Source organism: Clinocottus analis, unplaced genomic scaffold (assembly GCF_023055335.1).
Source record: "Clinocottus analis isolate CAN_PGR_092001 unplaced genomic scaffold, fCliAna1.0.p SCAF_19, whole genome shotgun sequence".
NCBI classification, from domain to species: domain Eukaryota; kingdom Metazoa; phylum Chordata; class Actinopteri; order Perciformes; family Cottidae; genus Clinocottus; species Clinocottus analis.
Genome location: NW_027175920.1, coordinates 4,370,128 through 4,477,325, shown reverse-complemented (window position 1 = coordinate 4,477,325; position 107,198 = coordinate 4,370,128). Strand labels below are relative to the sequence as shown.

Genomic DNA, 107,198 nt, shown 5'->3' with positions numbered 1-107,198 from the left:
AAGATTTTACTTTTCTTAGCATATGGGAGAAACAATGAAATGTACTGCATATTGTGATGTGTTTTACCCTATGAGCTTGTAGATGCTGTACGTATTTGCTTTAACATCCAGCAGAATCCTCTCATCATGCATGAGCCTACTGAAAGGATATTACAAAAGTGATGAAGAATATTTAATGCAGAAGCAAATACACACAAAAAATCTCAATGTGGTGATAAACAATATCCGGATAGCAGAAAATACCATGAAAGAGCTTAATATCAAGAGCAGATAGCCAAATCAGCTCATATGGGCTCAATGGAAGCCAATAAACCGAGGCACTCTGCCTCCTCTGACCTTCACTTCTGGTTGAGATCAGGCCGATAAAAGCAGGCGCAACCTCAATAAAACCAATACAATGGAGTAAAATAAATAGATATTAAATTAAAGCAGAGGCAATACTGGCTGAACTGCTGCAGGAATTTGAGAACAAAAGCTTCCTTGTGCAGTTTAATATTGTCTACAATCACCGCCTCCCGATACGTTTCCAATCATTTTCATCTCTTGCCTTCACATATCAACACATATAATCAGTTTGTATTGGAACTTGCAAATGACTTGTGTGCGTTTAGATATTAAATGTGCCTCATGCTCCCAGTTTGGCCTTTTCAGTTGGAGTTAATATCAAATTCATAATCTGTCTCATCTCTGACTGTCTCCCGACGAGGAGTTTATGGTGTCAAACATGCTCCTGAGGGCATGTTTGCCTGCTACAAACTTTACACAGGCTGCCTGTTTTGTTCTTCTAGGCATTAGGCTCACCGAATAATGACATGAAAGTATTTCACATGATGAATTAGCAGCAGCTTATTATTTTGGTGTCATTATACTGCTGCTGCAAGAGCCATATTGTCCTTAGCCTTTTGTCATGGGCTGAAATTCAGGTATACTTCAGGTTCACCGCATGCTTCAAGTGGTTCCCGAAGCCTTGCATCTACCATCCGTTAATGTTGTTTTCACCTAATGCACCTGAAGAGCGCCACTGTGTGTTTGATGAGTTGCTGAGAGTTTTCAGGTCTCCTCTAATGAGTAAATAGGCATCAGAGTTCATACTTTGTGAGGAGGCTCAGCTACTGGAGACTGTATAGAGGGTTTCATAACTTTAGTACAAAGTAACGAGCATAATCTGGAGAATGATAGCGGTAGGAATTTCATGTATTTTTCAGAATCACACTGCTAGTACAAGCAGATGATATTCAGTTTCTAGTACAGTTTTTTTTTTTTCTTTTTTAAAAAGATAATTTTTCACGCTGGTGATATTTCCATTTTCAATCCTTCAAATAAAATATCTCATTTGCAGAAGTAATGGCTACATGACATGGCTGATGCTCATGCTCACTAATTTTTGCTCATTTCCTTTGAATTATTAATATGAGAGATTCTCCATATGCTTTCAGAGGATTCTTGTCTATTCCTTTTGGAGAGAATTAGCATTTTACAGTGAAGAGTATAAAGAGCTTAACTGCCCCAATCTAACCGAGTGATTTAAATCCTGTCTAATCGAGATGTGTAATAGGGGTTACAGCTGCAGATGACCTGAAGTAAATGGTTTGAAAATGTTCCTGGGTCTCAATCACCTGTATAATTATAACCATTTCACCTGAAAATGCATGGGTGCTGAAGAGCTATTCAGAATCATACTCTGAGATAACCCATTAGTGCAGTTTTTTTTTAATGAATATTAAATAACTAACACAACTGAATAACTAATGATTCTACCGATGTGGTAAAAAACAGTTAAACTTGGGCTCAAAAATAAGCGTGGAAACCAGTTTTGGTATTGACCCCGGAGAGCCTTCATTGTGACTGGCCGGCCTCAGTAATTAGCTGTGCCGTATGAAGAGGTAATTTTTATACTAAAGTTTAATTGTTCAATTATCACTGGATGCGAGAGGAGGCCTTGATGCCATTTCATCATGTTTCAAAATAATGTTGAACCCCTCGTACTCCATATTGTAATAGTTGGCAATTACAGGAAGAGCCCTCTCACTAAGTTGATTGATGCAGGCCGGCCCTGCCGAGAGGCCTTTGTTACCTGCCGCCTGCAGTCGTTGGCAGTGAAGAGGTAGAGGATCAATCAACCTGCAAAGCTAAACCAGCCGGACGCTCGCTGTGGAAGAGCACCTCCATTCCTGCTGATGGACGGCATAAACACCAACTGTATAAGTACTGAGGAGGACAACATGTTAAAACAACATTATTGCCAAAGAAACTAGAGATTGGTTGAGCATTTATTGGAGGAAAATAACCTACCTTTTCGGTCTTGAGGCTATAAACAGATCGAGGAACTAGTTAACATAAATGATGAGCATTTCTCATGAGGTGGATTGGGTTTTGGTTCAGTTACTGCATTTATTACCATACTGACATCTAAAGGGAAGCTAACAAAAGATAAACATTGTTTGTATTGCTAGTCAGAAGAAAAAAAAAAACATTCCTTTACTCCTGTATATTTTTTTTATGTGTGTCTATACGTGCATGCATACATACATACATACATACATACATACATACATACATACATACATACATACATACATGTATGGTATGCTCTTTTACAATTACTATGAAGAAGCCTAGTGTTGCCATCTACAGGCTGCAATAAAATGCACCACTGAGTCCACCACAAAGACTCGGAGCATAAGAGGTGTGGGTAAAGCAGCATTACATATTAATACCCTTATTGACTGTACAGGAGACATGTAACAAAGCAACTGAAATGATAAAGCAATAATATCAAAGATGTTGGACACTGAATTGCATTTGATAAGATACATGTAATATGGAGTTGACAGGAGGTATGGAAAAGGAAATACAATGGTGTCTCTCTTTAAGATACATGTCATAAATGTAATACATTTATCATGTAGTTACAGCTCCACAATCAGTAACTGACGACCAATGATTATGGTCCATTTCATGCTTTTCAAGGGCCCAGATGGGAATCCCGGAGACAAAAGGGGCCCCTTCACTCTCACCCAGCAGCTTTTCAAGATTCTCATTAGTGTTCTAAATTGAACCATGTGTGTCCAATTTGTAATTACTGCCTCCTACACAACGGGTGGTGACGCAATGTATTTGATAGAGAAAATGTCTACTCTATTAAAGACCACTCAGTTCTCAACAACAACAACACAAAGTGAAATCATGTGGGCTTGCTCATGCACAATTGTAGTTCTTTCTTTCATGTGAACTTAGAGATGATAAAACACGGTCTTTGTGAAGTTAAGCAACAATACAAAGTTACAGTAAGGCCAAGCCACTTTACAGAAATATAGTGCTTCAAGACACTGTTAAAAAATCCAACACTCTTACACATCAGCAATTTAAATAAATGCAATGAGCAACATTTGCATAGGACCAAGTGAATGGACTGAACCCTGCTTTGGTTTACACACATCTTCCTGGCTCCAGCTCCAGTGTTTGTGTCAGTATGTGGTTACGCCAGACCCTCGTGGAGCTAATGCTAATGTGGTCGTGTGACTCAGGGGACATGTTGCACAATCTTTGAGGTCAATGCGTCTCCTTTATTTTAGCAGCTCGGGTGAGGAGCATTTAGAAGATGTACGAGTAGCTCACAGTGTAATTCAAAGTGCTTTACATAAGGTTAATAAATACATCAGAATATCATTTAAAAGCACAATTGAAAAGAATACATATTTAAGTTTTAAAAAAATGGCTGATTCCTTTCTTTATGTTTTCATTGGAAAAAGAGACTTTGGTACTAAAGTATTTTACTTTGAAACATACTTGATTCGTCTAACTCCGACTGTTGGGTATTTGTATTTTAGCATTTGGCTAAACTCAGGAATGCTTTTCAACACTGAACAGATGCTGGGAATTACGTCCCTGATCATCTACATTGGAGGCACAAGATATTTCTTTCTAGCTGGCATATGAATAACAACGGTATGAATAAGTCGTTCTGTTCCATACATCAACTGACGATCAGAGAGATGACTATTAATACATTCATTGCTCAAGGTACAGAGGAGGACTTCTCTGTGAAGGGCACTTTTGAAATGTATCACCATATTTTCATGAACTACTGCACTTGTGCAAATGAAATAGCATGTGAATGTGAATCTCAGATAATTATTATCAAAAATTAAATTGACGATTTTGCGGGGTTAGTTGAGTCCTACGCGTTTTCTGGTTATATCAGCGGTTAGCGCTTAGGGTTATATAATCTTTCATTTTCATTTCGGTGATGAAACACTAAAAACATTCTTCTTCGCATGGCAGGGACAGACCCTTTGATGAGTGATTTGTAAAACCAGAGGTATAACAACAGATATTTTCAGCTCTCCCCAAACAGAAAATGTCCCTTTCATGTTCATCCAACTTGCTACTCACAATCTGAAACAAGGGTGCAATTGTGGTTGTCACCAAACAATGGCATTTTTCTTTCTTTCACTCTCTAAATTCCCCATATCATCCCTACACAGATGAGCAATTTGTCTGTCATGAGGTCTTGGGCATTGACCCACTCTGGACCTATTTCCCTGACAACACTGTTATTAGCGGTAAGCCGAGCCAGTGGCAAATGAATCTGCCCACTGTTCAGGAGGCCAGGGCTCTTTTCAGCGATTAATTTGATAAATATATTAATTATGAATCTGGATGACAGTACAATCAGATCGTCAGGCTTCCAGACTTGGCCTTTGTGATAAGTCTGCTTTGAGATTGGGTCTCCTCGGGTTTCAGGAGCTGTCATCCCCGGGGCTCAGCCTCTTATCAGCGCCTGACCCATTCACTGGGTAATTTCCTGTGTGTTGTAATTAAATGGAGGCTTTCTGATTGCAAGTGACTCTCTTTAAGAGGTGCTTCTTGGGTTTCAGGTGAAAGGGATATTCAATGGACAGGCTGTCTCGCCTGCTCTCTGCAGCTTTAAAGTCTCTGCAGCTTTAAAGTCGAAATGTTGTTGTTTCATGCGCAAGAAAAGCCTCCTCAAATCCTGTTTGTCTATCTGGGTTTCATCCAACGCACAAATGAGTGAAACTAGTTTGTTTCATCAACATTGATAACTCGGGACATGTTACACTTCTAAAAACGTTATCTTAACACTGAATGTCTGAGTCCTGGTCTGCTGGGATTTTTTTTTTTACCTCTGTTGAGAAGCTGCTGACAATGGATTATGAACATTTATTGTAGGTGCTGACTCTGCCCGTCCATCTCTGTTCGTATACTGTTACATAACTGGCAGATGCACATCCTGAGTCTGCCATGCAGCACCAAAGACAGAACTGTCTGGATTGTTTTTTCAATGGTTAACCAATGTAGATGACAACTTTATTATTATATAGTTTTAAAGTGTCTATTAAAGCTTCTCTGTAAAGTCTGTCTTTTTCACTTTACTGTGAGAAAGCAGGAGTTAACATACATTTACATTTGCTTTCACAGGATGTTGTTCATACTTATCGCATTTCTACAATGTTTATTTATTTTGTAGTGAACGGTTTTGGAGAACCTGATGACAATCTGCATTTTATCTCTGCTAAACAAGAAAAAATGAAGGCCATAGAAGGGAAACTCAAATGTACGCACGTTCACTGATATTGTTCTATTTTAATCCCCTAGTAGAAAAGCCCGTATCCTCAAGAGTGGGATCCACTGAAAGCTTGAATTAGCTCGGCTGCGCTGCCTCTGGAGGCACAAAAGGTTCCCCTGCCGCCCTCTTGCACTTCGAGGCCTATAATTAAAATCAAGTTTTTTCATATGCCCGCTGAGCGCCATTAATTCAGAGAGTGGGAGCTATAATGGAGCTTGTGGCTCCCGGGGTAGCACTGGGGAAGAGGTGGGGCGGTGGCTTTTCAACATTAATGGCCGACGTGTGTGCCTGTCGGTAATTTCAACAAGGAGTGAAGTGGCTTCATCCCAGCTGCAGAAGCAGGACAATGGCTCCCAAAACACTAAAGAGATGAAATGGAGTTTTGTCTTGGGCCCTTTACTCTGACCTGTGACATTTTAAAAGTGGGCTCACCTTTACTTGCCATTACTTTGTCCATTAAATCAGGAATATTTGTCTTTGAAATCACTTTTCAGAAGCAGAAGCATATTATTTCATGAAGGATCCAATGTCTTTGTGCAAATAAGACAAATATTTGGACAGAAACTGAGACGGCACCTCGTTATTTCTTGGAGAATAATAATAAATTATGGTAATAATCTTTCCAGCTTGTTAGACAGCATTTTGGCTGAAACTCTGCTCACCTTTTCTCACCAATATATCACAATAATTCTGATATCCAGGACAAGCAGGCATGCAATTTACAAATGCCACCCATGAGGCATGGACTATCAATGGCAGGAATTTGATAAAGTACATAAAAGCCGCACTGACCTCGCTTTGCCACAAGGAGGAACCACTGTTATAATTTTGCTTCAGTTGTAGTTCATTGCTGGTTCATGCAATATCACACCAACAGAGGCGTTGCTTCTGATTGTAATACTGCTGTGTTTCAGTAGATGGCAACAGTGCATGGTTTAATGATGACTGGGCAACACTGAGTTCTAAGATGTTGAGCAGGATTTAACATACATAAGACTTGTAAACAATGCAATAATGAGTCATAATAACTGAGTCTCAATTCAAGGAATTGCTGCCTGTTTAGGTAGTGAATTTCAAATACATGTGCATTCATAGCTCCATCACATTCCTTCAGAAACTTAATATGGTTTGTCTTTGAGGAATCCCAGAGCCCAGTATGGTTCACCATTAGAAACCTTAATGATGGCTACATCACTGCAGGATGCTGGATTGGGGACATCAGAGGTTAATTGTAGTTTCCTGCAAGCTACTGTAGACGAAGCAGCTTCATGCAAACAGGGAGAAAAAAAAGCAAATTACACTCTATTCATGTAATCATGCTGATATGAAATTAATTTTCTGAAACCAAAATCTGCTGTCATCTCCTTGTTGCATTGTGTTCATGCTGGCTATGATAAGCCGGAAATAAAAGAATAATTGCGCATTAGCGTTTGTAATTAAGGTTTCTCTCAAAGGTGAATAGAACACTAATGGAAATTTTCTGGGATTCATTAAATTACTGTGAAATCAAATTAGAGGAGTAAATTAATCCTTGCAGTGAATTAGATCAGTGAATGAGAAAATTGACTTTTCAACACAAAGCAAGGGATAAGTAGGCCGGATCGCTTTAACACAGACACACAGCAGGTTGTTGAGCTCATACGATTATCAAGGATGAATGGAAACGGCTTGTGTTTAACCAAAGATGTCGACATGTCTACATTTACATGTAGGTGGTGGTGGTGGTGGTGAGGGGGGGGGGGGGCATCCAGAGGAGCAAATTATTATCATATTTCATATCTCAGAGAGAGAAGAGAAGTACCCTTAGCTCAGTGCACATGGCTTTATGTTCCTGTACATTGATTTATCCTCTCAGGGATGAACTGTGCCACAATGCGGTTGCCTCCTGTGACTGTGTTTTCCCCACAATACATCGAGAAAATCTGTCTAGGTTTTGCAGTGAAGCTCAAAGTAATGCATCAAAGTGCACCAAATCGTGGCAGCATACTGTTTAACACACTGCTTAAGATTGATGATGATAAATATACACCTAAAAAAAGAAGAAAAAAAAAGATCAATATCAGTTTAAGTGTATGAGTATTTTAATTGCTTTAATTAGCGTTGTTAGTTTTTAAGTTGAAGAAGCTAGTGGAGCAGAAGCCAGCAGAGACTTCATGTCTGGAAAATATTAAACACGTCCTTAAGTCTGCATCAATAAACAGTCACAATCGTCTCAAGTAGTGACAGAAACCCCATTTGACAGTTGGCAGGGTTCAGATGATGTTTAGTAGAACAATGTCAGGGGTTTTATGTCTAACTACACAATTCACATGGTTTAAAAATGTTTTATTTAAATGATATTTTAAGGGAAAATCTTAGTAGTTACACTACTGGTGTGAACACTATCGGGGCTGTGTTTCAGTTCATGCAACATGTTTTCACCTCACTAGCGGCAGTCTTGGACGTGTCAGGGATGGCTTTCCACTCGTCACATGCAGTGTCTTTTCAAAATAAACTTCTGTCTTCATGGGCAGAAAAAACACTTATCAGGTTGAGGAAAATATCAACGCTTCATTTAATATTGTTTGGGACATTAACAGGGGTTTCCCCAGAAAAAGTCTTGTGTTTGTTTGACTCATCCAGCCCTGCCACATATGGACTTTGTTGCTCTTTATACTTTTGTTCGGAGTTTTATAATGCAGATGTGTTTCCGTAGAGCCAGCTTGTAGTTTGATGGCGTTGCATACGGAGATGCCTCTGTGCGTCTGGGCACTGACCAAGCGTTTGTATTTGACAAGTTGGGAGTGAGACCAGGTTGCTTAATTGCATTTAGTTTTTTTTCAGGGTTTTTTTGTATTTTAAATGTGTTTACGTATTGTGTGTCTATTCTCACTGAGGCGCTCCACCCAATGGAGCAATATCTGTATTCCTGTGCAATACTAAACTTTATGGATTCTTTGGAGGTCTCCTTTACGGTCTATGAAACAGGTTTGACAGTTCATTGCTTGCTGACTAACCTAAATCACTCAATCTCAGACATTAGATACAACTGGTCTCTTAGAAAACAACACTTCTCCTTTTAAATTACTGTTTTTAAATCACAAAATTATCTAACGGGTGTCGGGAAGAACGATTTAGATTTTCCATTTCAGTGTAAAGGAGGAATGTAATCCAGTAAACTGCATTAGAAAAAAATGCAGGAAAAGTATGTACATTGGAAAGAAATGTAATCCTTTGCTGTATGTTCATCTGAACGTCATTACATCCAAACACTGTGATGTCTGTGTCAAGTCTGACAGGTGATACTTTGAGAATTGCTAATAAGAAGATCAATACTTTGCAGATTGTGTTTGCTTTCAGCTGTTTGGTGCATCACAGGAATCAAAGAACATCTGATAATGATACTGTGAACCCATCTGTGAAATAAACAGATGGAACACAGAGCGCCTCACATTTGAAATGCTATGACCTGGATTGATGCCTTCAAGAGTGAATGTGCAAAAACATTTTATATTGTAATGTGGTGCAAATCCCTCCATTTTCAAACTCGGTGGCCCTTTTTTTCTTCTGCCAACATCGACCAGAAATACAGCTCTTTCCTTTAAGGTTCAACAGTTGCACATAATAACATGTACATCTGACTCCATTCTATCGAAGCTGAACAGATACATTTGCAGAACACTGTCCAGCTACAGAACAGCCACATGACAATAGCCGAAGAGCAAAACCTCCTTTCTGAAAAATTCTCTTTTTTTGAGAATACTTAAGAAACCTGTTTTCTTGCAGATTGCATATTGTTAATGATAACCAATACAAGAGAAAGACAAATACACAAAGTGCAGGAGGTTTCCCCGAATTTTTCAGATTGAAGGTTTTGCACTTTAGCCACCGATAATTGTTTGGCGTTATGATCCAAAAATTAACACAGAGGCTAAAAGCAAATCATCAGTGCTATAAAACGCTAACATCCTGTTATACTAAAGTCCTTTGGTTTTGCACTTAAGACAGTTGCCTATTTGCAGCCTTGAGCATGTTGTCACATTGCCTTACATTAGTTCCTTAATGAAAATAAGCTTGCACTCCAACGCCTAGTGCCTAACAGTTTTCGAATTTATTAATTGCTGATGGCGAGCTCCGGCCTCAGTGCTGGGATTCCTCGACATCACCACCGCTAATGTGAAATGACGGGAGCTTCAGATTGTTCAGGCGAGCTTTGGTAAAAAGGACATTTACATCAGCCCCATCAGGGAGGTGTTTCTAACAGTACTCAGTGTGACATTGTTTCATGTTTGGATTATTGTTCCTGCAGTATATTGATGTAGCTGGTCCAGGTGGAGCTGATTTGAAGTCATACTTGATCGTGCGTTGTAATAAACAAGATGATGTGGCTTGAAAGCAAAGTATGTCTGTATTGTCACTTTGGTTGGAATACCATTTTTATTTAAAGTGACATCATATTGAAATACTCCCAACAAAGGAATAGAGAAGTAGTGCAGTTACATTTACAAAGCACTTTTGGAAAAAAATGCCACACACTCAAACAAAGACATGATATAAATTAAAATGAGACAATAAACAGACAGTAAATGGTAAAATACCACAAACTGAAATTAAAAACAAACCATTTAGAATAATACAAAATCAGAGAAATGGTCCAAATAACTAATAATAATTATAATAATGTCAATTATGTGAAAAAGACAAATGAAATAAATAGATTCTTAAAATGTTTGTGTGTTCTATTCCATATGTTTGGCGCATGAATAAATAAATAAATAAACTTAATCAGAAATGTATAATTAATACTTTTGTGCTAAGCTAAGTTAGCTCGTGGTAGATTGATACCAGATACTCCGTTCCGCATCAAACGGGTTGCAGTGGTGGTGGCTGAGCCATCAGGAAGCTGGCATCTCAGCAGTATGTTAGCAGTGTCAACGCCTTCCCTTCACTTGCAGGTTGGCACTTCACTGTTTAAATATAAAGTGAGTGAGTCTTCCTCCTGTCTTCACCTCTGTGGCCTTTATGAGCCATAAGACCGCTGGGCTTCCAGTCAGCTCATACAGTATGCAGTCTTCTGAGTTACATAACATGCATTCTCAAGTTACCAATTGATTTTTACTAAGTTCTAAATTAAGTTCCTCTCAGCTCGACATACACGTCTTGCGCCAAAACGTGAGCTGAAGCACACGTCTAGGTTTAAAATGTACGTCAGAATGCCCATCCGGGGGAAGTCAAGTGTGCAATCGGAACTGGCAGAGAATTCAAATCCACTCTGTCACAGCAAAAAGGGGGATTGCTTCAGGCTTTCTCTCATCCTGCTGTCTCTCACAGTCGCGTCCTGCACTTGTTAAATCTTCTGACAAGACGTATTATCTTCAAAGTGCAGACCTGCAGATTTGAGATGTCTCGAACACAAAGCATTCCCGCAGAAAAGTCAAGTTTTAGGTGATACAGACATTCGTATTTACACACTCAGGACGACAATCAATGGTAAGAGTCTTTCACCATGGATTCAAATGTTATTCGGAGGTGAGCTGTGATGACCCCTCCCTTCCACTAGGGGCCTGGGTCCCGTTTGCTTTATGTTTTGTCTTTCAGGCTGATGAGCCACGCCTGCGCCCCGTGGCTGCTTTAAAGATGCAACACCGGAAGATGGAAGGATCGCTCCCTTGACTGGCTGGCTGCTCTCCTGTGGCCGACAACTTCTCCTGTGTGTCCAGCGTGTAGGAGAACTACAATGACTGACGTGTAAACATGAAGAGATTGTTGGTTGCAGCCCTAAAGTCAACTTGTAAATAAACAAACTGAAACCTACCACACCCACATTCACGATGTCACCTCATTTGAACGACCGAGTCTCATCGCCTAAACATTTTGTGATGTCCCTGGCTTTTTACCTGGATTGACTTTATTCATATTTTCCTCTTAAAAATAAGCAATTGGATACGCTCGACCAACATCAGACAAAGGCGCTGCTGCATTCATTCAAGGTGATCTCACCTGAGGCCAGGAGGCGTCAAAGCCCATGCGTCCACCTCCAGGCAGGCCTCATTTACATGGATCCGCTGAAACACAATGCGCTCCTCAAATCAAAACTCTTTCAGGTGGAATAACGGAGGACAATGTGTATCTTTGAAAAACAACAGCCATATTTATCAAAAGCTATTTTCATACACGTCTGTCTAACGTGGCATGGTGCTTAATGGGGATGTTTGCTTTGTTCTGACTGATGCATCTCGAACAAAACGCTCAACACTTTTTGTCAGGAAAACTTGGCAGCAAGAGCAACAAAACCCATCGCGTACAATACCCTCACCCAAACGCCTCCATATCACTCAAAGATATATAACACACACATTATAGTCTGTGCAGCTGGCATTTGATTATGAAAAGAATAAAAGCTGCTGTTGTGTATGAGATCAACTGTTGGCCGTGCTGATAAGGCCTCTGAACTGACAGGAGAGAGCTGCTCAGTGTGCCTTTCTCTAAGGGCTCTAATACTGGTAGACATCCATCATATAGCCAAAGCCTCACTCTGGGCAAAGATGGTGCTGCATTTCAGCTTAATAACACCCAGCAGCTGGCAGGGTTGTCAGTCCTCTCCCTGCAGCCGCCTTCTCTTTGCATCAGGAGCAAACATAAGCCTATCTACTCCACAGACGCCATTACAGGATGCATTTTAATGAGCCACCTTTTTTTTTTCTTTCTTTTTTAAAAAAAATGAGAATCTCCCTGGTTTTCTCTCCTGTTCACCTTTTGCCACCTCGGGTAGAATGAGGAGAAGACGATGGCCTGCACGGTGTCACATCTCCACAGTCAAAATGCAATGTGCATGTGTGTTGCAGCAACAATAACTCTTCACGCCCACACACACTCACTGTGACACCCACCCCTCCATCCCCCCCACCCTTCCCGCTTATCGCAGCCACATCCTCCACCTCACCCTGCTCCAGTGCTTTCAGTGCGGCTCACGTGCCGCAGCACACTCCGATGGGTACCACGCTTCACAGGAAAGATTCCCCCCACTCAAGTCCAGAGGGGCACCAGAGTGTGGGGGCGTCTTCCGGCTTCCAGAGGAACGAAAGATGTTGCTCCCTATCAATCTGATGAAGCAGACTACGTCAGGAGAGATATTTGAGCATCCATGAGGTTTGATCATCAGTTTGATTTTAAAATGAACGTCTGATTAAATTCCCTTTTTTTATTTTTGACTCAAGTATTTGCTTCTCAACATATTATGTGACAGTTTTCCATGTTGCCTGTCATTTGTCAGCTGCCATCACAGCCTCCAGGTCTCCCTTAAAAACAAATGAACATGAAATAAGCAAAGTAAAACAACAAAAACTTTAAACATACCAAACAATGGTGGCATAATTGAATGTCCTCCAATGCAATATTAAAATAAAAATGACAAATTGTCTTCCAAGTAAAAAATAAAAAGTAATTTCCTCTTAAATCTGTTAGATATTTTTTAAGTTTGGTTTGTGTGAAAGGAAAGAAACTATCACTGCAATTTCCCTTTTCTAGTAGAAACCCCCACTTAACTCGCGTGCACGTTCTTTGTGCTTCACTGTTTCTCAGAGGAGACGGGGGAGAGCTCAAGTAGCCCACACACTGTGCGCTGTGTGCGGAGGGGTGATGCCTCGGGAGCGCATCACAGGACGACAAAACCCCACTGCAAGACGCAGTGCCAGAATAGAGCCGCTTTGGCACGAGAGCTGCCTTGTCTTGTAAGGAAAACGGGAGGGGAGATCCTCTCAACGAAGCCCCACAAACACACTTCTTATCATGCCGGAATCCTGCTGATCATCTTTCCTGGCTCGCGTACAGAGACATGTAGTGGAGAGGGGGAAGAAGAAGAAGAAGAAGAAGAAGAAGAAGAAGGAGAAGAAGAAGAAGAAGAAGAAGAAGAAGAAGAAGAAAGTGGAACTCCACCAGATCTGGGGATGCATGGACACGGTTATGGGTGATTAACGCCGTTCCTACAGCCACAAAACAAGACTGGATATGCGCACAAAAAGTGGAGATAAGTGAGTTTCGGGGCCCACAGGATGGACACTGCGGAGGTGATCCTCTCTGTGTTGGTGGTTGTGATTATCATCGTGTCGCTGCTGTCCAACGTCCTGGTGCTGATCTGCTTTCTGTACAACCCGGAGATCCGCAAGCAGGTCCCCGGTCTGTTCAACCTCAACCTCACCTTCTGCAACTTGTTGCTGACCGTGTCCAACATGCCGCTCACTTTGGTGGGACTCGTCAGTGAGGCTCAGCCGGGCGGAGACGGCTTCTGCCAGATCGTGGGCTTCCTGGAGACCTTCCTGTCCACCAACTCGATGCTGAGCATGGCCGCGCTGAGCATCGACAGGTGGATCGCCGTGGTGTTCCCCCTGAGGTACCACTCCAAAATGCGCCACAGAGACGCGGCGTTTGTGCTCGGGTACACGTGGGCGCACTCCATGTCCTTCTCCACGGTGGCCACCTGCTTCTCTTGGGTGGGATACCACCGGCTTTACGCGTCCTGCACCCTGGCCAACCCGAGGGCGAGCAGCCGGACCCAGTTTGTTATCTTCACCGTCTTTTTCCACTCCTTCACATTTTTCCTGTCTTTTATAGTGCTGTGTGTCACATACCTCAAAGTGCTTAAAGTGGCGAGGTTTCACTGCAAGCGGATCGACGTGATTACGATGCAAACTTTGGTGTTGCTGGTGGATATACACCCCAGGTGAGCTCTTTTAAGTTATGATGTATATTTGTATCGCTCTGGCATACTCAATATCAATCTGTACTGTAGATTTGAATTGGGGTGGCAGATAAGGGGATGTCCAGAGTGTTCAGTTGAAAGAGAGCATTTAGAAAAAAAGAACAAAGTGTACAAATTAACCCTTAACCCCTCCTCCCCCCTCCCTCTCCAGAGTAGAGTATATGAAGCCATAATTCCTTTTCATATTGATTTTAAAGACTGAAATGTTGCAGTTGAATAATGATGGTTTGCCATTTTTGATGCATGTCCTCAGTATTCAGATCTGATTTATATTGAAATGCTCTAAAAGGCTATATATGTATATATATATATATGTGTATATACATATATATGTATATATGTATATATATGAATGTATTTGTATATATATATATATATATATATATATATGTGTGTGTGTGTGTGTGTGTGTGTGTGTGTGTGTGTGTGTTTTGTATGTGTGTCTCTCTCTCCACCCCTCCTCTTTGTGTGATTACACAATTGCTGTGTATAATGTGCATGCTGGAGTTCTAACTCCTGCTTGTCTCAACTCGCACTCATGACCTCCATTTCATTAAATATTCCTCCAAGCAGTGTGTCATCATGACATCACAGCCTCACACATAAACTGTCGAAATTGTAAATCGTAAAGTGGGGATCCACACTCTGGGTTGCATCAATGCATCCCAGCACGTAAGCCCTGCGCGACATAAAAACCGGAATGCACCCACTAACTGTGGCTGTCGTTTATAATATTTCTAGAGACACTGTGTGGCCTTTCCTCAATGTGTCACTTGTGTTTCCAGCGTTCGCCAGCGTTGCCTGGAGGAGCAGAAGAGGAGACGACAGAGAGCGTCAAGAAAGATCAGCACCTTCATCGGCACCTTCATGCTGTGCTTCGCTCCCTACGTGATCACAAGGTGAGAGAGACCCTTGCAGGCGGGAGAGGGAAACCACGCTGGCACACTGCGGCGTACGCAGCCCTTTTGTTCTGCTGGTATCCCCCAAACCTCCCTCCTCTGCTGCCACCCCTACCCCACCACTTCCTCCTCCTCCTCCTCCTCCTCCTCCTCCTCCTCCTCCTCCCTCTCTGCTTACTCTCCACACTGGCCAGAGTTGGAAGATGAGATTGGCTGACCTTGTGATAAGTAATATGCCTCTGCTCTGCTGTTGCTGCTGCATTAGCACTTTTCTCCTCAAGCTCGTCGGGTGCATCAGTTAGTCAGGTGCAATCCGCAAGCATCGATACCTGGAAAAGAGAAGATGCGACGTGAGGCCAATAGGGTGTGAGACACACAAGTTGATGTGAGAAACTGTATGTAGTATCATGCAAAGGATGTGAGAATAGGAAAACAGCATATATATAATATGAAGAAACTGAAGAGAAACCATCCAAGATACAGGAAGATTATATACGTCTGTAAGACTCCCCAACTACACACACAATTTGCATTTTAATGGCTAACTTCTCTTCTCACTTCTTTCACCTCGCTTCAAAGAGTTTTATAAAGAACAAATAGTCCCCGATTGTTCCAGGGATTATCCACAGTTAGGGACACAATTTTCTGAAGATGTTTCCGGCACCTAAAAAGAAATTGCATTCTCCTCCATTGTGTTTGGGTGGAGGCAGAGATCTTAGAGAAAGGAAGGCACCAAAGCCTGGACACATCAAACCAGATTAGTCTGCATGTCTGGGTTCCAATAAGTCAGCAAGGTATTGATTACATCAAATATATCCATGCCTCAAACAGTGGACAAACAGAAGACAGTGTAATTTCCTGTTACTAATACGATTAATATGTTGATATCTTGCAACACTAACTGTGAAAAAACAAGATCTGTGGAGGACCCGATGAAGACAGAAAGTGAAAATGCAACTTTGACCTCTACACTAACTCTAGTCTAGAATGATGCCAAATACACAAAGTATAAGATATTAACATATTTAACTGCTTTGTATTACCAGGAAATGGACCAATATGTGCAACTTCAGATGTCCATCAAACTACAACTTTAGAAGTTCACTCCAAGTTAAACATATGGTTTCAGGATACTTTATTTTTCTCTTTTCCGGTGGGGACATGCTATTTACTAAGTCTTTACCGGGCTTAAAATTTGTTCTAATATGGAATATTTGTTTTGTAATTTAGGTTAAATCTTTCTGTAATCATTTTCACCAAATGAGAAAAAGATGAAGATGACTGTCAAGTAAGATCTTAATTAATCCAGAGGAATAATCGTGAGTTTTATCTTGCAAAAAGCTTTCATTGAAAATGGAAGAAGCTGGAGTAAATAAAGTTAAGTATTGGGTTTTTGATTTACTTGGACAATGAGCCGTAACAATCTGTTGCGTTGTGAGTAAACTGTCAGTAATAAATGGCTAAAACAGCACTGTACAAGCTTTCATTCTCCAAATTACAATCTGCATTATAACGCCACAAGCTCCTGCACAGCCTCTCCGATGCCCATTTGTTGTCAGGGTCATCATGTGAATAGTAAAAGCCCCGCCGTGCGCCGTGGCAGCTGACTTAACCTGCTGTTTGCTCTGGTGCTGTGGAGTATTTTGGCAAATGCCGAAGATGGCTGCTGGCCCATATACGGCTAGTGCTAATGTGCTGACAGAGCTTGATTGTGGGCAGAGTAATCATACAGAGTGCAAGAGAAGAGGATCAGCCTTTCTTTTTTTTTTCTTCTTTTTTTTTTCTTTTTTTTTTTTTACAATTTATGACACTGTGTGTGGTGAAATGGTTTTATACTTGACAAAAGAAATTTGTGAAGGCACCAATTTGACGTCTTTATGAGTCACTTTGTGATGCAGGCGAAAAGCAAAGCTCCTTATGTAAGCTTTTAAATAAAATATACAGTATTTCAAGCACTTCCACTGCTGGAAGAACTCCCTGTGCTCTCTCCTATATGGGTTTCTGCTTAGCCCTACATAATACTGAATTAAATAACAATCAGAGTTAATTGGCTGGTTTCCAGACACTCGTTACTGCAACGACAGGTCTGTTGTATTCTTCCGGTGGCTCTGCCCTTTCTCTTTTGATCACATTCATGCTGCGGCCTGCAAATGAGAATAGTAAAGCATCACGCTGTAAATCCATACGCATGAGAGAAGGACTTTTACACAGAGAACTTTAACAATAACTTAGAGTCTTTACATAACTGCAGCAGGAAGAAAAAAAAAATTGCTCCCAATAATAGAACAAAAAAAAAAAAGGTTTTGTGCACCAATGTCTTCCAAATATATTTCTATTTCAGCATAACAAGCTCAGGGCATGCACGCCTTTTCAAGCTTGTTGACTTGCCTCCCTCCCCTCCTGCCCTCCCTCTCTCACCACCCTCTCCGTTTGCTTGCCTGCAGGATTGTGGAGTTATTTCCAGCGGTGCCTATCAACCCCCACTGGGGGATTGTCTCCAAGTGCTTGACTTACAGCAAAGCAGCCTGCGACCCCTTCGTGTACTCCCTGCTCCGGCACCAGTACAAGAAGACGTGCACCGACATCATCAACAGGCTGCTGAAGCGTAGCTCCTTGAACGCGTCCGGGCGTGGGCACGAGACCCAAGTACGCAGCATCCCCGCTGCAGAGTGACAGCGGGGCCGAGTGTCGACCCGGCAACTGTCGGGGAAATACGAAAGCTGATTTATCTTCAATGAAGAGGAGAACTAATATTGGTTGTTCCTGTCCACGTCTGCTTGAATTTGGTCCGAGGAGCCGGAAAAATAAATAAAAAAACTATAAAAAAAAAGAAAAGTGACTACAGACAAGGGCAAATCCTTGCGCGGGAATACCACTGTGCTTGCATACTGAGTTCCCAGAACAGCAGATCAGTGCAGTGAGCTTGAGAGGACAATAAGCAACGGCAGATTTCACATCCACCTGGAGAGACAGATGTGCTCACCCAGGAAGAACGACCAGTTCCTATCCTCATTATGGAATCTGTCAGTCTGCTGTAAGATATACTGGTCTCACTTTTACATTACTATAGTCATATTATCTTTAAAAAAAAAAAAGAAAAAAGAAAAGGATAGGAAATGGCTGTGTCTGTTTTTAGTCTGCTCAAAGTGTTTGCAAGTGGCAAATGGTATGTTCATGTGTGTAGCATTGAAAAATAACCAAAAGGTGTCAGTCCCCAAATTGTATAACAGATGAAAACATTTAGCAGACGGTGCTGCTGCACATTTAGGCTCAGGTTCTAATCAGACCTGATGGAGGTGACACACACGCCCCAATTTTAACACACTTAAAGTCCTTTTATTTTTGTAGTTGAATTGCCGTCGTGGTGTGAGGGACAATGCGTCCGTGTCGTTCACGTTCGTCAAAACACTGTCATCATTTTGAAGAAAGAAATAGGCCTTCAAGCCGGCTGCCTTTGCCGTCACGATGACTGACGTGTGGCCCTCAGGTTGTTTGGTCAAGTGGAGCGTGATCGACTGTACTTGGCCGGGTTTGTGCTCACAGAGAGGATTAATCCGTAGAGACCGCGTCATGCTTTCTCACACATTTGGGCAAAATGCTACGGAAGATAAGACGTTTCATTTCCTCGACTTTGCAGAGTGATCACATGGAAACTAACGGCATCATGTGATATATGACAGAAATATAGACTCTGGCTTCTGTTATATTTACAATGTTTTTAGGAAATATGTATGTTTTTTTTAATTAGATGGAAATATATATATATATATATATATATATATATATATATATATATATATATATATATATATATATATATATATATATATATATATATATAAAAGAGGATGGTAATACTCTCCCTCTGAATAGGTAGATATTATCTATATTTATTTAGTGCCAATGCTTGTACAGTGAACTGTTTCCAGGTCTTTTTAAAGCCCAAGAGCCCTCTTGACTGACATCGTGTGATCTGTTGTACCTATTATATTATTTTTGTGTTCTGTATCAGAAGACAGGCAGCTCTGTATCAGAGGGCTTTTGACTGGGCTTCACTTGTTATAGAGGTGATTTGCTGTAGAAGCCGTAGTTTGTCGTTATGTCACGGTGGATACACAATGTGTTTAGATGGATCATTAACAGGGCCAACGGTGAGATACTGTACGTATCACACAGTGCCAATCTGATCAATGATGCCCAGTGAGCCAAGTATTAGTAGCTGCAGTACACTTTTCTGAAAACATAATGGACGATAGATACAAATATTTATGTATTGATGAATTTTTTGCTTTTATTTTGTGTTTACAGATTTAAGGATACGACAATACAGAGAAGAAATGGTTGTCTTGGATATATGATGCATTGCGAAATACTGTATGACAATCCAAGACAGCCGATGCCTTAAATTCTGTAATATATGATGGTTTAGCGTGTTGTCATTCACACTGGAATATGAACATTTTGAACAATATAGATGTATACATAGGGTTAATTATTGCCTTATACACGTCTGTTCATTACCACATAACCATCTAGAATCTGTATTTCTATACCCTGAAATCTGCTTTCCATCGTACTTTTTCGCTGATGTTTTCCACTGATGTAGAAGTTTTTCCTCACATGATGATTATTTGATGAAAAACTAAACATGAAACAATATAGTATGTGGAGAGATTTAGATAAATGACAACGTGAAAAGTATTTTTGTGACTCTTTGATATACGTACACGTAGTTTATGACGACACTGTATTCGTTTGAGTGTTACAGAATGTGCTGCTTCACATGGAAATTAAGCTTGAACTGTTGTTGATGGTCTCAGTGAATTGAGTGTAATATACCTCATTTTGTTTTGGTAACTGAGTTGACTGCCTGAAGTGTTTTGTTATGTATTTCCTAATGTATTAAGCCACTCGAGGCTCGATGCTGCGGCTGCTGCTGCAGATGACAAACAGTTTATGGTGGTGGTGATGATGAGGAAGACTGCTGTGTCCGTCTATACGATGGGAATATTGGGTTTTGATGGTGTGATGGATTTAAAATCTTAAATTGAGATCATTTAGCGTGGTTTCAGTTATGCACCCTGGGTTCTGGTCGAGCTTCAAAATGGATCACTTAAAACAAACTTAAAATAAAAGTAATTCTCTGAGCAACTCAAATGATGCTTTGACAGCACCAATACATTTTTTTACTTGAGTAAAAATAATGAATTACCTGAACTTTACAAAGAAATCTTACAATAAAGGCGAGACTTTTCTCTCTCTCTCTCTCCGTTTCTCAAACTGGCAAATCAGTGTTTTGCCTCAAAATTAATTGCACTGGTTATTTTCACTGTATTGAAGTAATGTGTCACTCAAATACAACCTTGTTTTTTTTCTTCCTTTCTCTTATGTCTTTTTAATAGTTTGAAAAGCAGTGGAGCTATGACACTTTAATAAATAAATAAAATTAAAAAAAAACAGCTTAACCAGAAAACCAGAAAAAGGTTGGTGGAGAGTAGAAGCTGCGATGAATCCGTGCTGCAATCACGTCTTTAAGAAGCAACGGGAAGGGTTTGCCAAGAGTGTGTCAGCTTCTGTGTCCGCAGCAATTCTGACTGTTTCCACCTGCAATCAGACTGAGCCAGAGGGAAGCGTTTTCCTGTTCACACCGCAGCGCAGGTGGTAATGAAACAACATCAGTCGCTGGCTGAGTTGGCCACGTCTGAGATTCTGTGCGCCGCTTCACACCCTAGGAGCTCGTGATTATCTTCAGGTGGGTGGCACGGGCCGCAACGCACGGCTTAATCACGGTCGGCCTCAACCCACTCTGTCAATTGACCCCCCTCTGAGTGAGAAATAAACCACAACTCAAAGTGAAAAGTGGACACCTCGCTCTTTAAAACACAATGTGTTCTCTTCATAGCCCTTTGACGTTGTACCAGGAAATCAAAGGAGGTTCAAAGCTGTGAAAGTCGGAATCTCCAGCACAAGATGCTTTTTCATCTGGAGTCTAAAGTTATACTCCTGCTGATTTTTTAGTACAGTGATGCATTGAAGATGAATGTTCCTCCCAGGTGTGTGAACGTAAAATGACACATTTATCCAGTCATTGGTGAAATAGCGTAGAACAACATCTATTTTGACAGGTACAGAGAAAATGACAAAAACAGGGGATGAAAAGGCCAAAGAATGCATGTTGTGTTTGTTGGATTCCTTTCTGCTGCTAAAATATTAAAAATAAAAGACTTGATTGAAGACTATGAATGCTGATTTGTGTCGTTCAAACTCCAAAAAAAACCCCAACAGACGGCTTTTCCCTCCACACATGAATGACATGTTGGTGAATTGTGATGGAGGATCCAGCCTGACTCTGTGCTTTAATGATCAGTAAACAAAAAGCATGTGGTGCTCATTATCCCACATGTACTCTTGTTTCTCTCCCATATGTCACCAAATGCTTTCTGTGCACGCTCAGATATGACATATGGGGGGGGGGGGGGGATGCTGCGCCACAATGTCACCAAGTAGATTTATTTGTTTGGTTTTGCTTTAGTTTCACAATCTAAATGATGTTTTTGCAGAATGTGGCAGCGTACCACAATCCTCTGTGCAGCAGATGTAAGAGAAAGAGAAGCTTCTCGCTGGTTCTTCTGCTGTGTCTGTGCTTTCTTTCTCCAGACCCGATTGGGGATTCATCAGTGATATTGGATACACCAGGGCCCGGTGTGCCCCCACGCATAAACGCTTAAACAGCAGAAGTCATTTGTGAATAGATCTCCTCTCACCACATATTAGTGTTCTGTCTTATGGTGCATGTTATGTGTTTCTGCAGCACTACCTCCACTCTCTACATGACTGGATCTACAGAGTCCTCCTCGCCATTCATTTGACATGTATTCATTTACTTTTCGGTTAATAAAGCCCTTCATTTGTTAGGTACACCATTGTGTCTCCCCATTTTCGTAACAGTTTTAGAGCGCGGCTGTGATAAGGCAGTGCAGTTAGTACTTAGTGAGGCGGGATGCAGTAGATACTGAAAGTAAAAACAAAAGGGATGCGATTTAGAAAAAGGGAATCAATTCAAATTTGCCGTGAAAAAAAAAGGGTTTATGGGTGTTTCTCAACATCAGAAAAATTGCACCTGTGAGCAGGCAGAGAGCTAATCAGTACAGAGTCCAAACAGCTGCGTGAGTGTGCGGCCAAGGCTTTTAATACATCTGGATAAATATCAGGATTATGGTTTTCTATATTCAGTTGCCATGTGTCATGCACCTGTCAGGTGTATTCATCAGCTGTGAAGGGAGCCTTCTAATTTGATGGTATTTCACCAAGACATTTCCATGTGTAATACGTGATTATGCTATGAAGACAGCGATATTTCGTTTTCCAACTCAATATTACCAAGATGACCTCTCATGCTGCTGCACTAAATCCGGCGCGTCCAGCTGTGCGTGGTGACATCGGGTGGAGTCGGTTTGCTCGTTACCGAAAGCGTTTAACAGTGAAGTCTCTCGTGTTAGTCACTCAGGCTGTGCACACACTGCTGATGTGTCTGCGTGACACCAGCAGTAACAGAGAGACGCACGCTTTTTGTCTCCATTAATGAGGATTTGTTGAGGAGTTTCATCCACCATTTGACAGGTGACGGAGTAAGCAAATATTTTAAACAAAACAAGTGTCTCGTTAACTATTTGCATGGACCTCTTCTCAACCTTGTGCACACATATTAAAGGATAATTCTGTTTATTACTCCATGGGTCTCATCATGATTCTCGTGATATCACACGAGCATTACAGGGTCACATTTCCCACGCACAAAAAAATGAATTTGTTTTTGACTTTGTCTTGACTGGTTTTGGCCAGAGTTTGATTGACAGATGGTTTATCCAATCACCTGCAGAGTATTTATTGAAATCGCTAGCCCTTTTCCAAAAAGTCCCTAATGATGGCTTCATGTAAACAAACCATCGATCTGGTGAGTCAAATTGCTTATTTTTAGCACGTCCCTGGATATCTTAGCAACAATTGGGTGGATTGCGATGCAATTTTCTCCTTTTGACATCCATGGTCCCGGTTAATGGTCTTTCAACGTTGCATCTAGCGCCACCATAAAGTCAACATCAGTGATGTTGAGGGAAATGAATATTAGATGGACTGCTGTGAAACGATTTTTGCTCCATTGGTCAATGCTGGGGAGAAAAATCTAACATACTATTACTCGCACGTGTGTAAACCTCGATAACTTTTCAACTGTAATCCTTCCCTCGCTGATCTGGTTGTCGTCTTTGATGTCCATCGAGCCAGCAGAGGCTCTAATCTGTCTCTGAGGCTTCAGAGCCGAGCGGAGGGGCGAGAGATTAAGAGCTGGTTTACCAACGCTGCATGGCGACTCGCTGTGATGTCCAGGCCGGCACTCTCGACACTTCAAAGGCTGGACCAACTTCTGAAGAAGCGTTGGCCTTTCAACCGCTGGCAAGGTCGGCTGGTGCCTGTGTCTTCCCACACATCTGCACAGTATCACAGCTGCAGGCCACAGCGGCTACACTGCACACTGTACACCCTCCACCTCAACCATCCCACCACAAGCCACACCCATCCTAACTCACTGGGCTGCCTGTTGACCATATAGCAGAAGTTTGAACCTGAATTTGTCTTACACGTTCTTACTATTATTGAATGTCACCTCTGGTGGATGCAACTTGTTTCACCCCAAAACTGTAAAGTATTAAGATTAAGTCTTGAGTATTTACCCTAGTTTACTATGTCAGACACTTTTTGAACCGTCTAAACTCCAACTATCTGTTCTGCATTGCAGGGAAAAGTATAGTTGGTCACTCGGTGGATTAAAATGGTTAAAAAGTGTCGGAGGTCACAGGTGTGAATGCCAGTTTCTCATCTTTCAGCTCTGCAGCTTTCTAAACAGGGCGGACTGGGCTATATGTTTGGAATGCTCAGTTCCCACAGCACCCCGTGGAAGTCAAGTCAACATTGGTGCGGCATTTGAAAGTTAGAGACTTGAACCTCTGCAGCGGCCACACGGAGACACCGAACTGCATTGTTTTTCCTCTCCTGTATCTTTGTTTTAACCACTTTACATCTAAGCCATTGAGATTGTATTTTCTTTCTGAAAACACAGTGTCTGGATCCTCTGTATTCATGACGCTTCTGTTCTACTACAGACAATACAACACATACATTTCGAGTCCCTGGTTATAAGCTGCGAAAAGCATGAGAATATTAACAAGCTCTGACATGTCACACTCCCCACTGCTCTGGGGTGATGACAGGTGTGTGATCCTCTGATCAATATGCTTTGGAGGAGGAGATGTGAGGTTGAGGTCCTCCTATAATTGCATACTGGCCAGAGAGAAGGAAGGCTGCATGGTGTTGTTGTCAGAATAAGCCAGTGATCCAGGAAAGCCCCAGCAGAGCTCAGATAATTAGAGCCTTTCCACCTCGAAACTCCCAAGATACAATTTCACCGCAGACATCAAATGAGAGGATGCTTAAAATTAGCCACAGTGATTATGAAATGGAATGAAGTTTGCAGGATCGGATGTAAAATCTGAGTTCATTTCTAAATATTAATCATATATATATATATATATATATATATATATATATATATATATATATATATATATATAATTTTAACAAATTTCCCCTTTGTGGTTACTAGAATATCTATTTATCTATCTAATTCATGAACAAATGTGTGTATTATATTTTCCATTCTCGACCTACAGTAAATCTTCCTGTATGTGTCAGTTGATTCATTGTATTGGACTTTTAGCATATTCTATTTACTCTATTTTTAAACCCCATTTAATATTTTTGTGCATTCGTTCGCCATGATTTTTACTTTTCATATAATGTTTGAGTAAATAAAATATAGCTAAACCAACCCTTTGGATCTGCTAAACTCCAAAAAGGTGCAACAGGCTTTATGAGCTCAAATTAACACACAATCCCATAAGAAATTAACCAATGAAAATTTGTGCAAACATAGTCTTTATTTAATAAATTGCCAAAAGCAAAGTGTATAAAAAACAAAATGACACACAAATGGTCACTGAGTCCACAAGTTCTTTGAAAGAAAAGGTTGTACAAGTGCAAAGCAATAAAGCTTTTGTAATGGTTTACATAACTGTGTTACATAAGTTAATACGTATGTACATAATGAAAGTCATAGCCATTCCTTACAGTGGTTAAAAAGAGATGCTAAAACAGATTCATCATCCGTAACTTGTATTCAGTTGTCTTATGTGATTAGATTCTGTTAGTATTTATAGTTGATGTCACAAGGAATGGTGGTAGATATCCTAATAATAATATAATATATAATATAATCATATAAATTGAAAAATGGGGCTGTGAACATAAACCTTTACAGAATACAGTGGATATGAAGACAAGTTGAGATGAGAGCAGTCAAAACAGAGAGAGCTTATGCCTTGGAGGGGGGGGGGGGGGGGGGGGACAACAAACTAAAACAAAACAGTAAGACAAATAAAGCGTCCCGTTTAAATTAATCCACATTTTCAATCACACTGACGGCACTCCGTAGGAATCTGACGGACATCCAAACCCAGGCTTAGAGTTGACCTCAGTTGGATCAGGGCAGATGTTTGTTTTCAATTCTTCCTCATGCAGTCATCATGTTCCCAGGCGCCTCTCTCTGGACCCGCGAACCTGGAGCGGCCTGACCGGCAATCTGATTGGCTGCTTGTTGAATTTTGCCATTATTTCTTTGATTCGCGACAGGTTGGTGCGTCCGATGACGAAGTCGCACCTGGTGGCGCCCATCTCGTAGCCCACCTCGCACTTCTTGCTACTGAGGCTGTAGCCTTCGGCCTTCGCTGATACTCTGTACTCTCCCGGGTTCAGCAAGCGCCAATAGTCACCGTCAGAAGCTTAAAAAAACACACAGAAAACGATTATATTTGCACTTACTGTATGTCAGTAGTGTAGAGAGGTGCACTCAGTAGAGTGCATATCCAGGTGTGCCTGCAACAAACACTGATGCACTGAGTGATTGAATGAACACATCCAACAATTTACCCCCCGTCTACACGCTAATAGGCTGTAAGATGTCTTGAAACACACAAAAAATGTGCGCGCGATCACACGATTCACACGGTATCTCATCGGGAAGCAGATGTAAACCAATGCTTTGCAGGGAGGAAAAAATGAAATGATGCTAAATGTTTCTAGATGAGAAATGTTGCGATGGGTGTATATTCTAATAAGTCTGCATTAGACACAGGATGTTAAGACCAATCTGTGTTTTCTGAGCTATACCAGCCACATACTGGGTCGTCTTATGTCACACTTTGTGGTTAGGGAGGAAGTACAGACACCCAGATGTGTGGACACAAGCACTGAAAGAGGGAGTTCTTCATGATGTCCCAGTAAAAATTTACACATTATTAGGAGAGCAGCAGCAGCAATATGCAAATATTGTCCTAGAAAGCTGAATTTAAGAAGCCTGTTAAGCAGTGGCAAAAAGCAAGGCTTTATCTAAAGCCTAAAAAAAAAGTTGGAGAGTGTCTTTGTGTTCTACTTTCGTGAAGGGAGGAGCTCTACATTCCTGCCTGAATATTTAAAAATAGCTCTGCTTTGTCATGTTGGATTTCCTTGGTCTCTCTCTCTCTTTCTCTCTCTCTCTCTCTCTCTGCTTGATGCCGGCTTTATGTAACCTGGGTGTGCTGGTGGTGTATTTTCAGCCTTTGACAAACTCCAAAAAATGACACTGTTGCTTTTTTTCCGTTCATCCAAGTACCCACCTGACACATCTGATCTACCGGAGACAAATTAAATAGGATGGCATGTGTGTCTCTGTTCTCGATCCAAACAGTTACACGTGGACATCTGCGCTCACATTGCTCACATTCGGATGGCAGACGGGAATCTAATTGTTTCCTGGAATGCGTCAATATAAAATGGTAATGAGCTCATTAATTCTCAGTCTGTTAAAACATATTTCAGACATGAATGTGTGCAGCGTCCAGGCTTTCTCAGTGAATACCGTTGATCCATCCAGATGGGACAACAACTGCTGTGTATTGTGAAGGTGCGTACGGTTCCAAAGCAGCTGAAAAGGTAACATTTTCAAAATAAATAGCCCAATATCTCACCTGACTGCAACTAAGAGGTTTCCAAAAGGAAACGGTGGCTTCTACTTCCAGGAATATTAATGGCTAATGTCCTTTTGAACATTCGATTTCACGCTCTAAGTACAAAACTCCCTGGCTTTGAATGCTGCACTTTTAGGCGTCAGCAGAGATTGCCTGTAGGCGCCACAATCAATAGTCAAAGTCCAGAGCAGGAGGCTTCGACGACACTGGCTATGACTATGAATTGAGTCAGACTCCAACCGGCTCCAGCTGCTTTTGCTTTTGCTTAAGCGGTTCGTTCCATGTTACACTGGAATACTAACTTACTGTATCAGAGTGACTCATTCCTGAGGAATAATGGGAAGAGACAGTTGAGTCAGTGTGCCCGGCGGTAGCTTCTGTTCGCCGACTTTGATTACAATTTCTAAGCTCACTCACAAGCAATTTCAACAATGAAGAGAAAAAATATTCACACAACATTTCTTTTGCGTTGGTTGCTCACTCAAATGATCCATAACTATCTTAAATCCCACATGAGAAATCAGTTGAAATGTGATGTCGTACCTGTGCGAATATCATGACTGATGCCCTCCACAGAGATGATGGCGTTAGCTATGGCGCGACCTTGCAGGTCCCTCACCACACCTTTGATCCCACGATGCACCTGCACATGAAAAATGCAGACATATGCAAATCCCGTTCCAAGTTTACAGCATCAAAATCACCCTTATAATTTAATACAATCTATATTACATGGCGCGATGGCATGATGTATAATGGATGATCTTCAGTTCAACAGAACTGTTAACCATTCAATATTTAAATAAAAGCAAGTGTCCAATCATGGGGCGCGATCTTCTGGAGTTCACATCCCGAGAGAGAATATAATAGAACAAGTCGGATCAGAGGACGGCTGAGAATTCAGCCATATTTTGTCTGAATTTTTGAAGGACACGACTTTTGCAACCCACAGTATGCTTGGCTTTTACTGCACATTTCAGAGAGGGTTTAAATAGTACAATAACAGTTCAGATTCTCTTCAGCCTGTGGACCGTAAATACTTTTGTGAGAATAATAACGGGAACAGATTCCTAAAATAACCCCCAAAAATATCTTTAAAAGCGTGCGTTTACGTGCGTTGACGTGCGTGCGGCTTGAGTTGCGCGCAAACAGGTTTTCCCGTGTGACTTTGTGATTTGCCTGTTCGCCTCTGTACCTGCTCCATGAAGACAAGAAGAGACTCGCGATTGTTCTCCCACTCCTCGGGCAGTTCGCTCTCATGAGGGAATTTGTCACAACCCACAAACATCGACAACTCAAAGCAGTTGGTGTGCAGAAAGCTGAAATCGTTCATACCTGCCAAGAGAGAGAGAGAGAGAGAAACACATGTGTAGGCCAGCGACGACTACGGTCAGCATTTTTCCCCCCGGTTATTGGTACGAAGTTGTGGCGTTAATTAAGCCTTCGTTTGTTCCTCTGCCTTTGAATTCTTACATGATGCTTCAAACTAAAACCTGCAAGCTTTGAAACAGCCAAGAGGAGGGAGGGGGGGGGGGTCAGTGCTGAATATGCAGTTGTGCTAAACAAAGCTCAAAGGATCAGAGCTGAGCAGAGAAATCCTGCTTAACCCAGTGTCGGGATCAGTGAGGAAAAACACCCGGGCAGCCACGAGCACTCACTGCCAGCCGCAGTGTGCCAGGACGCTCCGTTGATGGTGCCGTCCTCCTTGGCAAAATCCTCGGTGTGGCAGACCCTTTGGTTGGCGGTGGTCATCAGGCGGTGGGTGGACGCGTAGGAGAAGGCCAGCCAGCGGAAGACGTGGTCGTCCGGGGTCGGGGTCTGCTCCCTGGCCACACCTTGGGAGCGCGTTTTGTCGTACGGGAAGGTCACCACCAGCTCCCCTCCCTGGATGTTCCCGCCCAGCACAAAGGGCATCTTCTCCATCCATGCGATCAGAGCCCGTGTCTCCACGGCAACCTACACAGCCAAAGGGGAGGAGGGGGCGGGGGGGGACACACAGGAGAGGCGAGGATAATGTAATTCATGCAATCATCTCAGCGCTGTGATTGCTAAATTAACTCCCTCACTGAAAACAATTTAATTTCAGAGGGCTCTCGAGAGGCAGTGATAACGCTGTTCACACACTCCCATGACATACACTCTGAAAAGTGGACACTTTTTTTTTTAAATCGCTGCTGTTTGGACTTAAACCAGCCTCCCTATCGCTACGCGCTGCCGGTCAGTGAGGCGAGCGGGGTTGGGGTTTTCACGGCTTCCTGAGCACGGACGGGGATCCCGGGCTCGGCAGCGGCAGCAGCTACTCTGCAGGTTTTGGTGTGACTCACCAGCGGCTCTCGGTAACGTCAGAACTCCAGCGAGGATGAGCTTTTAATAGACGGCCGGGTCTATTTTAGCTCGCCGCTTCTTCGTCACAAATAGCTGATGCGTCGGCGTCTCCCGAAATAGATACAGCGCTCGCAATGCCCACAAGGCTGTTTTAACCTTTTCAAGATGCAGATGGTCTTTACAGTGATATTTGTGTGTTAGAGGGAGCGTAGGACACGGACATCGAGTCATCATTTGTCACCTTTTTTGAAGGAGTGAAGTCACTGGAAATTGGAGGGACAAGTAGGATATTTCTGTTTGCAATCTGAAAATTGCATTCCTTCCCTTGTAGAGATGCTGAAATATACACATTAAATAAGTTCAAAATATCATACAACAGTCAATCGCACTCACTGAGGCGTTTTTGGACAAGTACCACTCTGGGATGGGCACATGGTGGTTGAACATTTTGCGAGGGATCCACTTCTTGGCCTCGCCCTCCCACAGTATGGAGTTGAGATCGGGGAAGTTGTGGTGGATGTCTATTCCGTCGCTGCTCCATCGACCCAGAGACCAGCCACTGAGCTCGGAGCCCTGGGGGGAAAAGAAGACACACGAAAAACGACCAAATGTGAGGGAAAGTCAGAGAAAATTATAGCTATTTCTGGTAACAACTGTTCTCTCATCGGGTCCTGTAACACGGTTCAGAAGGCTTCCTGGGAAGTGCAGCGTTAGGTTAGCATCACACCTTGGCTCCCTGCTATCACAGCTCATCCAAAAAAAAGCTCCTAAAGTGTGTAGATATGCAAAGTGGGGTTTATTCTGAGTGGGTGCAGCAGGACCTTATATTAGAGAGTATGAATGTACATTTAGAAATAGTTTAATAAAGATATATTGATAGAATTACCCATAATAAATTTGATTATGTGCTTATTATATATTTTATTTGATTATCATTATTTGTTTTTGATTTCTTCTTTTGTGGTTTTCCTTATGTCTTGTCTTAATTGTATGTCGCTGAATTGTAAAATGTTACTACTGTTAAACATTTTAAATAAAACTGGATTATTTGAACTGAAATCAAAGGACTGGCCTTTTATATGCCACACCAAGACTAGTCTCATCATTTTTATACATAACAAGCTAACAAGGCACTGTAGAGCTTTTGTAAAACAAAGTGTTAATAGTGTGCATTCGCACATCAGGTCACCGAATGACATGATGCCATTCACAATAAAGATACCAAGCTCTGTCCCATGTTTTAAAATCACATTTGGGTTCATACGTATATTGCCCTTCATCAAGCAGTCACCACGTGTGCTGGAACCAGGTGAAGACCAGGTAAGATGCTGGTTTCACCAGAGCCCGGCGCGTGATATGAGGTCACTAACAGCCGCCTTGCAGACCTACCATTTCAAAGGCTTTCTCGTACCCATCGGGGTTGATGGATGGCAACAGATGGATTCTGGTCTCTTCCACCAGGCGACGGATCCGCTGGTTGCCGGACAGATACTCCAGACACATGAACTGCATCAGCAGGAGGAGCAGCTCTCGTCCCAGCACCTCATTACCATGCGAACCCGCTGTGTAGCGAAACTCTGGTTCACCTGGTCAACAGGTTCAAAGAAATAATTAACTCCCATTACATGAGAAAGAGGAAAACACTCTGATCTCTCTGATGTTGTCATTATTATCACCGTCGGGAGAATCATGTGATTGTGCACGTGAGTGAGTGAGTGCGCACCGCTGTGTCTGTCCACACAGCTGTGGGGAAACACACACAGATGACTGCACGGCGTTCTGCGACCCAGCGACGCGGTTATTCGCTGCCTTTCTATTGGGCATCGACCTCGCGTTGACGCGCATACTGTCGAAACATAGACTCGAAGACCCAAAACTGCAAGTGACGTATGAAACGGAGCTGAGACGCACGCATGCACGAAACCTCTGCCGTTATCTGCGTGGATTAAAATCAGACCGTATCTGTTGTGTGCTGACTTTAGCCGGTTGTGCTCGTTCAATCACACAACACAGCAGTGGTTGTTACAGACACTCCTGGCGGAGATCTGCACTCCCGAGTACATCTTTCTAGATCAAATCCTGTTGCATTAAAACTTCTGTTCAGATATACTCACCGACTTCATGTTCTCCTGGGTTGTCAGAAATCTCGATGGCATACAGCTTGAGGCCACTGTGGCTCTTTCCTATGTTATAGATCCGGGTGATGTTGGGACACATTTCATTGACCACCTTCATAAGCTGTGGAAGGTAAATAATTAAACATCAGCTCTTGATAAATAATACAATTCAAGTTTAGGGATTCAACTGTTGGACACTTAGGAAGGATAATGTAATGGTAAAGCTACCTTTCAGGCGCAATGGGAACATTTTACTACGAATATCGTCCCTTTCTTTCTGTAAAACGATGGATACAATCATTTGTAGCTCTGAAAAACGTATATTTTTTAATGAGCCCATTACTATGACCAGTAGAGTCTTTAATGGACAAACAATATGACAAAGTTTGAGGAGTTTGGGGATTTTAAAAAAAAAGTTGATGTCACATACTTCCATTCACCCATCAAGATATCAAGTATTTCAAGTGTTTTTACTTGGTTGTAGTGCTATTTTAAATGACGGGAACCTGTCATTGGAAATCTCAAAAACTAATATCGCCAGTGCAGTGTAACCGACCTTAATGAATAAAACTGGAGAAGGAAGGAAAAGCAGTCAAGGTAATTAAGACGACAGGCTTGTGGAAGAGCTGATTAAAATGGCAACAAATACTCATTTACCCGTGTGGGCATGAGTGGAGACACAAGGAGGAAGTGCAGCAGGAAAAAAAACAACTAACAAGCTGTTAGGAAATGTGCATATACTTGCTCTTCCAGCTGCTGCAGAAGTCATTAACCAGAAAGGACTGATGGGGTTTTAATTAAGCGGTTGAATTTGGACTTCTCCAACCAAGCTAATCATTAAACAAACATCTGGTTGTGTTCGTAAAACAAAGCATTACCGGTCAGCCGTGACATCCTTGCTTCCGCTTTAATGTAGCATTCTCTTGATGAATATACCTGGATTGTATTTACCGGGATTAATGTAGTGCATACTGTCTCGGGGTGTTTTTTTTTTTTACATACACCATCTTCGCTTCATCACCGCTAAGTGGTTTGTGATTTTTTTTAGGCTTCATACAGCGCATGGATTTATTATAAGATAATAAAAGTGATGGATTACAGCCAATATATCCACCATTGCAGCCACATAGAGCAAGCAGAAAGGTGACTTTTTTTTTGGTCCGATGCACGTCCATTAGTGTTATGCCAAGGAATCTTATTTGCGTCTTAGTGACGTCTTTTTATACATTAATGGCCACTGAGTCTTCGGCGTTTTTTTGCTGGGTTAAGCACTCTGCACCCGAAGTTCAAAAGCAATGGCGCCGCTCAGGCCATTGGAAATGATGGCTTTAAGAGCGCAGATGCTCTGTTGTCTTGTTCTGTGGGAAAGACTCTTTAGCTGTGAGCCACTACTGGCTGTGTTGTCTTTGGAAATATGTTTATGTGTTTCCTGACTGCGATGTAACAGGGTATTGGCAAGGTAATGCACCATCTTTATCTTTTATTTGATAAAGTCTTAAACTATAGCCACACTCTGAATACCAGTATACCCAAGACTACATTCAATCGTGATCTAAGAAAAGGACAGTTCTTAAGCAATATGAGAGATATCGTTTTGCTTCTCTAGTGGGACATGTACTTTATTTGACAAGCCACAATGGGCTGTTTCCACTTTGAGGTTCTGGCACAAAACCTGAAAAGAAATGTCAAGAATGAAAAGGCTTTAGGAATTTTATAAATAGTCCTTTTCTTTGTCAGGGTCTACCGTGGCTGGAAACGCTGTGTGACATTAGCCTCAAAGAAAGAAAGTAAAAATAAATAAAACGGTCATTTAATTTCACTTTATTCCTGGCATTTCAGGCTGTCACACCAGAACAAAGAAGCTTTACAGTGAGCCATAAGTTCAGAGCATTAATTGGAGTATTTGTCATTGTGGGTCAGCAGTTTAGGACACCTGGAGTCAACTCTTTAGCACAGGGGGGGCCGCTACATTACAGACGATTGCGATTCACAGCACTTGTACCTTCGCAACCACTCAGTCATAGTGTAAGCTGTGACAGATACAGCTGTCCTCCTTCTCACTACAACTGTTCATGACAACGATATGCATAAGTAATGACACAAGCCAGGCGATGCTTAATGCATTTTTTAATGTAGCTGGCAGCAATCACTTCATTTGTTACTGTGGCACACTTTGTTCTTGAAAAGGACACCAGTTGTCTGGTGTCCACTCGCAGTCACACAAGACGTTTTATTGCTCCACGCTCCGGTGTCTTTGAATAAGCAGGCGGCTTATATCTGTTGTTTTCTGTTCACTGTGACTCACCTGCCTCATTTCTTTGTAGCTGTGGTGTCTGAAGTCCAAGTCGTCTGTTGTGATGACCTCGTTGCGTCTGTGGTAATAATTATTGGGATCTGTGGGGAGGCGGAGAACACAAAAAGGAGATGGATGAGTTATTTTTTATTTGAAAAGAAAAGGAATGATCACGGGTGTATTGCAACTAAAAACACCTGCTGTCGTTCCTTTAGTTTAGCTTCAGTCCAGCCACATTACAAATCTCTCTAACCTCCATTGGTATACAGCCATGCAGAAAGATTTGGTGTATTGTGCATCGGTTTTAAGATTACCCGCCGCCACATCAACACAAAGGAGATTAACTTCTTTTAGTTTGTAATGCTCCTGGCACTCAACAGTTGCACATTAATATCTCAACAGCAACCTGTCTCTGCAGAAACAATGTCCCAGATCTCAGTAGAACTAGCTGTTTGGGGACAATTATTTCAGTAGAAAATGTTCCTGTCAATATTTTCCCAAAATCTCAGCACATAAAAAACACAATTATTTTATTTGCAAGACATCAGAGGAAAGTGGGGCAGGTTTGTGATTTAGGAGAACTGGTCTTTTAACCCGAATAAAGTCAATAAGTCAATTAAAATATCTGCTTTTTATAACAAAACATTGGATTTTAACACAGTTGGTTTGCTTCCCATTTTCTACTGGCAGTCAACACCATTATGTCAGTCTTTCCCAAACCATAACCAAATGTTCATTATACCTGTTTTCCAACAAAATGAGCGCCCATATGCAGGTTTTTAAACACGGGGAAACACACAGAAAATAGTCGATAGATTCCATCTCCCAATGCCAACAGATGAGTCTGCCTTTCAGTTATTTTCTGGTGGTTCACACTCAATTTCACGAACGAGCTGGAAAACATTAGTGAACGCCTCTTTTTTTTAAACTCTCAAACCAGAGTTGGTGATTGTTGGAACAGATAACCTTTTTCTCTGTCAAGTTTGAATGAACAATTGAACAATGATTTGCGAGACGGACTGGAATCTGGTAGCTTTGATGAGATTTTGTACGTTAATAAATTACATAATCGTCCAAAACCCCTGTTGATTATTTACAGTATATTAACTTTAAAGCCTGTGAATGCGGAACATAATCTCTTTTCCAACTGAAAACAAAAGCCAGATGTAACTTGGTGTTAGCGCGATTGGGAAATATCGAGAAAGGAGCTTTTTTGTAAACATGTTGACAAAGATCTCTTCCCCTTAAACAAGTAGTAATTTAAACCCAAGCCATGATCTTTCTCAACTCTAACTAATTGGTGTTCGTGCCGAGACCTAAACAATCCATAATCATTGCAGTGGTGGATCAGTCTCTCTGACTTTTTCACCCTTTCATGGCAGGAATTATTCATGTGTCTGCTTTGTCCATACAAACCCGTCACCTGGCATAGGACAGCCAAGGATCTCCACTCGCATACAGATGTTTCCGTTGTGAAACCAAGATTGAGGGTTGACTCGGATGTATCGGCCGACCACCGACGCTGGGAAGATGTTCCGCACCGGGATCTCCTTTTCCCTGTTGCCAGCGAAGATCTACTGAGGCAAGCACAAGTCTCCAGTCGGTGAATAAAGAACAGGATTTTTTATTTAGTTTGCACCGTGAAGCTTAGTTGAATTTGCTTCAATGACTTTGTTTGTTTTCATGAACAATGCCTTTTAATCAACAGCTGGAAATGAGACAAATGAAACCTACACTGTCTTTTATTGTACCTGACTCAATGTTAAAAGACAACCTAAAGTCACCATTTATAAAGGACATGACACGCAGTAGTTTGTATTTGCTATGCTTTCGTAAACATAACTCGAAAGCAAACACATGATCAAACTTTGGTATTTTTTTGTAAATTTCATCACCCTCTGTTTTATTTCTTCTCCGCACCTTTTGACATTTTGCAAGACAAACAATACAGTTGGCATTTGACATAAAAGGTGTGCGAGTGGGTGAGTGGGGAGCTCGAAGACTGAATTACTTGCAGGGGCATTATCTCCCACATCTATGACGTCACCAGCCAAGGGAGTGTACAGTTACACCAAAGTTTCATTAACTGGGACTTCAAGCACAGTAGGGAGCAGCGAGGACATGATTTTCCTTAAAAAATATAATCTGACATGCATGTCTATTGATAATAGGGATTATTAATACTGTTATTATTTCACTGGCTGAATTGCTGCTTTCGTTTTTTGTTTGTTTTTTCACAATAAATGCCTGAATTTGGTTTCTATCTATTCAATTACATGAAGTGCCGAGACGTAACTCTGACGATGAGCCAGGATGAGGTTCCCATCGGCTCGAGGATCATCAGTATTTACGACTGCCTCCAAGCTCATTAAGCTCGGAAATAAGCAGGGATCTACATCTTCCTCTGTAATTGCTCTCAGGCTACAATCATTTTTCTATCATGTTCCAGTCGACGAGGGACACACAAAACAAGGCACATCGTGAAGCTACCACGCGGAGAAAGAGTAATAATGCTTTCAGATGTTATGACTGTGACTCACCAAGTCCTCCGAGCCGTTCTTCAGCGTGATCCATGTGTGACTGTCGTTGCTCACCATGACCTTGTACGAGGTAACCCAATCGCTCCTGTTAGCGTGTAGGAAGAGCAGAAATATGCCATCAGGATAAATCCAATGCAAATGAGGCGACTGTGAGGAAGTCACTCAGCACACGTCCAGACGCGCTTAATTCTCACAGGGTGGGAAGTCTGTTCAAAAATAGCACAATTGGAAAGGAGGTCACATCATTTTTATTAGAATTGTCACTTGAGCCTGTCATCACTTAAAGTGTTGAAGTAAGAGCAAAAGGGAAGTTTGTCTAGCAGATGATTTTCATTTTAACTGGGTCGAGATTTGGTTCTGAATTCCAGAAATATTTGGGCCGCTGATCTGACTGAATCTCCATTTTGCTTCATTAAAGTCGTTGATTTAAATGACTGAACGAATCAGAAATGCTGGCCGTTAATCAGGAGTCCGGAACCAGTCCAATAATGCACTTTATTATTGATGTGACTGATGCTATTGAGAATTCGTTCTACATTAACATCAGTTAATGTTAAAGGAATGACTTGACATTTTGTGTAATGCACTACTTGCTCTGTTGCCAAGAGTTTGATGAGAAGATTGATACCACTCTCAAGTCTTTACGATAAAAATTAAACTACACAGGTGTCCTTTTGCTGAGATTAACAAAAACACTGTACACAGCTAGTCTGGCTTTGTCCAAAAAATAATAATACAATACCTACCACCACATCTACAGATCTTCTTTTTTGTATCTGTACACAAGCTGAATTGTAAAAAAAAAAAAGGACAAGCTGAAGTTGCAGCATGTAGTATATTTTGGCTAAAAGTTAAATTCAGTGATCAAATTTGATGATGAGGCTAAAATGCATCACAAAATCCAGATAGATTTACTAAGCCACTAAAGAGACCATCCATTGCTATGAGTGTTTTAGCCCATCACAGCTGCCCATTAGTGTCTTTTAGCCATTTTAAACAATGTCCCCTACCTTTCCAGGCATCCATTGGCTTCCATCAGTTTCCGTACAGTAACAAGAATCTATTGGTCCACCCTTAAAACTTGTTTGAGACTGAGCTCTGCCCGTGTGAGCAGTATGTAGGTTGACAGTGACTCCCGTGCTTCTGGATGAAGACATCAGTGCTGAGCTGGTCCAGCTCGGTAAGAATTCCCAGTTCTGCTAATTAAAGCACTGTTAGAGACAGAAGCCCCTGAGCTGGCACCGCAGACAGCTACATGCCCTCCAGAGCTAATTGCGGGGGAAATTCTGTCTGAAGCTCGGCGTGCTAGGCCTTGAAGTAAAATTACAAACACGGCCTGATAAAGAATCTCCCCATGCTCTCTAACTACGCAGCAGTTTCCAGAAGGCTGTGCTCACCCTTTCCAATTAAAAAGCACAAAGGCCAAAAGTTGTCAAATAATATTACAGAGCAAAGTCGAGTACAGTAGGTAGGTGGTAGGGGAAAATAATTCCTTACCATCTACTTACTGTTTTCTTGGTGAATATCGGACCCTGGTTAAATGCAATACTTTAGTTTATCACTTTATTGTTGCCAATTCCTTTTATTAAAAGGTATTACCAAAACGGGTGCTTATTTTTTTATAAGGCATACTTATTTGAAAATGCTACCCCAAAGTCATGAATAAAATACAATTTAGGCCACAAGCCTTTACGGTAAGGTCTAATAGTAAGGTTTCTTTATAATTGACCACACAATATGCACAATATGAGCTTAAAGTCAGCGTAATGGAGAATCCAGTCTTGTTAGAAAGTGTAGCCTGAATAATTTGAGGTGAATTACTATGACTACAGGTATCTCTCTCTGTAACGAAAACACACAAACACACATAATCCTCAATAATATCAGAGGAGCTTCCTCAAGAGCTCATGGAATCAAGTCATTTGTTTAAGGGTCAAAAAGTCAAAAGTTGCATCTGTTTTTGTAACTATTGACTGTTGGGCTTGTTGTGTCTAAACACTGGGTCAAAAATAACCATGTTTTAGTTTGGGGAAACAACACAGCTGGAATATGGCAAAATGTAATTAACACTGGATCCAAACAACCTATTGTCTTGGGTACATGGGTAAAATGTGATTTTTAGCGTGTCATAAAAGGTGACACTGACTAAACAATTAAACATGATGATCCATATTTTAACTTTGCCTTAAAAACAACACTAAAATAACACACACTCTGGAACAGCAATGAAAGCCATGCATAGTCGGGTTGTAAATATATTTGTTTTTTATTGTATACTCAAAATGAGTCCCGGCAGATTATTGTACTGATGAGCAGGCATGTGGGAGGTGAGACTATACCCATTGCTTTGTATAAATTGCCATGGAGACTGGATGGTACTATAACTCATATCTTAATGAGCTTCACGGACACCGTGGGCAGCGCACAGCCGACTCACCACATGTCTGTAAACACTTACTGTAAATATAATTAAACTGTATAGTTTCAAAATATAATCACTACTTGTTACATCGTTTTGTTTTTTCAGGCCATCGGAGTGTGATGAACAAGCTCACAGTGCAGTAAAATCTTTTTTCTTCAGTGTTATTTTTATAATGTAGTGACCTTTTAGCAGAGATGAAAGATGGAGGCTGTACTCAAATCAATCAAACTCATAAATCCTTAATCCCACAGTGAAGGGATCAGAAAAGACTGGTGAAAAGGGCAAACACCACTGAAGGTTCAGCGCCATGTGGACACAATTTAATTTTCTGTTTATTTATGTAAAGTCAAATTTTCCAGTTAGGTTGACAAGAAAAGTCATTTAGAGTTCTGGAACAGTTATATCTGTCTGTCTACTTCCAGTTTTCATTTACCATGGTTACTTTTCGGCCCTTTACTGTTCAGAGCTTTATATTAGCCATGCTAACCATATGGCTCTATGGGTCCAACACTTTGGTCTAGTTATCAACATTATCTCCACACAATTAGATGGATTGGCATGACATTTTGTACAAACATTATTGGACAACAGAGGAAGAACCTTATTGGTGATCCCCTGATGTTTCCTCCAATGCGACCCTCCAGAGTGATTTGCGGTTTTGAGTGAAATGTCTATTGGATGGTTTGCCATAAAAATCTAGTAAGGCCGGATCATGACCCATTGGTCTCAGCCGTACTTTGTGTTTGGTACTAACGACCAACTGTTAGCATGCTAACATGCCACAGTGAGATGATGGACATGGTGAACAGCACGCTTGTTAAACGTTGGCAGGTTAGCATCGTCATTGTGATCATTTTAGCATGCTGACGTTAGCATTTATCTCAAGGGACAGCCTCGCACAGCTTTGTATAAACTTCAAGCTGCCAACTTGTGATTGGAATGGACTGCTGATCTAAGATCAGAGATGTGGCAGGTTAGAAACATGTTTTTCAAGCATAAAATATACATCTTTCTTCTAATCTTTCTTTTCAGTGATACTTCTCATGTCCAGGATTAATAAGGTATCATGTGAGAGGTCTTCTTTCTATGTCTACAAAAATGAATGTCCTCTAAGGGGTTTAAACAACCTTTAAACAGACATCACCAGATATCACCAGGATTTAAGGCAAGAGAACTGGCATCACATCCGTCCCCCACGATTAGCGTTAGCTTGGACGAGAAAATCCTCGTCCTCGACCATCTGCAACTCTCCATGCACGTCTGCTTGGTTCCTACTCACGACCAGAGGGAGCTTCTGCCTTGTGTGATGACCCCTGTGAACTTCGTCAGCCTCCTGGCGTCCACCTCGAACCACTGCAGCGGGTCATCTCTCCCAGCGCACCAGGCCCCGTCGTAGAGGTCATCTTCATAAAGGCCAGCCTGCAGGCCAGAAACAGCCGTGTGGGGCAGAATTTTATTCCAGATGTCCATGTGGAAACACAAACACACAGTCCATGGTGGGTGCAACACACCAGCTGGTGGTGCTGGTCGACTCCGCTTTGCTTGTTTTGGTTGCATATTGAGCTGAGCAATGCTGAGATGTTTGGATTTGATCCTCTGAATCTGAAATATGCGGTCCAGGTAAGAATCAGTAGATAAATGTGACTTTTAACATAATAAAGACAACATATTGTGTGTACATTTATACAAAAGAGTTCCAGGCTCCAGGCGGGCTCATACCTAATTGGAGTGAACAAAGCCAGTGTGGTTTTTTTCATGAGAATGAACACGGGACATGTCCGTGTCTGAGTGTGGAAGGATGGAACGTGATGACACATTTTCTTGACACCTGCTCGGTTCAACAGCTGAAAAAGTTTTCGCTAATAATGAAGAAAATACTGCTCGCTCCGTGAAGCCTGTAATGCACCGGTTGACAGTGTCGGCACAGAGGGAGATGTGTGAACAGTCACTCACTGGCTGTGTGTGTGCTGACAGGTCACATTGATTTTTTTTTTCCATCCAAAAGTTAACACTGTGGCACACTGCACTGTACAGGCACTACCACTGCGTCTGTATCGTGACTAGAGTCTCTTGGAAGTACGCCGCTCTTATTTTACAAGGAGCTGCTGTCTGAACACAGATGTGACTTAAGAAATGACATATTATCACCGCAAAGAGGAGTTAAAGCTATATTGTGTGTAAGTTAAAGTTAACCTTTAAAATTGTACATCCATAACAAACAAAAAAGTGTTAAGCTAACGATTTTTTAGGTTTTGTAAACTATCCTTACGTACAAATTATTGTATTAAATATACATTGTTTACGTTACATTAAAAGTTTTTATCAGTAGTAGTAGTAGTAGTAGTAGTAGTAGTAGTAGTAGTAGTATTTAGCATGAAGAATTAGTCCTGCATGGGACGTTTCCTCAAAGATTAAACTAGAAGAAGAAAATATCTATGTTGAAATTAAATTTATGCGATCTTACACGTGTACATATCTCACATCATAAGTAGCGTAGCTCTGTGCTTCAAACAAACTAATTAGATGAAACTAAAATAAACAATACCCATGGTTTCATTTAATAGCAGTTATGAAAAGCACGTTCAAGCCTTCAGAAGTAAGTGTTCAGCTGCTTCCAACCAAATTCCTAAAGCAAAAATGCACGTCCAGATTTATTGCTCAATGATTTGTGAGATTTGCACATAAAAGTGTCTGCCAAAGAGAATCGTTTATGTCCTGTTAGTCTGTCAGATGGCAGAATACCTAATATATATATATATATATATATATATATATATATATATATATATATATATATATGATATATATGTTAACGGATTTAAAGTAAATATGGAGAATGTCTGACCATGGAACAAGTATTTACTTCTGCTGCCAATCCAGGTGCAGACTAAGAGCCATTACTCGTCACAAATATCCTATAACTCTGTCACACTATGTTTTTTTGCTGCTGGATAAGGATGCTTTCTTAAAACTTTCGAAATATTTCTATTACAATTATACACTTTTTAGAGGGCATTGAGTCTAACGGTCTAAAACTTTAAATTCGTCACAGAACTCTTGGTGTCTCTAATCTCACTGGCCTCAGGCCCGATTCAACAGGCAACATCTGCTTTCTATGTTGTTTCTCGTGATTTGCAGATAATTGTTCTGGACTCTATCTTTTCCCTTCACCTCACAGGCCCTACATAGATGTAGGTGCACACACACACATACACACACACACACACACACACACACACACACACACACACACACACACACTCCAAACAACAAATCCTTTGTTTTGTGGATTTCCTGGAGCATAATGTCTTGTCTTGTGTTGTGTGGATTAAGAGCATGTGTGTGTGTGTGCTTCATTAATTGTTTGCAGTGCCGCTTGCAGAAGATGAGGCACGCTGCACACATGCTAATACCCTCAAAGCAGCTTTACAGCTCACACTAACAGGAAATACCTCTTCTCTGCATGCCAATCCGTTTTGTGAGGTTTGGAAATGTGCCCCTGGTTTGATGGCATATTAATTTCTCTGTTCATTAGCGTTTGGAGTATTAAACATTCATAGTTTACCGAGCGAAAGCCAATTAGCAGCCACCATTGTTTCCATGGAGCTTGAGTGTGAACCTGAACTGATCCTGAAATTAAAAGATGCTATCTCTGGATCATATTTCCTTTGTGTTGCTGCTCAGTTGGGGGGAAAAAAATTACACTTCCATGTTGGCTTCCAAGGAATTGGGATTGCTCAGGATACAATGCAAGCCCCTTCTGCTCGGCTTTCGCCAAATACCAACACTTTACATTCCTGTCTTACCTGAATGTTAAGACGACCTCTGTGCGCTCCAAGGCCGTAGCGTTTTGTAGTTGAAGCATGCAGCTGGAAGTCATCAATCTTCACTGTCTCCAGTCCCATTGGAGGGCATTCTGGGTAACGAGAATGACAAATTGGCTTGTGACGGTAATGTTATGTATGACGTGTTGCATTGCTCCAGGATCATTGCTTTCTGCACAGTATAGCTCCTCTCTCCTTGACTCAGCAGTAAGGAGCAATTTAGACTTTTGAACTCAAATGTGTGAAGCAAACAAGACAGCAGCCGAACTCCGTGGTGCACACTTTGTAGTCAACGCAATGTAGTCAACACAACAGTCATTGGGAGCAATTAACAGTTTCGTTTAGATAATGTGAATGTGCCCAAATTAGAGCAGAGCGTGATTGTTATAATAGCGTTTCTTTATTTCGCCACCGAACCAAAGACAACACATACTCACGAGGCAATCTTTCACACCTGGAGTTATGTTAAGGTCTATTTTGATCACATGTAGGAGAGAAATAAAGACTAAAGAATTAAGAGATCCTCAAGTGCATGAAACATTTCACACATTCGTCTATAAACAATTCATTTCTGCACACGTGAAGGAAATGGAGGTGAGACGTGTCAATTCTCATGGATGATGAATGACTGTATACTAAGCACATTTTCTTTTTGTAATTTTGCAATGAGAACCTTTCACAGGCATCTAACAGCACCGCGGATACATGATTAAAATGTCAAAATGACTCAAGGAGTATCAAGAACGGGGGGAAAATGGGAAAATGGGAAATTGCTGCAGCCACAGACGCAAACCTGTCGAGCATGTTCAAAGGCGTTGGTAAAGAGAGATATAATTAGATCAAAGGAATATATTTCAATGTCAGAAAGGTTTTGGATAACTAAAAGGTATATTATCATATTACCTGCCATGCTGCATGGGTTTTTTGGTGCCAGTCCTATTAGCAGAAATTGGATAAACTGACAGACAGGTCAAAATCATAAGAAATGGTGATCCTTCAAGACCTTTTGCGCAACGTAGTTCCACTCCAGCTAAAAGAAACTGCTCTTTCGACAGATACATACAAAAACAAGGAAATTTAAGAAGCGGAGGAGGATGTATCCGGACATTAAATCCGGTGTGTGGGTCGAGATAAAACAAAAAACTGGATCCTACATTTCCCATAAAGCAACCTAATAACGCCTTTTTCACCCTTCGTGCAGAGGCTTTCTATTCTTTGATGTCTCCAATCGCGAAAACAGAAATAGCCCGAATAACATCACTATGACCTCATCAGGATTATTTGGGTTATTTTCCCAGTCTTAAGATTTGTTTCCACTTCACGATCACTGTCGATGGTGATGCTAGACTTTACTGTGCAGGTTTCCTCACAGTCAAACAGGCAAATGACGCGAGTAATTCAAGATGCATTGACTCCCACAGTTCGTATCTTTACTGGCAGTGCAAACGACGGCAATTAGCAGTAAAATATATGACTAATCATCTCGCAATCAATTCCTCGAGTATGGCAATTATCCAGTAACACCCACTGATGCCACAGTAACGGGTTGGCAGGCACGCAGCCACCTTCAAGACCTTTATCTTCGAAAAATACGGTCTTTAAAAGCTGCACATCATTTAAGAATGCTTTCAATTGTTGCTGGAAGGCGTTTGCAGTTCATTTGAACAAACTCTGTCTTTCAAGTGATTGCAGGAACTGAGTCAGTGTTCACAAGGACACTGACTCAAGGTTCTATAGTGTGTATCCTGCACACTCCAATAAATATCAAACAGTGAGTGTCAAATGAGCAGATAAAGGTTGATTTGTCAAATCCCCAATGCCCAACAGCTTTTTGGGTCAGACCATGTGTTTCTGTTTGCAGACATCAACCCGGGATCACAGAGCTAGAATTTCAGAGCAAGAATTTCCGATTGGGCGCCGGTCTGTTTTTACATGCAGCATATGCTGCACATGTTGCTGTCAAACAGCCAGGACTGCCTTCATAAATGCTCTCCCAGAAGTTTAGCAGGCACAAAGAAGACAAAAAGTTGTTTTTTTCATTATTATTCCGTGGAGTTGGCCTCTTACAAGATGTATGCATGTGATTTTGGAAATATGCTGAAGTTGAGAATATACAGGCTTTGATCCGGAAAGGAAGCTGGCTTTGCACCGTGTAGCTGTTTCAGCAGCCTGGTATGTCTGAGACACTAAAGACCGGCTAACACATGAATAAGGATTTAAAGACGCCACAAAGAGGAGCCGCGTCCAAAATCCACACATGAGATAATTTATGTATGGTGCTTAAAGCAAACACAGCTAGAGAGCAAATTGATTTCTGCTGTAAAACTGAAGCATAAAAGTTTTTTTTAACAAGCCAGTGGTTAGAACAGTTAGCGTATATTAACAGTAACTTAATATAGCAATAAAACACACACACACACACACACATACATATATATATAATCCTCCTGGAATTAAGCACACTCTAACATTGCAGGTTTTCTGAAAGGAGCCAACATATTAGGGACATCCTGGACTTCGAAGCAGCCCAGAAGATGAAGGTTAAAGTGAAACCAGGAAACTTTTTGAACAGTGACCCCTGTGGCCACAAATGACAAACGTGGGATTAAAGCACTCAACAGTTATATAGTCTCACTTTAAAAGAAAATCCTTTACCACCTGATTGTGACGGATTTCACTCAGTGAACATCAACCTTTTGCTTTTCAGCTGCACAAACTCAGCCTCTGCTGTGATAACTGAGTGAAAACATGTTGTTTCAACACATGTTACACTGACGGGGTTAACAAATGTGCCGTTAGAAAATCTGCTAAAAGAAACTCTGAAAGTCCTCGCTGGTCTGAGACCCCCATTTTATTAATTCCCTATTGTTCTGGTATGTGTGGATGAGGCAACCACTGAGGTTCTGCTACGCATCCAACAATGGCAGAATACCTCAACATTTGGAAAATCAACCATTTCTAAAACAGATGCAGACTGATAGAAAGTGCATGATTTTTAAATTTTACATAAATCAGCTGAGACGCTTAAACCGATTTGGAAAGCAGATTGGTGTTGAGTCACAGTTTAAGCCGTGAAAACATGATGTTGGGAGACGGAGCCTTCCACATCTTGACTGTTTGCTCCTCTTTGTGCCAGGCGTGTCTGCACGGAGTTCCCATTTTCCAACAAGCAAGAATATCCAACTTTCTGCTCCCATTCCCAAGTGCCAAATTCAAAACGGCAGCCTTTCTGTCTGTCTCGGGTAGGTTTCTTAGCTTCAACATAAACACATAAATTCACAGTTGGCCACCACAGTCTTTCTTAACCTTCCAGAATTATTAAATGCAGCTTCCCATTAAGCTAGAAATCCCTGACGCTGTTTGAAGAAGTCCAATAAGGGCAATATCACAACGTTCAGGGCTGTGGAAAGTCTGAGGTCAAAGCGCATGCTTTTTGCCCTAAATCACGTTGAGCGAGTTTATTCTGTCATCTGACATGACAGGAAGGCTACAGGGGCATCCTGGCTTCAGTTGAGCAAATATATCGTGACCCATGGAAACCAAACACAATGCTTCATAGGCCGAGAAGACATCCATGCCTCTATGGCTTGACTCCACTTCTGAGAGCAGCGTCTGATGTTGCCAGACTTTCTTTCTTCTTTTTTTTTCTCTCAGGGAAAATATGCTCTCTGTAACACTCTTCCTCTTTCCAGAATATTTGTCATCTCTGGGAGAGTTTCTTTCTTTTCTCCCATCCTAACAGGTCCTGCGAAAGCGGGGAAATGATCCATGCGCGTTGGAGGGAAGATGAATTTTCATGACATCATGAATTTCCCATAACAAGCATCAGCGTCAGCGGTCGTTCACTCACCTTCTTTGATCGAGTTGTATTGACCTTCTCCTTCGGAGACGCTGTTTGGGGTTTTCAGAGCGCTCTTCTTGTTCTTCTCGGCCTTTTTGGTGGTTGTTTTCACTGAGGAAGGAAGGAAATTACATGAATGCAGGAACAAAAATACAAGTTTTCCATTATTTAAAGGGGCTTGGCGAGGTCCACCTTTAAAAAGTGCTGATTTATTATTGTTGACAAAGAAAGAGAGTGTTGACAGGGGGGAAAAAAACTTGGATTCAGGACTGTGGTCTGAACCAAGGAAATTTGAAAATGTGTAACTGCCGTGCTCCTTACATTCAGTTACAGTACGTCTCCCACTCAGACCGGCTAAGCTGTTTCTCATTAAAGATCTTTACAGTGATTTGGATAAAATAACTTCCTCAAGGTTTAAATCAGTCATGGAAGCAGCCTGGACAAGAGGAGGCATGGAGTCATGGAGGCGTGTGCTTTTTATTTGAGTGTCAGTCGGGTCAAGATATGCCCCACGTGATGGAAATCCTGCTCACATCTGAAAGTCTTTAGGCGTGTCTCATTCTGGGGACAGGTTCAATTCTCAGCTCCAGGCTGCTTATGTGGTTCAGTGCAAAAGATATAAAAAGGCTTTGAGATGTTGGTGAGGTTCAGGCAATATTCAAGGAGATGTCAGGTGCAACCACATCGCTGCAGTACGATACAAGTAAGTAAATGTCTTTGAATCATCTTTTTTTTAAATTTTATTTTTAATTTAAAATAATATTTGAGCATGTTTAAGCAGTGCAGTAAACTATCTATTTGAATCATTTGTGACCGTTGTTTTTTTTATCCGTAGAAGTAACATTTCTTACTATAAATAACAGGAACAAAATCGAGGTTCGGGAGCAACAAAATAACATTTTGTTTGTCATACCTTGGACCTTTGAACCCATGTTATACTGTCAGAACAGGGAAAGATCTTAATGTCACTCAAAAGGTGAAGGAAGCTATCTAACCTCTTTACCTAAAACGTTTTACATAATGTCAAGAATGAATGGTATCAATAAGATGAAGTCAGGCCAGATTGTTGTTTTTTTACCCAACAACAGCCCTTCAATGAATCAATTCACTTTGATTTTTCACTTCTTGACCTACCACCATCACTCTGTCACCAAGATAACACTACTAACAAATCACTCTGACTCTAAACACAGTGTATCTCGCTAAGATGACGCCGTGTGACCAGTTCAAAAATAAAGCAGCCGACTCTCATCAAGGGAAACCAGCGATTTCTCGACATTTCCCTGATTTCAGATCGCTGCCAAAGTCCCACCTGCAGCATCCCTGCTGAGACACGTGAAGCCAGATACCTGAAACATGAGGTCACTGTCGACACAGCTGCTCTATATTATCTGCCACCAACCAACCAGAAGCCCTCACGTCTGTTCCCGTCCTCCAATCAGCTGGCAGGATCTCAAACATACCTACAAACCTGCTACTGCATGTGCCGGGAGTCCCATGCGGAGCGCTCGGAGCTGCACATGTCTGTGTGGGCTGTAACACAACAGCTCTGCTTTGGGAGGGAGAAAAAAAAAAAAAAACGTGGATATCGCATGTGTTCTGGCACCGACATGTAACGCCGCCCTGACCTCTGCCGTGGGTGAGGCTGTTAGTCCCGCTGGTGTGGAGAAACATTGCTCTGATCTTCGTATGCAGGGTGAGGGTGGGAGGTTAAGGAGGAAGACTACCTGAAGAGGCCCTTGTTATTGTTTTCGCTCTCTGCACTTCACCATGGGAATTGAATTTAGCGGCTCCTCTGAAGTCTGGAGCATGTTGCTTGAGAAAACACAACGTTCAATCAAAGACGAACCAACTCGCAACTTTTGACACCGATCTTTTCGGCTTCAACCGGAACGTTACATTTCACTTAGAAAGCACCAGCTGATGCAAAAAGCTGCAGAAGCAGCTTCTTATCCTTTACTATTTTCGTTTGTTTCGTTGAAAAAAGCATGAAAACCTTGAGCCGGAACAACCATTACACTTTCATAGTGTCAACACTAACTCACCAGGGTATTTCAAAAGTTTTTCAGAACTTTAGTTTTGAAACTAAAGCATACTGTCCGAATAATTACCTAAATTAAGCTCAATTGCTGACTGGGTGCCCTATTCATGTTGTGAAGGACTTTTTACTCAAGTTGTACACTCCAATTTTTCTTACCTGGTTTTGGGTCGGCGGTAGTTTTACCCGTCGGCCTGCCGCTGCCTGCCTTTCCCCTGGGGGCTTTCTTGCCGGGGTTTTGGCCGGGGTGCTCATGCCTGTCAGGTGTCGAGGCCACAGGCTTCTCTGGCACTTGCACCTGGTTGTACTGCTCTCTCGAAAGCAGCTCCTGCATGTAATAATCCTCATCCTCGCCGGCGAAGCCGTGGCTGAGGTCTGCAAGTCCCACGAGGAGTCCCAGCAGAGCCAGAGGGGTCAGGAGGCTGAGGCGCTGTCTTGTCATGACCCCGGGGGGGAGGGGAGGGGGGGGATTATCTCCAGCTGCGAGTCCCGACGCCGTCTCCAGAGGAGCCTGCTGCTGCTGCCGCCCTGCGTCCCATCAACCATCAACTGCTCCCTTTCCTCTCCCTTTCCCACTCCGACGCGGAGAGTTCACAAAGTTCTCTGAGCGCTCCAAGTCACTGACGAAAGCAGCGGAGCCGGAGGGTCGATGGACGCCTCAGTCTGGGAAAAATGTAGTGAGGGAGGGAGAAACCCGGTGAGCAGGAGATGAGGGAGAGGAGAGGGAGAGGCAGGAAGGCAGACAGTACAGTTCTCTCACTTCGATGCTGGCAGGTGACTAAAAACAAACCAGTTTTCTTTTTTACATTCAAGTCCAGGCTACTGACACTTTGCAGTCATTTTATTGGCGTGGGTGGAAGTGAAATAGGGGTAGCGATCGCTCTGGGGAAACATACATTGACACATTCAGGATCTGCTTTCATCTCCATCTCCTCCCACTCTGTCTAGGGCAGGCTTTAACCAGAGGAAAGTTTCTTCTTTCCTGCGGGGGAATCAACTCGGGGGCTTAAACTGCTCTTAACCAGTTTGCAATTTGGTGTCCAAAGGAAAAGCAGAGGCGCGTTTCCTGATCCAGGCAGGGGTGTGTTTGAAGTTCAAACTATAGCGGAACAAAAAACACTCCCAAACAAACAGTAGCAGTCCTCTGTCCCGGAGAGTAAAGCACACTGGCTGTGTAGCTGTTGGAGTTTATCAACAGCGCACTTATTGCGTTGAACGTCGTCTCACACGGCATGATGTCCCTTTACTGGGAAAGCTAATTAACTTGTTGCTCCTCTTCAAGCTGCCTCATCTGCTGAGGCTGTTCGAGTTTCCACCGAGTCCTGTTTGGACTCTGCAGTCATTTACACCTTAACAAGCCGCTGGAAGAGATCGGAACAAACTCTCCAGTCTAACTGGATGCCCCGTGTGTCACACTTCATCTTGTCAGCGCTGTCTGTTCCTCATGAAGCTCTGCTCTCCTTCTCTCTCTCTCTCTCTCTCTCTCTCTCTCTCTCTCTCTCTCTCTCTCTCTCTCTCTCTCTCTCTCTCTCACACACACACACAAACACGACTGCGGCAGTTGATTGAGCCTCACTTTCACAAGAAGACAAAAACAAGCCTAAAGCCAACACACTCCTGATTGGAACCATATTTTTTTCCAGCTCGAAAGATTCATATTTAAGATAGATGAAGGATCCCCAATGTGTTATATTTGGCATTTAAGTAGCATTTGGAGTATGTCGAAGCAGAGACTATATGGCGTCTACCCTTGGGCTTTACACATTTAGTCAAAATGAGCAAAGCATTTGCACACCTAATAAGTACAGCTCCTGACATTTACTCAACCTGAGGCAAGACATACTGAGGCAAAGATACTAATCCCTGAACAAGCCCCATGCCCCGCATGGACGCCGCCCAAATCAAAAGCACTGCTTCATCACATGTAACTGATGTGGATAGACATCGCATACAGAGCACTCTGAATAGGTTGTATGGAAATCAGACTTTACACCTGAGACTGATCGCTTCGGAGCGCTGCTAAAGGAGACCGAGGCTGCAGGCTGAACAGGATCTGGAGTGGGTGGACAGCTCAAGGGTGGAAGGCTCTATATGCTCGACTGGCAAAGTGCTTCGCCAGCCAGGCAGCCATTCGCCGTTCGCCCACTCCTCATCTCGACAACACCCATCCTCAACTGTCTGGGTGGAAGAATCGAGGGAGGAAACGGAAGGAGGGAAACACGGAAAGCAGCCAAGAGAGCTGCAGCGTTTTACCTCAAAGGCTTTTTTGGACATGAAATATTCTCTCTCCTCGCAGCTCTCAGTCAGGTTTCTGCACATGCATGACGACACTGAGGCAGATCTGCTCCACGGGAGAGATTAATGTATGGCAAAGGATTTACAGACCTGTCTGTTCACAGCCATTTAGAGATGGTAATGTGACAGATTGTGTGTGTTGTGGTTTAGGACACCCACCAACAGCAAGCACTGAACAGGTTCTGTTCCTTTGTAAGTGTCTCTCATTCTCAAATCGGTTCAGTTGTTCACTTATGCCTTCACGTAACACAATACAGCCAGTACACAGACATTGCTTTCTGAAAGGGATCTTCGAGAAAGCTGCTCATTTGATAGTTTTTTTGTTCATTTCTTGCCCTAATTTGTTCCAGCCAAGAATGTTCCTGCTTTGGGTTTTAAAGGTTGGTGTCATGTTGTTTCCTTTGTTTGTGTTTTAATGAATACCCCATAAATGATCTGCTGTTGTTAACGCACCTCAAATACCTGCTTATAGCAAAGGTAAACCCTGTATATGAATATGTATCTTCCACCTTGATCTGTGCCAGCACACACATGGATTTTACAGAGTAAACTGCAGTTTCGAAGTTAATTAGTCACGGTCAATATTTATTAAAGCATGGCATGTTTTCCGAAACTTGCTGTCTATATGGCAGACAGAAGGCCTGCATTAAAAATACCTGCTGCAAGTTGGAAGAAAGCAGATCAAACCGTTGCTTATCCGGCTGTGGAGGCAGTGATGTTGTGACAATAGCTGTCTCTCTCCGCGAAGAACACCAAAGGTGGGAGAGTGATTGCTCCTGCCTCTCTCTCCATAATCTCTTCCGGGGAGAAAATCCTCGGCTGAATTCTCATTAATTGGACGTCAGGGCCCAGACTGACAGGCTGGAGGCTCAGTGGCAAATGCCTTCCTGCTGCTGCTTTTTTTGCACCTTGTAATGGATGAAAAACGGGGACTCGTTTGAGGCAGAGAATCTGAGGGTGGAGAGCTTGATGTACGATGCTTTTGTGCTGTTAAGCGGCACATGATAAGGCAAAAGTGTAAAAAAAATAAATAATAAAAAACGCAAAGCAATACAACACACTGACTGCACTGTGCTTTTTAAATGTAACGTGAATTCAAGTCAGTAATAGGCTCACAGTAGCGTCCATGGAGTTTTTTTTTGTTGTTGTTGTGGCTTTTCTACATGAGGGGAGATTGTGATTAATGTGTGCAATCTCACACATTCTGTAGACACGCAGACAATCCATCTGCGATCCTCCATCAAACAAAACCTCTGGTGTGTCAAACTGGCTGGTGGCCAAAATGTCTACGAGTTTCTGATTTTCATTGAGGACGAACAGGTACAACCCCATGGGTTGTACCTGTTTTATTTATTCATTTAAATGGAATGCGACACACAACCTTGGATTCACCACTTTACATCATAAATTGCATTTCATCCCGGATGAATCTCAAATCTTGGCATCCCTGATATGCAGACGGGGAAACCCGAGTCCTCGGTTCATCTGAAACTGAAAGACAGACGCGCTGAACTTCCCCGCAGTGATGACATTGACGCTGTCAGTGTTTGGATTTCAAGCTGGTGCTATGTTCATTACGTAGACGAGGAATCAGGAAGGCCAGTTCCACTGTTCTTCTGAGACTTTGGAGCCTTGAAAGGTCTCATCATTATGCGCAGTGATTTTTAAACGCACATGGAAACCACGTTTAAAGCTGCATGATTATAGTTGTAATCACTTTCATACTTTCTGATCACAGGAGGAAGCAAAAAGCTGCTGTTGGATCTTCGCAGTACTTTTTCTGTGTCCATGGAAACCGTGTGAAACGTGGCAATAGTCAATTTGCTAGACCGCCTTGCACACAGTGCAGTATCGAAGCCTTCAGTCTTGAAGTCTGTGTCGGCTTACGCTCTCCTGGTATTCTTCTTGGAACTCACAACTTTTTTTTTTTTTTTACCAGCCAAGCCAAAAAGAAAAAAAAGGCATTTTTTATTGGTTTGAATATATTCAATATATCAAATGTTGTAACTTAGAGTAGCAGGATCACAGCACGCTGCAGGTGGGGATGTTTATACTGTGGTGCCGAGCGCTCAAGCAGATTGCAGATGTTTTGAAGCGGGTTCAGTCGATCCAGTTTCATTAGATGTTGTTTTTTTTGAGGAAATTGTACGTTTGATCTTGATCAGTACAGCACAGAGAGACACTTTACTTTATTCTGTTTTTGTAGTGAAAGATCAAAGCAGAGTTAAACCTGATATTTTGTGAATTTACAGTTGCGTCACTATTTCTACTAAAAACTAAAAAAAACACAGCCGATGATGAATGACTGTTTACATGGAGAGGATGTTTGAGTCATGTGACGTGCAATATGATGCACCATAACGTAAGAAGAGATGAATATGGAAGCCATGGAACTTTACACGTAAAGCTGCTTCAATATTTCTATACGAAACATGGATCAAATGTGTATATGTATACGCAAAAGAAGTCACTTGTAGTGCCAAACCAAGTTGAATATTTGACTTCTCAACATGCCACATATCTTCAGGCTGCATTACTAAGCTACAGTTTGCTCTGTCGACTTTAAAAAGGCGATACTGCGGCATGATAGTGTTGTCTTTGCAGCTTGTTTCCACTGCCCTTTCATTGGTCAACGTAAAGGCTACTGGCTTAAAAGCAACAATCTGTAAAAGTTACTTGAAAAATGTCTTCGTAAATGTTTTTCACCGTTATGTGAATAATAGCTTTTCATCATGCCCAGTAAGTTGTTTACGCAGGCCAATTGAGACAAAAAGTTCTTGAACATCTGTCTTTTACGTTGGCAATAACCTTTTTTTTTTTTATGGTTTTCTACTTTCTGCATTGGCTCTGTCCATTTACAGCAATATGTGTGTATCCCCGCAGAAACTATTTATTGTGTCATAGTCCTTCAAGTGTGTTCAATATGTTTGTTTTTTTGTTTTTTTTGCAATGCCTCCTCTTTGAAGACCTTTCTCCACTCAGACCTCAAGCTGCTCCATAACATTGTCACTTTTGACTACTCGGTGGCCTCGATACGACATGTTCTTTCAGCACGGCCACACTTCCTCTCAGAAAACGCTCCCTTCCTGAACACCTGTGTTTCTAATTCTTTGTCCACATTCAACGGGACACGTCCCAGCTGAATGTGACTGAAAAAGACCAGATGTCTGCATCTCATAACAGTGACAGTCTTTCATTTGAATTGCAAGAGAATCCTGAACTTGCGTACATGAGCACAATCAAACGTAACAAAAGCCGACGTCACATGTGGTTGCGGTGTGTTCTGTATTGCCACGTTGTTGTTTTCTTGGCTGCACAAACGTGTCGGGTCTCAGGGAAGTAGAAATCCTTACCAAAAAGAATTGTTAACCCACTGATGACAACATTAAAGGAGTGTCAACCGCTAAAATGTAAAAGGATTCCATCAATGCATCCCCAAGGGTTTGATAATACAGCTGTTTTCAGGATCTTGACAGCAGTGGTGCACATTCTATGACCCTCTGAAGGACATCTGGTCGTTTAGCTGGAGACAGTCCGCCCCGCTACAGATGTAACCACATTAGGAGTCTGTACTGTCCTTGTTGTGAAATGCTTGGCTGGAATCGTAGGTGGAAGTTAATGCAGAGCAATGACCCTGAATCCATTAAACCTTGTTGAACAATGACAAAACTGCAAGGGCACAAGAGGCTTGTGAGGCCAGAAAAAAAACAAAAAAAACAGAGAAGAAACATCTGGTTTAGCACATCCTCCTTTGTTTAGGGGGGTTGGTCTGATAAAAATAGCTGAATTAATCAATTCAGCCATTTGGAGACTTGCCAACACTGAACAGAACCCTTCGGACAAATAAGCGATGCACACATGCAGTCAAAGGAGTTCATGAGGTTTGAGGTATTTATAATGACCTTGGCTATATATATATATATATATATATATATATCCAAACTGATTTTTTAAAATAGCTAAAATGAGCAACAATCTCTACAGGTAAAATGCCAACCGGCCGAAAACATAAATATAACTGCAAGAAGTTTGACAACTCGTCACAACGTCTGTGTAGAAAGAAGCACGGCAAATCAGTGATCACGAGCTACGCCAGGGATCATTTCTATTTCTACAATATGTGTCCAATACAGATACAACTGCATAGCATTGTATATCTCAAACAGATGTTTTGGGACCAACATTTAATATCCCCCAAATGTGAGAACTGAAGAACAGGATGTTTCAGCTTAATATCATCAACTTACTTCTGGAGTATTGCGTGTAATATAAAAGAGAGTAATCGTTCCTATTATTCATTTTCTCGAACGCATCTCACCCAGTTTTTATAGATGTCTGTTTGTTTCCTGCATTCCTCTCTTGCTCCATCATGGCATGACTCCATCATCAGCGTGGCATGACTGGGCCTCACACAGCCTCTTCAAATATAACTGGCAGGCCATCAGAGCGCTCAATCACCATGATGGGTGAGCAAATGTTTGTTGCATGAACTTTCTTTCTTGTTTTCTCAAGACGCTCTCCATTAAACACTGACAACAGTTGAGACACAGGGTCGTGATGAAAACGTTTTTTTTTTGGTTTCATGTTTTCACTCAGGATCATGGGGGCGTTACGAGCAGCAGATGTTGCGAATGTGACGTCGTTGGTGGTCTTTGACGGCGTTTTCTTCCCTGGCGGTCATGGTCAAACGCTCTTAAACTTGGGAATGAACTGAGGGGAGCGTGTGACAAGCGTCCCTCACGTTGAAAAAAGTCAGCCACCGCAGTGGAATTAAAGATGTATCGGACAGAGGGCCAGCATACAATGAGTCTTAAGAGCAGAGGTGTTCGGGAAAACTTGATGAGGAGCGAATTGAAACGACGAGAGGGGGAGAGGGAGCGAGAGGCCCTCTCGGCCAAAGCCCCGCTTCAAAGCTTATCCAAGCTGACAGAGGAAAAAATGGACCTGGGGACCAAGTGTCTTCCAGCCACATCCAACATCCTGTCGTGAATCCCATAAATGTGGCCTTGATGCGACGCCTTTTATTACAGGTGCGCGCTGTCGGCATCGAGACGTCTTCTCTCAAGGACGGTGGATCTATACAGGAACAAGGACGACAGAGACGTCCTCCTTGAGAAAGGAGGTGGCAGTAGCTTATAGGTTTTTCTAAAGGGCATATCACCGGTGTGGTTAGATCAATAACTCCTGTTTAATAGGATTCGTACCCAGTAGCACTTCATAGCTGTTGCTGTTGTTGTTGTTGTTGTTGTTGAAGTGAAAATGTAATTGTATTTCGAACCGTACTCGGAGAGCTTCGGCGTCGTTTCATTTGTTACTTATCTTTTGAGCCCGGCGGTCGCTTCTGAGGATGTAAATCTTATAAAACGTGGTCACAAATATAGCCCATGGTGTGAATTAAAACAAACTGTACTGGCCACTGTAATTTATAGTCATTTACAGAGGAAACAGTATTTTCATGGGATTCATTTTTTATTTAAAAAAAAAAAAAAAAACAGTATGTCACCGTAAATATCAGCTTCAAAAACACTTGTCTTTCCAGATACAAGAGTCACGTTTTATCAAAATAATCTAACGTGAAAACTTTTTCATTGCACAGGTGGAAAAGCAATATCAAGCTTTGGTTTTTAGGAATACTTCAGAGGAACAATTGGTTGTTGGTTTATAATAACTCTCTCCTTATACTCCTGCAGCAGGTATACTATCGTACTATTGAGGTATATTTCTACCCAAAATCATAACGTGACCAGCTCTGTGACATGTCGCATACATAGGCCTCCAATAAGAAACCAGCAGGATGCATATTTAGTCACACAACTGCAGCCGCACTCCCTAATGACAAACTCAACCTCCTGCACGCTCTGTTTGAACTGCGAACGTGCGCCTACCTTGTTACCGTTTTTTCAGCGATGCTGTCATGCAACTAATTCGCTAACTTGCTTCTCTGCTCACGAATCAACGTTAGAGCGTCGTGAACAAGCGAGCCCGCCAAAAGTAGTTAGTGTTTTGAGGAGGAAATAATGGATTGCTCTTGCTGCCATATCTATGGGAAGTGTTGTTGTGTTTTTTTCACTGGTATGCTTTTAATTATGAATTATTCAGCTTACTTGCACCGGCTGAACTTTGTTTTCTTTTGGGGGTGTTTTTTTTTATAGAGCGTGCTTTGTGAATTTTCCATGCTGTTGATTTACGATGATGAATACTCTTGTGTATTGAATATAGAGATATGCAAACATGGATGCTGTCTCGCATACAGTCCCATTTCAGTTCAAGCACACCCCACTAAGCAATAGAGACTATGTTTTATTAAAAAAACTTGGCATTTAGAGTTCCCTATCCATAAAATAATGTAATCTGCTCCCCTCAATAGCATTCAATTCCAACCGCAAGCTAATTTCCATGGATGGTCATCTCATTTTGATATGAAAAAGTTGGTGGTATCTCTGCAGAGGTGAGATGGACTGGCGAGTTTTGATTTTTCTATCTCAATTCACAGGAAAGTCGATAATAATTGGAGTGCCCAGTCTGCACATTGAAGATGAATATAGGTTTAGTACATTTATCCGGCTCTTTTGCTAACTCTGCCGGACACTGCACACTATTCCTGCTTCTGCTCGTGTAGCATTTCATAAGCTCCACCTCTTATTGGTCCACTCCAGCATCCACCTGTTGGCCCTGAGCCCAAGTTCTCTGGGGTGAAGTTAATTATTCAGTACTTTTGATGTGATGTGGGATCATATCAACTCAAATATTAACTCTGCATCATACATCTGTTCCACATGAGCTGGTCGACTGAATTTTTCTTTTTGTCTGACAGACTGCTAATACTTCCTGACACAATGCAAAGGAATGCAAAATAACTGGATCTTTTGGTTAAACGTGTGTCTCAAAGAGTCTCTGGAGTCCGGTTTCCTGTCAGTCACTGTATTCGAATACAGCTCATACTTGGATGAAAGAAGCGTTGATAATGTTTGTGAGTAAAGAGGAAATTGAAGTTTGTTGGAGGCACTCGTCCAACTCCAAACAAAACATGCAAATTACTTGCAGTCGCTTTTTTTTCTCCAGTCAGATTGTCTTGATTTCATCGAGGGGGGAGTCATTAAAGCTGCTGACATTTTGAGATCTTACTGGGAAAGAGCTGTATTCCGTTTTTGAAAACAACAAGAATCACACATTTATTAAATCTGTGTGGTTTCCGATTTCTTTATGAAAACAAGGTTTTCCAGTGGCATGTTGGTCAGTTTGTCTTGAAGTGAAGTTTGGTTAGGACGTCTAAGCGGCAGCCAGAGGTACATGACTCCTGAAGGTGGCGCTTTGTGTTTTTAAAGCACACTAAATAGTCTGGATGTTGATTCTAGATCACTTGTGCTGCACTTGCTTAAAGCTCAAAGTCCAAGTTTTAACTGTGTATTCATAAGAGTCATCTGCCCTCTGGTGGGGAAAAAGTGTACGTTCCAACTTCAGTACTTCAGGATGTCAAAGTGTAATTTCACTTCAATTTAAAACGTTCAGCAGTGCTTGGTAATGTTTTTAAAGGCATGACATGGTTGTTGATTTGTTCACAGTTATATGTTAACCCTGCGCAGCTCAATCTAGGGAGTTCAAACATCTTTGTTTCATTTCCCTGATTATTTTAGCCAGATTTAGCCTCAAATCCAATCACAAACGGTTTAATTCCTTGCTTCTTACTCATTTGTAACACTCATTTGAATTTATTCCATTTGATGTCATTTATTTTTAACCTTTGGCCTGCTCTTATTGGTCCCAGCAGCAATAGTGTTGTTGGATGGGGCCGGTGTTATTGGTAATGTGACGTGACTTCCAGTAGAGGGCGGTGTGGCTTCACTAAACTCTTGGTCTGATTACAGCTGAACGAATTACGCTTTTCCTCGCTATCATTAAAGGGGATTAATCAAATCAAACTTTTTGAAAAAGAGCAACACAGGACTCTGGTGTAATATCTTTGAATTCACTATTTAATTTTGTACAACTGGTCACAAAAAAAACAAAAACAATCAAGACTTGACGACATCTCTTTCTCTCATGTATTCATTCTCTCTCTCTCTCTCTCTCTCTCGCTCTCTCTCTCTCTCTCTCTCTCTCTCTCTCTCTTTCTCTCTCTCCCTCTCTCTCTCTCTCTCTCTCTCTCACACACACACACACACACACAAAATCACCACACTCTCTTGTGCTATTTTCTATCTTTGATTCATCTCTGCTTTTATAACTTAGAAAATAATTTATATAAAAAGACATTGATTTCCATGGGCACTTGAGAGAGATGAAGCTCAAATGAAGGGGGGCTGGCTGACACATCAGTGGTTTCTTTAACTGAAGTAAAGGTTTAGGCGGGTCGTTCAGAGTTTCGAGTTCTTCTCCCAGAAGAAAGAGTCATTCCGCAGCACTTTGGCCAATTTTTCATTAAACGGCATGTAGAAATCCCGCAGGATCTCTTTAGTGATGGGCAGCATGGGTCCCAGGTTTTTGTCAGCCGGCCTCCTGGTATTTGATGCCGGACTTCTTGTGATCTCCGACTCTTTTTCTTTCGTCAGAGGCCCTGTAAAACACACACACACACACACACACAAACATTTCTTTCACATCCTTCCACTTCAGATTTCGCATCAGCACTAAACAAATGGAACCAAAATACAGTTTCAGGACTCTACTCTGTCACTGCGTGTCAGCTGTGCTCTGAGCAGAAGATTTGACGCTCTGGGAGGTAATCGCATCTTGGCTGGTGTTGGCAGCTCTTTGAAGAGCTAAGTCTGAGCTTTGGGGCAACTCGACTGTGGGATGAACAAGGGGGCTTCCAGACTAGAGGGCAAGACTGTATTATTACCACTGCAGCACACAAGCACTGGCCTGTTACTTAAAGCAATCTACTGTACACCCCAAGGAAAGGTTGACACAGACAGTACTGTATAGAAGGTGTAAGAAAGCCCAGAATCTTATCTGAGGGACATTTTGTTTTCATTTCCAAGCTGGTGCCAAGTACATTAAAACAACAGGACTTTCAAATGCAGTGCATGCACTGCTCTTTGTTAACACGGTAGACGCTAGAATCCCCTGATTACCTCCCTTGAGTACTTTTAACTACATGACTTTTCACATTTCCCTACTTCTTTAGAGGTCTGTTAATTGTATTGATCAGAGTCACCAGAGGGGATGATTGCAGGCCGGGCTCCGACTGCATGTGGGGATGTGTTGCTTACTCACCTAGGTTAAGGAAGTCAAAGACTTTGTGCATTGTGTATTTCCTGTTCGAGGCATGGTCTTCCAACCTCAGGACCAGAATCTGTTCCCTGCTGAAGACGGTCAGCCAGTCCATTAAGTACACAATGTAGAGGCCAACCTGCAGCCTGACCTGAGGACACAAAACGGGAGAGTCAATGGGAGATAACCGAGCTCTATTGAAGCCCCCACCACCTCAGTGGAAGGGCACAGGGTTGGATGCATGAGTTACACTTATTTGAAGGGGTTGAAGAAGGGAGGGAGGGGGAGACCGAAGGAGGGAACTCCACCACCACGCTCTTTCATCTTCCCCTTGCGTACGGCTGGGTGACTCGAGGCACCGTGTGGGCATGTGAACATTTGTTAGTATCATGTGATGTGTGTGTGTGTGTGTGTGTGTGTGTGTGTGTGTATGTATGGTGTGTGTTTGTGTGTGTGTGTGTGGTTGTCGGATTTGAGAAAGATTACGTTTCATTTCAGAATCAGGAAACCTGCATCACTACCTGCCAGTGGTAGGTTGTTTTATTTTATTTTCACTCCGTTATTGTGACCCATTCGGCATTCGGCATTCGGCATTTTTTCAAATTTACAAATAATCTCAAGTTCTCGTCTCTCTAATGTAAAAAAAGATGTGGTGCTGTTCTCCGTTTTTATATTACACGTTAAATATCTTTGGCTTTGTTTGACTATTGGTCCGAAAAAAATGTCACCTTGGTAACATGTGATGGGTGTTCCTCAAAATAAATCTTAAAGCAATCCCCCACAAATACATTTGCCGCTCATTGTTTATGAGAGCTCACAAGCGTGTTTTGCAGGAAGCCAAACTGTCATGGAAATGTATTTCTACACACATGGCTTCTCACATGGTCTAATAACTCTGAAGATATATTGATGAATGAACAACTAGGCCAGCATCGGTGTGAGGAGGCCGTGGAGCTTGTCAGTGGCAGTTGGAGAGGCGGACCTCTCGTATAGGGCAGCCTGGAGGCGGAGCCAAAAGAGGACGGTCTCCTCCTCCCCCTGCCAGTCTGCCTCAACGCACAGCGGGAAAAGCTGGCCGGGGGCCCGACACCGGGGCCCGGCACTGCATGACACAGAGACTTGGTCTTTTCTGTGAGTAAGAAGCTAGTTCACACCACTGGTAAACTTGGTTTTCCAACACAAAGAGAGGCTCCAGACGCTGCCTCCGCTCGGTGGTTCAACAGTGTTGCTAATGCCAATCCCTTTCATAATGTCCGCCCTGCGAGCTTTTGCATGTGCTAATGAAGTGTGGATTCCACTCCATCTGTCTTTTTCACTCCCTTTTTTTTTCCAATTTCTTTCTTCCCACCAGCTAATGCGCCGGCCGCTAAATTGCGGCCCCTGTGCAAGACGAAAGTGGGAGGGACGGGTGCACTCACTGGCATGGCGTTGTTGACAGTCGTGTTGTACACACAGGAGCGCATTGTGTACTCCAGAAGGCACCCTTCAAATAGCTGCAGCGACTCCGACACCTTCTCGTGGAAGTCCTCCGCAGACTTGTTGGAGATACCGAAGTAAAGGTAGTCCGAGTAGAGCCTGCAAGACAACGGAGACGCTCTGTGAAGAAATCCTGAAAACTTTACTTTGTTCAAAGAAGACGTCGCTGTTGAGTAAATATACCTGAGCGGTCAACCTTGGGACTAGACTGGATAGCTATTGCACAAGTAAATGATTGCCATTGAAATGATCCAAGACTGTTATTCTACACGGGATCACTTTTCATGGAATTGAATGAACAATACTCAAAAATAAGTGGTCATTAAATCCAACTCATGACAGGTTTGGACAGAGTGCATTCAGCTCCGACTGGAGACACCAATGATGTGCAACTAAAAGAGATATGGAACTGAAAGCCTGGGACTGGGAAATGTAGAGTATAACACTTGCATGATATGGACACACACACACACATTGACTCTGATTTGGTGGCAACATGAAGAATCATTTTGAGCACTGAACAGTTTAATAGAAAATCAATGTTAAAGTAATACCAGCAGGATTCAGCAGTAGGTTATCCGCGGCTCTGTTAAAAGCATCATAATGAAACATTACACGCCGTATGTGACAGCCAGGCTGACTGAGAGGCAATGCAGCGTCTGGGACGGCGAATCTTTTGTTTCCTATCAACATGAAAAGTAACTGTCTGTACCTGCAGTGTAAACAGCTATGATGGAGGCACAAAAATGCGGCGCCGGCGTGCGAGTCGGAGCTGTAGCGGCATCGTTACTGGCTCGCATTTTAGTGCAGGTGGGAGGCAGTAAAACGGAGACTACTTTCACCTTTCCACCGGGTCTCTGAGCATGATGATGAAGCGGGCGTCGGGCTGCAGGGCGTGGACAAAGTCCTGGATGAGGAAGGGAGGCTCTCCCTCTGTGGTGTTGTCATAGAAATACACCCAGGCGTTGTTGTCCCACATGGTGGACGCGCTGGCTTCTCCTGCAGAACACAGCGGTTGAAATAGAAGCATGCACACAGGCCGTCAGACAATTATGCAGAGACGAAACAAAACACACACAAACGGGTTGTTTTTTTATTGTTTTTCTCATTCTTTGGTGTTGCATTTGATGTGTGTAGTTTAATATGCAAGGCTCAACTGTTTCTGTTTTTTCGGGGGGGATTTTCACAGTTTACAAGGCAGCGAATTGGTTTGAACCACAATTAACTGAAAAGTATAAAATGCCAAATATGTCTTGGATGCAGCTTCTCCAATGTGAGGATTCGCTTGTTTTTCTCTGTTTCATTACATTATTGTCAATTGAACAGCTTTTGGTCAGACGTCATTGGCTCTGCGACGCTGACGTTTTGACATTTTATCGGCTAATACATATATGAATAATGGATCAATAAAAAAATTACCGGATATTCGTAATGAAGATGTTGTTAGTTTCAGCCAATTTCCAAATGCATGTGATGTTCTCATGTATTGAAACAAATGTGTTTCCTGCTTTAAAAAGACACTTGCTGTTGCAATTTCTACTTACAGGAAACAAGACACTCGTGATATTGATGGTACAGATAATGTGGTTAACTCTGATTATGCACCAAACACTCTCAAGTTAGGATGTATGTCATTTTTTAACATCCAATTTTTGGGTTTTATTGTTTTATCTGATTTTCACTCATTTTTGTATTTGTAATAAACCGATAAATTCCCCGATTCGTGTCTTCTTAAAAGTAATAATCCATAGATGAATGTATGATTTATGCCTTTGAATGCAGGCTGGAACTAACAGACACGGCATGTTCCCAACACGCATCTGACAAGTCAATGAAGCAAAAGATTCTAAAGCAAGAGCGAAAAAAGAAAAGAAAAGAAAAGCTGTGAGTGAAATTGCAGAAAGACCGCGGCAGTGCCGGTGCTCATAACGAGTCAGAGGACGTCGTCTCTCAAACAATTTGAGAGCAGAAACTTTATCAGGCTGCGCTGATATCCAGGATTCATTAGGCTGTCTGTGCCTTCATTATCCTCTTATCTGTGAAGTGAAGCTGTGATGTATTTGCAGGGAACACAACGCAGGCCTTATCTGCCTCCCTTTCCTCAGAGAAAGGGATGATAGCCAGGACCTATTTTCTGTGATGACAACGGTGAGAGTGAAACGGGATCGCTGCTAATGCTGTCGTGCTTGAAATAATACGCGCTGATCAAGTCTATTTAAAGGTCTCCCTGTCCATTAAAAGGGCTTATTTTGCCCCATGGAGAGAAGCCGTAATGGGGCAAACAAATGGCGGAGCCAGACCGGCGTGCCTCTGGTATTGGCCGGCGGTTGAAGAGAGGAGGAAGCCCAAGATCCTGGCCACAGGCCTGCACCTTGCTGGGCTCTCCAAGGGCATGGTGTGAATACTGAGTGGGGCTTTTGGCCCACTCCCCCTCCTTTTTTTTTTTACAGGAATTATTTATTTAAAGAGGGAAACAAAACACAGCGGCACGCTAAGCTGCGCTCAATGCACCAACTCAGTCCGGTCTGAAAAGGCTATTGTCGAAAAAACTTAAATCAGTTTTCCTTCGCAGTCGAGCGGTTCTTTGCGATTGTGCTTGGATGACGGTAAAAGACAGAGACGGATGGAAGCAGAGGTGCTGGAAGCAGGATATGCAAATAGAGGACGGAGGTTTGAAAGACTTCTCCACCCCACTGCGGATATTATTGCTGTCCTGACACACACACACACACACACACACACACAAACAATGATTCCTTTTATACGGGCACTTCAGTGAAGTTGCTAAGCGAAGCAGAAGCAAGTCCAGTATTATAAAGCTTGAGGGGCTGAGTCACCGGCTCTCTTCACCGCTATTCACCTGAGCGAGAGTGGCTGCCGCGGAGCGGCTCTGCGCTTCAGCCTCACTACCCGCCGCTTTAATAGCGGCGTTGTAATATTGCAGGCGAGATTACAAGCGCAGTAGCAGGCAAGTGACAGCGTGACAGGTCTCCCCGAGCCAAATGCCGTCGGCCGTAGCCCGACGGCGGCCCGGAGTATTGTCGGCCCCACGTCCCTCGCGCAGATCACAGCGGCAATACGTGACCTGTCACCTGAGCGACTAACACGATACAGCAGAGGGAGGCGGCTGAGGCTGTCCGTCTTGACGTGACGTTTGACGAAACAGGAAGGCAGAGATTACACTGCACAGGAAATGTTTTTGAAACCAAAACTGCCTGGAGATGTGATTGGAGATAGCGGGCCGTGTTTTACACGCTGTCAATCGTATCGAGTCCTCTTATCTGCCCACTAACGTGCAATGCTTCAGATTCTGAAATAGATGTGATGCGCTTTATCGTGACATAGACGTAGGGAAGTCGCTCATTAGCGTGCTACGTGCCGACCCGGAGGGTTGCCGAGTTTCACGCGAAGCTCCGCTTTGCTCGGCTGGTGTCACAAGCTGCGTTTGATGTTTAGTTTCCATTGCTCAGTCAATCTTAAGACTATTGGAGAATTTAAAATGTATAAAATGAGCTCGGTGTTATATTAAGCAGTGGTTGATTTGTAAATGAAAAATAAATGACGAGAGGCTGATGGAGTCTCAGCGTGTCTTTAGGCACGGGGGCCTCAAACAAGTTCCACCAATTATTTTTGTTTGTAAAATAAGGTGTTTTTTTGGATGACTAACGCTGGAAAGCTCCGATCGGCAAATGGAAATTCAGGGCTAAAGTCGTTGATAGTGAACTAAGCTAGCCGTCTCAGTGGGCCTTTTCCACATAGCCGTGAATGTGTGAGTGGATCAACTGAGTGAAACACTGGCGCAGAGGAGAATGTTTTTCTCTTCACATATAATGGAAGGGAAAACCCTCATTTCTAGATTTTTTCTCCATCGATTGATAGAGAAAATAATGGAATTTGATCGCCTTTTACTCAATATTAATCCATTTAAATACACCCAGATTTTCCCTGATTCAGATTCTTATGATCAAGCCAGGACTTTGGACTACATTCCTCATAAATCCCTGGAGAGGCAGACGTCATACATTTTGTATTTACACCGTGTAAACTATCGGCCTTGATGGGATGGAAAATATCAAAGTGAATAGCCACTCTTTATTTTTTTTTTAAAGGGAGAATACCAGAGTCTATAAAAACACCACAAAATGTGACACAACCCTTTTTGTCACCAGATACAGCAGTTCCTGCGACTCATTATCGTTAATGGCCAATCCAAGCTGAAGCATCAACAAAATAGTTTCTACATTACAGAACCTGTGGCTGGGAACTTTGCACGCCTTGTTTTCCGTTGCTTTTTCTCTGACCATTGGTTACCACATGGAAAGAAAAGTGGATACATCTGATTCTGACGTGCTCACAGGAAACTGAATGAGTGAATTAGTTCAAAAAAAAAAAGCCTTTTCACCAACGTGGTTCGACTGTCTTTTGGCTGACCTATGATGATGTTAGGTTGGCTGGGGCTTCCACTGGCATTCACTGTGAGGTTCCCCTGGATTTGGTCAGCAGCCTGATCGAACAAGTCCAGGTAGTCCTCCACTGGGTATCGATCGTGAAAGCCCTCGCTCAGACGGATGATGCCTGGGGGAGGAGGAAGACACAGCTTATAGAGTGCATGTTAGCTTTGGATGGCACGTTTACAGATCGTATATACTTTGCAGGAAGGAGAGACAGACTTATGCTTCTCTTTTTGAGGCTCCAAAATCACCCAGATTAGACGAGCCATTACGGCTCCTGTGTTATCTTGACTGTGGGGTGACCAAATGAAATCTAAGTTCCAATCCAAATTCAGCAGGATTGTTGCACCCGGTTCAAGTGCCCCCTGTTTCCAATTAAGGGGTCGATGTGAAGTGTGCGCTTTAAATGCCGGACTCGAAAATGTGTTTTCCATCTGTGCTGTTGTGGTCTGCAGCATAATTACAATTTACCAGGCAATTGTGGGGATTCAGGGTCGGATTTCGAAGTATCCATGCAGCATGAGGATAATGAGGTAGCTCACGCGTCTGTTACTTTCAGTGATGCTTTGATGGTGTCGCAGTAAAACACCGTTCTCTAGCTAGCAGGAAAACATGATTAGAAAACTCTAGTAAAGTCTCCAAAACCTCCAGCCGGCAACTTTACTAATCCAGATTGGTTACACTTGTATGAGGTGGAGATGGCACTTGTGTGTGCGTCTCGCTTCAGGGTTTTGTTTTCATCCCTTTGCCTTTTTCAATGCGAACGAAACGTCGCACAGTTTTCAAATAGACATTCAAATAGCTCCTCCCGGAAAGTTATGTGACGCGGATCGCATCCAATCACCTTTTTTACATGAATCGGATGAGCGGAGCCTCGAGTCGGAATGAAATAAATAAATACAAAACAAGACCATTTGAATTCAAAGTGTTCTCGGAGGATGTCTAAAGAGAAAAGGGCTGATTATCAGCACACAGCTCCGGGTGCAACACTGGAAGGGAGAGAGCGAAAGAAGGGAGGTGGCAGCAAAGATGAAAGCATGAATGGGTTGGGTGGGGCAATAATTGAGAGGGACCTATGTCCGTGATACAGCTGCATGTGCTGCGACACAACACCCCCGGCTGCAAAAAAAACACAAACACAAGGCAGACAAATTAAAGCAAACTCGTCGGCCACATCCTGCAGCGTTATGAGGTTCAAATAATTATCAACTCAAACTGAACATCTCATTGAAACAAGTATCACATGCAGACCGATCAATCCAGTTAGGCTTCCGTTAGTCTCAGAGGGATTAGTGGCAGAGTCAGCAACTGGATGTACTTCAAAAGAATCACTTTGGCTACGACGATTGGGTTAAACCTCCGTCTGATTTCTGCGGTGAGAATTTTGATAACATTTGCAGAAAATGTGACCAATGCCAACCCCCCCCCCCCCCCCTCCCCCGGTTGAAATTATTAAAATCATTAAGAAATATTTCGACAGATAGCTCCGGGCCAAACACAATGACTGTATCAGTCATCGCTGCGCAGAAGAATAAGTCATCCTCGGTGAGAAATTACCATTAAAAATCACGCTGCACTGATGTGATAATGCAGCTGCTGTTCTTAAAAGAGAATTAGATTATCTCCTCGCTACCCGCGTCTTTCAACTCAGTAGAAAGTCATCTAATCTGCTTCTGATTTCATAATCAGAACTGACTTTGAACAGCTCGGTGCCCTACAGTTTAACTGCTGCTCTTCACATTTTTTTCCTCCTTCTTCTATTCCTTCACAAATGCACACACACTTTAGTGACACGCACGCACGCACACACACTGACTCACACACTCCTGATGCTGCTGAGGATGCTCCATTATTCATGAGTCTTAATGGCTGTTTTCAGTTGTAAAAGAAAACAAAATGCATGATAGGTGTTGAGAATAATGATGTGCCTTCTTTTGGGAGCAAAAACACAACATGAGTTTAGAATCTCAGTTTCTTTAAAAACAAAAAGTGTTACTGTTTTGTTTTGGCACTAATTGGAGACTAGAGACTCGACTAAAGGCTTTTTTATTTGCGTCATTAGGTGAAAGTCACCAAATCAAACCAAATGAGCAGTGCAAGAAAGCATCTTAAAGATATAAGGGAGGCGGTACAGAGGGTTTTCAGTTCGACTAAACACAGTCGCGCTCAGATCTCGCATGACTTTTAATCCCATCTGTGGCGGTGCGGTGGTTCTTTTAGCATCGCAGATGCACGTGCTGAAGCAAACACAATATGGCATCCACACATTCGGATGACAGACGCGCCATTCGACCAGATGTCGGCTGCGAGGCAGCTCGTACCTCTCCACGCACAGTTTGAGGGTTTATCTCTTTGTTTGGGAAAATGACATATTACCACCTGTTCAAACTCCTTGAAAACCAACAGTGTAAGCCAGGATTGTGGCAGTGGGTTGAGTGTGTGTGTGTGTGTGCGCGTGCGTGCGTGTGTGTGTGTCTGAACTGAAACCTGCCGGCGGTTATGTGTACAATGCATGATGCATCTTCACCTGCTCAACTGGCAACTCTTCCCTAAAAAAAGACATATTCTATCCTGAAGAAGGCCTCTGAGTGTTTGCAAAGTAAGAAATAGCTCCCTAATAAAATAAAATGATTTGCTGTCTAATTAAATACATGTACGATTGCTCTGCTGCTCTTTTAAATGAGAACTATAACCCATGGTGTGCTAAGAGAGCAGCCAAAAAAGGCGCAAAATAAAGCAAGACCTGTAAGCCGAGAGCAAAGTTCATCGCGGTAGAACATCTTGCAAGTGGATCTGAGAGCAGGAAACGGCGCGCCCACACACGTGGGTTCAAAGTGTGCGAGGAGGCTCTGTGTGCTGTGTTTTTCACGTGCTCTTTTCAAGTCTCTTCCACCACAGAGACAGAGCTATGTCACAGATGACGGAGTAGAGCGGTTAGAGTCTAGATCGCTCTGCATATCGTCCCAGTCGCGCCGTTAATGAGCACAGCCACACCGCGAGCGCAACCTTCGGCGCGCATGCATCAGGATGGGGAAGCGGTGTCGGTAATGTGCGTGATGATGACGCGCACAGGAAGGGCAATCGAGATGTTGAAAGTACGGGGCAATAAAGCGGTTAAATACACCATCAGAGCTGTAAATATGGAGGCCAACAGCTCTCAGGTAGAAAATAAACAGTTTAACTTTATTCTCATGCACGGCACAGAGTGGTCGTTGAATATTCATTTCTCGGTTAATTGCATTGGGAGATTGAACTGCGTGCATCGGAGATACATAATTCATACCACATCCAGGGCTCACAACCAGCTATAGGTTTCACATTGTTAAAAAAAAATTATAATTGCGGGCGCAGTTCTTGCCATATTTGATAAAGCAGAACTGTCAGTTTGACAGAGCGTGAAATTGTCAGTATCCAAAAGACTTTTCCCCCAATTAACTACTGAAATGTATATGAATTATGGAATTTAGTTACTACAATCCACACATATACACAATATGATGACAGCAAGTATACAGGAGATAACATTAATTATGCGTATGAAACAGACAGGTTTGCTTTTGAGGCTGAGACCCCTTCAAACGTCTGTCACCGAGTGCTTTTTCCGAAGCCCCCTGAGGCTTGGCTCCGGCAAAATGATATACACTGTCGAGAGCCACGCTTCACACTTTAAATGCTCTCGGGCTCTCATTATTGTGTACCCGCCTGAAGGCCTCAGCCGCAGCAAATTATAGTTTTTCTTTACTCACCAAACCTCTTGCGGGTCCACCAGTGCGGCTCTTTGAAAGTGGTGAACTTGACGTCCGGGTGCAGCCTCAGTCGGTCGTACAGGTCCGTCGTGCCACACTTTGGCTGGCCGATGATATAGAAATATGGAAGGCACCGCATGCGGTAGAGTTTCCCGTCGCGGTGATACAAGTGTTCTCGGAAAGTGTTCCTCAGGTGCTGAAACACTGTCCGGAAGCGCCTCGAGTAGCGCGCGTACAAGTTTGTCCTGTAAGGGTCCGAGGTGACGTTCCCAGTGTATTCCTCATACCAGCACGGGTTCTTGACACCGGGCAGGAATTTGCGTGGGATTGCAGAAAACATCTGTAAAAGCAAAGAAAGCAGGGGGCGGGGTTAAGTCGCCGTACTCCCCCGAACCACATAAAACCATTTCAGACAAAAGGCCTTGTGTGACCCCCGTGAGATCATCACTCTGCCAGGGCGGCACGACGGCAGATAAATACGCGCCAGGCATTTTCACAGACTCATTAAAGGAAGAGGTCTGCTTCAACAGTTTCATTTATACAGGCCACTGTTTTTGGCAGGTGGAGGCAAACACCATCTGTGTGGGATCCAGCTGCACGTTAGTGACAAGTGTGAGCAGGAGGGTACAGTCTCTGGAGGGGCAGAGAGCTGCCAGAGATGCAGAGACACAAGCGAGCGCACATATGAATGCATGTACGGTGCAGGCAGGCAGTATTTAGGGTTTGGACATTTTGTTGTGGTTGTTTTATACCTCAGTCCTCCAGGAGAGAGAAAGGATGAGTCAACATAAACTTGAATAAAGTCTTTTTTGTTGTTGTATTTGCATGTAAAGACTGCCTGAAGGCTATATTCTAACAGACACCCTCGGTGTCTGCCCCCTTTGGCTCTACAAAAACTCAAACTTGCATCATTGTCCTGATGCACCAGCCAAAAAAGACCAATTAGGTATTGTTTACCAGCATGGATGTGGACATCTATTATAGTACAACGTTGGATTTAAGAAAAACAATACAAAAATATAAAAAAGTGAACCCGTTGTAATACTTTCAGACCCGGCACAGAAGATTCATCCACGACTCGAGAAGTGAGGCGACACGCACATATTTCTCGCAGTCTTTTTCGTAGAGTTATTTCCACGTTTTTTGGTGATCAACCAAAAACCTGTGCTTCTGTGGCTCGCCCACAGCCACAGCCTGTGAGACACCGCTATTTTCCGGACAATTAATGCCGGATCCATCCACAGACGTGGTATTGATTGTCCCGCGGCCACACTCTCCTATTCATTAACTGGTTCAATAAGAAATTAGTTATGTTGCAAATTAGCCCCAGCACAAGCCATTATCATTAGGATTAACAATTAATCCAAGCAGACTTTGAGGTGAAACGGACACTGAGAGAAATCCACAGGACTAATGTGTTGGATGTGGGGTGACTTTGAGCTTTAAATCCCTCGCGCAAAAAAAAATTGGGAGAGACTTGTGCAATTATCTGGTGTGACATGAAGTGTTATACAAGGCTTTGAGAGCAGTTTTATCTCTTTATAAATTAAATTAGAAGCTACAACCAGTGGGGAATTGCAACAATGTATCTGTATTGAACCCGTTGTAGACAGCATGTAGGCACGAATACTGATTGGAGTCACCTTTTCACTTTGCATTTAATTATGCTTCAAGACACATCTGAGATTGTCAATTAAAAGAGAGATCAATATCAGGCTGGGCCTTGTTTGTATTATGATTGAAATGGGGAGATAACATGTACATTATAAAACACTGAGGTATTCATTACGGCAATCCATCTGATAACGAAATCTATTTTTTTTTGATAGAAGTTACATCCTTAAGAGCTCGTTGAGTACATGAGGATGGATTCACTCACATGGGGTTCACTGTTGACCAGTGCTTTGAGCTCCGGGAGCTGTCGACTGCTGCGAAACTCCACTTTGGATGTGATGGACTTCACCACCAGCTTGATATGTGCGTAGTCCTTGACTGAGGAGAGGTTGAAGGCAAAAGGTCCCGGGCTGACCAGGCTGCTGAAGTGGTAGGGCGACGGGGTGAGGAGGAGACCCTTCTTGTCACCTGTCAGAATGTACGAAGCCATGATGAGGAACATGACGGCCAGGCCGAACAGGAAGCTGTAGAGCCGGATCTTGCGGAAGCAGCCCAGCGTGCTCCAGCGCCTCGGCAGCTCCCGCTTCACCTGCAGGACCGCAAACAGGTTCATGGGCGTGTCGTCCACCTGCAGGAGCAGCGGCCTCTTGCGGTAGTCGTCCACCGCCGAGCCCAGCAGGCTGTACTTGTAGTCCATCTGCGTCATGGTGTCAACGGCCTGCGGGTCCCAGGTATCACAGGCTCAGACACAGGGAGGCGTTACGGAGAGGGGACAGGAGGTTTTGGGATGGCGGAACGGCTGACAGTTGATGTCCATGATGGGTTGTGGAGAACAGCCCACCTCATCCGCTGACGTCTGCCTACATAGTAAGAGGAAAAGGACAGTCAGCTTACATTGACTCACTGTTTCATAAGGCGGCTGACGCAGCAACTTCTAAAACCTCCAAAAAAAAAATTGAGATAGCCCTTTCTTTCCACCCACACTTTTCTGTGCTGCTGAGACTTCCTGTTTCTCATTCACAATACCTGAAAGAGACGTCAGCTATTCCAGAAGTTGTATTGATGCAAGACTGCGACAAAGAATAGACTGATCAAATGCCGACATGCATTCGTGTGTCTGCTCCATTTGGGAACCAGTTCGCAACCAATACCGCGCACTGATTGAAATTCTTTCCATTTTCCAGAGAGGGAAATGTATATTTCATACCTCGAGAGCGTGTCATCACATCCCTCAGTCTCAGAAAGTCCCAATGAAAAAGTAATGCCTCTTTCTGGCATTTTGTGTCCTTGAGCAAGACGCTTAACCCTGAATTGCTCCCCGTTGCTGAGCCTACGGTGCATAGGGAAACAAAATGTAAGTCGCTTTGGATAAAAGCGTCAGCTAAATGAAATGTAAAAGCAGTCCAACGTTTAGAGAGCTGAAGGTAATTTCTGTTAAACTTCCGTGCGTCCGCAGTTCTCGCAGCATACAAGGATGGGAATATGTCAGCTCTGATTATTAAGAGGTAACTTGTGATCTTTTAAAGCATGTCATGGAAAATGTGACTCACAACTATTGCGTTTCGCAAGCTTTAAACTAATTCCACTTCCTGTTTTAATCAAACAGCACAGCAACATCCCCCCCCCCCCCCCCCCCCCGAGCAACGGTCACAATATGGAAGGACTGATAAGGGCGTCAGGATGAGGGATGCGTTCAGGCTCGAAACTACGAGCCTGAGTGTCAGACTCTCCTGCGGGGGCTCGGGGTGGGGAGACACAAATATAAGAGAGACCCGCCTCGGACTGGAGAAGGGATTATATTATCAGAAAATGGTATTCCACACTGTGAAGTCACATGGATCATCAGTCGCCCACAGATAAAAATAAAAAAAAGAGGTCCAATGTCTAAAGGGTGAAAGAATTGGGGATCTTTAATGATAATGCTCTTGCTGCAGCTACGTGTAGTTTTATCCTTGAGGCTTTTTAAGTGTCTGGAGGTGAGCTACCACAACGGCGGTGAATAAAATACAGTATAATGACAAAAAGCCAGCAGAACCGACCGTCTAGGACCTTATTTTAACAAAGGATGCGTGAGATGTACGAGAATATGGCCGAAGCCTCAAAACCGCATGCATTACAGGCAGGAGGTTGACATATTTCACACCTGCACACATCATAAGATGAGGGCTCTATGGAAGTGAGTCATCGCTCATGCCTCGTGGCTGATAATGCCTGGCCGCCGTCGCCACCACCACCTTCCCACCGCCCATCTCCCACTATACCTTCACTGAACTCTGTATTCACGGAGCTCGCGGCAGAGCTGATAAGAGGCTGACTGGAGAGCGCCTGCCTCCCTGCTCACGCAATGCCATTTACCCCCAGCTGGGCCCTCCGCGTCACCCCCACAGCTCCAGTCTCTCCAGGAGACAGGTGCAGAAATAACAAGCCACGCTCTGAAAAGATTGACTGCCAGCCCTCGAGAAGTTGTCTGGCCACATTGTCAGGGAATGGGAGAGTTGGAGAGTGACGACTTCAATGCAAGAAGCTGGAACCAAATATGTTTCTTTTTGCTTTCATGCAGGAAATCAACCGGTTTTTGGAGCAGGATTGTGTTTCGCACTTTTCCCCAAAAAGATGATACCTAACTTTATTTGAAGGAGTGTCATTTAAAACCCATCGCTTGTCTTGGATAAATGTTCCCCACATCAAGTTAATGTTCTTCTTGTTCTTTAAAATAGACTCTAGGGTCCCATTTCAAAATTTTCCAAAGTGATGAAAGCTCCAAAAAGAGGAAGAGGTTTGCTTCTAATAGAAATGTAATTACGTCAGGTCAGATGTCCTGTTCCATCACAGACATGGACACTGCATTGTGTAATCAAAGCGTTAAAAGTAGGATGACATTTTCAGGATTGCGCCTGAGTAACAAGCCCGGCGTCTGCTATTGATGAACATATGCGCTCATTTGTAGTCGTCATCTCATTAGCAGTTATTGACTGTGTGTGTGTGTGTCCTTCATCAAGGCTGAAGTCAATGAGGTGCTCGTGATCAACGCTATGAAATAGGGGAAGGAAGAAAAGGGCATGAGGGTAAAAAGATAAAGAGAGAGAGGTAAAAAAAAAAAGATGGAGAGAGAGAGAGGAAAAAGAGACTGTGGCATTGACGAGAGAATGTCACCCTCAAGGGAACTCGCATCTAAATCAATCAGACACCCAACTGTAGCAGTGAGCGACTGGCAGCTTGACAGTTCTGCTCTATTCATGAAGCAAATGTGTTGCTCCTGTCCATCAAACATGATGAAACAGCTTAACTAAAACAGAAATATGGCTGAGGGACAGTGGACAAAGAGGACAAAGAACACACAAGGTTGCATCATCTCCCTTTTCTGTGGCCAAACCTTCAAATAACAGTAAAAAAAAAAGAGAAAAAGTTTTGTTTTGAACAGGTTCCCTCTAAGAAGGAGGATGTTTACAGCATTGATTGAAATATCTATACCTCTGACATGGCTTAGGAAGGGAAAATGGTTGCCATTTCTAGTAATAGTTTATTGTAAGTACGTTGTATGTTAGAGCTTTCTTCATTATTAATACGCTAACCTGCAAAAGTTCAAATGAGTTTGGTATTGCTAGCTGCCCAATGGCAGGAGCCGAGCATTGGTTTTGTCTTCGTTGACTGGTTTGTTTAACACGGTTAAGATTACTCCACCATCTACTTGTTCTCCCTCCAGCACTCGACTTATTAGTAAAGAAACCTGTCGAGGTTTGGCCACCAAGATTATAATAATATGTAATTGATTACGACACGCAAGCAAAAAAAGAGGATAGAGGTTTGTATTACAACCCAGCAGAACAAATGACGATGTTATTTCATCACTGAACTATTAAGCCTTAATGAATAATATGTATGAACGCTTTCCATAAAGCATGCTATATTAGAAACGGTGAGGTGCAAATATCACAGACTCGGGGAGTCTGCAAGTCAGAAAGATCCAAGTAAGTGTCATCTGACTGCACAGATCAAACACATTGACCACGCAAGATAACTCAAATTCATAATGATTGTAATTAACTTCAGAGACACGGGCATCCGTGGTAATGGCCTGCATGCTGTGCTGATACCTCCCTCGCTGTGTGGTGCAAATGGAATTGCCACGGCCTTAATAACTCATCAGAGGGAGACCTCTCTGTACGGCCTACCCTGTCATTCAGAGACGGATCAGTGAAACAGGCAATCAGGCAGATTTGTTTAAAGTCGGCCGTCTACTCCCCTCCGAGACGTCCATCTCCGCTCTGGAAACCAGTCTCACAGCTAATTGCCGTTCTCTTGTGTACCTTTTCTTCTCCGCTGAACAATTCATTTTCTTTGTGTCTATCGCTGTCAGATTGATTATTTGGGGAAAAGAGATGGACAGATTGTCTTTTATTGCACCTAGAAGAAAAAAATAAAAAAGGAATATGAATCGAAGTCTATTGTTGTTCCCCACGATTAATCCATCACATTTCCAACTGGTTACATTACAGCTTTTGTCATACTGTGAACGTGACAATTTGCATTCTTTGGCATTGATTGTAGAGACAAAATTGGTGAAGCGGTGACTCAAACATAATGGCCTTAACGTGCAGGGTAGGAAATAGTGTTCTACTTTTCCTATTCTGCCTGTGACTCGCGGTCGTATTCCATAGGACGGCGAATGCTCTCGCACAATAGCAATGACAGAAAACACTCCACAGCCCTTAAATCATTCATTCCTCAAACAACAGCGATGCACGAGCATCATACCTGGCTGGAGGAGCAGTCTGTGCACTGGAGAGCACACTGTCCTACTTCTGAGGCTCATTGGTATTTCTGATGGGCCCCTAAAATGCCCTCTTTGTTTGAATTCAATAGCAAAGCGCCAGCTCACTCAGACTACATGAAAATTGCTGCTCCATATTACAGAATATTGTTAAAATATCTTAGCTATCCCCTCGGACCTCCATGTATTGTTGTCTTCATCTTCGACTGCTGGACAAGATGAAAAGGACTCGGATGTTTCCTGCTTGCTTTCTCTTTGAAATATGGAGCAGGAAACTGTTGAAGACATTGTTTAAGACACTTTTCCCTTAGTATCTGTCTGTCTTCAGAGGACCAGAAGACATATGTCATAGATATGAGTGTATTTTATTATTCTGCGATGTTAACATGGCACAGTAACAAGCTAAAATTTGACTTATCTGCAGGAGCAACAGGCAGCTTAGAGGTTGAAGATTTAAAAAGCAGTGGAAAGCTCCATGAGGTTTCCCACAGAGTCCATGAGTTCAACAAGCCTGATCCAATGGTAGACAATTTAATCACTGGGTACCCAACGTCATAATCACAAATTAAATCAGAGGTGCATATATGGTGGAGAAAATCAAGATGTGATTGGACAAAGAGGGAAGATTACTCTGTGGAAAAGCTGCAGACGGTATGAGGCTGAGAGAAGGTCATGTACTCAGTAATACTTTGACTTCTCATACAATATAGACATGACCTCGATCATTTTGTCGATTTAGCGTACAATACATGGACAAGACCTCAATTATTTTTATCTCATCGACTCATTGTACATTATATGGACATGACCTCGATCATCTTTTCTGGCTATTATCTGGATATTGCCCGTTGCATTTGCATGCTTGTTTATTTCTATAAGAAAGTCACCAAGAATTTTAGCCAGTATAATGAGAGAAGAAACAGCAGTCTTTTCCCTACAGTTATAATATAGTTTATTGCAATTATTTCCGGGAGAATATAGCGGTTTAACAAAAATGTGTTATCGTGCCAGGCAGTGAGTACTCCTGACACATTGTTCAGGTGTGTAAAGTGAGTGTGACGGTGTTGCTTCCTCCATATACAGACACAAACATGGACATTTCCCCATATACTCTGTCTGTGACAGTAGGAAAAACAGATTAATTCCAGTAAAATGTGCACGGCATAAACAACAATCTGCTCCTCACTTGTCTTCCCGACCACATCGCCAGAGAAAAGAGAAACGAGACAAAGCGAGCGAGCGCTGCAATTTAGTTACATTCGAGGTGTGGAGGAACAGAAACATGAGGACAAACTGATGGGGACTGAAAGCCTACGTGATGAAAAGACTTGGGAGACCTTGAGAACAGGATAGCACATTCTGTCCACAGAGTCCTTGTGTGCAGCTGCCCAGGAGTACTCTCGACCTACCCTCACCGACTGATTTCAACCATCCATCGTAATACTGAAAAAGCAGTTTGTCATTCAGGAACAAGCCCGTCTGAAAAGCCATTTCCCCTTCATGACCACTTACAGATCCTCCAAAGCAAAAAAAAAAAAACCACACACACACACAACTGAAGAATCGAGTACACTACTAATGACTTCAGACTGTAAGCAGAATACTGGCTGCATCGCCCAGCAGTTTACCGTTATGGCTTTTTCTCCACTAATAGCTAATGATCTGACTGTAAAAGCCAATACTAGCTGAAGGGCAGTAAACATGCGTATAATGCGTGGCCTCTTCTGAGAAACAATCTGCTCCTCCTCTCTGCCGTGACCCCTTCAACATTTCCGAGAGACTGGAAGTGGATTTTGGTTGACGTCCACCAAAAACACAGGAAGCGTAGCATCGGGCGAGAGCGTCGGACGAGAGCGTGATAGGAGATGTCAGGAGGAAGAACAGCTGTGTCAGCTGGAGGAAGATGTTTTTCCACCAGGCCACTCATAATAATTAAAGTTCAGCATGAGGCCACTGCAAGGGTGGTACAGCCATGAGTTTGAGCCTGACATGTGACACTGAAGCAACCTTGCGATTGGTTGGAGTGGGCGGGTGATAAATAGCTGCTGATGACACTAGCGCTGCCTCCTCCAGTGTCAAAGCTATTTTAAGTTGCAGGGGGGATGTTAAAGAGACAAGAGCCCTCTCCATTCTTATTTCTTTCTTTAGATTATGTTGGTTTTCACTGATTTTAAAGATGTAATCCTTAGAGATTTCAATCCTGGCTGATTTGGCGAGACCGGTGGTTCCCGTGCTATCAGAGTGGGTAATACTACGGCAAACACAGCCACTTGTATTATCTGTCTACAGTGAAACCAAACAATCTGGACACCGTCAAATTGGCTACCTTGTTGAGGAGTTGGAGGTGTCTGTCACCTCTTCATCTAACGGCTCGCTGCAGCTGCTTCTTGTTCTATTATTTAAAAAAATGATTCGCTCATGAAACTAGAATATGACCACTATCTTGTTTTGTAGACTGTTTCTGATGAAGAATGACTTGGTACGTTGCGTTTCCTGTGGCTGCTTCACAGTAAAAGTCACTGTGCGTTTCTGGAATTTGAATGCTTTGATGTGAAGCAGCTGAAGTCAGGAAATGTTGAGTTTGCATTAGAAGTAATTCATTCTGAATCCAGCACGGGATCAGCAGACTCCTCCACGACCAAAAAGGTAACTATATAAAGATATAAGTATCAAAACTGGGCTTTGATTTTGTTTGAATCTCAAAAATGATAACATGTTTTTGTCTCCCACATAAGCATAAGATATGCATCTTGTGATGAGGACATCTCAAATAATGCTCATCAAATTCAATCATCAAAATAAATACTTGTAATAAATGCATGATACAAATGGAAACTGATGAGCCTTATCTATAAAGTTTCTGTTTAAATGAATGAAATCAATTGGAAACGGCATCAAGCAAGAACCAAAGCAAGCCACTGAGATGTGAAATTACTCCCTGCAATAGCTGCCGAGTACAAGAGAAACATCTGGGAATATGATCGCGTCGGGCTACAATGTACCACGAAGCTCAGCGATAATAAAGCGAGCAGGAGCCCCCTGACCTGTCAAATATGCCACTTCCTTCTTCAGCGCCCCCGGGGCCCGCAGCCCCATCTCATCATGTAAATCAGACCCGTGTCACACGAGCAAGAAAGAGAGAGAGAAGATCAGTATTGTCTGCGGCTCGGAGTGGATTCATTCGTCATATCACCCAGGGAGAAGTCATCCATCACATTCCGTCAAATCACACACACTGTTGACCAAAGATCAAAATCTAATCTCCAGGAAGTCAGGCAGGAGGCCCCCCCCCGGGAGACCAGTGGACCCGACCGTGACCCGAACGAGGAGCCGCCGGGTCAAATTATCAACACAGCCTCTGGACGCTCTCACGGCTGCGGAGGGGTGGCGAGAAATGTGGCCTCTGCCCTGGATTCATAACTGACGCTCAGCTGGGATCGCGGATGGAGGAGTCCCAGTTCAGCACTTTGCCGCGTCTTATCTTTTATTCATTATTTTAATTTCACTGGCAGCCTCCCACAGCCTGGGCTCCTTCGGAGGTGGATAAGTGCTTATGATTGTGTCATTAAAAAGCGCCAAAAAAACAATGGCTGCTCCTTAAATGATTGATTGCGGTAAAGGATATGTTATGAAGCACGTAGGGGGGGATCTGGTCTCTACGCAGAACACTTACAATGATGCTCAATTGGGACTTAAAATGCTAATGTAGAGAGTAGAGGAAAGGTGAAAGGTCATGCGTAGTTTACATCAAATTATGAGGAAACAATTGTCATTTTAATCGAAGAATTGCATTTCCGACGCAATAAACAATCAAGGATTTCTTCTGTGAAATGAAAAGGAGCTTCAAGTTTGAGGGGCATATGTAAAACAGTGCTGTGTTCGCACAGCGGCTTCCGATGAATAATGGAGCAGGACGAACTTGGATGGGATGTGTCTGTAACTTATTATCTAACTTCAGAAAATGTATACTCCGATGAATTCATATAATTCTGGAGACTTCCTCGTGTGTATCTCTTTATTTTTCCTGCTACAGTCGGAGAGTTTTTGGGATATAGAAGCTCTTCAAGTCACTTCATTTCAATTTCTCCGTTTCATTTGTTGTCTCGCTTTCTGTGTCAGCGGTCAGATGTTTTTTGTTTTGTTGTTTTTGTCTCGATCATAATCTTTGTTTGTGGAATATAAAGCTGTATCACTGACAGATGTTCTGACGGGTTGAAGTCGAAGACACAGGAGAGACGGCGTTCAGTAATGCTGACTGACAGAGGAACATTATTGTGAGTAGGTTGGTTGGTCGGGGGGAGGCTAAGTGAACGGGAAGTCATGAAATATCACTTTGATTCTTGGGCGCTCAGTCTTGCGTAGGAGGACTGGATGTTTGTTTTTTTTTTTAGATTTGTGAAATATGTGCCAATCGGTTCCACGTCCCCTAAAGGTCCATTTCTCCTGATTTGAAATTGCCAATAACGTGGGTGGCAGCCTGAGACATTTATATCGAGCAGCATTAACAACTCGGCATCAGAACTGTTTTCCTAGCAGGAGGCCAAAAAAAAACAACTAAGCTTCCCACAAGCGGTCCAACAAATAAGTGAAAGTGTCACGCAAGAACAACTGAGAAGCAAACCATTGATGCGAGACGTTGTCCCTTTACCTTCTCTCACTTCTTTCCTCCGGACGAACACCTTTTCCTTTGTTCTGAACACTCTCGCAACACCTGCACCTGCTCCCCTCCTCATTCTCTTCATGAGACCTGACAGGCAGTCTCTCTACATTTAGACCAAAGTTCAATCTACTGTTAATCTTCCTTTTTTGACAAGAAGCAGACAGAGCTCGGGGGGGTAAAAGCAGTTGGTAATTAATCCAATGTGAATGTTTACTGTTTCCAGTGGAATGCCTCTGAACCCACAGTGCAGCATAAATGGCTCGGATCCAAATCGGCTTACAGAAAATTTAGGGGAAATACCGGAACGCTTGTGTAGAACGAAGACAGAAATGTTGCGGCGAGGGCTTTCAAGGCTATATTTATTTGTTGTTTTGCCCGGTGACACTGTTGACATTTGTAGGACACATCTGTGAACAATATTCTATTCTCTGGAATCGCACTGCATTTAAAGTTAGTAACCCGTCACTGAAATGTGCCTTTTATGGCACATCTGTGCAACATCTAAATAAAGTATGTACTTCGGTAAACTTAATGGGGCTATCATAAGAGCCAATAAAGTCGAGAAATTGGAAACATAGATCCAAGTGCTCGGAATGTTCCCAACGGAAGCTGAGAACAAAAGAGTAGCCAAAAACATCAAACATGAGTGACTGATCCTGGCAATGAAAGCATCTAATTTTATGTCTGCTTGTCGATTCTGTTTCCGTTTTGCGACCACTCAGATTTATCCGGCGGCCCACTGGTGGTACTGACCCCCCAGCTTGGAAACCGCTGTTTAAAACATGTTCTTGGCTCAAAGGCAACGCAGTTTTGACTTCTTCTGATTGGTTTTCGGAAGGTTTTGTGAAGGCTTGTGAACACAAAGAGGAAGACAGTCCATTAAATGCAGAAATGAAAGTAATCACATTTCACCTGATAGTGCTGACATCATTCCCAGTGGTGACTTATTATTTAGGGGATCCAGCTTGGGAAATTTTAATTCAATTATAAGTTCATTGTTTTAAATCTATCACACTTAAGGCTAATTAGCAAAGAGTTTACAGCTTGTTAGCATTCAACAGTGTGATTTTATGAAATGCTCCGAGGTACGTGTGACTACTACACGTCGATGCTTGAGGTTAACACAATGGTTGCGCGATGAATATGTAGAGGTGTTGTGAGTCTTTCATTTATCATTGACTCATGTTCCTTACATTAATCAGAAGGAACGGGACACTTGGGATGTCTCGTGTTGTTTGTAATTCATTGCTCTCAGTGGGCCGATATATTTAGCAGTTGCCCAGCAGACAGAAGATGATGATGATGACGGTACCGTGGAGTCATATAAGCTGAAGCCACTGAGGACGAGACGGCCAATAACTATGGAGCTTGTTTATTAAATCAAATGAGAATTGAGCGAAACTTTCTTTCCAGTTGAGCTGTGCCTCTGCTTTTTATCGACATCAAACAAATGTGTTTACTCGTGACGAAAGCTGGAGGGAAACTTGGAGTGTCTCCCAAAATATATATATATATATATATATATATATATATATATATATATATATATATATATATATATATAATTGTGGTCCAATCCTGCAGCTGTGAGGATTCCAGCAGTAATTAAGCTTTTTTTTAAAAAAATTTATGGAGATACAACATAAAGGCATAAAACTGAAAAAAAAAGTGATGTTATTAAACACTACATGTGTACGATGAGGAGAAGCACCACAGCACTGTGATGTTGTCAGAGCGCCTTCCGTTTTCCTCTTTAATTCCCTTCCTTGAGGTTCTGCAGGAAACGTGTAGTAATCCTGTGCGGTAGCGTTACACACTTAGTTAGTTTCATCTCTCAACCGCGCTGAGCCTCCTGCCAGATATGGGATATGTGCACGGATTGAGTGTTAGCCTATGACTGCCAAGAAAACGTGTGAATTAACAAAACGTAGGCTCCGACTGAGCCGGCTGGCTTACTGCTCCGTCGCTCGGCAGTGGGCCTGACGCAAACCGTTTTAGGGAGGCTACCCGAGGGCATCCCGGTGGATCCATAATATTAACTCGGTCTGTGGATTTCCAACTTATAAGTTGCTGCGCTTTATCTTCCCCCTGCTGCATTATACATGCGGCCCTGCAGTATAACCGAGGCTGGGACAAATTCTCCGGGTTTAACGGACAGGCGGGCAGGTTAATTCTCCAAATTAAGGGCGAGCATAAAGAGGTCTCCTCTTTAACGCGGAGGATTAATTGAAAGGCATCTTCATTTTTTATGCTCGCCAATATGTTCCACCTCTCTCGGAGAAGGATCCCCCGCACTGTAATTTGAGTGTGAGGTTTAGCATAAATCACAATAATACCAGCTGCCCTGTTCAGTATGCTCTGAAAGTAGATTGTAGCAACAACAACAAAAAAAAACAGTTTAATCACGACTCCACCTGCTTGGCCACGTCTTGACAAATGGAGGGAGGGTGATAGATGTTCTAAGTACAACAGCACATCCATCTTGCAAAGTGTAACCACAAAAAAAAAAAAACTCTCTGGTTTGCCAAAGGTTCATACGGGCGGCAGCTGCCTGCACAGATACAAAACTCCAGCTCCAAATGAACTTGGCAGGGATAATCCCACGAAGCGATATAGCTGCAGCGATGAAAATAACATTTGTACGACTTCCCCGTGACCCGGGCCGGGTCGGAGCGAGCCTCCTCACGGCTAACGGCCTAAAAAATGCAAACAGCCCCGCAGGTGCGTCTGACGCTTCTGCTGGACATTTCAAGGCTGTCTGGTAAACGGAACTCAATGTTGACCTTTGAACTCAAACAGACGTGCAGCGAGGTGGCAAGTGCATGCAAGTTTTTTTTTCTTCTGTTTACCAGTCTGAGCCAGTTAATATGTTGCCTTCTTGCTGTGGTGAAATTCGCCCGGGGGGTGGGGGGGCCGCTGCTCGCATGCACTTACAATCCCCAACTAAACTGTATGTTCGGCTACAATACTCGGAGTAAGCAGGAAGATGGAGTACATATAAATTCAACTTGTCTGCGGTCCAGTGATGCCATGAAATTATCATGAGCAATCTAAATGGTTTGTTAGTCATTAAAAAAAAGGAAACCCACAGTGTAGTGAGAAATGGCCGTGGTGTTGAAAGGTTTCACAGTGGCTCATTTAAAAGGATTTGCCGAAGGTAATTGGAAAATGAACACATCTCTCCCCGGTGCTGTATATTGTTGAGGTCCCCACAGATCTGTGTTAAGGCCCATTAGAGGGACATCCGGAAGACAGATACTGTAGACAAACACACACACACACACACACACACACACACACAACCACTAATACGGGATCCTCCTGCTAAACTATGGGATTCCATGGCAACACATGACAGCATCCATGAACAAAGGGCAGCGTAAATATAGATTTTAAGAACTGAATCATTGTTCCTCGTTGTTTCAAATCAATAATACAGAAATCTGGATGCTCTCTGTAATTTAATTTTTCTTTTTAATCGACAGCTAATTTGCCCTTTCTCCCCATTGTTCGTCTCTTCTCACCAGAAGCCTTTATGTGCTAAACATGCCTCATTTACCAACACGCCAATCGTTACAAAACCAATTCATGAGAGCGTTTTTTTATGATCTATCGTCAACTAAAACTACTTGATTATGGTCATGGAAAGATGAAGGTCTGAATGCTGAAAGAAACTAACTTCGACTGTTGGTAGGAGTTCTAATCCCGCTTTTGACGTTCGACCGTTGAAGCCAACCTCGTTCTTTATGAATCGTCTTGCTGCAGGAAACACCTCTGGGGCACGTGGGAGTGAATATCAGTTTAAATTATGGGTTGTCAAAGTCTTACACGGCTGTTTGTTAAGATGTGACTGAGTTATGACTGAGAAGGAATATGAGTTTGGACGCAAATTGCAGCAATTGGGTGCTGAGAGTTTTAAAGTAATTGCCCTTCAGCTCAAGCATATTTATGATGAACCTCACATCTCTCCCTCCGTGTCCCCTCTTCATCTCTCCTGCACCTCCCTGGGGATGGGGGGAGGCGAGGGGTGAGGGCTCAAAACCGAATCCTCTAAAAAAACAAAATAAAATAAGAAAAAATTCAGCCAAGGCCAAAAGCAATTAAGCTTAACTGTAATGTTTCCCCACCCATTGCAATGCTAATAATAAATAGATAAGACCAGTTGTGTATTTAGTTTAGTTAACAGGATATTTTTTTTTACATAATTATAGACACAATTTGTTCTGCATAAGTAATAGTATCCCCACACCACACAGTCCCATAAATCAAACCCCTCGCTGGAAAAGAGCGCCGTGTTCTCATTCGTCGGACTCCATCTATACGACACAACTGAGTGCAGATGGTGAGGGAAATAGAGGCCAGTTTGGGTACCCATGCGTCATTAATACAAGCGATGACCCCTCCCCCCGCCTCTCCCCACTCCCACACCCCAACTTGGCAGCAGCACACAGCAACTGTGGGTTGATTTACCTTCTTACTCAGCACCTCAAAGTCCCGCGCAGTGTCTCGTGTTGTTGCAGAAAAGTGTCCCGAAAGATATGTAAGTCACACACTCGCATGCTTTTTCACATCATTTGTTGCAATTATTGGTTTGTATACACAGGATACAATAAATAATGTGCATCTTTTAATATGCGACTTCACAAAGAAACAAAATCACAGGAGAAAATGTCACCTTGGGGAGTTGAAATTGCAACATATTTGTATCTGAACGTGTCCAGAAAGCGTGCGTGGTTTGAATTCATAGGCAGGGACATGACTTATATAGTCATATAACGACAGTTAGCCCACTTCAAATGATTCTTAAAGACTATAGACCTTAGAGTATGACAAGACAAGATTGAAGCACACAAGATGCTTCTTGTTTACTTGTTTACTACAGCCAATGACACAGCAGGGGGGAGAAAAAAAGATAAAAAAACTTCTGTGCAAGCCATTCACAAGATAGAGCAGATTAATGTCTGTCAGCATGTTAGCTTAATCACTAGAAGCGCATCAATCACAATGACAAATAGCCTCGGACCGCTACTTAAGTCAGACAGCATCTTCTGGAGTGCTTGCTCCTTCCCCGCCACATAAATCCCGCCCGCTGATCCACTGCTCTCATCAGGAATACATAACATAACTTCATCGCGGGATCCATCCATCACCGGTCTCCTGCATGCGCCATTATTTTCAAAGTCCAACTTCTGCACTCGAGCACAGTCGGAAAAGGCAGCCGGATACCGTCTCCCCCCGACAGATCATCATTCAGTCTAAAACTGGAGCCTGCTGTCACCGAGACGCCAGCGCACAAGAACAGCAGCCTGTCTATGAAACATTTACGCAACAAAGGGTTACTGGTGAAAGGAGTGAAGCTAAAGATGGCATCTTCACGAGCTGACATGTTTTGAGAGGCTGCTGAGCGGCTCAGGTCTTAACTTTAAATAGACACGCAGAACAAAACAGCATCTGACAGTCGGTTTGGTAATGTTGATGCAGAAACTCAATCTGCATACTGATGGGGACGGATGTGCAGCGTTCAGTTGGGGAACCATGAATGCGCAAACATCTTTGATTTGCTTGTTGATTAGCCCATCGATTAAAATAATGAATAATGATCATCACAATTTCCCAAAGCCCAAATTGTTTGTTTTGTGTCTAAAATATTTGATTTTACAACAATACTTATAACAAAGCAGCCATCCTTCACATTAGAGGAGCTGGAAGCAATGAATGTTGGGCATTTTAAAATCAATAAAGGGCTATGACAGTGTCCATTGGTCCATTTTCAAATGCCCAACCATAAACGGCAATGCTGCAGAGAGGATCAATTTATGAATGTATGTTTGAGAGTCAAAATGTGCAGAAAAGTATGAGAAAAATGCCAATCCCGAACTGATGTCGCTGCCTGTTGGAATCGTTTTGATGTGAACTATGTTTCGCAGGCGAGTTTGCATTAGCGCGTTGTCAAGCCCCTAGTGTGTAAAAGGCCTTTTAGAGTACATCCTTTTTTTTTTTGGAAGGGCGGTCAGATGACCCTGTTATGTGCTAACGTTGGCCGCATACGCCTGGTTGAGGGTCCATATGAACAATCCGTGAGCCCCGTGGCCCAGAGGAGCCACATCGACCGGCTCACTGCGGCCCCTGATGCATACTTGACACTAACCTTACACTAGCAGGGACTGAAATAAAAGACCCCTAAAAAGAGAGGTCAAATGCTCCATTTGAGAAACACAGAATGCTGCTTCAGGCTCTCAGGCTGAAAAAGGAGATGTATCCAACAGAAAGGGGGCGGAGGGGTGGGGGGAGATGTCGGAGTTATCAGAGCAAGGCAAGAATGTGTGAGTCACTGGGAAAACAAGCGAATCGCAGGGATATCTGAAGGACCAGTCAGAGGTTTTGGGGACCAGACATTGAGGTTCTGGGACAGTCGGATGCCCCGTCTGGTGCAAAATGTCCCAGACAAGTATGCGTCCTCACAAAAGACAAAGTGGAGCAAAGGGAAGTTGGCAGCAAGTCGGGGGCTGCACACTGTTTATCTTTTCTTTGGGTCTCTAGTTATTTTATATGAATCATAAGGCTGCCAGAGCTTTGAGGAAATAGGAATCCATTTCCAAAGAGGCACATTTCCGTTCCTTTTGAAAATTAAAGCTGTGCAAATAAACAAAAGCAACAGCCTGTTACATCTGTGTGACAGCGAACGCAGCATGACTGTACAATACAGAGGGAAGTATGTATTTGGATCCAGCTAAAAAAAAACGCCAATATGTTACACTAAGTGCACAGTGTCACAACAAGGCAGTCAAACAGAACAAAAGATACAGCGTTGACTTTCATCTACTGGACTCCAACTAATCCAGTCTGTTGTTCCACATGTGTGCAAACAGGAGGATATGTGTTATCACTGTCTTTGTCTAACGACCTCTGCGAATCTGAAAAGGGCGACAGCCTCATTGCTGCACGTTTGCTTCATCATTCTCCCCAGCGTGCATGATGAAGTGACTTTAAAAAAAGACCATTTAAATTGAATTCCCCAAGGTCCCTTCAGCCATTCCGATTGAATTCCCTTCGCTTTAGAAATCGGAAGATTTCAATAACAAAGGCGTTCTCTCTTTGTCTGTGTAGCAATAATTAGTCTACAGCTGGTCCATGACTGAAAGAGCATCACTGGAATCTCAAATGAAAACCAATGATGGAGAGAAATTCCATCTGAAAGCTGCAGTTCCCGCTGTGCTCACATTTACATGTAACCAGAGTCTGGCTGAAAAGACCATAACATCTCGCTTTCTCCTTATTAACAGAGGAGTTATGACATATGCATATCCTCTTATTCATTCACAGTCATCTCTCTTTATTCAGTTGCACAAAGTCCTGTTTCACATGCGGATTTGATGACGCGCGACGGCGCGATTCAATGTGTGTTTACTCAATAAGTTCTTTTAAATGAACGCTCCATCAGCCTGCGTCTAAATCTCGAGGAAATATTACAGCTCAACTTAGTTCGGACGGAGTAATTCATCAAAGTGCTTCAGTCACTCCACGGAAATGTGCGGTGGGGGAAACAAAACAGAGTGGCTGCCAGTCGTGGCATTTAAATCATCCTAATCATCCATCCCACTCGCTGTATCCTCATATATTGCAGCGAGAGAGATTACGCCACCGCCTACGTCTCAGCTTCCCACGCACGCGCGTCGTGTCAACTTGTAAGCAAACTCTTCATTGTGGACTATGCGCTTTACAACTGTAAGTGCTTTTTAGTGCAACACGTAATCGTTATGTTTTCTCCTCATGATGAACCACAGATTATAAATGAGTATGTGAAATGTCAAATAAAGGTTTTCTGGCGCTCTCCAGTTAGAGTTCCAACACCAAATATTCATCTTACCTTTACATTTGAGAAGCTGTAGAGCCAGAGAGGGCGTGGATTGTATTCTTGCTAATTGACTCAGACGTTTAAATCAGACTAATCGATTAGCTGCTGCTCTTGAAGACTTTGCATTTGCATCCCCATCTGCCTGCGTTTCCTCGCGCTTGTATAAAACCATCACGGTTGTAATGTGCATAATTGAAAGCGTACAGAGTAAAGTACAGTTGAAGCCTCCTTTCGTGCTACTCCGCACATTAACTCGTGCAACTTGAAAGTAATGAGGGGAAGTGGGAGGAGGTTAACGTGATGTGATGCACCCCGAGGGCATGTCTTAACCATTAAAACAAAACTTATCAACCCTCCCATGAATCCATCCTGCATCCGCCCATCGTGGACGCTTAAGTCCCGTGATGCATTGCAATGAGCCTGCCGAGAGATCCCTCTTTTAAATGCAACAGTCAATTAGGGATGTTGTGGCGTGAATTGTGGGACGTTTAATTAGCAGGTGTTTTAATGGCTCCTCGGCTCCTGAACACACTTCATCTGTGCCGTGTACGAGGTGCTTCCGCGAGCGCAAACAGGCAGCAACAACTCAGTGTGTGTATTTTAACCCGCAACATGTCTCTGTTGTGCACGCACATGGGGATCCATTTGTCCAGCAGCAGTCCCAGCCTCCCCGCGGCGGTACGTTGGTCCATTCTCGTGTCTCAGGTGGAGGACAAAGGGAAGAGAGGACCACTCCGTCCCTCTCGAGGCTCCCCCCTGCTCTCATTGGTCAGCGGGAGATCCTTTTGTTTTGGCTCTCACGGCAGACAAGCCACGCACCTCATGAATGGAAGCCCCCGAAACATATTCACGCACAAAAACGCGATTTAAAAAAAAAAAAAAATGGTATTCTTGCACTAAAAGCAGCCCCTCACATCCGATGGAGACTTGTGATTAGATTTTTTTTTTCTACCGACAGTCTAATTGATCTTGTTATGGATGAATTAGAATATTCTTCCACGACACACGCGAGTCTACACGCCGTTAACTCCACAAGCAGCCGCTCTTCTCTGCCACTTTCAAGCGCACTGAGTCAACTCTGGAGTTAGATTAGAATACATAGCGACCCATTCATTCTCTACGGGCAGCGGGCGCCGCTCCGCTGAAAGGAGCCCGTTATATTGGCGATGTCTCCGGTTGTATACAGGGCACGCACACACACACACACACACACACACACACACACACACACACACACACACACACACACACACACACACACCCTCTTAAACCTCCAAAAAAAAAAAAACTTTTCCATTTGTGCACACACTCTTCCGAGACTGAAACCCGGGGACATGAACTTCACCGGACAATAACATATGGCCAAAAAAGAAATACAAATCGTGGACACGAATGAAAATGCATAAGGGTAAACATGGCAGAGAAATACATGTGTCAAATTTAAAAAAAAAAATTAAAAAAAAAAACCTACCATGAGTTTGTTCTTCTCGCAGCGCTCACGCGACCACCCGGATCAACTTCTCATTGCCGGCTCGTATATTTCCATTCCAGTCACCGGTCACGGGATTAATGGCATTTGTAAGTCCGTGTAATTATTATTTCTCTTTTCCTCGCCTGGCGGTTCCACGTGAACAAGTTGTGGACTATCTGCGCGGTGACAGCCGCTCTCTCCCTCCTGCTTCTCTCTCTCTCGAGCTCTGATATGAGCGGTGGGAGTCAGCGTCTCTCTCTCTCTCTCTCTCTCTCTCTCTCTCTCTCTCTCTCTCTCTCTCTCTCTCTCTCTCTCTCTCTCATGCTGGTGGAGTAAAAATGACACCACACATATCTTTATGAACAGGAGAGCTCCTATTAGAATGTATTAGTGTATTAGACGGCAACACAATTAAAGGGTCACTGCACACAAATCTACAAATACACATTTCCATCACTTGCCCAGAATTCTATGCAATCATGCACAACGTTGTGCTTTAGATATCGGTTTCTGACACACTCGAGGTGAAAGTAATTGCATGTGCGGTGCTCACAGCAGAGCGATTGAAAGATTGCACTTAAATCAAGGGACGTCCCAGTGGCCTTTAGTGGTTGAGGCGCATGCCATAGAGCCGCGGCGTTCACCGCTTGGGTTACTGCCAGGGGGCTTTGGTGCATGTCATATCACTCCTCTAATTAAAGATAGATAAATAAATCAACTGCCACAGACAGAAAGAGTGCCCTCTCCTAATCTAATTCCCTCCTTCCGTTTCATTCGTATGACGTACTTGATCAAATCTAAACTGTCCGCACTAAACCCTTTGAAGATACACATTTAATGCACGCAGTAAGGCCATTTACCTCTCACATAAAACAGGGAAAGGTTTGACAATCATATAAAGAAGAGCGTTTTGAGACCACAGGAACCACGTTTATTCTGGAACGACAAGTTTCATTTTGGGTTGCATGATTCAAGTTCTTTTCTTACACGTTACTTTAATCACGATGATTTTTCTTCTCTACAAATCCCATGAAAAGGTCAAAGCTAATGACTAACAGTGTGTTATTCTATCTCTCAAGACGCTCCCTCTCCCGCAGCTCTCCACATCCACATTACATGATTTACTGAGACTAAACGCACGGGGAATGAGAAAATATGCCTTTTCTAATCTGCGAGAACTGGCCCCCTTTTTAAGCTCACCATTGACTGAGCTCTTTTAAGTCCCGCGCCAAACACACTACAGACCTCTGTAGTCACAAAACACACACACACACACACACACACACAAAAACCGCCATCGCATATTACTGCCCAGGCCTCTGCTGGACCGCCGTTGTTTTATTGTGCTGCTCCGTCCTCTCAGTGTCTCACAGGGCTCGCTTAAGGGTGGGGGAGGGGAGCGTGGCCACCAAGACAGCTGCTGCTCACTGGCCGGTTACTCAGACCATTAAGGCAAAGGAAGATTTATAGGAGGCCGCATTATGCCTGTACATTGGCCAGGTTACCTTTGCTTTCTTTTTACCCTCGCTATGAGTTAGTGTAGTGGTGTCTACGCTATTACTGCCGCGGCTCGAAATTGGAGAATTTAGACCACAACAAGGTGTTTGCCTCCCAGACAAAGGAATAAAGCGGAAAGCGCTGCAAATTGCTTGGGCACACGAAGCCCGATGATTTCCCATTCATTTGAGAACGTGTGTTTGTCCACGGGCAGACCCCCAAGTCCCGCATGATGAAGTCCAGCAGCACGGAGAAGGGTAGCATGTGCAACCGAGATGTGGGAGATGATTCATCGCGACGGTTTCACAAAAGCTTGAAATGTGATCTTCCATATTGTGTTTCAATGACGCCGTCACGGAGCCGGTGCTGAATCATCCTCATCATGGCTTCCATTAAGCCCTCAGTGGCTGTTTTCCATAGTTTTCAAACGCCTCCGACAGCCGTTATTGCCCATATGTATTTTCCTTTATTGCGATAAACAACTAACCCGAGGGAGGTTATGGATTTTCAAGAATTGCATCTTCTCACACAAGGAATATTTGTGATTTTCAGCGGTATATCTCACCCGAGGAGGATCTTAATCCAAACAACTTACACAGTTAAGTATTCACCCTCAAAGCTTCTGATGAACAACCCTAATGATGATGATGATGGTGGTGGTGGTGGTGATAAAGTGTAATGACTGGTTGTCTCCTTGGCAAGTCATCCAGCGCACATGAGTCACTGAGCCGGCGGTGGGCCCCACGTCCTCAACCAGTCAGACGAGCCTCCCAGCAGCGGCCCGTCTCAGCCTCCGTCTCTTTTAAAGCCCGCTGGAAGTCACTGGGGAAGGGAACAAATGTGAAAATGTTGCTGCCATTGTTTGATTTGTTTCTCCGTGTGTTCTGAGCTAAGAAAATTGCATAGCCGCATTTGTTCTGTGCGTTTCATCACACACATTAAGGCGACGTGCGTGTTGTGCGTGTGCGCTTGTTTTTAAGGCCCTTGTGTCACTTTTTTTTTTTGTTTTTCTACCTTCGAGCCAATTCCTCTGAAATGAATTACGGGATATTTGAACCAGAACCGTAGTTAATTTACTTTGGTGGCGCCATTCAGTTGCTTATTTCCTCGCACACATTCCAGCATTGCTTTCTCGAAAAAAAAGGGCATGCCAAAGATCAAAGTGTGAATATTTGGCAGTGGGCATGACATTATTTAATCCCATGATGCATTACTGTAACAATCAATTCAGTGTCATCACTGCACAGTGTCGATGGTCAGAGAATCCAACTCGCAGTGTGGCACTTTTCCACGGCACTAACTGATTTTAAAGCCTCCAAATGGGATCAAAGAACCACAAAATAGTCTATGAAGTTACAGTTTGTCAGGTTGCATATGTCCTTGAAAGAGCAGCCAAAAGAAATCAAACTGAAAAGCTTTTATTTTGTCGTCGAGTCAAGACTTTGTAGTGTCAGGCTGATTCCCTGTAATTAACTCATTTGAGTCCACATGCACACCAGGATTTGCAATAATTAAATTTCTATCCCACCTGGATGGAGAGGAGGAAACTGCAGCTCGGTTAAAGCCACGAGAAAGAAAGAGAGCGGTGAGTGAGCGGAGCGAGACTCCCCACAGTTCCTCATGTTGAGGGGTATTCTTATGAACAGCACACCGCTGTCAGCTCCAACACAGTCTTTGAGCTTTTAGTGTTCTGTGTAATGGAAAGAGTTTAAAACGCCGCAAAGAACCGAGCAGGACAGTCGAATGAGATTAGAAATAATAGCTTTTACACGCGCCTTTTAGTGAGAGGGGAGCGGTAAAGATGTCTGATGGAATCATATCGGGGATTTCATAGAGAAGAGCTGACCTCGTGTTGAAATTATTCACTGTTTCCACTGAATGCAGTGTGTTTCCAATACTTCTGGTCATGGCAAGGGGATGAGATGTCTCTATTTTGTCCTGTATTTTGTGGAACTGCATCGGTTGCCAAGTCTGGTTTTGACTCTGTGAAGCGGAGGCAGCTGCCGCCATGCGGTTCTCTCCAGTCTGAGGATTGCTCATCGCTTTCACTCCACGTTGCGTATGTCAAGGCTGAGAGGTGATTAACACCTGACCCGTGTGATATTTGTAAAAAGCTATTCAGCACCGATTTGTATGGGCTGAACAAAGATCGTGGAATGCAATTTCAGACACAAGAATGGCTTTATTCCTCTTTCACTGATAACATTTGATGTATGTCATGAAACATTACAAAAATATCACGTTTGCATTTACACAGAAATTACTGTCCCTCATTTTTCGTACCGTCTTTACCTATACAAGCCCAAATCTTCAAATGAGCAACTTTTTCTCAACCTCAAGACGATTGTGTTTGTATCGTGATCTATATGTTTCATAGTGTCAACAATTCTCATGGAAAATCCCAAAATCTTTCTCAATACTTTCCAACTTCCAGACCTCGTCTGTGGCTCTCAGCCTGAAGCTGATTCCTTCTCACAGAAGATGAAACTCTTCTGAAATCATGTCACGCATTTAAACTCTTTCAGTACAATAGCTGCTAGTAGCGGCAACAAAACCATAAGTAACATTGTTGTGCGCTTGTATTTAGGTCACAACACTTGATTAAGGTCGGTAAAAGAGTTTGGCCTTGGCAGATTCTTTTCAGATTCATGGAAATACTTGTATTAATTGATGTGCAGTAAAATAATGGCTGCGCTACACTGAGACGCACCGATAGTCGCTGTGCTTCAGAGCGCTGAGTCGTGAGGCCAGTGAGGATTCACGCCTCTCTTGCTCGGCTCACTCATTTCAGTAACACAACACACAGAGGGCTTTGACATCATGCCAACGCTTTCCTTCACATTCTGTTGATGACGTCAGTTCATTTTTTAAATGTTTCTAACTCGCGTATTTCTAATTTTTTCCAAATACCCAGAGTTTAGAAGTTCTTACCAAACGAAAACTGAATTCTCGTCTCCTCGACATGACGTTATAGAGAGCTGAACGGATGGTTTGATATAGAGTAACACCATGTGAATATATATATATATATATAATGCTAAGTGGCTTGACACAGCAGGCTAAATGTACCACCATCGCTGGATGTTTTTCCTCAGGCTCCAGGGGCCCTTCCAAGTCCAGGTGACTAAAGCTCATCTGTGTCGTTATTATTATCATCATGACATGTGTTAATCTGCTGTAAACTCTGTAATATATTGGCCTCAACAGTCTGGGCGGAGATGTCAGCACCTGACTCCTCCGACAACAGTGCCGCCTCAGCACTTCTGCAAAGGAAAGTGTGTGTGTGTGTGTGGGGGGGGGGTCTTTCGATCGAAGCTGCCACACTCCATCGTCTTCGCCATACCTCTTTTCACATCGACGGATGAATGGACGATTTGAACGTTTTCTGTTGCGATAGAATGAATAAACCGCGTCGCGCATCGACTAAGCTGTGCTCAAAGAGTCGTTGGAGGGGAAACGGCAGAGAAATACACATTTGATTTATGAGGCCCTGCTCGTGTTTGTGGTTGCTTCTCGTGGAAAAGGGACTTTCTTGAAGAGGTCCCGTCTCTGGAGGAAGCCAATAGAGCCAAATCCCGGAGAGCTGGACAGGACGCCATACATCAGCTCGCTAGGCAGGGTCACCACCCACTTTCCCGTAAAAGTGTACTTATTTTCCACACATATATACAATGTCCCATACCTAAAGGTAAACAACACAATATAATGTAACAAACATGGGGGGGAAAAAACCCTGAAGACATCACTATTGGCTCATAGATTGCGATTTCTTTTAATTTTTTGAAATGAACGATTAATTGACACCGAAAATAATCTTTAGTTACAGCGCTAAACGACAGAATATTAACTGATGACAATTTGAGTAATGAATTACTTGTTTAAAACATTTACTGAACAAAAATGCCAAATATGGTTTAGTTTCAGCGTCTATGTGAGGATGTGTTGCTTTTCTCTTTTGAACATTGAATATCTTTTGAGTATTAAACAATCTGGCAAAAAAAAAAATTGCAGAATTTGAAGACATCACATTGGGCTTTTGGGTAATTGTGATGGATTTACTATGTAATGTAAGATAAACAATACCATCTAATTGCGAGATTAGTCCCAAAGGAAAGTCAGTATTTGTTGCAGCCTGAAGCCGCAAAATCCCTTTTGTCAACGTCTCGTGCACACCCACACACAACTCTTCAAAACCAAACGCTGCGCCAAAACACGTCATCACCCTGAATGTGTTTCTTTGCTTTAAAATAAACGAGTGATGAAGAGGCTTTGTGTTGCTCACATATCGCACAGAAGCAAAGGCCCATTCATTTGTCCAACGCAGACTGACGTATTCAACTGGCTTCAGAAGTTCAGTGAATAGAAGTCTAATTGTCAGCGTTTTAACCTTGAAGATCCATCGCTTTCAAGATTTTAATTGTGTGTTTGCTGAAAGCATTGAAAGAAAAAGGCACATTTGTAGTTTCTAAAGCTTATCGACTGCCAGTCAGAGCGCTCCGGGGATGGAATGTATAACTAATAAACCCAAATGTATAACTTTTCCGCTCAGATATTATTTGAAAAGCTCCCCCTGCATTCAAAATGCTCTTTGGATGTTTCCGGGGTTACAAATGCATTGACTTTCTGCAAACGTCGCTGGTTTCGTCACATATTATCGTCATATCCAGCAATAATTGCCAACAGGGTTTTGCTAATGGAAAGATAATGGCAATGTCGGTTCTGTAGGTTGTAGCAGGAATATATTATAGGAACATGTTTTCCCAGGAAATGTTCACATTTGCATCTACTTATGAATGCAACACAGGGAATAAATCTATTTTAGTGGGAGAGAAGTTACTCCTTCCTTATTGTCTTCCTGAGGAAAATGTTAAACATGCCTAATGCCAGGAAACAAACCTCACTGGTTTGGGGACTGAAGCTTTTTAATGAGCCGACAGAGGAATTCAAACAGCAACCGAGACACGGACGTGAACCGAAAGATGGCTGGAGGTAAACAGAAGTGCGTATCATTTTCTCCGATTTGCATTTAATCCTGTTTTAATGAGACTCCTAAATGACATTGTCGTGTAAATAAACGGTGGACTCTAAGAGGTTCATAATGAAGCAGTCGTAATGGAAACCTGTCACTCAGATTTCATTTGCATTCATCGGTTCAGTATTTCTTGGCTGGGTTTGACAGGCAACAGCGACTGCAGACGCAGCTTGAGGAGTATATTTTTGTGCTGTTTATGTTTGAAGTGGAGGGGGGTGGGGGAGGGGAGACCACATCCAGACGTTTGAAGTGATGCCGAGTCGTGAATGCGGCACTACGTTGCGGTGAGCCGGAGCGTGGATGCACGTTATTTTTCAGTCGGCTCACTTCAAATCTTGTGCTCGGTGTTTCAGGGTGCGCACACTGGGGATCACATTTCCTCTGCTTCATAAGAAACAGTTTGATGGTGTATCCGGTGCTCACTCTGTTGTGTGTGTGCAGCTTTAGCTTCAAAGTCACTCTTCCGTCGCGTGATTGTTGTCTTCCCCCGAGTGAACAGAACAGTGAGTAAATGACAAATGTTTTTCGGCGCTGCAGCAGAGGCATGGCCGTGTGGCTATTTCCATCAATCAATAACCATTTCCATGCAAATAACTCGAGTGATTAAAGCTGATTTCACAGGCACGAGGCCTCTTCGGTGTTCCGGTCACAGATGAAATGGAGATAATTGGTTCAACGCGTCGCGTTGTGGGATTTACAGCCGCGTGATGACTGCTCGGCCTTCACGTTTAACCACGGAGCAATTACCATTGTCCTGATGGGTAAACATGCTGCAGGATGGCTCTCTGAACAGAGATACCCCAGCAGCCATTTCATTAAAACTCACGGCCTGATAGTGAGGAACCCAAATTGGATTTTTTTAGTTCCGTGATCACGAGAGATTTTCAAAGAGCATAAGGTCATAAAGCCGGGGAATTTCTCAAGGAAAATGTAATATGGAGATTGAATATGAAGATAAAGTCCATTACAGAGCTCTATGTGTACTTATCGGGCACAGCGGGCTATTATATCTCTAAATGACAAGTGAAGTGAGAGAAGGTCTGAGTCTATTGTGCACAGCAGCACATAGACATGGACAAGCATAAAGGGACACTGGTGCTTATCGGGGAGTGGAAAAGTTAACTTCTACTAAATGCTGATGCAGGAGTTGATTGAAACCTTTTGATATTCAAGGTCCTTTTCATTAGGAATCATGATTTAGAATATGTATTTAGGTAACTATTGGAGGGGGAAAGGGGAAAGTATTCCAATTCCTTGACAGACTAAACCCAGAACATACTCAGTTTATAAAACTAAGAAATGCAGCAAGTTGAAAAAAGCAAATGTCTGACATTGAGTCCTGATAAATGCATTAAATTATCCCCCCAAAAAAGAAGGAGAAAAAGCTTTTCTGTCAATCAACTAATAGCTTCATTGTTTCACCTCTCTCAAAAAAGAAAACAATCACGAGATGAAAACAATGAACACGCTTCATGGTTCAAATTTGGTATTTAAACCAAACATGCCAAGACAAGTGACAAAGTGTCTGGGGTCGGCGGGGTGACAGACAGAAACGCATTCATGGAGCCATGAGCTGAAACTTTAGATTAAAAGCAGGCGGCCCGGTGAATGAAAGAAAAAGTCCAGAGGTTCACGTTTTGAGAAAAAGCAGCCATTCACATTCACTCAAGAGCCAAAGTCAACCTCTGTGCAACAGATTAAATGATCAAATTGCAGTCGAAATACATGTCGCTGGTTTTAAGTTATGGGGCCTGTCAAACGCTGATCTATTAAATTAGAGAAACACACGGCTCTGAGTGTAATTCAGAAATTCCAGCTGAATTGTCCAACTACGGGACGTTTTCTCTGCCTCTCCTCGCTTGGAGTAAAATGGAAAAAGGGGGGGATGTTGTCTAACTGGGCTCCGCTCCACTGGTAGGAGTGGTGGGGAACACAGGTGAGTAAATCTGTGGCTGAGTCAAAATGGCTGTGAGGCTGATGGTGGTGGAGATTAATTGAATGGCGGGTGGCCAGGTCGCTGTCTGCGTGGCTGTGTGGCTGCTTGTCGTGTTTCCCAAGCTGCAATCTGTCCGTCACAGACAGCGAGACAGCTGCTCCGTCCAGGTGCCAACCTGTGTTCCTCTGCCAAGGGGGTGACTTCACAAACCTCCGCTAACACTGAGTCCCATTCATTCACAACGGGGAGAATACATCGAGCAGAAGGGATGGGAGGATCAGGCAAGACTTAAGAAAAGAGAGGGAAGGGAATGGAAAGTGGACGCGGCGTATTCGTCCCAAAAAACATTGGCGAAAATACTTCATGTGCTCACTTGCACCTGTGAAACGGAAAATACTGGCCAGCAAGGCCACGCTGAGGAGGAACAAAAGGGCTGACGCTAATGAATGATTCACGCTAATCTGACGTTAATTGATTAATCGTTCTCACGATCTCAAAGAATAGTGGAAAGTGGCCGTTGCGTGTTAAATATATCTTCTTTCTTTTTTATCAACCAGCAGTTCGAAACCCAAATAGATTCATGTCACACAAATTGCTTAACTATTGTATTTAATGGTTATACAATTAATAGTGTTGGCACTTTATTTTCTGCCGATTAATTGACCTCGCCATTCCAGCACTAAAGACATTGAGAGGAAAATGTTTAGTTCCAATTAGTTTTTGGGGTCAAAAAGCAAGATCACAGCCGAAGTTCAGTCGGAGACAACGACCTCTGACAGATGCGGCTCCCCTGGGGCCGGTAATTAAAAAAGGTCTGAAAATAGCAACCGCCGCAGGGTGTTATTTGGGCTTCTCGTCATCCACGACATCATCACGACTTGCCTTGTTTCATTCTGACGTTTTGCTTCATTTCAAATCGGAGCGTGTAATGCGGTGATAAGATTTTATGAATCTGTAGTACTCAGAACTGGCTGCAACCTTCAAATAGATGTTCCCATATACTGTCCCAACAACACCCACAAATCTCCTCTCCCCCAAACACACACACACACACACATACACAACACACACACACACCTCGTCTCTACTGAGCGTTATTGTGATGGCTTGCTGTTTCACACTGATTCAGGTGTTATTGGAGCAGCAGCATCGCAGCAGCAGCACAGTCTGCTGACTCAAACCGACATGGGCTCATGTCCAAGGTCATTACTACCCTCCGAGCGGCTGTTTCCAAAACACAGATTCTTGCATACTTCCTGCTCTGATTATTTGTTTGCCATTATCTCCCCCATCTTTATTTTTTCTATCTATTTTTTTTTTAACACAGTTAATGTAACAGTACACGTGTCCCTCCTGCAATGGTGCAAATCATGTTTCAAGTAGCTTGTTTTGAAGTTGTTTCGTGGCAATTTAACATATCTCGCTTATTTTCTTCTCCTTGCAATTCTTTATCTAGAAGAAACTTCACCTTGATGGAAACGCCTCAAATGGATAAAGAGCCAATGTCTGATTTGGAGGCGGCAAACAATTTAAAGATGCATTTCTGGGGAAGGACAAGGACGTGTTCTCACTTTCAGTCTGCGGTTGAGACGGTTGAGATATGTTCAAGCATACATTTGTGCCATTTGAATTAACTGATTTAATGAAGAAACAGTGTGAACGTTAGATCGATACCCCTCTCATGTCAGCTAAGCTACCGCCTCTACTTCATATTTAGCACACAGACATAAGTGGTTTCAGTCTGACTCTTGAAAAGAAGGTGAACAAGCAACCAAAATGTTCAACGTTTTTCATATATTTTCTCTTGCGCAGTCCACAGCGACTCATCGTTGCACTGCGCTACATTGTTACACGACTGTTATCGTTCTCCCTCTTTCATTTCTCCGACCTTGTTTCATCCCTTTGTCATTCTCCCAAACTCCTGTGTGTGTACGCGAAGCCAATCGGATTCCCGCCGCTCATTTTCTTTTCATAGCTTTGAGCCGGGAGAGTCCTTTCAACCAATTAGCGCGGACAGCAAGAGCCTCCAACATGAGTTGGGAGGAGGGCATGTAAAAAAGATTTACAGCTTTGAGTGCCAAATCCACCCTCACGTCTTATCCCATCCCCCGGGGCTTTGGCCACCGTACAGCGTAGCCAAAGGCTTTATTGCCGGATAATGGCCGGTCCGAGCTGCTTTCATGGGGGAACAGTGGGATGATGCCTGCTGTGTCTGACAGTGAGAAACTGGGGCATAAAGTTCAAAGTGGGCTCAGCGCTGCGTCCCACAACACGAGCAGAGTGGGCCCAAACTCCCCACAACTGCCTCACATTTTCCATGCGAGAGTGACTCCGTGGAAATATTGTACGCGCACATTTAAAGCGGTTCGTCAGCACTTCGGGGGGTTTTAAGACGGGGTCATTGTCCTGCTGCCGATGCTGCTGCCATTAAATGTGGTGAATCACGCTCCAAACTGAAACCACATCTGGTTCTCGTCCCTCCTCTGCGCTGTTACCCGCTTTTGTTTTGGTCTGTTTATCTCTAAACATGGTTTTTAGATTTCATTTCCTCCGTGTGCTTAGCCGTCGATCCTTCTCAGATTCTTATCCCGACGCATGTAGCTGCTCCTGCCGGGGAATAAATCGTTGCTGTTTACGAGTAGACATGGAGACACTGTAAATTAACCTGCAACCAAAACTACAGTCTTAAAAGATGAGCATAGACGCACTCCCATTTTACACAGTCTACAGGAGTTATTTACCACCATTTGTTGAGAGGAAGTCGCCGTGTAAGTAGGTGTCAGGATGTCTCTTGTGAAAAGTAGATTTTAAAAGAGGTTTTTTTCCTTGAGGAGACAGGCTGACTCAGCATTCAGTGCATTCTTATCATTACAGGCATGTGGTTGCAAATGCCAAAGAGAAGTGTTTAAGTAGGTCAACTTTTTTTAAGGTTTTAATTAGCTGTGTAGTTATTAAGAAGGAAGACGAGTAATGCCTTGAACTCCTGCCAAAGCATGTCACACTGCATCTTGAACCGCCGACCAATCATAGCCGGCCATGATTAATGTGACGTGCAAAGGTAATTAGTTAGAGGGGACGTCTTTCTCTCCACCGTGTTTGCCCCCTGAAGAATTTGCGCATCAAGAATCATCATTTTTGGGAGGTTTCTCTTGCTGAACCAAACATATATCATGAACATTTGGTTGATGAAGAGATTATTTTGCTGACAGAACCTTCCAGGCATAGTGGTTATTACAATTCAGACTCTTTTAAACTACATCAGGTGCAGGAATTTAAAATAATACAAGTCAAATGGGGGCAAATAGAGCAAATTTTCAAGTTTTCGCGAATGACAAATATTATAAACTTTCTTTAAACAGCAACTATCACACGAGGAATGCAGCTCAAGATGAAAAGATTTAAATAATTGAAGAGAAGAGAAGATTTAAGATGCATTTGAAAATAGAAATGCAGTGTAATAACAATTCCTAAAAGTAAAGTCCATTATACGCAGTATGATGGCATGCTTTCCTTCGATGGAGAACATTAGTGTGGGATCGATCTGCTTTTTGTGCTGCAGCGGCCCCGTTATGGTGTATTAATGGAAATATCATCTCCACTGGACCTCACCCCGACCTGCGCGGGACTCGCTTGCCTGTCACTGCGATTTCTGCTATAAGAAGATGTGGACTTGAAAATTCTCTATGCTCATGTTTTCTTCATGTGGAAAGTATGAAGGCGACATTCCACTGGAAACTGCTTTCTGGTCAGCGCTGATGCCCCCTTATGTCGCCAAGTTTTTTCACAGCAGTCAGTACATAATGTCTCAGAACATCGACGCAGAGTTTCCTGCCTGAAAGGTCAGTGTTGTGTTTCGCTGCCGTTATGCAACTCCAGCAATTTCCTAAAAACAAACTTGTTGGACGCGACATTCTTTATGAATCCAGTTAGCGGGTTCTTCTCCTTCTGCTCGGCTTGTGTCGGAAAGGCGGACATAGTTTTCACCCCGCCCCCCGTCATCTTGTGAATCCGCGGAGTGGTCCGGGCCATCACGTACACAGGATGCAGGATTAGATCGCGGCAGATATGATTCTCCTGCCGCCGATATTCACGTGATTTCACATCTTTGCGCGCTTTGAAACAAGCGCATACTTCAATGAGTCCTCTTAAGATTGTGTATGTTACCCGAGGCATACAAGCCGTTGAAGTGGGCTCAGGTTTGTTTGCTGTAGTTCCCGCTTGCTTCATATAGAATAATCGGGCAAAGAAATCTCTGTCAAAGTAAAGGTTCGAGGGAAGATAAATCGACAGAGGAGATACCCGGATCAAAAGAGACTTCCGAAAAAGCCTCAGGTAAGTCTCTGCATGCGAGCTGATAAAGAGCAGGATTCTTTTACACTTGCAACCTCCGCTCATGAATATTCACCAGGACGCATACTTAATTGTGGCTAATCCCTTGCGTTTGCTTTTTCCATTTATAGCTAAATACCACACGTGGGATTGATGAGCTCGGACCTTTAAAAAGCTATCATCTATCAGCCTGGCGCTCCTAACCTGAAATATTTAATCAAACCAATTTCTTTGATGAATGATGCCGCTTAAATTAACTCAAAGGTTGTTGTTGTTTTTTTAACGCAGCAGAGCCACTCAAGCGAGCCCTTTTTGTGATATTCTTCAGATGTTGCTGCTCACCTTTAATGAACACTATGCAAGATGCTCCTCGACGCTGCTTTTCATTTGAGTGCTTTCGGCATTGCATCTGAAAGAGGAACGTGAGGATGAATGTTGTATTACATTCTTACTGCATCCATGCTCCAGAATCCTATGAAGAACTTTCCATTTGTATTCAGCAAGGAGCCAGCCAGCATGCTTTTCTCTTCTAAAAAAAGAGGACTGCAGAGGACTCAAGGTACATTTCCAATTTGAACAAACAGAAAACAAAATTATTTTGCCGCTTGGCTGAGGTGGAAATGTTGCCATATTGAAAAAGAGAATGCAATAAAAGCTCATGGAGACATTTTTCGAGTAAGCCTGGATGTTGCAGTACCTGCCTCTGCTTCTTCCTCCAACAGAGCTCCCATGCTCCGCTGCCACTTGATGGCCGTTTACCAGGCTGTCAGCAAGACATTGAAGCGTTACAGCAAAACAAAACAAACACCAGCGTTCATTTGGAGTCATGTTTTCACTCTTCTTTTAGCTCTGCTTTGGTCTCCACCGAGTCCTGAGGGAAATGCACGGCTGGTAGCTAAATGTTGGACATATTAGTGTTTGGTCTTTGTTGTACTTGAATACATCTTGTGCTTTAATATCGTTGTCGACAGGAGGACTGTCAGTGATTTACCTTTTTTTTTTTCTCAACTTCAGGCTCTTGTAACGCTGACTGAGCTTTGGGCTTTTCGCTTTCCACCAGCATTTCGGCTTTTTCTAGGCCTGGACCGGTCACGCGCCTCCAGCCGACAGAGGCAGGCGCTATTATTGAAGGCAGACGCTCGGCGAGAGCTCCACCTCACACATGATTGTTTTTCAGCCCAGGAGGTTAGATAGAGGCATTATGGGCTGGATCCCTCTGGGAAGCGCCAATGAGCTTTACAACTGCGAGCTCCTCTGGCAACCTCAAAAACTAAATTGATATTTTTTTCAAAGCCAGCCTAGAAGCAAATCATTTGCTTTATAACCCAAAGTAAAACTGGCACTGTGGATCTGCTTCACCTATTGAGCACCTGAACTTGTTTGATTGAAATTGTGACCCGTGGAGACAATAACAAATCACTTTTTGGGATGAATCGCCCGCAGAGAGGTCATCAGAGATGAAAAGGGTGACATCCCGATGTCGCCTGCTATAGAAAATCCCTCTTAGACAAACAACTCCAGACATGTATGTGCGCTCTTGGTTGATTCTAGCAAATGTAAATATGATTACACAAGAAACTGCACAAATGTATAACGTGAGTCAGCTTAAGCTTATGGTATTAGGGACTTTAGCGGGGATAATGTGTGACAAGCTGATTTCCATTCATCCTAATGTACACATCAGCATTCAACAGCAACTTGTAATCATGTACTCATTATAATGCTTTATAAAAGCATTACATTTGCTGTTTTTTTTCTGAAATGGATACTAAACGATTTAATGCACCAAATGGAACGGAGATATCCTGCAGCTTAGCATGCAGCTGCAAAAAATTACAGCTTACCAACTCTGAATTTAAATGGTGCTGTTTAACCTCATTTTGCATGCGTCCTCTTTCAGTTATGGTAAATGTGAGGAGCTGCATCAGCTCAGGGCCGGCGAGGCCGTTAACAGCACAGGGCATCTCCAAGGTCCGGGTGCTGATGGAGAGTTGACATGAGGTCATCTATTTATTGCACTCATAGGCATCAAACCACGAGCACTTTGCGGATGCTGAGTCAGGAGTTGGGATGTAAGGTTGATGCTAATGTGTGAAAATGAAATTCCTACTTGAGGCAGGATTTTAACGCCAGGACCAAATGGAGGGGAGGAAACAATTTTTCTGCAAAAAGGATGGTGATAGAACGAGCAGTTCATTCCTTGAAGTTCAGTCATGCAGGTGAAAATAGATCCTCCATTGTTTTGGAGGGAGATAATGAAGTCTGACAAATTGCCCTGATGATGACATCACACGTTACCTCAGATTGGGTTTTGAGATTTTAAATATATAGCAGAAAGCATGTGTAACAAACTAGAGCCTGGAGCTTGAAATATGTGAATTTAGGAGGCAGGGGAAGTCTAACAAAATAAGGTGTTGAGTTGCATTGTGGGAAATGGAGGGTTCTGCATGTTTGCATGTTGACATAAACTAGGAAAAGTCTAGACAAGTCTGGCTAGGTTGCATGGTTTTGTAAACTAAATTCTTAAATTATTTTGGTCGTCCAACTTTTTGAAGGTGAACCTTCATGCAAAATGAAATATGAATTACCTTCTTTAAGTTATTGGTCAAGAATTAAAGCCAAGCCTTTTCGCTGGATCTCAAATATTATAATGTGCTGCCTCCCCCTGCTTTTAAATCATCTTAAATGAATCCAGGCTGTGGAGAATTCCAATGAGCATTTTTCACATAATATACACTGCACCTTTAATCAATTAATCAAAATATAATAAAGAGATTAACCAATATTGAAAGTACTCATTAGCTGCAGATGGCTGGTAAATGCATATAGCTCCGGGTATCCAGGAAAAACATCAATGACGTCAGGCGCCAAGACGTCTTGCAAAACGCAAAGGGGGAAAATTGCAAATGCAAATTCATCAGTCAAATGAATTATTAACTTTGTTTATTGTGCGTCTTCTCTCTTTACAGTCAAAATACAAGCACGGGGAGGTGGAGAGAGTCTCTAACCAAAACTGTGCAAAAGTGTGACTCAAGAGGCGCTGGATATTTACCCTACATTATCATATTCATGTCTTTTTCAAAGATCACCTTCACAGTTATATCAAGACATCCCTAACCAGGTTATTCCCCATTCACATCCACGATTTGTGTGTCATGAGTGCTGTCCTCCATCTTTTCTCCCACCACCTTCATGAAAGTCACCCCTGCGGACGCTGCTGCTGCTGCTGCTGCTGCTGCTGCTGCTGCCGCTCCAGACATGTGAGCTGCTGTGTACGCCTGGGTCACCGGCCCATGTGCTGCTCAACAATGTGCAAACATGAAAAGGCACATCAGGGTAATTGGTGCTCTCCCAGCGCGCGTTGCTCAGCATAATCAGTGTCTCGCTGCTTCATGGGAGCATGCAGGTCCAGAGAGGTGTAAGGAGGAGGAGGAGGAGGAGGAGGAAGAGGAGGAGGAGGAGAGAGGGATGGAAGGAAAGGAGGCGATGAGAGCGCTGGCTTCACTGTCAGCAGCACAGGGGAACGAGCCAAGAACGCTCCAGGAGCTTGTTCCAGCTGGCTAGATATTAGGCGCTGTCTGAAAAAAGTCCCCAAACACCATCACACCATCACACGCAAGGGTCACGGAGCCCGGACCACCGTGCCACTCTGAGCCCACTGCGCGCCCCCCAAAAAAAAGCTATTCCACCTTTCTGCTCCCAATATCTGTGCGCGCCGGAACGTCCACCTCCTTCTGGTTCCTGCAGGGCGGGAAAAAATACTTTGAGACTGAATTTTTCAATGTTTATTAGTTGTGGATTTTGCAGCTGGTTAAAGGTTATTGCCGAGTGTATGAAGCAGGTGTTGTGCAGCCCTGGGTCTACTCTGCGGTTGTGGATGCCATGCTTAGACTGGGATAGACTCTTTATTTAGGCGTGGATCAGTGGACTGGAGTGGATTGTCAAGAAAATTGCCAGCACATGGATGGATTGATTACATTTTTCTTTCCACTAGTGGAAAATCTGGCTGTGACATCTATCCATAATATCAACAAAGAGATGGCATAATCCAAACAGGCTTGATGGAATTCAGTCTAAATATAGTGTTGATATGCTCCTATGTTTACAATA

General features: G+C 43.0%; 3 protein-coding genes across 3 annotated transcripts; 1 reads left to right on the top strand and 2 right to left on the bottom strand.

Moving 5' to 3' along the window:
• The first annotated feature begins 13,489 nt into the window (after positions 1-13,489).
• LOC137789811 (G-protein coupled receptor 26-like) lies at positions 13,490-17,899 on the top strand. Its single transcript, XM_068583614.1, has 3 exons — positions 13,490-14,288; positions 15,113-15,226; positions 17,671-17,899. The coding sequence occupies exons 1-3, from the start codon at positions 13,621-13,623 to the stop codon at positions 17,897-17,899; spliced, it is 1,011 nt and encodes a 336-aa protein (XP_068439715.1). The 5' UTR covers positions 13,490-13,620.
• Positions 17,900-25,218: 7,319 nt separating this feature from the next.
• Positions 25,219-49,515, bottom strand: cpxm2 (carboxypeptidase X (M14 family), member 2). Its single transcript, XM_068582950.1, has 14 exons — positions 48,902-49,515; positions 46,714-46,815; positions 42,846-42,955; positions 40,319-40,458; positions 36,618-36,702; positions 35,501-35,651; positions 34,090-34,178; positions 31,782-31,905; positions 31,057-31,253; positions 30,061-30,240; positions 29,001-29,298; positions 28,538-28,677; positions 27,886-27,985; positions 25,219-26,118 (listed from the first exon to the last, which is right to left on the bottom strand). Exons 1-14 carry the CDS (start codon positions 49,182-49,184, stop codon positions 25,862-25,864), a joined length of 2,256 nt encoding a protein of 751 aa, XP_068439051.1. The 5' UTR covers positions 49,185-49,515; the 3' UTR covers positions 25,219-25,861.
• Positions 49,516-59,010: 9,495 nt separating this feature from the next.
• Positions 59,011-90,502, bottom strand: chst15 (carbohydrate (N-acetylgalactosamine 4-sulfate 6-O) sulfotransferase 15). The gene is made up of 8 exons (XM_068583405.1): positions 90,295-90,502; positions 71,803-72,397; positions 69,924-70,263; positions 66,158-66,301; positions 62,569-62,725; positions 61,669-61,825; positions 60,254-60,401; positions 59,011-59,591 (listed from the first exon to the last, which is right to left on the bottom strand). The coding sequence occupies exons 2-8, from the start codon at positions 72,241-72,243 to the stop codon at positions 59,392-59,394; spliced, it is 1,587 nt and encodes a 528-aa protein (XP_068439506.1). The 5' UTR covers positions 72,244-72,397; positions 90,295-90,502; the 3' UTR covers positions 59,011-59,391.
• Positions 90,503-107,198: the final 16,696 nt, after the last annotated feature.

Excerpts from the sequence above, each read along its gene's own strand:
- LOC137789811 (XM_068583614.1), top strand. The coding sequence starts at position 13,621 with ATGGACACTGCGGAGGTGATCCTCTCTGTGTTGGTGGTTGTGATTATC. Across the intron at positions 14,289-15,112 it reads CTGGTGGATATACACCCCAG|CGTTCGCCAGCGTTGCCTGG; the intron begins GTGAGCTCTTTT and ends TTGTGTTTCCAG. Across the intron at positions 15,227-17,670 it reads GCTCCCTACGTGATCACAAG|GATTGTGGAGTTATTTCCAG; the intron begins GTGAGAGAGACC and ends GCTTGCCTGCAG.
- cpxm2 (XM_068582950.1), bottom strand. The coding sequence starts at position 49,184 with ATGACAAGACAGCGCCTCAGCCTCCTGACCCCTCTGGCTCTGCTGGGA. Across the intron at positions 34,179-35,500 it reads CCTTGGCTGTCCTATGCCAG|ATCCCAATAATTATTACCAC; the intron begins GTGACGGGTTTG and ends GCCTCCCCACAG. Across the intron at positions 31,254-31,781 it reads CCCAGGAGAACATGAAGTCG|GTGAACCAGAGTTTCGCTAC; the intron begins GTGAGTATATCT and ends CCTGTTGACCAG.
- chst15 (XM_068583405.1), bottom strand. The coding sequence starts at position 72,243 with ATGACGCAGATGGACTACAAGTACAGCCTGCTGGGCTCGGCGGTGGAC. Across the intron at positions 70,264-71,802 it reads TGGTCAACAGTGAACCCCAT|ATGTTTTCTGCAATCCCACG; the intron begins GTGAGTGAATCC and ends TTGCTTTTACAG. Across the intron at positions 61,826-62,568 it reads CTCAGAGACCCGGTGGAAAG|GCTCTACTCGGACTACCTTT; the intron begins GTGAAAGTAGTC and ends GTTGTCTTGCAG.